General features: G+C 43.8%; 4 protein-coding genes across 5 annotated transcripts; 2 read left to right on the forward strand and 2 right to left on the reverse strand.

The window, feature by feature from the left end:
* The first annotated feature begins 233 nt into the window (after positions 1 to 233).
* On the forward strand, positions 234 to 50379 carry CMTM7 (CKLF like MARVEL transmembrane domain containing 7). Its single transcript, XM_036267439.1, has 5 exons — positions 234 to 397; positions 36428 to 36601; positions 43804 to 43902; positions 46453 to 46534; positions 49193 to 50379. Exons 1-5 carry the CDS (start codon positions 239 to 241, stop codon positions 49204 to 49206), a joined length of 528 nt encoding a protein of 175 aa, XP_036123332.1. The 5' UTR covers positions 234 to 238; the 3' UTR covers positions 49207 to 50379.
* Positions 50380 to 63932: 13553 nt separating this feature from the next.
* CMTM6 (CKLF like MARVEL transmembrane domain containing 6) lies at positions 63933 to 86353 on the reverse strand. Its single transcript, XM_036267189.1, has 4 exons — positions 86133 to 86353; positions 72668 to 72844; positions 68895 to 68993; positions 63933 to 65372 (listed from the first exon to the last, which is right to left on the reverse strand). Exons 1-4 carry the CDS (start codon positions 86268 to 86270, stop codon positions 65235 to 65237), a joined length of 552 nt encoding a protein of 183 aa, XP_036123082.1. The 5' UTR covers positions 86271 to 86353; the 3' UTR covers positions 63933 to 65234.
* Positions 86354 to 97568: 11215 nt separating this feature from the next.
* Positions 97569 to 97959, forward strand: LOC118633573 (protein S100-A14-like). Its single transcript, XM_036267481.1, has one exon. It carries the CDS (start codon positions 97645 to 97647, stop codon positions 97957 to 97959), a length of 315 nt encoding a protein of 104 aa, XP_036123374.1. The 5' UTR covers positions 97569 to 97644.
* Positions 97960 to 107325: 9366 nt separating this feature from the next.
* Positions 107326 to 143678, reverse strand: DYNC1LI1 (dynein cytoplasmic 1 light intermediate chain 1). Of its 2 annotated transcripts, XM_036266806.1 has the most exons (13): positions 143427 to 143678; positions 143151 to 143224; positions 126024 to 126140; positions 124696 to 124926; positions 122669 to 122838; positions 119175 to 119268; positions 115755 to 115890; positions 114638 to 114749; positions 113156 to 113215; positions 112984 to 113028; positions 112209 to 112329; positions 110818 to 110973; positions 107326 to 108276 (listed from the first exon to the last, which is right to left on the reverse strand). In XM_036266806.1, the coding sequence occupies exons 1-13, from the start codon at positions 143570 to 143572 to the stop codon at positions 108161 to 108163; spliced, it is 1578 nt and encodes a 525-aa protein (XP_036122699.1). In that variant the 5' UTR covers positions 143573 to 143678; the 3' UTR covers positions 107326 to 108160. The 2 variants fall into 2 exon arrangements, with proteins under 2 accessions (XP_036122699.1, XP_036122701.1); XM_036266808.1 differs by lacking the exons at positions 143151 to 143224; positions 143427 to 143678 and adding an exon at positions 132772 to 132922 and having other exon boundaries at positions 107371 to 108276.
* Between the last annotated feature and the right edge of the window lie 501 nt (positions 143679 to 144179).

The following is a 144179-nucleotide window of genomic DNA, read 5'->3' on the forward strand; positions in this document are numbered from 1 at the left end:
ACTTCACCCACTTAGGAAAGGCTACCAGCCTCCTCCCTCCGGGACCTTCGGGGAAAGCGCGGGCCAGCCCCTCCCCGGCTGGGTCCGCCACAGCTGGCTGGGCGCTTCCCGAAGGGGCCGGGTCACGTGCGCCCCGCCCTCCCACCGCCCCCAGACCGCACACCCCGCCCCAGGCCCCGCCCTGCCTCCGTCCCGCCTTATCTGGCCCCTCGGCGGCGGCCGGGGAGGCGGCCGCGCGATGTCGCACGGAGCCGGGCTCGTCCGCACCACGTGCAGCAGTGGCGGCGCGTTCGGACCCAGGGCCGGCGCGGGACAGCGGGGCACTAGCACCTCGGAGGGGATGCTGGACCCAGTCTACCCCCGCACCCATGGGGCCCTGCTGAAAGTGGCGCAGATGGTAAGAGAGGCGGGGCCGCAAGGCCGGGGTCACACGGACTGGCCCAGGAAGGAAGGGATCCGTCCGCGAGGGGACGCCCTGGCGGCCGGGGCCGGGCGGAACCCGCCGGAGCACCGCGCGCAGTGGGGCGGGTGGGCGGTGGGGGACGGCGGCAAAGTCCGGTTGGAGGAAGGCTTCCTTCCCGAAAGTTGGCTGTGCAGCCCCCGCCCTGGAACTCAGCACCACCCCTGGTCCTTGCTTCCGTGGACTCATCTCCATGGCCCCAAGTTTCTCCAGCCGCCCGTCTGCGTGGCCTCACCCGCCCGCTGATAGCAGCCGCGGGCAGAAGTTCGCTTGCGTCTTCCTCTGCGCTGGGCCGCGCTGCTTCGAACCCCAGCCGCGGGGGCGGAAGAGTCGCCCGGGCCGCGGCGCTGAGGCAGCGAAACCCGACCTTTATCCCGCCGCGGCCTCTTTCCTCCCAGCCCAGCGCGGGGTGCCCTGCTCTGGGCGCGCTTTCGCCCCTGGAAGGGGGTCCGAAGGTCTCGCGTTCCAGGGGGGAGAAGAATAGGGACCCTGGGGCACCGTCCTGGCCCCCTGCCCTCGGAAGGTCGGAAGGAGGACCCAGATCTCAGGGGACCGTGGAAGGCAGAGGATCGATGAGGAAGGCCTGTTCTGGGGAGTCTGTACTTATTTGGGGGAGGCGGAGTCGCCCGAATGGGAGTCACCTGTGGAGTCAAGCAGGACGAAGGACTGGGCTGGAGTGTGACCAGTGCAGGGGCCTTCCATCAGGGCAGATGTGGCCAGGCCTGCTCTCTTGTTCCCCACTCTTTTGTCCTCATTTTTTTTGTTCTTTAAAAAATATTCATCTTAAACACTTTTCCCGTTTGCTGTGTTTTGAAACTGGGTTGGCCTCTTTGTGACTCTCCATTCATTGTCATGTTTGCAGCAAGAATGGTGAATGAAGCAGTGGTCGTTTTGAAGGGGGATGTGGGGAAAGGAATGTGGGGATAGGAACAAGGTCACAGCCCCAGAAGCTGGGGCCTGCTAAGGTGGACCAGCCCCAGGGAGCTGGACACAGGGTGAGGGCTGCCCATGCATTCATAACACTGTTATTCCGGTGTGTGTAGAGGGGGCTCTCATTTCCTGCTTGGGCCAGATCTGAAGGGAAGAGGACTGAGTTCCCTTTTCTCTAAGAAGGGTGTCTATGGCTCAGCGGTTGGAGGTGGACCAGAGTCCCGAGTTCGGTTCCCGCTAAGGGCACGTACTTTAAAAAAAAAAAGAAGCATGAATAAGAAGGGTGTCTAGATGGACCAGAAATGAGGAAGCAGAGGCATGTTAGCTACTACTAACAACGACTTTGAGTAAGACATAAGACAGTTTTTTGGTTCAGACTAAGATCTGATCAGCCAAAAAGAAGGGACCAATTTACCTCCCATCCTTAAAAGATGGGTGGAGTACCCTGGCCAGTGTGTCTCAGTTGGTTGAGCATCATCCCATGAACCTAAGGGTTGCCAGTTCAATTCCCAGTCGGGGACATGCCCAGGTTTTGGGCTCCATCCCCCGTTAGGGTGCTTGTGGGAGACAGCCAATAGATTTCTCTCTCTCTCCCTCTCCCTTTCTCTCTAAAAACCAATAAAAACATATGGGGGTGGGAGGAGATGGATGGGGTGAGACAGGCTCTACCTGAACACTGGAAGACATGCATGAGTGGCATGATGGTGGACAAAGATTGGGATGAGAAGCCTCCATCCTGGTCTATGAGTTTGAAAGGTAATGGGGGTAAGAAGGCTTCGTGTTGTGAGTCTTGTGGACAAAGACTGGAGAAGAGAAGCCTCCAATTCATTTTAAGCTCCTCAATTAGCTCTCACCTGTGGTCCTTGTGCCAGGTTGCAGGTGACAGTGATGGGTACTGTTCCAAAGAAGAGAACAAAGATGAGAATTGCTTCTCTGTGTGCCCCTCACAAAACCATGCCCAGGGGATTGTCATGCCTTCTCCCTTCCCTGGGGAACTCCCTGTGGCTGCAGGTTGATTTGAGCGGATCCCCCGGGAGTGAAGTTGCCCTTACAGGGTGGTCATATTACAACAGAGAGACTTATTTAGAACTGTCTACTTGGGCCTCTGGTCTAACGCCTCCCCATTCCCTCCTCCTCCTATTTTTCTGGGGTAACTGCTTGTTTTCTTTGTTGGGAAATGCATAGTCACATTTTAACATTGGGGGGGGAGTAGAAGGAGCTCAAACAGCGCCACCTTCGGGCATTCTATGGGTCTCTTATTTTGACCATTGATGTCTCACTTGCATCCTGAACAGGCTGACCCTTCTGTCCTAAACTTCCTCAAAAAGGGTCTTCATCGTGGTCTGATCAATGGACCTGCCAACATATTACATTAAGAAATCATGGAAAAGGCTATTATTCCTTTGGAGAACAGCTTCCTTGCTTTGCTTTGGGCCTCTTTGGGGTCCACCACTATCAGAAAATGAGAAGGTGAGAAAACAGGAAGAAAGTGAGTTTCTAAGTGACTGTTGGTACTTGACATGTCATTTCACTGAATCCTTATAATGATGCCTAGTTCTTTTTTGATCTTTCTCTTAAGATTAGAGATACAGTCACGATTGTTGTCTCTAAGGGACTGTGCTAGGAATTACATACTGTATATCATATATGTGTTATTGGATGTTTTTGAGAGTCCAGTGAAGTAATGTGTTTGCCAAATGAGGAAACTGGCAGAAAGTTTGAGGTACTAAAGTCAGACTAAAGTCTGCTGTTGGCAGCAGAGGTGGGGCCAACCCAGGTGACTGGCTTATATTTCCAGAAGACTTCAGAGTTACTGCTTGTTCATAGATCTAGGGAAATCAAAACCACAGTAAGATAGCACTCACTTCACACTGAAAAGGATGGCAGTAATAAAAAAGACATAATACCGAGCAGCAAGATTGTGAAGGATGTGAAGAAATCACCATCCCCCTCCACTGCCGGTGGGACCGTCAAATGGATACAGCCACTTTGGCACGGCTGTCAAATGGATACAGCCACTTTGGCACGGCTGTCAAATGGATTACAGCCACTTTGGCAAACAGTCTGGCAATTAGGTCCTTAGATTATGAAACATAGAGTTGACATATGATCCAGCAATTTCACTCCTGGGTATATACTCAGGAGAAATGAAAACATGTCTGTACAAACTTTTTTTTTTTTTTTATCCTCACCAGAGGATATTTTTCCATTTTTCGTTCAGATAGAGCGGGAGGGAGAGAGAGAAACATCGATGTGAAGGGACACATTGAGTGGCTGCCACCCGCATGACCAACCAGGGCCGGGGACAAACTGCAACCGAGGTACGTGCCCTCAGCGGGAACCGAACCCGGGTTTCTGTACCGCAGGCCGATGCTCCAACCGCTGAGCCAAACCGGCCAGGGCCATACAAACTTTTATATGCAAAGGTTCATAGCAGCATTATTCACAATAGCCAGAAGATATCAACAACCCAAATATCTATAAACTGATGAATGGATAAATAAAATGTAGTATATCCATACAATGGAATATTATTCAACAGAAAATGGAATGAAGTACTGACACATGCTACAACATGAACGAGCCTTCTGGTAATGCTGTTCCCTCATCCTTGCAAGATCTCTTCCTCAGAGAAGCCCTTCCTTACCCTCTTACCCCCGAGACAGGTCAGACCCCCTACTTAATTCTCTATGGTACGGACAATGGCTCGGAGTCTGGAGGGAGAAGTATTGCTATAGTTGGAGTGGAGGGAACATGGGTGGAAGAGACTGGGTGAGACTGGAGAAATATATAGGGACCAGGTCATCCAAGGCCTGCCAGACCAGGGTGAGGGTATGTCAGATCATGTCAGAGAAACCTTATGTCAATATCAACCCAGCACTGAGACTTCACTGTTCCCGTTAGGGGTCATTTTGAAACTTTGTTGAAACTCTCTTTTGGTTATCACAGGGATTAGGATCATATTAAGTATACATTTTATTCATTTCAGGATAATAATGAGAGCATTGGGAATACTTAATATCCTAAAGAGATGTTTTGTCTGAAAGGAGACTGAAGGAGTCCAGCTGGGCTGGGTGGAACCTGACTGGGGTGTGTGTGTCTGGGGAGGAGGCCAGAGCAATCATGGGCTACACTTTTATAGCCCAGTTCCCAAGTGGAATTAGACTGTGGGTGATGTCAACCTCTGGTCTAGCTGTAAATAGACCTATGAGTGGAGAATGACCCACCATAACCCTGAACCACTCACTCGTCTGTGTTCCGTTTTCGGTCTGTGTAGCAGGAGGAGTACCAGTTTGGATCCCAAATGCAGTCTGCACACCCATGTCCTATTCCCTGGAAGCTGGAGAGTCAAGGGCAGCAAAGAACCTCACTGCCAAGATTCTCTGACTCCAACCCAGTCCTGATCCAAGAACAAGAAACTACTTTCCGTCAATGGTCAAATAAAAACACTAAACAAAATAAGTTATAGGATTTATTCCTAATAATAAGCGTAATACCTGTTCATTGTAGAAACTTTGAGACACACAAAGAGCATAGACTCTCCCACTCTCTCCACTGAGATTAATATTTAAAGTAAAATATTAACCCTGGCCAGTTTTCTCAGTGGTTAGAGCATTGGCACGCAGACCTGAGAGACCCGGGTTCAGTTCCCACTAAGGGCATGTACCTCAGTTGCTGTTTGTCCCCGGCCCTGGTTGGGGTCATGCAGGTGGCAACCAGTCAATGTGTCTCTCTCACATTGATGTTTCTCTCTCTCTCTCTTCCTTCCTCTCTCTTCCGCTCTGTCTGAAGATAAATGCAACAAAAAAAGTCCTCGGGTGAGGATAAAAAAGAATAATAATAAAAAATAAAGTTAAATATTATACTATTTCATAGTACACGTATATAATTTAAGTGGTTTTTTTCTGTTTGTTTTTAAATAAAATTAGGATACTATATATATTCAGAGAAATGTTTTCTTTTTTTTCTTAATAGTGATTAATGTTTTCTCCTGTCACTTAAAGTTTATGTGCAATTTGTTTTTTAACAGTGTTGTTGTAGCCAGTCATGGATGTACCATGGTCTGTGTAGCCAGCCCCTCCCCCTTCGTGTGGTGCAGGGAGCTGCCCGCTCTGCCCAGGTACAGAGCAGACTCTGAGGAACTTCCCTGCAGAGCAGTCCTAGTGCACAATCCACAAATACTTCCTCAGAACAAGTGGCAGTGACCTTTCCTCAGAATAAGTGGCAGTGACCTTTCCTCAGAATAAGTGGCAGTGACCTTTCTCAGAGAGAGAAACGGAAGGCTTCTTGCCCCCCTGAGCAGGGTGGCATTAAACAATCGTCTAGACTTTTCAACATCTGGAAATGAATGGGTGTCCCTTTATCATCCACAAATTTCAAGGAGCCAAATGGGATAGTAATGATATTTTAAGTTGTAATAGCATTTCTGGCGTCTGATGATTTGGAAAAGGAACAATGACACCGTTGGGCTGTAAAATTCCAGAGCTGGTAAATGCACTTGCTTTCAAGGCACAGCGACCACACCTGCATACACTCCACCCGCGAGGGGAGCACGCGGTGGGAGCCCTTGTTCACTCGGGCTGCTGAGCATGTGGCTTCCTTAGCCACTGGCAAGAACTCCCCCCCAAGACCCTCCTGCCCAGAGGAAAACAGCAGCCAGAGGGTCCACCAGGCTGCTGGGGCCACGGGGGGTGAAGGTGTGTGAGTGGTCCCATGGGAGTCTGGAGAGTCCCACAGGTTTCCTGGCACTACTGAGTCCTGGAGACCCTCCAGGGCCACCCTAGATCTCACTTGGGGAGCTCCCTTTGTGGGTCAGTGTATTTATTTAAATTCTTGTGTCAGAAGGCCGCCCTCTGCTCCCTTCCTCCCGGCCCGGGTCCCTGGCTGTCAGCACGGGCACCTCCCGCCCAGCAGCCCTGGACACCCATCTGTTTCCTCCCCTGCCATCTGCCTGGCCAGGCGCGGCCCTGACAGCCTCCCTCTGACCTGCCGCCTGCCACATGCTCGCTTTCTTTGTCACCAGTTCGGCTCAGTGCTTCCCTCCCGCTGCTCACGCCCTGGCATTCCTCCCTGGTCCTTAGCAACCCCTGGCATCGGGCCTGGCCAGAGCCTGCGCTGGCTGCTGGCTGCTGGCTGCTCCGAGGCCTGGGTCTTCCTGAGGGAAAAGGATGGGACAGAATCTCCCCCGGCCCATCCTACTCTCCTGGCGGAAACCATTAGCCGAGATGCCTCTCCGCCTCCTGCAGGGACACCTGGCCCCCTGGTCTGTGTTTAAACAGAAGGGGGGTAGTGCCATAGCTCTTCCTTTCCCTGGGGCTGCCACTCTCTCTCTCTTTTTTTTTTAACTTTAGATAGATAGGAAGGCTAGGGAGTGGTTTATACAAATTACCCGCAGAAAGCATTGCTGAGAAATTTGAGTATCGTCCTCATTTTTAAAGAGAAAATGGCATTTCTTCAGAAGGGAATGGTGGGGGGGGGGGGGTAAAGGAGACATTAAGTAAATGCTTTCAGGTACAGAGTAAATTGGAAGATTCTGGAAGCAGAGAGCATTGCTAAATATAGTATGACCTCCGGGTAGTTTTAGTCACTTCTTCCCCTAAGGTTTTCTTTATTTTCCTAGGAAGGCAGCAGCGATGCTAATAACTGTTTATGAAGAAGTATTTTTTTTTGTCTAGCCGGTGTGGCTCAGTGGTTGAGCGTCAACCCACACACCAAGAGGGAGTTGGCTCAATTCCCGGTCAGGGCACATGCCCAGGTTGTGGGCCCGATTCCCAGTGGGGGACATGCAGGAGGTAGGTGGCCAGTCGATGTTCTCTCATCCATGTCTCCATCTCTCTCTCTAAAATCAATAAAGGAAAAAGAAATTTTTTTAAAGGAGTATTTTTTTAACTTTTTCTCTGAAGTTATAAAAGTAGTACTTTAATAATAATAATAATAATAATAATAATAATAATGACATCTGTGATTCATTGAGTTAGGTGACAGCCACTGGGCTAGGTGTGTCTCCTCATTTTATCCTCATGATAGGTAGTTCCTGTCATTGCCCACATTTTACTGAGGTGCAGAGGGGTTAGGTAATTTGTCCAAAGACATAAATAATAGTGAAGTTGAGTTTTGGACCAGGAAGTTTGAATCCAGGTCTTGAGCTCATAAAAGGACAATTTGGGGTCATTTCTTTTGCATTATCAATATGCCATTGAGTATTTTCTCATGTCATTAAATCTTGTTTGAAAATGATGTTGTGATCACTGCACATGAGTCCATTACTGGGTGTCCCATAATTTACCTGGTAGTCTCCGGCAGTCAATGCTCCAGCCAGGTGGGGTTACATTCCAAAGGGCGGCTGGTTACGCACACGCACACACACGCTGTAGCTGCTTTGACGGGAGAACCTGCCTGCGAAGAATGGTTCCTGCGCCTGGGTTAATGACTCAGCACAGGGACCCAGGCCTCAGCCTGCACAGCTCCGTCTCCAGAGCCACGAAACCCAACAACTGAGGGCCAGGCCCAAGGCTCAAAGCCTTCAGAGACTCTTCTCTGCATACTCTGGTTGTACCATAAATTATTCATTTGGCCCCTCGTTGGTAGGCATGTGGTAGCAGATCTAAAAGGAGGTGCTATGAGATGTGACAGTTTCAGTGTTAGTGATGGTTTCACCTCGAGATGAAGTCAGCTGGAGTGGGGAAAACCCCTCCGTGGGCACTGAACAGGCAGTGTGGGCATAGTGTATTATAGGGCGTTTTCAGTGTCATCCGCAGGGCTGCTGGAAGGCTTTAGAAGAAGCCAATACAGAGGTGGGCAAAAGTAGGTTTGTTCATATGGAAAATAATACAATAAAACAAATAATGCAAGAATAAACTCTGCTTCACATACTCACAGCTGAAAACCTACTTTTGCTGACCCCTGTATTAGCCTCGGTTTTAAGTCCTGAGTTCCTCCAGACAGGACTAAGATTTGAGAGTCTGCTCTACTGTCAGGTGACTTCACACGCAGTTTCCCTTTGTTTAACCCTCCTGGAGACTCTGTGTTATTTGTTTCTTCCTTCTATGGTTGAACGGAGGCTGAGAGGTTCTGCAACTTGCACGAGGTTCAGAATTAAATTCTGGAGCCAACATGTGAACCTCCGTGTGGCCGTGCTGTGCCACCTCTCGTATGGCAAGCAGTTCCCAGACCAGCCCGATGTGGCAGGCACAGCCTAGGGTGACCCCCACTGAGCCTTGTGTGGTTCCATCCTCTTGAGTGTGGGTAAGACCTATGACTTGGCCTCTAATCAACAGAACATGACAAAGGTTGTCATTCCCGTGACTATGTTAGTTCTATGCCAAGGAGAAGGGATGTTGCTGATGTAATTAAGATCCCAAATCTGTTGGTTCTGAGCTCATCAAAAGGAGATTATCTCCAGGTGGGCCTGACTTAAGTAAGTGGAAGTCCTTAAACGAGGTCCTGGGTCCTTCCCAAAGGGAGAGACTCCCCCTGGCCCTGAAGAAGTAAACTGCCTCGTTGGGAGAGAGCCCGGCAGAGGGCCACATGGCATGCTTCTAAGGGTGATGTCAGGAGGCTGAGAGCAGCCCTCAGCTGACAGCCAGCAAGAAAATGGGGACCTCAGTCCTACAGCTGCAAGGAACTGAATTCACCACCAACCCTGTGAGCCCGGAAGAGGGCCCAAGCCTCAGATGAAACCCCAGCCTGGCCAACATCTTGACTGCAGCTTGGTGAGACCCTGAGCAGAGGGCTCTGCCCGAACTCCTGACCTGTGGAAACTGAGATGATGCGTGCGTGCTATCTTAAGCAACTTAGCAGTAGATACTTCCCTTATCCATAGAAGCCCATGTATCCTGCATCTAATCTGCACTCTTGTGACTGCTCCTTAGCAAGGAAGCAGCCGGCCCTGTGGTCATCCAGCATTGAATTCCTGTGGAGTGAACCTGTTTGTTGATTTCTTGCTCTGGTCATTGTGTTGAATGCTTTCTATGCAAGAACTCACTCAGCATTACAACATCTCTAGGAGGTAATGGTATTCCCGTTTTACAGATGAGCAAACAGGGGTGGGGCCTTATTTTCAGCCAATAGGCTTGTAAGAACTGCCTCCATCTCCCAGCTGTCCCTCCCTCTTCCATGGTCTTCCCAGAGCCCTTCTAAAAAAATTAAAATCTGGATTTAAACAGCAACTATGGTTGTACGATTGTTATAATTGCCCTCAAGCCCTGGCTGGTTCAGTGATTAGAGTGTCAGACTACACATCTAAGGGTCACAGGTTCAGTTTCCAGTCAAGGGCACATACCTGAGCTTCAGATTTGCTCCCCAGCCCAGCTCGGGGCGCATGCAGAAGGCAACCAATCAATGTGTCTCTCTCACACTAATGTTTCTCTTCTCTCTCTCTCTTCCCCTTCCTCTCTTCCAATCTCTCTCAGTGGAAAAATATATATCCTTGGTAATTAACAACAAAATTTGTGCTTACTTTTATTGGATAGATAACATTCATATGATCAAGGTTTCAAAAGTACAAAATGTCCCCCAGTTTCCACTCTCCCTCCCTGACTCCCACTCTCCCTCCCTGAAGGCCACCAGTGAGACCACTCACTTGTAGATTCGTCAGGAGTTGTTAATGTGTGTGTGTCCACTTTCCCACCACAGAGGGGAACATACTGTACTCACTGTTCTATACTTTTGTTACTTAACTTTCCATCTTGGAGATAATTCCACATCCATTAGCATTTTCTCATTCTCCTCTTTCTCTTTAACAGCTGCACTGTGTTTTAGAAAATGGATTTGCTACAGTAAATTTATGTACCCAATCCCTGTTGGCAGGCATTTGGTCCTTTCCCATTTTTTGTTATCTCACTGTAGTGGACACCCTTATGCATATTGTAGTTGTGTGTGTACAATAATAACAGAAAGAGGAATTCTTAAAAGTAGAATTCCTGGGCCCAGTGTTGCCTGCTCTTGGAAATGTTTCCATCTGTCCTGTAACTCGGAGTCTCAAACAGCCCCTTGCGAGCTTCTCCGGGGCGTTTCAGGGGTCTCCACAGCCACCGGCTTTGAGAAGGACTCTGCTGAGTGTTCGGACAGGGTCAGAGTCCGCTGCTCTAGGATCTCACTGTAAGATATTAAGAGCCTGCAAAGTCTGGGGAACAAGAAGACTCGTGTGGCCCTGGCTGCTGTAGCTCATTTGGTTGGAGCATTGTCCTGTGCACCGAAGGGTCACAGGTTCAATTCCCAGTCGGGGCACATGCCCAGGTTGTGGGTTCAGTCACTGGCGGGAGGCAACTAATTCACATTTTTCTCTCTCTCCCTCTCCCTCCAAAATCAATCTTAAAAAAAAAAAAAAAAGCCATATCCTTGGGTGATGATTAAAATACATATATATAAAAAAGACCTGCGTGACCAGCATTGTTCTTGGAATTTCCTATTATTTACCGCAGGGAGGACTGGAAGGGGTTGGAAGCAGACTAGAGATGGAGAGTCTATTGCAGCTGGTTTCTTGAGTGAGAGAAGCAGGCAAGGGCAGGAGAAGGTCTAGACAGAGACGGGTGTCAGAAGCCTGGCCGCAGCCTGACCCTGCAGAGAGCTCTGGAACGTGAGGTGCGCCCCAGATGTTCTCATGTTTGGAGTTTCTTCTGTACCCTTTATTGGCTACAGACTCAGGGACCTCTGAGCCAGGCAGCTGCTGCTGGCCAAGGGAAATCAATCATTAGAAGGTTGTAGGTGGGAGGAGTTAGCAGCAGGTGCCCCTCGCCATAGCTGGGGAATGGGCACATTGACCTGGTTAAACAGAGCCCGTTGAGCTGGGCACAATGAATGGAGTGCCTGCTCGTGTTCCTCAGGAGCCATTGGAATTGCATTCTGTCTCCTGATCTCTGCTGAGGCGCTAACCTGATGCACTCTGGGGACACGCCTGACTGCACCCCCCTTCCACCTGCAAGGCTGGTTTATCAGAACTTTTACCAGGACCTACAGTGGCAGGCAGGTGCCCGACAGACCATACAGGACTTTCGATGTTACTTTTTGCTGTTTACTTAAACAGTTGTGTTATTTTTTTCAACGCCTATTTGAAACGAGGGGAGAAGAAAACACATACATGTTTAGCAAATGAAAACAACCTTTTGTGGGAGAATGACAGGCCTTGTCGTGGCAGTATGAAGATTACCGTATCTGGCCCTGGCCTGTTTGGCTCAGCGGTTAGAGCGTCGGCCTGCGGTCCGGAGAGACCCGGGTTCTGTTCCCGCTAAGGGCGCGTACCTCGGTTGCAGTTTGTCCCCGGCCCTGGTCGGTTGTGCGGGTGGCAACCACTCAATGTGTTCCTTTCACATCGATGTTTCTCTCTCTCTCTCTGTTCCTCTCTCTCCCTCCCACTCTATCTGAACAAAAAATGGAAAAATGTCCTCGGGTGAGGATAAAAAAAAAAAATGATTACCCTATCTGCTTTGAATCCTCGGAAGGACCTACCACCATAACGGGAAATGCCAGGAGAACAGGCATTTGATTCCAGAGATGGGGGCCTTTTTGACACATAGTGTTGTGAGTTTCACTTGGAAAAGGTAGAGACACTTCTGACTCTTGTGTTGATAATGTGATGTTTGTTTTACGAGGGTTCCTTGAGTGTCACTGTGATTGAGAGTGTGTCCTCACCTGGCTGGTGTGGCTCAGTGGTTGAGCATTGACCCAGGCACCAAGAGGTCCCTGGTTTGGTTCCCGGTCAGGGCACATGCCCAGGTTGTAGGCCCGATCCCCAGTGGGGGGCATGCAGGAGGTGACCAGTCGATGTTCTCTATCTCTCCCTCTCTTTCCTCTCTCTCTAAAATCAATAAAAAAGAGAGAGAGAGAGTATCCTGCTTCCTGGCTGCCACTCTGGGCAGAGGAAAAACTGCAGCATAGCATGCCCGCCCTGGGCCTGATGGGCATCTCCTTGCTGACAGTAAGTGTACTGTCACAGCTCATGATGACATCAGTCTTGTGTTTATAGATGTGATCGTTGCCCTGGCTGGTTTGGCTCAGTGGTTAGAGTGTCGGCCCACAGACCAGAGAGACCCGGGTTTGGTTCCCGCTAAGGGCACGTGCCTCGGGTCCAGTTTGTCCCCAGCCCTGGTTGGGGTTGTGTGGGTGGCAGCCAGTCGATGTGTCTCTCTCACATTGATGTTTCTCTCTTTTCCTCCCTCTCTCCCTCCTGCTCTATCTGAAGATGAATACAAAAATGTCCTCAGGTGAGGATAAAAAAACAAATAAATAAATAGATGTGATTGTTACTGCAACATATAGTTGAATGGATTATCTGGATGGGCCCCAAATCCAATGACAAGTGTTTTTGTAAGTGACAGAGGAGAAGAAGGCGGTGGTGCTGTGCAGATGTGACAGAGATTGCAGTCACACACCATGAGCCCGGGGTGCCAGGGCAGCCCCCGGAAGCTGGAATGAGCAGGGACTGGATTCCCCTAGAATCTCCAGAGAGTGCCGTCCTGCCGGCGCCTTGATTTTGACCCAGGGATTCTGATTTCGGACTTCTAGCCTCCATAGCTGAAAGCATCCATTTTTCATTGTTCTAAGCCACCAGCTTTGTGATACTTTGTCACAGCAGCCAGAGGAAACTAATACAGCCAATTAAGGACTTTCCGTGGTGGTCAGATTCTAAAAGTCTTCCGCAGGGTAGACGATAGGCAGTTCGTGTTCTCGTCTATAGAAGTGCTTTTCGTTCCCAGGAAAGAAGTTTCAGAGAGGTGACGGCTACCCTCTGTCACTGATGGGCAATTACATCTCAGTCTTCCTTATCTCTTTCCTTAATAGCTTATTCAAAGAGAGAAGAAATACTTGAATTTCTGCCGAAAAAAAGCAGAAATGTAAAGACAGAGAAATATAAAAACATGAGAATATCAGAGTCATCCTCAGACAACAGACTGGAGGTACAGGATGAAAAGTGCTTTGCCAAGAAGCCTGCTTCTGGCCTTCCACGGGCATTGAATGAACTCTCCCCAGGCCCCTCAACCCATCTGATTGCCATGGCTCGCAGCATTCCAGGGGCATCTTTAAAGATAAGATACTGTAGCTCAAAACATACGTATCAAGGCGGTCAAGTTAGCCCTGCTTAATCTACTGCTTATTAAATATAGTTGCTATTTTTTAAATGTTTGTAGAAGTGCCCAATGATTTAAGTCTCTAAATTATATACATACACTTTTGTGACTTTTCATGTTATAAATCATTCCGAATTGATTGCAGGAGCAGTACAAAGACTCCCATGTACCCTTCCTCCAGGTTCTCTAATTGTTAACAATTGTTACATGTGTTTAATCCTTTCCCATTTATATACGTATTATTTTTTTTTCTCTGAACCACTTTAGTGTGCATTTCCTAAGAAGAAGGACCTTCTCTGACATACCCACAGTACAGGGAATTAATGACACTTGGGCTATTATCTAATCTGCCAGCCATATTCAGATTTCACCAGTTGACCCATTAATGTCCATTTTCTGGTCTAGGATCTCATTTTGGGTCACACATGCAGCAGTTGTCATGTCTCTCTTTTTTCTTTTTATCCTCACCCGAGGACACTTTTCCATTTGTGTTCAGATAGAGTGGAAGGGAGAGAGAGAGAGACATCGACATGAAAGGGACACATTGAGTGGCTGCCTCCCGCAGGACCCAACCAGGGCCGGGGACAAATTGCAACCAAGGTACGTGCCCTTGACCGGAATTGAACTCGCAACTCACCAGTCCGCGGGCTGATGCTCTAACTGCTGAGCAAAACCGGCTAGGGCTGTCATGTGTCTTTAATCTCTCAATCTGGAACAACTTCTCAGTCTGTTTTGTCTTTCATGACCTTGACATTTGTGAAGAGTCCAGGACAGGGCATCTTTGGAGATAGATAGATAGATAGATATATAGATATATATAGATATATATATATATATATATATATATATATATATATATTTTTTTTTTTAATCCTCACCCGAGGAAATTTTTACATTTATCTTCAGATAGAGTGGGAGGGAGAGAGGGAGGAAGAGAGAGAAACACCAATGTGAGAGAAACACACCGAGTAGTTGCCACCCACATGACCCCAACCGGGGCCAGGGACAAACTGCATCCGAGGTACGTGCCCTTAGTTGGAACCGAACCCGGGACTCTCTGGTTCGCGGGCCAACACTCTAACCACTGAGCAAAACCAGCTAGGGCTGTCATGTCTGTTTAATCTCTTAATCTGGAATACCTTCTCAGTCTGTCTTGTCTTTCAAGAGCTTGACATTTGTGGAGAGTCCAGGACAGAGCAGCCCCATCATTGGATAGTAAAGTGGCCTTGGAGGACCCTTCTGATTCTCAGCACATTGTAGCTACAGTGGCGGCAAAAGGAAACACATTTGGATCATGGTACACCTTAGCTCAATCTTAATGCTTTTATTTTCACAAAAGTTCCTTTTGCTAACTTCCCATCTGGAGTTAGTTAGTAGTTCAAGTTGAACTTAATGGCATGTCTTGTTTAAAAAAATAAAAACCACAAGCCGTGGCCAGTTTGGCTTAGTAGTTAGAGCCTCGGCCCTTGGACCCAAGGGTCTTGGCTTCAATTCCCGGTCAGGGGCATGTACCTCTGCTGTAGGTTCAATCCCCGGCCCTGATTGTGGTCATGTGGGAGGCAACCAATTGATGTGTCTCTCTCATAGCGATGTTTCTCCCCCTCTCTCCCTCCTTCCCTCCTTCTACTCTATCTAAAAATCAATGAAAAAATATCCTCAGATGAGGACTTAAAAAACAAGACAAAAAAACTCAGCTCAAATGTTACATCCTTGGGACAATGGCTAAAAGTTATTGAGGCCCTATCCCCTACCAAGCCTTGTTCTATGAACTTGACATGAATTCCCTCATCTAATCCTCACAGCAGCCCTATTATTATAGGTTCCATTATTTTTCATCTTTTCTGCCAAGCATTAGAATTCAGGGTAATTACGCAGCCCGAGTTTGCTGTACGGGGTTGACTTGATGGTAGAGGTGTCACTTGCTACCCCGAAGCTCGTGCTGTCGCCTGCACAGTGTGGGCTTCTGGTTGACCGCTGTGCTAACGGACGTTTCCTGCAGCCCCTGTCTTAGGGAGGCGGGGCATCTAGCTCTCCCGACGGAGCGATTGTGGAAGTGACATGCTCTTCCTGTCTAAAGGGGCAGGATTCTCTACTCTCCTGTCAGCTGTATGCCGAGGACCGCAAGACCCTATTTTTATATTTAATGATCAGGAAACAGAAACAAACCCAGGTCTCGAGCCTGCTTCCCTGCCTGACTGCTCCCTGTCCTCCCCGAGGGCCTTGCCTGACCCCCTGAAGTGGTCCTCCTAAGTCCACCCTGACGCCACCCCACACCCACCCTGCCCTGTCGCCCAGCTCTGGGTTCTTCGCCGCCCTTCTCTAGCTGAAATGCCCTGTTCGCTACTTGGTTACGCGTGTGTGGTGGGTCTTCCCCACCAGGGCCTGGACCGCAGTAGGGCAGCGGCCTTTCTGTCTGGGTCACCACGGGGCACTGGGTTCCTAAGTGGTACCTGGAACGGAGAAGGCACTCATAATCTTTTTTTTTAGGAAGGAAGGAAGGAAAACTTTCTTTGCCAAAGCCTCTCGTAACAGTAGTCCTTTCAAAAAAGTCAGCCTGGGTGAAGTGCTTGGGCGACGCGATCTTCCTCGGATGCTGCGTGGGGAGGGGCTGCGGGAGGTTCCGTGTGGGCCCAGCTGCGGAAGGGCCTCCTGCCAGTGGGCACCTCAGCAAGGAGAGGGTGAGATGCCCCACGGAGCTTCCGCCAGAGACAGTCTGCACTGGCTGCCAGCACCTTTCTGTGGTGCCCAGTTGCGTTGACAGGTTTCCACTGACTCACACCATCAAAACAGCGGGTTCCCACGCCAAGGCAAACAGACAAACAGACATGCCAAGGGATGAGAGTAGTGTCTGTCTGTCTGTCAAGCTGTCAGGACACCGTTCCTCATTTAAGACAACACCAGAAAACACTGAATAGGGGCATTACTGTCCTGAATTAAAGGCTGAAAGAATCGAGTGCCAGGCGGGCCGGCGCACTTTCGGATCTCTGCTTCTGGCCAGGAACTACCCCTTTGGGGGGTGCTGGCCAAGGCTACTTGAAGTCACTGCGTCACACATTTAGTCAGTGCCTACTCTGTGCAGGCCCTGTGCCAGCTGCTGGGGTACAGCGCTGACCAGGGCAAGTCCGGACCTTCCCCGAGGGGCTGCAGATCTCAGCACCTCTAAGGCCTCATTGTTTCAGGCATTGCTGAGGAAGGAAAGAGGGAAGGAAGGGAAGAAATGTTTTTCATTATATGGTCACAAATCTGTTTTACCATTTAGAACTTTTATTTTATGATTATTCCATTTAATTAAGTTTGAAAGACTTAATTAAATGGAAATGTTTCTCTATTCTTGTGAATACATATGAAGGGAAATTGGTGAAGGACAATCCATTGGTTAAGATATTCTTAAAACTTTTTATAGTCAGAGCCCTCCTACATTCCTTTGTTGTTGTTGTTGTTAATCCTCACCCGAGGATATTTTTCCATTGATTTTTAGATAGAGTGGAAGGGAGGGAGAGGAAAAGAGGGAGAGAGAGAAGCATTGATATGAGAGAGACACATCGATTGGCTGCCTCCTGCGTGACCCCGGCTGGGGCTGGGATTCGAACCCTTCAGTCCCGGGGTCGATGCTCTAACTGCTAAGCCAAACCAGCCAGGGTCCAACAACAACAACAGAAAAAAATGTTTTTACACACTGTCCTCTCGGTGCCGTCAGGAGTGTGAGCAATGCCTCTGGACTCCGGTTTGGGGAATGATGCTAAACATGCCTGGTTCGCATCCCACGTCTCAGCCCCACAGACCTCTGGTTCCCAGGGCTTCACAGAGTGCTCCCCTCCGGCTCTGGGGTTTTCTCCCAGGCTGCTGACACCCAGTCTGCAGGGCTTGATGCTGGCACACTGAACGCTGGCACATGGCAGGCAGTGGTAACTAAGTCCATCCGCAGCTGCTTGAGGGAAGTCAAAATGTGTAAGAATGAGCATCTTTGAGTTAGTGGAGTGTGGTTAGTGCAACAGGGCTGAGCATCGAGAAGGCAGAAGCAGAGGATTCTGTGAGCACAGATAACAGGAGTCCTCCCCAGGCTGCGGTCAGACCTTCCTGGGGAAGGGAGCTTCAGACTGAGACCTGAGCATGGGAAGGGGCAGAGCAGGAGGAAAAGGCTGGAAGAGTGTTCTGGAGGAGGGAACAGCCTATGCAGAGGCCCAGAGCTAGGGAGAAGGTAGGTAGTATGAAAAGTTCTTGCTGAGTTCACAAAACGGGCTTTTGAGTCATGGTGGAGTGTGGGAGAGCTGTTAGCCACAGGAATCAATTAGTAGTGGTTCTGCTTTGACAACGTCTCCGTCACTGAAAAGTGTCGCACAGGAACTGCTGGGAGAATGAGTGACGCGGTGAGCATGTGAATGGACCTGTTTCATCTGGGTTTCCCACGGAAGGCATTGTGTAGGATGCGCCTCTTATTGCTGAGGTTTTCTGTTATTGAACACCATCCTCGTGACCGCTCTGAGCTTTGGTTCCATTTCCATTCTTTGCACTGACCGAAAGTTTGCAGCTTCTTTGTGGCTCTTCATGATGCCACTTCAACACTGCTGCGTGCTTAGTTCCCTCTGGTGCAAACCTCTGCTCTTGCCCTCATCTTTGACACTTCTTACCAAGACTCCTTCCTACTTTAGGAAGAGGGAAAATACAAGTGCCTAAAATGGTAAATATCCAAATGGCCCAGACCATCTCCCTTGAACAGACGTGCACTGTAAGTCATACCCATCTCCATTCTTCGGGGCCAATGGGAAACATGAAGAAATAAAGGCCAAGCACTGCAGGGAGGGTCCGCTCCGCTGGGGGAAAAGGGAAGGCGGATGAAATGGTGGCTTTTGTTTCATTTCTAACCCAATGCAGGAAAAGATCCTTCCAGAAGATTCAGTTGAGGAAGAGGAAATGGTAACCCATTACGGGGCCTGAAGATTATATAATAAAATTGTTCCATGCACCTGATGGGGGTGTTATCTCGCATTTAATCCATGCAGAGCATGCAGTACGTGCCAGGGGCTGTGTTACTGATTTTCAGAGGTTACCTCACAAGAGTGAGCCCCCTGCATGGGGTACTGTTGGTCATCGCCACTCTCCGGAATAGAAAACTGAGGCTCTGGGAGGTCATACAGCTTTTCCAGGACACGTAGCTAGTAAGAGGCAGTGGGATTCCCACTGCTTGAGTGAGATCTAGAGGAAGTGCCTCAGTTTCCTCATCTGTGAAATGGGGATGATGACATCACCTGGTCCCAAGGGTCCCCATGCAGATCCTATGTGAAGTATTTGAGCTCTGAGTAAGTGTTAGTTATTACTCTGTTACCTCCTTCCGATGCCCTAGTGAGAACTTTCATCTTTAATAGGTTCCTGAGAAATCAGCTGGACTTATTCATGTTCATGATAGTTGTGTTGCCTCCAGGGTCTTCATCCTCTCTTCCCCTTTGCATGTCCCCATCTTATTTCTGAGTCTGAGCTGGTCCTTTTGCCAAGAATGGTAAGTTGGCCCAGGCCAGTGTCTGAATGAGGAGAGAACCCACCTTCATTCAGGACATTGCCGACGTTTTATTTTGTATTTATCTCAAGCGTAGAGCATGTAGTACGTGCCAGGCTCATATTTTTGACCAAGCAGAGAAGCACTGAGGTGTTGAGTTGGCTCTTGCCTCTGCTACCCATCAGCTGAGTAACCCTACATAAATCATGTCCCTTTTCTTGGTCTCAAATCTATGGCCAGTAAAGTAGAAGGGAAAATTTCAACATCACTCTTCTCGTCATTACATATACAGGGTAGGGCAAAAGTAGGTTTACAGCTCTTCATATGGAAAATAACACCGTGATTAATAAATAGTAACGCAAGAATAGACTCTGTGTTTCGTGTACTCACAACTGTGAACCTACTTTTGCCCCACCCTGTATACGCGCAAATGTGTGGGATCAGAATATGAATTGCTTGGCAAGTCCGGAAAAGCCTGGGCGCCGGGTGGATGAGCTGTGAGTTCTGGGGGCTGTGCCATTCCTACATCAGGGGCTTTTCTGGAATATTTTTCTGTTGGTATCGAGAAATTTCAGGGCAGAGAAAGAGTTCTGAAAAGCCCCTGTGGAAATGCCACAGTGAAGTTTTTACATAGTGAAGTGAGGGCTGGGACCTCCGAATTTCATCTCATCTCCATAGCCTCGCACTCTGTGGTTTGACAGTATCATCGGACCATCTCTCTGCAGATGTCTTTTTTTTCTAAATTTTTTCAGGGTTTTTTAAAAAGGTCTCTCTTGGCAACAGCTTTGTTGTGATATAAGTCACATACCATACAGTTCATCCGTTTAAAGTATACAGTTTGGTGCCATTGAACATAGTCACAGAATATGTGCCACCATCACCACAACCGGTGTCACAACTTTTAGGACAATGCTGTGCATTTTGGCAAATGCATGGAATCAAGTATCCATCAATGCAGTGTGATAAAGTACAGCCTCATCACCCCAAAATTTCCTGTGCTGTCACTTTGTAGTCAAACCCTGTCCCCACCTTGTAACCTCTTTGCCTTTCCATATAAATTTTAGAATCAGCTTATCAGTGTCTACCCACAAAGCCTGCTGGGATTTGACTGGGATTGTGTTGAATCTGTATATCAATTTGGGGAGAATGGACATGTTAACAATATTGCATCTTCCAGTCTGTGAACATGTTATATATCTCCTTTTATTTAGGTCTTCTTTGATTTCTTTCATCAGTATCTTATAGTTTCAGCAGACTACAAAGCTAGATATAAACCTAATAAATATTTTCCCCTTTTTTGGCTGTTAGTATAAATAGTCCTATCTGTTTCCAAGATTTCATTTCCGTTTATTGCTAATATATAGAAATGCAGTTTATTTTGTATATTGATCTTGCATTTATTGAACTCATCTATTAGTCCCCGGATCTTTTTCTGTAGATTCTTTGGGATTTTCTTCATAAGTAATCAGGTTGTCAACATGTAAAAAAGTGTTATTTCGCCCTGGCCGGTTTGGCTCAGGGGTTAGAGCGTTGGCCTGCGGTCCAGAGAGACCCGGGTTCAGTTCCCGCTAAGGGCAAATACCTTGGATGCGGTTTGTCCCCGGCCCTGGTTGGGTTGTGCGGGTGGCAGCCACTCGATGTGTCTCTTTCACGTTGATGTTTCTCTCTCTCTCTCTTTCTCTCCCTCCCACTCTATCTGAACAAAAATTGGAAAAATGTCCTCAGGTGAGGATAAAAAAAAAAATGTTATTTCTTCCTTTTCCATCTATGTGTCTTTTATTTGTTGTGCTTACCTTATTGCAACTTCTGGAAGTATTTGGGTGAGAGTAGGGGAGAGGGCAGCCTCTCTTTGTCCACTGTCTTAGGGGGAGAGCACGCAGCCTCACCACGAACGTGATGCTGGCTGGAGATTTTTGTTGTCGCCGATGCCCAGTATCGGTTAAGGACGCTCCTGCAATCCTCCTTTGCTGGAACTCTTTATCATGAATGGGTATTGAATATCGTCAAATGCTTTTTCTGCATCAGTTGATACGAACGTTTGATTTTTCTTCGTTGGTGTGTTAATATGGTGCATATATTGATGTTACATGTTGAACCACCCACGTGTTCCTGAAATAAACTTAAGTTACTTGTTGTGCATTTACATTTTTTTTACATATTATTGGATTTGGTTTACTAATATTTTGTTGAGGATTTTTGATAGCCTGGAAAGAGTTTATCCATAACCTTGCTAAGGACCCAGCCCACTTTCATCCTTCCTTTCGAGACATTTCACACACTAAGAGTCTCGTGTGGGTTATTCTGAATCCTTCTGGCTCTTTCCTCTTCCTGCAGCTGTTCTTTTTGGCTTTACTTCTTTCTCACCTCTGCTCACGTGTTCGAAAGCATGAGGTTATGAGACTCAATTCAGAAACAGGATTAAAGGAGAAGCGTTTGAGTTCAGTAGTTAGATTCCGGTTGATTTGTCTTACTTGACTGAGGTCTTGCTAAATGCCCGTCCCCTAGGAGGACAGTGAATTTGCGTTGGATCTCTGTGGTCCAGGTCCCCATGAGCAGGTACATGAGAGGAGGCTTTGTTTCGGACGAACCTTTTGTTCATGTCTCCCCTGCTTCCTCCAGAGGCATCCAGACCAGGCTGCCTTCTCGGGACGAAAGGCCCCCTTTGTCTTAGCACCAGGTGGCTGTTCTGAAGCGGGGCAGCCCAGGGACCCTGCAGGCTGAGTGAGGGAGATGCAGGGGGCGCCCTGGTCCCAGCCTTACCAGGTTATTTCGAATACGAGAAGGCTAAGGGGGTGGGGACCTTTCTGAAGAGAGGTCTTTGTTTTTAGGCGGCGGAGGTTGGGTGTCTCAAAAGTGAGAGAGCCAAGGCGAGGGCAGGCGTCAGAGAAGGGCCTGCTCCTGCCTGCCTCCTGAAATGGCTTCGCTGGACCTGGAGGCACAGGTCGGGTCCCAGTGGTCATGCCTTTGAACTGAGGACAAGGTAGCCGGAGGAGGGAGGAAGAATGGGGCGAGGTGTCCACCCCACAGCCCCGAGGTCTTGTCTGTCTGAAGGGAGTGGTTCACTACGGCTGGCTTTCTGCATTCTAGAAGCGCGAGCAGCCAGAGGGCAGGTGGGATAGGTCCTCTCTGGGATGTGTTCTCCAGAACTGGGTCCCAGAGCAAGAGAGGGGACAGCTGATGGCCTGCAGAAGGAGGGAGGCCGGGTGCCTTTTTCTTCCATCGGCGGTTGTGCATGTGGAATGTTTGGACACGTGGAATGGCCAGCTCATTTTGAGTAAGCTGTCAGCAGTCGGAGGAATCTGAGGCGGCTGCCTCCCTGCAGGGCAAGGGGAGTTTCCTTCTGGCCCACCAGCTGCAGGGACCTTGTGTTGGAGGCCTGTTCCCCACCTCACCATGCAGCCTAGATCCCTGGAGGCTACCCTGGGACATCCGTGCCACCTGCTGTCCTCCTGTGCCCACTCCTCTCCTCTCCCACCCCCCTGACTGGTCCTCGTCCCAGTCCCGTTACCTTGCTAGGACTGACACCGCCTCCTCCTAACTGACCTCTGAGTCTTTCCTCCCATCGTCAGTCCACCTGGACATTAATTTTCTGAAAGTACAATTCTGCCTAAGGCTCTTTCCTGCTCAGTAACCACTGGCTCCCCATTGCTCACCAATAATGTTAACTTTCTCAGCCTGGAATCTGATACCCCGCTGCTCCCTGGCATCCTGGTTCCCATTGCACCCCTTCACGCACGTGCAGGGTTTGCCTAAAGTGGACAGCTCCCCAGTTCCCAAGTATGCCCCGTGTTTTCCCACCCCTGTGCCTTCTTCTGCCTTGTGCCCTGTGCTGGAAGCCTCCATTTTTCATTTTGTATGTATTCAAACCCACACACGGGCCACACCTGCACCTCACTTGACCTTCTCCCTCCTCCAAGCATCCTTCCTTACAAACTGTACCTCCCTGATGTCCCTGATGGTGTTTACCCCCCGTTTTCTTTTAATGTACTTATGTCTGAAGCTCCTTACCCTTCGAACAGGGCCTGTGTCTCAGCTGTCCTTATGTTGTGTTCATCTCTTGGTGACAACTCACTGCACTTCGAAGAATCACTGTCGACGTGCTACTCTGGGCTCAGAGTTGCGCAAACATTATCCCGCGCTACTCTTCCCAGCATACCTCTGGGAGGAGTTTTAATGCCTAACGCCTGTTAAGTGTTTACACATTTACAAAGTGTTTTAAAATTTGTTAAGTGTTAAGAGCCGTACCAGGCTGTTCTAAATGTTTTGTCCAAATCAGCTCATTTAATCCTCATATCCACCCTGTGTGGTAGGTTTAATTATTATCCCCATTTTAAAGGTGAAGAAACTGCCCTAGCGGTTTGGATCAGCAGTTAGAGCGTCAGCCCGCAAACTGATGAGTCGCGGGTTCGATTCCGGTCAAGGGCATGTATCTTGGTTGTGGTTCGTCCCTGGCCCTGGTCAGGGTTGCACAGGAGGCAACCAGTTGATGTGTCTCTCTCACATCAATGTTTCTCTCTCTCTCTCCCTCTCTATCTGAACAAAAATGGAAAACTGCCCTCGTGTGAGGATTAAAATAAATAAATAAATAAAAATAAAGGTGAAGAAACTGAGGCCCAGGGAGGTTAACTGTCCCACTAGTAATTGTTCGTGAAATGACTATTTGACCTGCGGGGGTTGCTAGCCATCCCTGTGCCCCTGTTCAGCCTTCCTACTCTGATCGCAGGCCAGCCTTTGGCCAACAGTCAGACCTCCTTCTTGGCTCCTCACTGCGAACCATATGGCAAGCACACATCCTTAACCGCTGTGGTTTGCCGTCAGTGACACACGCTTACAAACTCAATGGTTCTTGTGCACTTGCTTTGTCATTTTTAATCCCAGTCTAACGTCTTCTTCCCCGGGCTGGCACTGATTTGGCATCATGCTGCCTGGGTTTTTAATCAAGGCACCCCACGCCCACTTTCTCAAATTCAACAGGCACTGACTTCTGGCCAATGCCCAGGGCTGGATGCCAAGCCTCCTGCTGAGACTGGTCCTACAGCTTCTCCTTGTATTTATTCCCCCAGGGTAGTGGCCAGAGTACTGAGCAGCGTCACTGTTTCTCACGCATCAGGGTTTCCTTAGGATTGTCTTTGGCAGCAACGGAAGCCGATGTAGCCTTTTATTGCTAGTTCTAAGCACAGGACTGGGAACATGGTTGGTACTCAGTGAATAATCACTGAATAAACAACTTGATTCTTTTTTCCACTTTAAAAACTAGGATGGCCTGACTGGGAAACCGGGAATATTCTGAAAACTGATGTATCAGTGAACTTTTGCTGCATAACAAATAGTCATAAAAGCTGGGTGGCATACGACAATGTGTATATTGTTCACATGACAGGTCATCTAGGGCAGGCTCTGGTCCTCATGACCTAGGCTTGCTTTCATGCCTGGGGGTTGGCTCTGTTATCTGGGCTGGGCTGGGGTCAGCTGGGGAACCAGAGTGACTCAGCACTGCCCGCGTGACTTTCATCCTTTGGGGCCAGCAGGCTAGTAGCTGGAGTAGGGAAAAGTGGTGCGAGGATGACATAGTCACAAAGGTCCCGGGAGGCGGTATGCGCTCACCAGACTCGAAAGAGCCTACCTGTGCTGCCGCACTGTGGAGAGAGTTGCCGTATTTAATTGAAAGAAAAGCAATATGTAGCCATAGTTGGGAGGAGGATCTTCTGTTCAAATGCAGTTTTACCAGGAGGCATCAATAAATGAATCTCCTGAGCCGAGCGCTCAGGGTGGGGCTGAGAGGATGCCAAGGCAGCAGTTCTTGTCTTCATACCCTCTTCCTAAAGCAAGCTCGCAGACCCCAGGCTCGGCAGCTTCAGCCCCATCAGCGCCTCCCATCTGCCAGGGGGGACCGGCACCACTCAGCGAGACTGGGTGGAGGTGGGGATTCTCAAACCATCTCCAGCACAGCGGATTTCCCTATAATATTCATGTTCTCAGAGGCCACAGCTGCCTTTCAGCCGAGCCTGCCCCAAGGGCATCTCTGCTGAGGGGACATTTTTAAGAGAGTGCCCAGCTGCAGGTCACAGATGCTGTCTCTCTCAGCTGGGCTCATCGCTGCCCTCTGGACAGATCTCAGCTTCTCTGCAAAGAAGGAAAATGTGGGACGCAGAACGATTCCTGTGCTACGTTCAAAGCAGACCAAGTGGGACCTTTATTTGTGTCTACTCCGGGTACTATGGCTGCAGATCAGATTTCCGCAGAATGTCCTGGTGAAAGCAGCCGCGTATCATGTTCACAGGTTCTGAGGGTCAGAATTTGGGCAGGACGCAGTGAGGAGGGCTTGTCTCGGTGCCACCAGTGACCGGGCCTCGACCGCGAAGACCTGGAGGCTGGGGCTGGGCCGGCTGAAGGCTCCCTCGCTCAGTGTGGTAGCGGATGCTGGCTGATGGTGGGACAGCGGCGTGCGCGTCTCCGAGCGATCTGTGACGTGGCGGAGGGTTCCCAGGGTGAGCCCGAGAGGGCCAGGGGAGGTCGTACCCAGGACTATGACTTAGCCTTAGGAGTTATGCAATGTCACTTTCGCCACGTTCCAGGTGGCCACCAAGCCTGCCCTGGTTCACCGGGAGGGGAAATGGATCCTGCTTCTTGAGGAGGAGCAGCCACGCTCTGGAAGAGCCTGTGAGACTGGAAATGAGCTGTGGCCACATTGGGAAAACCTAGGGCTGCTCCCTGTGCAGTGTGACATGAGAGGCTCAGTCCGGGAGCATCTGGCAGGCACTGGAGAGAGGGACACCCCCTTGTGGGCTGTGCCCTAAGCGATGAGGAACACCCACCAGCCCTCCCCCAGGCCTGCCCCAAAGGGGCTCCCCTGCCCTGACAAGGTGACCTGAGTGGGTGGCCTGCTCCCTGCAGCCTTAGAGTCCAGGATGGACTGGAGCACCTGCCTGGCTCTGCGTCTCCCTCCATCTCCTCCCCTCAGTACCCAACAGGTGCTCTCGTGGAGGGGAAGCAGAAGACACGAACCTACACGCATTTGGGCGAACTGTCAGTTAGAAAGGGTCTTTGGTGGCTGCTTAGCTTCTAGAGTCTAGAGGGCAGGAAGCCTTGGGCGGCTGAGACTCAGGCGGAGGAGAGGGGGACGGAGTGAGGCGTTGGTGTGGTGGGCGGCTGAGACTCAGGCGGAGGAGAGGGGGATGGAGTGAGGCGGAGGTGTGGCGGCTGAGCTGGGTGAAGCTGGCTTGGGTGTGGTGGGGAGGAGTCAGCCCCCCTTAGTGCAAGGCTGCAGCTCCTCTGCTGCTCACGCAGGATCTTTGTTGCGCCTGTACAGTTACACCATGCATTTCTAGATATTTCAGGGCCTCACATATGCTCTCCACACCCCCAGCCTACTCGATCGAAGCAGCTTGGGTGTTTCTCCAGTCAGTCCTGGGAAGGCTGCTCCGGAAGGTTCCATCTGTTCTTTGCAGAGTCGGACAAGCTTTGTTCAGCCCACCTGGCACCGTTGTTGTGGAAAGCTGCCGACACCAGCTGTCCAGCTGTGGCCCCATTCAGACACCGGTGTGCTCGACGACACCAGACACACCGTCCCCAAGTGTCTGCTCTGCTTGCACTGGTGACTTTCGTGACTAGAACCCGCTGCTTGGCCTGCCTGTGGTCAGAATGTGAGCTGTTGCACTTTCGTTCAGGTTTTGAAAGGAACCAAACACTGTTGTCTGCTCTTGGATGAAGCCCCGTGGCATCACCTGAAACTAAAACTTGTTTCCTAACTTCCACCTGTGCCTTGATGGTAAGAGCAATGTCTGCAAATCTCGGCTCGTGTCTCCCCTTGGTCCCCCCATAGGGCATTTAGTCATTTCTCCGAGCTTATCGGGTTTTATATATTTTAACTTTTTTTTATTACGGCAAATTACAAACCTGCACAAAAGTAGAAAGAATAGCACAGTGAACCCTCATGTGCCCCTCCCCCAGTTTCCCAATCCCCACCCACTTAATCCCCCAAAGTACTGTTTAACAGCGAAATTGAGGTATAACGTGCATACCAGGACAGAGAGTGGTTTTAAGCGCGCAGTTCAATGATTTTTAGTAAATTGGCAGAGTTGTGCAGCCATCGCCATGATCCAATTTTGCGACATTTCCGTCACCCCCGAAAGATCCCTCGTGCCCATTTGTTCCCATTATTGTGAAGCAAATCCTGTGCTGTGTTTGTCTCACCATCAGTGTTTCAGTGGGTGTTTCGGTCGCTGGGCATCGTCTGCTTGTCGTGGTGGCACCCGCGCCGGCAGCCCCTGTTCTGCTCGTGCCTCAAAGCGAACGGGGTGCTGCCTCCCCATACACCCCGGAGAGCCTGAGGGGAGGTGACTACAGGAAAGAGGCGGTATTCAGCCTGCAGGCCGTTTTTACACTGGGGTGCTTTGAGAATCAAGTTCGACCCCAAATTCGGGTCTGCGTGTGTTATCGAAGGCCTGCTCTGTGCTGGGCTCCGGGATACAGCAGGGACGTCGTCGTGGCTCCTGCCTGTGTGCTCACTGGTCTCGTCCTGCGTGTTACAGGTGGGACCTCTCCAGGGCGGTGGTCTCGCCTTCCTTACTCACCTGTCTCTCCCTTCTAGACACCAGGCAGGAGTGAGCAGGAATGTGGCCCTCGGGAAACGGACATATAATTGCATTCATTCATTTGTGCCTTTATTCATTCAGCAAATATCTATGGAGAATCCATGTGCCATAGGGCACAGGGGAAACAACAGTGGACAAAACAGATCAAAGTCCTCATCATCGTGGGGCTTACATTTGAGGGGTGACTGACAAAAAGAAAGAGAAAAAGAAAAAATAATAGGTAAAATATACAGCTTGCTGGGCAATGATAAGGGCTCTCTCTGAAGCAGGATAATTGCATGTGTGGCATCTACAAATGATAAACTATTTGTAGTTTTAAAAAGCAGGGTATACAATTGTATAAACAGCGTGATCCAGTATTTGAAATGGAGAAATAATACGTGTGAGCTTATGGGTTGGGTGTGAGCTCATTCACAGAACCGTGGGAGTCAGATAGACCTGGATTTGCTTCTTGGTTCCACCACCTACCATCTGTGTGACCTTCCTTGGGCAAGTGACCCACGCCTGGTCCTTACCTTTGTCTGCTCCGAGAATTGGGCACAGTGCCACCTGGCCATGGGGGGGCTGCTGTGAGGATCACCTGAGCTAGTGTCACACCGCCTGTACCTCGTAGGTGTTCAGTAGGTGGTGGTTCCTGCTGATCCTCTAGACTCCTCACTGCTCATGCCCTACCTTGGCTACTGCTTCCTTTACCCCGTGTGGGTGTCCGTGGCACTGGCCTCCGGACCTCTGCCCCTCTCACTCCTCTCTGTCCTGGTCACTTTTGCTGACACACAGCCAGTAACCAGTGTTGAGGACGGTGGTGTTCTTTGGAAACACAACTCCATGGCACGGGCCATCACTGCCATAGCCAGAGTGGGGGCGACACTAACCAACCAAGTTACCTGGCCAGGACTGTTTTCATTCTTTTTAAACACTGATAACAGACCTGGCCAGTGTGGCTCAGTGTTGGAGCGTTGGCCTGCACACCAAAGGGTTGCAAATTCAATTTCTAGTCAAGGGCACATACCTGGGTTGCAGGTTCAATACCCAGCCCCAGTCGGGTTGAGTGAGGTAGGCAACTAAATGATGTTTCTCAATCAATGTCTCTCTCTTTCGCCCCCTCTCTCCTCTTCCATTCTCTGAAAATCAATGGAAAATTATCCTCGGATGAGGATTAACAACAACAACAACACTGATAATAATCTATGTTGGCAAGATTTCCTATGCAGGGAAACTCATATCTTTTGGGGATAGCATTTTGGCAGCAAACATCAAAACCTTAAATGTAAGTATGCCTTCACCCAGTAATTTCACTTCCAGGAATCTTCCAGAAATGATTACACATATACAAAGATGTGTGTCCAAAAATATATTTGCAAAATTTTCTGTATTTGTAAGAAACTGGGGGTATACTAAATACCTGTTAATAAAAGACTATCTGAAGTAGTGGTCCTCACCCAGAGCACCTTTGGCAACGTCTGGAGACATTTTTGATTGTGACCACTAGCTGCTAAGCATCCTACAACACCGCTCAAATGTCACTCGTGCTAGGCTGAGAAACCCAGGGTCAAATGAAGCTGCAGCCAATTTTAAGAAAAGGGTATGTGCTGTTAAAGACCTCTGAGATGTCATTTTAAAAAAATGCTATTTTACAACTTAATATGTGATCTGTATAATACAGGAGAACAAAATAAGCAGATTTTCTAAACCACTAAATAATTCATTCTCCTTCCCGGAAGCAGCCACTATTCACAGCTTCTTACATGGCCTTCCAGAAACATTCCCAGCACGACAAGCTCTGGTTCTCAGTACGCTGCAGGAGACTTTGCTGCAGGGTTTGATTCAGAAACCAGTCTGTTACCTGGCTGCTGATGCCTGGACCTGAGGGCCCCTGATGTAATGTTTCCTAGATTATTCCCCCTCCCTTGTGTTTTCTGTGGCATTTTTGTATTTGAATACAGAACAGAACTGTGAGAGGGTGGGAAGAAACCTGTAACAAAAGTCTGATGTTGCCCAGCCAGTGTGGCTCAGTGGGCTGAGCATCGTCCCATGGACTGAGAGGCCCCGGTTCGATTCCCGGTCAGGGCACATGCCCAGGTTTCGGGCTTGATCCCCAGTAGGGGGTGTTCAGGAGGCAGCCAATCGGTGTTTCTTTCTGACATCGATGTTTCTATCTCTCTCTGAAAAATCGATACAAACATATATATTTTTTTAAAGTCTGATGTTGGTAAGACGGGGGACCCAGAGGAAGTAAGCCAAGGTGAGGGTTCTTCCCCAGTGGGTGTGAATGAGATCGTACCAGGGCTGTTTCCTGGCGATGACTAGTGGGGGTTTTAACAGGGAAGCGGGGTAAATTTGCCTACACCCCAGGAGAGAATTCAGTCAATGTCGGGAACATCCACATTCCTCTTCCTGCCTGCCCACTGCAGTTATTTCTGGGCCTACACATACCTCCACGCCGCGTCCAACTGCGTCATCATTCACATCTCGGACTGTTTCAACGTGCCTGGCTTTTATCTCCTGGGCTTTTCCAGAAAAGCCTCTTGGACTTGGTCCTGGGGCTTTTTGATGTTGACTTTTATCCATTATTTCCCCTCCTCCTGCCTGTCTCTGTCACTGAAATGTTATTCTGAGGTCAGAAGAAAAAACTCTGTGAGAGGGTGGGGTTGGGTGACCTGCCAGCATCCAGCCCAGGGCTCGTAGAACAAAAGGTGTCCGGCCCTGGCTGGTCTGGCTCAGTAGTGGAGCATCGGTTGTGGTTCGTCCCCGGCCCTGGTTAGGGTCGTGCAGGAGGCAGCCAGTCGATGTGTCCCTCTCACGTCGATGTTTCTGTCTTTCCCTCTCTCATTCTAACTGAAGATAAATAGAAAACTACCCTCGGGGGAGGAACAAACAAAAAACATGGGTGTAAATCTTTGGGACCTTGGAGTTGGTACTAGATTATTAGCTATTACACCAAAAACATGAGCAACAAAAGAAATGACAGATCGTTAAAATTAAAAACTTAAAAAAAAACAAGGTGTCTGGTGCCAGCTTCAGCCAGACACAGGCACGCTCAGTGGACCAGACTCGGCAGGAGCGTGGAGGGGCCAGGCCCGCTGAGGGCACAGGCCGCAGGCGGCAGGTGGCAGGGTCCTGAGGTCACAGGCTGCAGGCGGCAGGTGGCAGGGTCCTGAGGCCACCGCAGGCCTCTGCCGTCCGGCTCAGAGGAAGCCATGCCTGAGCACTTCCTCTCGAATCCTCTCCAGAAATTGTCCGTCTCTTCCTCGAGGGTGTTGGTAAGGGGGGAACCCCCCCTTTACCCTTATTTAGTTCTTACAGGGGCTAGTAATAATAAAATTGACACAAGACTAGATTAACAGGAGGAAAACCAATTTAATACGTGCCCATGGGAGAATCCCAAAAGCATGAGGCTCAAGATTATAAAATGAGGCTCAAGGATCGAACCAATCACCTTTTTCTTTCTCTCTCTTTTTTTTTTAATCCTCACCCGAGGATATTTTTCTATTTATCTTTGGTTGGAATGAGAGAAAGGGAGAGAGAGAGAGGAACATCTATGCGAGCAGGACCCATTGACTGCTTGCCTCCCACACGACCCCGACCAGGGCCGGGTACAAACTGCAAGCGAGGTACGTGCCCTTGACTGGAATCAAACCCACAGCTCTTTGATCCACAGGCCGACGCTCTAACCACTGAGCCAAACTGGCCAGGGCCAGTCACCTTTTTTTTTATCCTCACCCGAGGACAGTTTTCCATTTTTTGTTCAGATAGAGTGGGAGGGTGAGAGAGAGAGAGAGAAACATCGACGTGAAAGGGACACATCAAGTGGCTGCCACCCGTACGACCTAACCAAGGCCAGGGACAAACTGCAACCAAGGTACGTGCCCTTGGCGGGAACCAAAACCAGGTCTCTCTAGATCACAGGCCGATGCTCTAACCACTGAGCCAAACCGGCCAGGGCCCGGTCACCTTTTTCTTTTTTTTTTTTTATCCTCACCCGAGGGTATTTTCCATTTTTTGTACAGATAGAGTGGGAGGGAGAGAGAGGAAGGGAGAAAGAGAGAGAAACATCGACGTGAAGGGACACATCGAGTGGCTGCCACCCGCACGACCAACCAGGGCCGGGGACAAACTGCAACCGAAGTACGTGCCCTTAGCGGAAACCGAACCCGGGTCTCACCAGACCGCAGGCCGACGCTCTAACCACTGAGCCAAACCGGCCAGGGCCCGGTCACCTTTTTATACTGAAGGGATTATGTAAGCTCTCAGCTGTGTCAGCTCTGGTCATCTGCGGCCCCTCTCAGCCCACCGGGAGCAGGAGAGCACCTGTCACAGGGAGACTTGTTTCCTGCACTCGAGGAGACAAGGGAGGGTCAAAGTGCCCTTCTGGCACGGCTGCTTGTTGGGTAACCTTAATTCAAAATAATCAATAGGGCTTTGTGGGACATTTTGGGGTGGCCCATCTGGGGCCCTAACAAGGGACACCACTCAGCTGAGAACCTGGCCAAGCTGCCTGGCGCCTGGCTGTGGAGTGAGGACCAGCTTGTTCCAGTTCCTGAGTTCTCAGGGGAACGGTAGGTTCTCTCAGGTGATGCCAGCCTACTCCGTCTCCTGGGACAGCAAAACCACTGCTACTTTCACAGAAACCATCTCTTCTTTCTGGTAAAAATCCTCACAGTATGCAGTCCGAAGGGACACAGTCTGGAGCAAAGGGGACTAGTTTCTAATCTGAAGTGATTCTAGTCTGTGAGACCCTTGCTTTGAGCTGAGGGTTCTTGCATCTTTTTTTTTTTTTGTATGTTTGTTTTTCAATCCATTGACATTTAGAGAGTGGAAGGAAGGGAGGGAGGGAGGGAGAGAGAGAAACATCTGTGTGAGAGACACATCCATCGGTTGCCTCCCTTGTGCACCCCTGACCAGGGCCAGGGATCAAACCTGCAACCCAAGTACATGCCCTTGACCGGGAATTGAACCCAAGACCCTTCAGTGCACAGGTTGACACTCAGACCAGGGTAGGGAACATTTTTTCTGCCAAGGGCCATTTGGATATTTGTTACATCATTCAAGGGCCATACAAAATTATCAACTTGAAGTTAGCCTGCTATATTTGGTCAGGCTGATTTGGTGAGGTGTGTGATGTTAGCTGGTATAGAAGGCCCTCGGGCCTGACATTCCCCACCCTGGCCACTGAGCCACACCGGCCAGGGCTAATGTTTTTTTAAATTTTTTATTTTATTGCAGGGAAAGGGAGAGAGAGAGAGAAACATCAATGAGAGAGAAACTGCCATCAGCTGGCTCCTGCACGCCCCCGACCGATCCCGAAACCCGGGCATGTGCCCTGACCTGGAATCAAACCTGTGACCTCCTGGTGCTTGGGTCGACACTCAACCAGCTGAGCCACGCCAGCCGGGCCCAACTTTACTTTTAATGGACATTTATGTTAGATTTTATTTTCAACGCTCATGACAATTCAATATAGATGAACAAACCTTGATGCAGGCGCTGGCGGGCACCCTGAGAATCAAGTCACCCCTTTGTATCATGTTTCAGTCACTCTGGACAGAACCACATCTGTCTTCCCAGAGCCCCCAGCCTTCTTCACTCAGTCCTGAAGTCAGAACTACTCGGTCACCTCTGAATTCAGGCTTGTTTGTGATGTTTTTATTGATTTTTTTTTTTTTTTTAGAGATAGAAGAGAGAGAGAGATAGAAACATCGACGTGAGAGAGAAACACTAATTGGCTGCCTCCTGCATGCCCCCCACTGGGGACCAAGTCCAAACCCGGGCACATGCCCTGACCAGGAATCGAGCCAAGATCTCTCAGTCCATGGGAGGATGCTCAATCCACTGAGCCACACCGGCAGGGCTGTGGATTGCTTTTCTAACAGGGAACAGGAAGAGGTCCTAAAAGGGCCAGGTGTGGGTGGGAGACTAATACCCCAGGGCCTTTTTCTCCACCATTGTCTTGTTCCTTCTTCTGCTTCACCTTTCTGGTGCCCCCTGAGCATGGATCTGAATGACTCGGGGGTCTCCAGCATCTGCAGAGGTCACTACTGGCCTTAGCAGAGTTCCTGGAAAGTTTGGTGTCAGTCAACTCTTTTCCCCCTAGTGCACTAACTAAGATGCTGGCTCTCAACTAAGCATGGAAGAATCCCTGGGCAGAAGGGAAGCTTTCAGTGGCATATGCCTCAGTACACAGCGTCTGCTGTCTAAATGAGATGTTCCCAAACTGGGCTTTCCTAAAGAAGGGCACGTGGTGGGCGGACTCAGGCCAAGTGGACAGAATTCAGAAAGTCTCATTTCATAGGCAAGTTGCCCGGCGAGGTTTGAGATGGCTTATGTAATGATGTACTTCCTGCTCCGCCTGGGAGCTCCGAGGGGGAGACCTGCCTGGGTCCCTTTTGGTCACTGGGAAACTCCCACATCTCGGTGTCACGAGAAAGAGCTACTCTGTCACAGATGAAGGGTTGTGAAAATTATTCTCATCTTGGCATTAAATTAGATGCAGAATTGCTGCTTCTCCAGGAAGCCTGATCCTGAATTCTGTGCATTTTAAGGCGGGCCTTAAATAAAAATGCCCCAGCCAATGAGGGGGTCGGTGCAGGACTGAGAGACCCCTAGACTTCCCAGGCAGAGGAGCCCTGGAAATGGGGACTGATGGCGCAGCCACCCCCTGGCCAGCACACAGGCTCCTGAGCAGAGCAAAGCTTCCCCTAGGCTGTAAAACAACCTCAAGGCGTGAATCATTATATTACCATGGCTGACTGGCTGGAGAGGAACCGAGAATATGAAAATACGTTGCTCATTAGCAAAGGGAAATGCACCAGGGTTGAGGGTCCCTTCTCGTCACAGCCGCTCTGTCCTGCTTTGTCCTGCTGAGCAGAGTTCTTTGTGCTGCTTTACGCTTCAGGCCGAGAGCTTGAAGCTGTGTGCCTGTTACTGAGGACCTTGGTAGGAGTACGCGAGAAACGAGGGGCTGGCCTGACCAGTCTGGCTCAGTGGTGAGAATGTTGGCCTGCAGACCGAAGGGTCTAGGGTTCGATTCCCAGTCAAGGACATGTACCTGGTTTGCAGGTTCGATCCCCAGCCCTGGTCGGGGTCATTGGGAGGCAACCAGTCGATGTGTGTCTCTCACATCAATGTTTTTCTCTCTCTCTCTCTCTCCCTCCCTCCCTTCCCTTCCTTCCACTCTATCTAGAAGTCAATAGGAAAATATCCTTGGGTAAGAATTAACAAAAAAGAGAAGTAGTAGGGGCTTTAGAAAATAGAGCACTATTAGCACTGGCCACTTTAACCAGCCTTAGATCCATTTTGTGGTTTAATTCTCAGTACAGACTCACATATTCTACAGCGAGTTTCTCCACAGCAGTGGGGCCACGTGGGAGACCAGGGTGTTCTCTCCACCCGGCTGTCCTGTGCATGTGCGGTGGTCAGCAGCACCCGCGGCTTCTACCACGACCTCTCACAACAACTAAAAAATGTCTCCAGATGATGCCAGAGGACAAAATCACCCATGCACACACACCCTTTGAGAATCACCATTCTCCCGGGTTCGGTTCCCGCTAAGGGCATGTACCTCGGTTGCAGTTTGTCCCCGGCCCTGGTTGGTCGTGCGGGTGGCAGCCACTCGATGTGTCCCTTTCACATCGATGTTTCTCTCTCTCTCTCTCTTCCTCTCTCTCCCTCCCACTCTATCTGTGCAAAAAATGGAAAAATGTCCTCGGGTGAGGATTAAAAAAAAAATCTTTAAAATAAGCCCTGGCCGGTTTGGCTCAGCGGTTAGAGCGTCCGCTTGCGGTCCGGAGAATCACCATTCTATGGGGAAAAGGCAGCATAAATCATGGTTGTCCTAAATTCGTTGTGCTTTTAAAATAGATCCTAAGAGTTGACATGCACTTCATACCTGTGTTACTGGTTTATTCCCCATGTACATGAACAGGAATTTATCTATTCGAGTGGCCTTCACAGAAACCCAGAATCTTCTCTCCCCTCCGCCAGTTTGTTCTCCCATACAATTCATATGTTGCAACTAATTTACCTGCCCTGTTAATTCATTAATAGGTCTTTAATTTGTTACTTCTGCTTATTCATTCATTCATGCATGCAACAATAGACTTAGTGGGTTCTTACCATCTGCCCAGTGGTGACCAAGCCCCACCTCGTAACCAGGATTCCCACATGTTTGATAGCATATCCACCTTCCTCGGTTTCTATTTTTAAAAGGCAAAATTGAATCTGACACAGAGGAACATGGTCCCTGCAGTCAGACAGACTCGGGTTGAAATCCCACCTCTGCCGCTTACAAGCTGGATAGCCTTGAGCTAATTATAGAACCTGTATGCCTCAGTTTCCCCATATGAACATAGGAGTGATTTCATCCACCTGGCAGAGTTCCATGAGTCCTCCATGAGATCATGTACATCAATAAACAGTGACTCATTGTCTGCCGGCTGGTCGGGTGTAATGTATGAATCTCCATCTTTGTGGGTCTAAAGTGATTGGCAGCATCCTACACTTCAACCTATTATGCAAACCCAAGGTACAGTATCACAGTGACTGTATCTTTTCTCTGTGGAGGTCCAGCAAATAAATGCAGTGGTTCTGCTTGGTTGTTTTCCTACGTTCCTGCCCTCTGTCTGGGGAGGCATCCTGCCAACACAACGTAACAGACTTCAGAGGACAAAGCCACTCAGCTGTTCTCAGCATCGACAACCAGCATCTATTTTAAAAGCTTGTACTACAGGAAATTGTACTCTTCCAGCCAGTTTGTGAGGAGATACCCTGGATTGTAGCAGTTCCTCAGTTTTCTGTTGTTGTCTGTGTTTCTGTTACTCTGTTGCTGTTTGTTCTCTGGGCGCCTGTCTCGGGTGGGCATTTCTCTGATGTGTCTGTATTTCTGTCCCAGGTCACTCTGCTGATTGCCTTCATCTGCGTGAGGAGCTCTCCATGGATCAACCAGAGTGCCTACAGATACTTTGAAGTGGTCACCATTTGCAACTTGATAATGATCCTCGCATTTTACCTGGTCCACCTCTTCCGCCTCTACCGCGTGCTCACCTGCATCAGCTGGCCCCTGTCGGTAAGGGAGGGGCCTGGCCCTGTTCTCGGTGCAGGAGTCAGGATATTCGCTGGGGCGCTGAGACCCCTTGGAGCCCTTCTCCTCTGTCCACCCCACCTCTTGCACCATCCTTAGCTGCTTCGGCCCTGAATTTTCCACTCTTTGGTGGACATCTCTGCCTGATGTCCCACTACTCTAAAACTCACCTTCCATCTACAAGAAAACCCTGCCTCTCACCCCACTGTTTATTTTCTCAAGTGGCAGACAAGGGGCTGTGTGTATGAGTTGGGATGAGGAACATGGAAGGAAGAAGCTGACAAAGGTGTAAGTATTAAATGATAACATTTGTCAGCTAAAATGGACTGGCAGCATCTGAGGAAAGATTTCAAAGTTGCCATGGTTTTTTCTTCCCACTATATTTTTAAAACAGCTTTATTGATAGCTAGTTCATAATGCCATACAGTTACCCAATTAAAGTGTATAAGTCACTGGATTTTAGAATATTTCCAGAGCTGTACAACCATCACAGTGAATTTTAGAACATTTCATCACCTTAAAAAGAAACTCCAGCCCTGGCTGGTTTGGCTCAGCAGTTGAAGCGTTGGCCCACGGACCAGAGAGTCCCAGGTTCGGTTCCCGTAAGGGGCATGTACCAAAAAATAAATTTAAAAAATAAATAAAATAAAAAGAAACTGCATACCCTTTAGCTGTCACCTTCTACCCCTCATCCCCTCCAGCCCTCTCCAACCACAAAGGTATTTTCTATCTCTAAATTTTTCTATTCTGGACATTTCGTGTAAATGGTATCATATGTATGGTCTTCTGTGACTGGCTTCTTTCACTTAGCAGAGTGTTTTCATAGTTTATCGATGTTGTAGCATGTATCAGCAATCCATTCCTTTTCAGTGCCGAGTAATATTCCATTGAACAAATATACCACCTTTTGTTTATTCATTCGTCATTGAGGGACATTTGGGTTGTTTCTACCTTTTGGCTTTTATGAATAATGCTGCTATACACACTCATGTGCAATTTTTTTGTATGGACATGATTTCATTTTGCTTGGGAATATAAGAGTGGAATTGCTGGGTCACATGGTGACTATGTTTAATTGTTTGAGGAACTGCTAGACTGTTTTCCAAAGTGGTACATCAGTTTACATTCCCATCAGCAGCGTATTTGGGTTCCAGTTTTTCCATATCCTGTCAACACTTGTTTCCGACTTGTAGATTACAGTCATTCTAGCGACTGTGAAGTGGTATCTTGTGGTTTTGATTTGCATTTCTCTGATGACTAATAATGTCAATCATCTTTTCATGTGCTTTTAGGCCATATGTATATTTTCTCTGGGGAAATGTCTATTCAGATCCTTTGCCCATTCTTTGATTAGGTTGTCTTTGTATTATTGAGTTGTAAGAGATTTTTATTTAGTCTAGTTAAAAGTCCCTTATCAGAATTATGATTAGCAGATATTTTCTTCCATTCTGTTTTTCACTTCCTTGATAGTATTTATTAAAGCACACATTTTAAATGTTGATGAAATCTAATTTATCTTTTTTTTTTTTTTTATCCTCACCCGAGGACATTTTTCGATATTTTGTTCAGATAGAGGGAGAGAGAGAGAGAGAAACATCGACGTGAAAGCGACACATCGAGTGACTGCCACCCACACGACCCAACCAGGGCTGGGGACAAACTGCAACCAAGGTATGTGCCCTTAGCGGGAACCGAACCCGGGTCTCTCCGGACCGCAGGCCGACGCTCTAACCGCTGAGCCAAACCGGTCAGGGCTCTATTTTTCTTTGTTGCTTGTGTTTTGGTATATCTAAAAAGCCATTGCCAAATCCAAGACTGTGAAAATTTACCTCTGTGTTTTCTTCTAAAAATTTTACAGTCTTAGCTTTTATATTTAGGTGTTTTATCTATTTTGAGTTAATTTTTGCATATAGTGGGAGGTAAAGATTCAACTTCATTTTTTTAGATATGAATATTCAGTTGTCCCATCACCATCTGTTGCAAAGACTGTTTTCCCCCCATTGACTTGTCTTGGCACCCTTGCTGAAAATTAGTTGACCATAAACACATGGATTTATTTCTGAAGTCAGTTCTATTACACTGATCTTACTACACTATCTTTTTTTTTTTCTTCACTCGAGGACATTTTTGCATTTATCTTCAGATAGAGTGGGAAGGGGGGAGAGAGAGAAACATCGATGTGAGAGAGACACTTTGAGTGGTTGCTTCCCATACGACCCCAACCAGGGCCAAGGACAAACTGCAATCGAGGTACGTGCCCTTAGCAGAAACCAGACCCAGGACTCCCCGGTCCATGGGCCGACACTCTAACCACTGAGCCAAACCGGCCAGGGCTTACTACACTATCTTGATTACTGTAGACTTGTAGTAAGTTTTGAAATTAGGAAGTGTGAGTCTTCCCATTTGTTCTTTTTTTTTTTTAATCCTCATCCAAGGACATTTTTCCATTTTTTTGTACAGACAGAGTGGGAGGGAGAGAGAGGAAGAGAGAAAGAGGGAAACATCGATGTGAAAGGGACACATCGAGTGGCTGCCACCCGCACGACCAACCAGGGCCGAGGACAAACTGCAACCGAGGTACATGCCCTTAGCGGGAACCGAACCCGGGTCTCTCCAGACCGCAGGTGGACGCTCTAACCGCTGAGCCAAACCAGCCAGGGCCCATTTGTTCTTTTTCAGGACTGTTTTAGATTTTTGCAATTTTTGAATCAGCTTTTCAGTTTCTCCAAAGAAGTCAACCGGGAGTCTAATAGGAATCACAGTGAATCGATTTTGAGAATATTGCCATCTTAACAATAAGTCTTGTGATTCATGACAATGGAAGGTTTTCCGATATATTTAGATCTTTTCATATTTCTTTCAATGTTTTATAGTTTTCAGAATATAAGTTTTGAACTTTTTGGTTAAATTTGTTCCTAAGTATCTTACTATTTTTTTTAATGCTATTTCAAATGTAATTATTTTCTTAATTTCTTTTTGGGGTTGTTTATTGCAAAAGGATTGAAGAACAGTTCATTTTTCTATGTTGATCTGGTATCCTCAACCTTGCTGAACTCATTTATTAGATCTAATAGATTGTCAGTGGATTCCTGAGGATTTTCTATGTGCAGTATCATGCCACCTGTGAATAGAGATAGGCTTACATTTCTTTCCAGTCTGGAGGCCTTTTATTTTCCTTTCTTCCCTTATTGCAAGAAATTAGTTAAATGTTGAGTCCAAGTGGCAAGAATAGATAACATTATCTTTTTTCTGATTTTAGGAGGAAAGCGGTTCATCTTTCATCATGAAATATGATATTAGCTGTGGGAGTTTATATATACGCTGTTTATCAGACCAAAGAAATTACCTTCTAGTCCTACTTTGTTGAGTGTTTTTATCATGAAAGGGTGTTAGATTTTGTCAAACGCATTTTCTTTGTCTTTTAAGATAATCATGTGACTTTCGCCCCCCCAGTATTCTATTAATGTAGTGTGTTATATTGATTTTTCACACATGGAACCAACCTTGCATTCCTGGGATAAATTCTGTTTGCTCACAGTGTAAAATACAGTTTATATGTAGTTGTATTTGGTTTGCTAGTACTTTGTTGAGGATTTTCACATTTGCATTCATAAAAGATATTACAGTTCTTTTATGACACCTTTGTCTCCTTTTGTTATCAGGGTAATACGAGCCCCATAGAATCATTTGTGAGGTGGTCCCTTGTCTTCTGTTTTGTTCTGTTTTGAAGAATTTTTCTTTTTTTATTCCAGAGAGAGGGAAACATCAATGTGAGAGAGAAACATCAATCATTTGCCTCCCACTCATGCCCCAACCAGGGATTGAACCCGAAACCTGGATATGTGCCCTGACTGAGAATTGACCCCACGCCCTTTGGAGTACAGGACGATGCTTCAACCAACTGAGCCACACTGGCCAGGGCATCGTCTTCTGTTTATTAGAAGAGTTTGTGAAGAGTTGGTAAGCATCCGGACGCGGGCTTTTCTTGTGGGTAATTTTTTCATTATTAATTCAAACTCTACTTGTTATAGATTTATTCAGATTTTTTATTTTTGCTTGAGTCATTTTCAGTAGTATGTCTTTCTTAGAATATGTTCATTTCATCTCAGTTATCTAATTTTGGCGTGCAGTTGTTGATAGTGTTCCTTTAAAATCCTTTTGATTTCTGTAAGATAAGTAGCAATGCCCCCTCTTTCGTTTCCAGTGTTGGTCATTTGACTCTTTTCTCTTTTAATTTTTCTCTTGGTCAGTCTAGCCAAAAGTTTGTCTCTTGATCTTTTCAAAGAACCAGCTGTTAGTTTCATTGATTTCCTCTATTGTTTTTCTGTTCTCTATATCATTAATTGCTGCTCTGATTTTATTTCCTTCTTTCTTCTTGCTTTAGGGTTACTTTGCTCTTCTTGTTTTAAGGTGAAGGTTGGGTTATTAATTTGAAACCTTTCTTTTTTAGTGTAGGCATTTACAGCTGTAAACATCTCTCTGGGCACTGCTTTGGTTGCTTCCCATAATTTTGGTACAGTGTGTGTTCATTTTCGTTCATCTCCAAGCATTTTCTCATTTCCCTTGTGATTTCTTCTTTGACCCATTAATTAGGAATGTGTTGTTTAATTTGTACAAATGTGTGAGTTTCCCAAATTTCTATCTGCTATTGATTTCTAATTTCTGATGTAGTTGGAGAACATAGTTCATATTATTTCAGTCCTTTTACATATATTGAGGTTGTTTTGTGGTTTAGCATATGTCTCATGCTGGGGATTGTTTTGTGTACATCTGAGAAGGATGTATATTCTACTGTCGTTGGATAGAATGTTTCCTAAATGTCTGTTAGCATCTATTTGTTTCATAACATGGTTTGAGTCTTCTATTTCCTTGTTGGTCTCCTCCCTAGTTGTTCTAAACATTATTGAAAGTGGGGTATTGCAGCCTCCAACTATTACCTTTGAATGATCCATTTCTCCCTTTATTTCTTTGAGTTTTTGCTTCCTCTGTTTTCTTGCTCTATTAGTAGTTGAATCCATGTTTATAACTGTTATATTTTCCTGATGAATTGACATTTTCATCATTATAAAATATCCCTTTTTAATCTCTGGTAACATTTTTTGTTTTAAAATCTGTTCTGTCTGATACAACTATCACCATTCGAACTTTCTTTTGGTTGCTATTTGAATGACATATCTTTTCCATCCTTCTACTTTCGATCTACTTATATCTTTGAATATAAATTGTGACTCCTATAGAAAGCATAGAGTTGGATTTTTTTTAATCTAGACTGACAATCTCTGCTTCTTGATTGAATTGTTTAATCATTCACATTTAACATTACTATCCATTATGTTATTTTAAGAGAAATCTCTTTTTTGTTCCTCAGTTGTAAGGCCTCTTTCAAAATTATGGCGCCTTTTTGCTTCATTTATTTATTTATTTTATTTTTATTATTTTATTTTATTTTTCTGTATTGATCTTAGAGAGAGAGGAAGTGAGAGGGAGAGATTGAAACACCGATGAGAGAGAACATCGACTGGCCGCCTCCTGCCTGCCCCTCACTGGGGATCGGGCCCACAACCTGGGCATGTGCCCTGACCGGGAATTGAACCGGCGACCTCTTGGGGCATGGGTCCATGCTCACCCACTGAGCCACACCAGCCGGACCTTTTCGCTTCTTTGGAGAACAAGCTCCTCTGGGTTTCCCTGGTGCTCGTACTGAACAGGCAAAGGAGGCAGTAAAAGCAGGGGACAAGGATGGGGCGGGCTGAAAGGGGAGGAATGTTAGAAGGATAAGTTCAGCCGCACCTTTTTTTAGCTTAGTACAATTTAGGTGCCTTCCATCTAGGACTCTCTCAAGCCATTTTCCCCAGGGTCTTGGCGGTAGGGAACCTCTAGCTCCTAATCTGCCATTACACAAAATCTCTGCGGTCTGCCTCATGACATCCATCCTAGTCGCTAAGGGAGGACGCAGGCTTCTTGGTTTTGCACAGCGTTGAGAGGAGCTGCAGCTTGAAAGTGGAATGCTTGCCCACGCTGACAGCCACCTGCCCTGCTGGGGGGACTTCGTGAAGGAGTAATTCCTGAACTCGCACTGCAGCCTGAGAATGGATACGATCTGGACGTAGAGTGGGTACTGTGAGTGGCCCTAAACCCCAGTTCTGCTCGGATCTGGTATTTACTGGGGAGGAAGGACGTCGTGGAAGTGTCTCCATGCTCTGAGTGACATTCTTGTCCTGGAGCGTGGCTGGGTGGAAATGGATGGCCCTGCGGACCAGGGAGAGGAGCACAGGGTGTCAGTCCCTCCAGAAGATGAACCTGCGGAGCTTGGCCTGAGGTGCGCTTCCGGAGAGGAGAGGAAAGACGAACCCAGTAGGACGTAGACAGGAGAAAGCCAGTTCCCACCACGCACCGGGCTCTCCCGGCTCTGACTCCGAGTCTGAGCGGGCCAAGCACCTCTCAAGTCCACACCTAAAAACTGTGTACAGAACAGGCAGACACTCCAGGCAGCCACCAAGCCAGCACATTGTGAGCCCCAAACTCTCTCTAAGCAGAAGCAAAAGGCGCACGTCTCTTTAAGGGGAGTTGCTTCTCAGGGCTGGAGCTTTCTTTAAATTCTCCAGCCTGAGCCCAGCCGGTGTGGCTCACGGATTGAACATCCTCCCGTGGACTGAGAGGTCCCAGTTCGAGTCCCGGTCAGGGCACACGCCTAGATTGTGGGCTCCATCCCCAGTAGGGGGCGTGCAGGAAGCAGCTGTTTGATGTATCTCTTTCACATCAAAGTTTCCATCCGTCTCCCTTCCCCTCTCTCTAAAAAATCAATAAAAACATATTTTAAACAAAAACAAAAAGCTCTCCAACCTGGGAGTTGGGAGAAGCTCGTTTGCTTTGTAGTAGCTTTGGACAGAGGTCAAGTTACTGTCCACAGATTGATCTCAGGAGTGGAGCAGTCTTGAATGGATATCTGTCCTCACACAAACAGCATCCTTTACTTTCTGTCCCCTTTCTCTCTGCCTGCCTGGCATCTTTTCTCTCTCGCTGGGCCTCATCCTGGCCAGCCTGACGCACGTGCCGCCTGGGAGCCATGCTGCTCCAGTCGGGGGGTTACACTCCCTCCCCTTCTGCTCATCTCTCCGGACGCCCGGTGGCCGCTAAGAACCAGGAGCGGCCCTCGCACCCACTGCCTTGCTTTGTGTCGCCCCCAGGAACTCCTGCACTATCTAATCGGCACCCTGCTCCTCCTCGTGGCCTCCATCGTGGCAGCCTCCAAGAGCTACAGCCAGAGCGAGCTGGTGGCCGCAGCGGTGAGGATCTTCTCGGGAGCCTTCGGCGATGAGCTCCTGTTCTGGATGTTCTTTCTTTTTCTGATGGGGAGAGCGAAGTGATTGTGTTCTGGGGCCTTTCTTCCGCAGAGTCGGTCCCCACCTCGATCCAACCGGCCCAGTCTCCAAAGAGCCTGGAACTCGGGAGGTGAATCGTCAGTGCAGTTGGCAAACAAAGGGCCCCAGCGGTCCAGGCCTCTCTCTCGCAGACACCCTTAAATCGGGGGCGAGTGGGGTTTCCACCACATGCCCATTGTCATTTGCTCGTGGCTGCCTCAGCCCCGTGCAGAGACAGATTCTGGAGCCTCCTTTGAGCCCACGGGAACCGTTCTGTGATCTGCCCGTGATCCCGGCCCTCCGTCCTAGCTTCGCCCATCCTTGTAGCCGGGTTCAGGCCAGGAAGTCATCCTCCTATACCTTTCAGGGGTGAAAACTGACCCATCTAGTAGCCTAAATAGCAGGAGCGTGGAAATGTACACAACTACAGTGCTATGGGAGCTATTTATAGTTATCACACGCATACGCACACATATATACATGCGTACGTCATTATTTTTAAAAGATTTATAGACTTCTGTCGTCCAATTTCTAATTTAGTGAACTGTTTAGAGTTTGGGGGCCTGTGGGCCAGGAGTGATTTGCCTCTCTAAGAAGCAGGCAAGATTTTTAAAATGAGCTTTAAGAAAAGCTGTCCGTGTGACACCCTTTTCTTTACAAACATTCCTGGAATTCCATGGAGGGGTAGAGTCTGTCCTCTAAAGGTCAGCATGGGGCAGAAGGTCACGCCTCTAAACACTCGAGCCCCGAGGTGCCACCCACAGCCCCCCCATCCACCACGTTGCACCCCTGCCTGTCCCCCCTCCCTGCAGTCTCCAAGGAGAGGTGTGGTTGACACCTACAGGTCACCACTGCCCAACTCCAGACAGGCTGGTGGAGGAGGCACAGAGAAAACCTGTGCCCACTGTGTTTCAGGCCCACGGGGAGATTCCCCCTGGGTTTCACGGTTCAGGTTGCACAGTGGTATTAGCCTTGGAATCCCAATGAACCCCATTTATCATACACCAGCCTTGTGCCTGGGACCAGGCCTGGCTCCATGGAGGAGCCAGAGGAATAAAAAGAGAGGGTCCTTATGAGAAAGTGGGGATCCAGCTCAGGGGTCAAGGCCAAGGCACACGAAACAATGAGCAAACAAGGCATTGTCCAGAATCGCATTGTGTAGCGCTATAATAAACTGGTCAATTATGCAGCGCAGACAGTTGGAGCCCGGGATGGTATATAATGTGCTAATTGTGCAGAACGATGAGAGGCCAGAACTGGCTCTAATAGGCTAATTATGTGGTGCAGACAATCCGTACCAAAGGGCCGAGGAGGCAGACCTGGAGGACGGGGAGGTCGGTGGGGCCTGTGGGACAGCCGCCCAGCAGACCAGCAGTCGGGCTTGAAAAGAAAACAACCTTGAAGATCCTGCCCCTCACCCTGGGCCATTCCTCCTGACCTCAGCTGGGCACTGGGTGGCAACAGTGAGCCTGAGGCTTTTTGCACACCGAGGACCCCTGGGCAACAAGTAGAGCAGAATGTGGACCCTGGAGCCAGACTCCCTGGGTTCCAAACCCAGACCTGGCCCTGTTGTCTCTGTGGCCCTGGGGCAAAGAGTTGACCTCCTGTCCCTCCGTTTCTGTAGTTGTAGACAGAGGGGCTGGGAGGGCGACACCAGGACCCACCAGGCGGAGTTGAGAGAGTCCATGGACCTGACCGCCCGAGGGTCTAGAAGTCTGGTGGGTACCTAGTAAGTGCTCAGTAAATTTTAGCTGCAGCTGCCAGGTGTGTTCACAAGTAGGAAACATGGCTTCAGGCTTTGACGTTCCAGACAAAACACCAGAGTGTGTGCCTGCTTCTTGTCTGCCTGTTTGATGAGCCTCATACGAGGCCCTCTTGCTCTGTGGGCGCCCCGTCCCCCATCCACAGCTGAGGGGGTCGGACTGGGTGAGGTCCCTCCGTTGAGCACTGGGTGGTCTATTTACATATGTGCAAACACAGCTAGATGACAAGGCCCCGCCCCTGCTCTTACACAGCTGTGAGCCAGACAGAAGCCATTATGAATGAAAACGCAAACAGTGCTGCCAACACCAGTAAAATCCATTTGAACGTTAAAAATGTTAAGACCCAAATTAAAATGTACAATTCTACCTTTTTCTTTTTCACTGGCCCAGGATCATTAAAGTACAGTGGCTTGGCCCCAGCTCCGTTGAAACATAAACCTGAACATGGGCTCTGACGTAGCCCAGAGCGAGAAGAGCCGAGGGGTGGACGCGGGGGCCTGGCGGCCAGGCCGGACCTGGGTCCCAGCGGGGGGACCTGGGAACAGGGCCTCGTCTCTAAACCTGAGTGAGAACGAGGTGTTTGGGTCGGGTGATCCCCAGTCTCCCTCCCAGCCACAGTCAGTGCAGGGAACAGGCACAGGGATGAGAAGCAGAAAGACGACCCGAGTGGTTGGCCCTCGGCCTGGAACGTCCTCTCTTCTCTCCTGTGCAGATCTTCGGTTTCATAGCCACCTTCCTCTGCCTGGCGAGCGTGTGGCTGTCCTACAAGATCTCCTGTGTGACCCAGTCAACAGGTGAGTTCTGGTTGTCTGAACACAGGTGAGCTCTGACCACTGCGTGTGCTCAGGGACAGGAGCACAGCCGGTTCTGGGGCTTCGCGATGGAGAAGGTGGGGTGTAGAGGGTGGGGTGCCCGGGAGGACAGGCACAACCCCGGAACCTCTGCTCGATCCCCGTGCTCACCGCCCAGGAACGCCCAACATGTCAGCCTCTGACGGAGAAGCATTCGCTTTTCACGTCTCCCAATGACAAGGATAAAATATAGGACATTTGCAAACTGCAAATAAGAAAAAAAATGTTTTTAATAAAAGCCATCTGTCATCACATTATCCAGAAATAGCACCTGCTGGGTGTCTTTCCTTCTAGGATTTCCTCTCTCTGAGTAAGATAGATAGATAGATAGATGATAGATAGATAGATAGATAGATAGATAGATAGATAGATAGACCCACATATATATATAGAAAGAGAGAGAGAGAGGTGCACAGGTTGCTTTGATTAAAAGGATCAGAACAGCCCTGGCCGGTTTGGCTCAGTAGTTAGAGCATTGGCCTGCGGTCCACAGAGACCTGGGTTCAGTTCCCGCTAAGGGCATGTACCTTGGCTGCAGTTTGTCCCCGGCCCTGGTTGGGTCGTGTGGATGGCGGCCACTCGATGTGTCCCTTTCACATAGATGTTTCTCTCTCTCCTTCCCGCTCTATCTGAGTAAAAAATGGAAAAATGTCCTCGGGTGAGGATAAAAACAAACAAACAAACAAAAAGGATCAGAACAATATGCATTATTTTGTAACCTGATCTTTTTTTCCTACTTGACCATCTGTCACTTCCCCTGTGTCAGCAGGTGCTCTTTTCTATCGCTGTCACTGGCTCTGTGCTGTCCCACTGACCCCACTGCATGTCTGTGCCATAGTTTACTTGTCTCCTATAAGGGGCATTATCTTTTGTTGTTGCTGCTGTTTTCATTCTTTGGTACTAAAAAGCACTGTAATGACCAGCTTTATAAATATATCCCCTAAACCTATACCTAATTTTTTGTGGTTGTTGTTAATCCTCACCCGAGGATATTTTTCCACTGATTTTTAGATAGAGTGAAAGGAGGGAAGGAAGGGAGAGAAAGAGAGAAACAACGATGTGAGAGAGACACATCTGGGGTCAGGGATCAAACCTGCAACCAAGGTACCTGCCCTTGACCGGGAATCGAATCCACGACCCTTCAGTCCAAGGGCTGACGTTCTATATGCTGAGCCAAACTGGCCAAGGTTGTGTCTAATATTTTTTATCTTTACAATTACTGAAAGCTTAAACCAGCTATTTTGATTAATCTACTTCTTTTTTTTTTTTTATCCTCACCCGAGGATATTTTTCCATTTTTTGTACAGATAGAGTGGGGGGGAGAGAGAGGAAGGGGGAGAGAGAGAGAGAGAGAAACATCGACGTGAAGGGACACATCGAGTGGCTGCCACCCGCACGACCAACCAGGGCCAGGGACAAACTGCAACCGAAGTACGCGCCCTTAGCGGAAACCGAACCCCGGTCTCTCCTGACCGCAGGCCAACGCTCTAACCGCTGAACCAAACTGGCCAGGGCTGATTAATCTACTTCTTTCTTCTTTCTTTTTTTTATCCTCACCCGAAGACATTTTTCTATTTTTTTGTTCAGGTAGAGTGGGAGGGAGAGAGAGGAACAGAAAGAGAGAGAGAGAAACATCGACGTGAAAGGGACACATCGAGTAGCTGCCTCCCACACGACCAACCAGGGCCGGGGACAAACTGCAACCAAGGTATGTGCTCTTAGCGGGAACCGAACCCGGGTCTCTCTGGACCGCAGGCCAATGCTCCAACCGCTGAGCCAAACTGGCCAGGGCAATCTACTTTCTTTGATCTAGCACTTCCTTCCTTTGTTCTTCTCCTTTAAAACACACACACACACACACACACACACACCCCAGCATGTGCATTAGGTTGTGAGGTGCCCTGCGGAAAGGTGGTCACAGCAGAGCTTCGGTTTCCTCCCAGGAGTCACTGGCAAGAAGTTAACCAGGTGGACCCCGGTCATGAAAGACCAAAGAGTGTCGGATTCCATTCGCGTGAAACGTCCAGACAGACAAGCCAGAGACAGGAAGGAGATTAGCGGTCGCTCGGGGCGGGGGGAGGTGGGATACAGGGGCGCCTGCTAACGGGCCTGAGGTCCTTTGACGTGATGAGAGAGAATGTTCTAGGATTGCCGCACAGTCCTGTGAAAACAGTGGGTGGGTTCTGTGGTGTGGGAATGGTAGCTCAGTAAAGCTGTGTAAGAAAAAAACAACGAATGAGGAAGGTAATGTAAAAACGGTCCACAGGTAATTTCGAAAGGTGGCAAATCTATAAACGTATCACTTAGAACTGGAGGAAGCGCCGAATGAAACCGTTGGTGGCCTTCGAGGAAGGAAGCCTGGAGGAGAGAGGAATAGGGATGGGAAGCCCCTCTGTATGATTTAATTTTTTCCTTTTTCAGAAAATGTATTTTAAAAGAATAAAATAGTCCCAGTGGAAGTTGGTGCCGGGCGGGGGAAGGCAGTGCCCCGAGCAGAGCGTGGGTCAGCCCGCCTGGTGCGGCTTCGGGTGGGCCCGGCCCCGGCCCCGGCCCCGGCCCCGGCCCCGGCCCGCCGTCCTCACTCTGCTGTTTCCCCCCAAGATGCAGCCGTCTGAGGACACCACAGCTCCAGGCCCGCAGGAGGCCCTGCAGGACGCGTGGCCCGCAGACAGCAGGGTCAGTGGGCCAGTGACCCTAGGAAAGACTTCTGAGCCTGTGTTCCTGTGCCAGAGCCCTGCCCGGGCTGGTGGGCACAGGAGGGCTTCTGCTCCCGGGGCTGCTCCACACCTCTCTCCGGCCCACCTCGAGGAATATTTCTCCCCATCTGGGAAAGAAAAGCAGCCTCCAGGGATATCTGGTCTCTCCTTCCTGCTTCTAAAACTGCCTCAGGGACTGGTGACCATACTTAACACCGTGGGGTTTCTGGGTACCCTGCGTAAACCCCATTCCTCGCGGGAGCAAAGCTGCCCGACGTCTACCTAGGAAAACAAAGCCCTCTCCTCTGTCTCCAGCTTGGGAGTCTGGTCTTGAAAATGTTGTTTTTCTTAAAGTGAGCATGGGGAAGCACTATGTGGTCAGCCTGTCCCCAAAGGTGAGCTCAGTCTCCTTTCTCGGCTCTGTGAGCATTGCATGTGTGTGTGTGTGTGTGTGTGTGTGTGCGCGCGCGTGCGCGTGTTTAATAAAATACTGACTTGGCCAATTGCACGAGGATTTCTCATTAAACCAGAGAAGGCTGTAACACCAGGAGTGAAGTGAAGGGGCCCAGGAGGCTTAGAAGATGCCACCGGAGGTGAGCCGAGGAAAGGATGCAGGACACAGCGTCCTCTGCAGGGCTGCCTATTTTCCAAGGAAACTGATTTCGAGGGCAGACGCCAATCCTGTTCACACAAGACATAAGGCAGGACTCGGAGCAACACAGGCAGCCTTAGAAGGGAACTCTGACACATGCTACCACATGGATGAGCCTTGAAGACACTGTGAAACGAAAGAGCCCAGACACAAAGCAACAAATGCTGTACCCTCCCCTTACATGAGGGCCCTAGAGTGGTCCAGGCTGGAGAGACAGTGAATGGATGCCAGGGCCCGGGGGGAGGGGCGTAGGGAGTTAGTGTTTCATGGGTACCGTTTCCACTCGGGGAGATGGAGATGTTCTGGAGTTGGACAGTGGTGATGTTGCCCAACAATGTATGTGTCATTAATGCCACTGTGCTGTATACCTCAAAAGTGTTCAAATGGTCAATTTTGTTGTGTATTTTTTAAAATATGTTTTTATTGATTTTAGAGAAAGAGGATGGAAGAGGGAGAGAGAAACATTGATCAGCTGCCTCCTGCCCCCCCTACACACACTGGGGATCAAGCCTGCAACCCGGGCATGTGCCCTGACCCAGAATTGAACTGGGACCTCTCAGTCTATGGGATGATACTCAATCCACTGAGCCACACTGGCCAGGCTAACCCAATTTTTTTAAATGACCCAATGATCCCACTGCTAGGAATATACCCTAAGAAGCCTGAAACACCAATCAGAAAGAATATATGCACCCCTATGTTCATAGCAGCACTATTTACAATAGCTAAGATCTGGAAACAGCCCAAATGCCCATCAGTAGATGAGGGGATAAAAAAACTGTGATACGGCCCTGGCCGGTTTGGCCCAGCGGTTAGAGTATCGGCCTGCGGTCCAGAGAGACCCAGGTTCAGTTCCCACTAAGGGCACGTACCTCGGTTGCAGTTTGTCTCCGGCCCTGGTTGGGTCGTGCAGGAGGTAGCCACTCGATGTGTTCCGTTCACGTCGATGTTTCTCTCTCTCTCCCTCTCTCTCCCTCCCACTCTATCTGAACAAAAAAATTGAAATATGTCCTCAGGTGAGGATAAAAAACAACAACTGTGGTACATTTACACAATGGAATACTATGCAGCTGTAAGAAAGAGCGATCCCTTACCCTCTGGAGGGGCCTGGAGAGTATTATGCTGAGCGAAATAAGCCACTCAGAAAGACGAGTATCATGTGATTTCACTTATATGCAGAATCTAATGAACAAAATAAACTGACGAACAAAATAGATCCAGAGTCATGGAAGCAGGAAACAGACTGACAAACCTCAGAGGGAAGGGGGGCGGGGGAGAGATAAACCAAAGAACTCATATGCATAACCAATGGACACAGACAACAGTATGGTCAAGGCGGGAGATGGGGGTCGGGAAGGAGGTCAGTGGGGGAAAGGGGGGGACATCTGTAATATGTTCAACAATAAATATAATTTTTTTTAAAAGTGATGCAAGGCCTTCTGTGTAGGCACCGAAGTGGCTGAAAGAGCTACTTGGGGAATGGGTGAAGACAGACCCAGTTCCACCCAACCAAAGCAGGCACCATGGAGGCCAGGGCCATGTCCTAACAGCTGAGCATCACAGGTCCGAGAGAACAAGCTGTGGTGTGTTGGTGTTCTCTAAACCAGGCCCTCTCTGGGCCTGCTCAGCCCAGGGGCCGTGCCCATGCGTAACCCGAGCTCGGTACCTCCCAGCCGGGGCGCAGGCCCACTGCACTGGGCAGACAGCCGCAGACCAAGCAAAGATGTGAGAGGAGGGAAGACTGGACCCATGGAGGAAGGACAGGGCAGCCCCTGGCTCTTTGTAGCCACCTGAGGCCCCAGGAAAGGGTGTTGGCACCTGTGGCCACAGCTGGTCTGTCCTCAACCTGACCGCAAGCGCACGCTCCCTGGCCTGGCCCTTGGGGAGGCGGGGGGGGGGGGTGTCTGGTGCTCTCCCTTGGGCAAGCCTCTGCCACAGACGTTGGCTCACCACCCACAAGAAAGCCTGCTGCTCGGAGAGGCTCTCAAAGACGCTTTGGTGTGGTTCTCTCCACAGTGAGGTGGTCCGCGGGGGACTGCCTGCCCACCTCCGAGGGCCGGTGGGGAACACCCTCCCCTGAACAAGCTGGAGGCTCGAGGAGAAGTCCAGTGGACACGAGGAAAGGGACAGAGCTGGGATTTGAGTCCAGGTCTGGTGTCTCGGCCCAGCCTGGGATGTTAGGGCAGGGCCCGAGCTGACTGGCTTCCTCACGGGCAGCTGGCCCTGGACCGAGGCACCCCGTGCGCAGCCTCCGCCTGGGCCTCCAGCCAGGATGCTAAAGTGACCCAGAGCCGGCCCATCCCCTGGGCACCGCCTCCCAGCCTCGTCCCTAGCATGGAAAGCAAACCGTGTCACCAGGGAAACAGCAGGTTTGGGGGCCCCTTAGCAACCACCACTTCCCCCTGTGTGGCAGTTTCTGAACCGCATCCTGTGAACTCACAGAGGTGCCTCAGGGGGGCTCACAGAGACCTGATTTTATGTGCAAAACATCCGTTAACACCTGAGACGCACACTGCCACCCACAGCAAACACGGACGCCGGACCTGCACAGGCGCTCGGCTGGGGCAGCTCCCGGGGAACCCTGCCTGGTGGCCTCTGGGTGAGGAAGGCAAGCGTGTGAGGCCGGCTGCGAACACCCGCCCGCCCGCGGGGCCAGCCGGGCCTCTGGGCCTGCACAGGCTCCGCGCAGGGACCCCTGCTCTAGTGAACTGAGTTTATAATAATAAGTAAATCGATGATTTATATTAATATCCTATTTCCTGTTTTATATAATGGAGCTTCACATGATTTAGATTGAAAGGGGGAATTTCTCTGCTTAAAAAGAAAACATGTGAACATAAGAGACTATTATAAAAGTAATAAAGGTTTGTTTTGACACGCAAAACACACACACACGCACACACACCAAAAACACTCAGAAACCCCGAAGTTGGATGAAGCTGCCGGGCTGGTTGCATCCGCCGGGTTGGAGCAGCCCTCGGGAGAGGCTTCCTAATGAGAACCCCGCCTGTTCTGCACCTTGTAAGGAGATCGAAGCAATTCTGCATGGTTCGGGTTTTATCATCGCTTTCTGTGTACATGGAAAATTATGCAGATTTTTTAAAAGACCATGATTAACTCCATGTACAGTTGTACAAAAAAAGGAAATGTTATGGTATGAAATGTCCATGTAGCTTAGTTCTGGAGTGATGACAACCAGAATTATGGTCACGCTGGATATTGATCTGACCAACACTTTTAAGACCCTCACTCCGCCCTGGCCAGTTGGGCTCAGCGGTTGGAGTGTTGGCCTGCGGACCAGAGAGTCCTGGGTTCGGTTCCCGCTAAGGGCACGTACCACAAAGAAAAAATAAAGTAACGTGGACAGATTGTTGGGGTGGGGGGGACAGATTGTTGCGGGGGGGGGGCCCTCACTCCCCGGCAGGGGTGTGTGGAAGGGACAGCAGCGCACTGTTGCCAATTTGCCTCAAGTGACCAAGAGAAGTGAAAGTCTGGATTTTTAGGCTAAACATTTCCTGATTTTTTAATGCTGCCAAATAAACCTTTATAAGGTACACTCCAGGCCAAACCAGACCTGTGTGGGGTAGATGCAGCCAGCGAGCCCTCCGTTTGCGCTGCCGGGCCTGGGAGAGGGAGGTCGGGCAGCGGAAGTCAGGGCCAAGGCCAGGAGCGCGCAGAGGCTTCGCTGGGCCCGCAGCTGCTTCCTCCCGAAACCCGGGGCAGCGTGCAGGACCGGGCCCTCCCTCGGGAGTCCCCAGGATCCCCCGCCAACAGCCTCGCCCGGTGCGCTGCCCCTGCTCCCAACCGGGCGCAGCTTTCCTTTGGCGAAAACAAAGCCCTAAGGCGCAGGTGGCGGCCGGAGCCCGCGCGCGCCCTGCCCTGGCGGCGCGCGCCCTCTTGTGGCCAGCGGGGAGCTGCGCCGCCCTTGGTCGCGGCGGAGGGGCAGGCTTCCGAAAAGTCGAGTTCCTCCGAATCCAGGGTTCAGAATTGATACACCAACTTACACAGTTTATTTGAACCTGAAGTCCAAAAGTGAGTCATCTTCCTTGGTTCACGACGCCCTCACACTATGATCGCTGGTCCACGCAAGGCCTCCTTCCTCTCTTCCTCTTTTTTTATCCTCACTCAAGGACATTTTTTTTCCATTTTTTGTTCAGATAGAGTGGGAGGGAAAGAGGAAGAGAAAGAGAGAAACATTGACGTGAAAGGGACACATCGAGTGGCTGCCACCCACACGACCAACCAGGGCCGGGGACAAACTGCACCCGAGGTACGTGCCCTTAGCGGGAACCGAACCCGGGTCTCTCCGGACCGCAGGCCGACGCTCTAACCGCTGAGCCAAACCGGCCAGGGCTTGCTGCTGCTGCTGCTTCTTTTTTTAAAAAAAATTTTCCCCCTTTATTGATTTTAGAGAGAGAGAGAGAAATATCGATGAGAGAGAACATCGATTGGCCGCCTCCTGCATGCCCCCCACTGGGGATCGGGTCCACAACCTGGGCATGTGCCCTGACCGGGAACCGGACCAGCGACCTCTTGGTGCATGGCTCGATGCTCAACCACTGAGCCACACCGCCGGGCTCTTTTCCTCTTTTTAAAAAAAATATGTTTTTATTGATTTTTTTGAGAGAGAAGAAGGAAGAGGGAGAGAGAGAGGGAAACATGGATCGGTTGTCTCCCCAAGGCACCGTCTGGGGACCAAACCGGCAACTTGGGTGTGTGAGCGACAGGGAACTGAACCAGCGATCTTTCGATGCACAGGGCACACTCAACACACCAGCCGGGCCTCCCTTCCTATTTTTAAGGATGCAGTCAATGTGAAGCTAATGACATAACCTACCTTTCTGTAACCATATGCTTCCCCATCTCCTCTGCCCATTTCTCCTCTCCAGAAACAACCTCCTGAATCTCCCATTCACATCTTTGCCTCTTATTACATAGTACTATTGTAGACACCTGCATTGCCTACAGAGTGCCTATGATAGTTGCTTATAATTAAATGAAAAGGACACCACACTGGATGTAATCTGTTGGGACTTTATTCATTTACCACTATATTGCTGTAACAGTGATTTTCAACCTTTTTCATCTCATGGTAACATAAGCTAATTACTAAAATTCTGGGGCACACCAAGAAATATACTTTTTGCCGATCTAACCAAAAAAAAGTGTAATTTTTATTCATTCACAGCTATTGTGTTGGCTGTTGTCTTTTTTTTTTTTTTTTTTACAATCTAAGGGTAAAGAGGTCAGTGCCCCTGACTGAATAGTATTGCATGTTTTAAAAATTCTTTCACATGCCCATTGAAAATCGCTGCGGTAACAGACACCCCCCGACACACACACACACACACACACACACACACACACTTTATGCAACATCCTCTTGCCCTCACCTATCTCTTGACACAGGAGCTTCCTGTGGCCACACATGTACCACCTGCACGGGCAGCAGACTCTGCCCTCCGGGGTAATGCTGGCCAAGGGGACAGTGGGTAACACTCATACAGACTGTCCCAAAACAGGTTTCATACGGTTTCCCTAAGGGCAGCCCCGTGGGACCAGGCAAACAATCAAGGACAGCGAGCATCCTCGCTCTCCTTCCCAGCCTCACTCCTGGTGTAGGTGATCGGCTGGAGACGTGGGGACACGCCTAAAACATGTGGCAGCTGCCTGAAGAGCCTCACTCAGGGGTGGCCTTGGAAGAAGGCAGTGAAGGAAAATGTCCCCAGTGGCCAAAGCGCAGCCTTTGGGGGAGTGGTGAATGGACAGGGCCTGGAAAGAGACAGACCTGTAGGCTCCCCGGGGGGGGGGGGGGGGGACTCAAGTTCTCAAATGAGCAGGTGACTCATTGAACAAGAGGTACCTTTCCTACAAAATAAAATCATGGGTAATGAGGCCACTGGATGGCAGAAAAAAGGTAGCCCAGGAAAATACCCTGCACGGATGCAGATGTTTACGACTGAAATCCAGGGGCAGAACGAAAGGAATAGGCAGAGGCAGACTACCTAGGGGCCGAGGGTGCACAGAACAGCAGAGCAAAAACCTAGAGCGCATTTCACGGCTCCTGGGAAGCAAAGACGTAAGTCTGAGCTGATACCACTCGAACTGGACAAACTACAGCAGCGGGACCAGCAGGGACAAGAGTCACCCCACAAAGAAAACTGCTTCTGCCACATGTCATGCCACCCCTGAGGAAGGACAGATGGGCCTGAATGAGGACAAAATCCAAGTGACCTGCTTTGCCAGTAGCCACCTTGGGAGCTGTGTCACAGCTCAGAGATATTTCACAATCAGTTAAGGACAAAGTGTGTGGGAGCTACCAACTACAAAAAATTGGCCCCACGCCTAAATAGTCTGCTGTGCATCTTGGCTATTGAAGGCAGACAGCCCCAAGCTGCGAACATTCCTACAGCCTCCACCCCAAGTCCTCAGGCGTTGGCCACATCAGAGCAAGCATCCCAGCGACAATCTTGGAGGCAGTTCAGGCAGAAGAGGCCCTTGTCCTCAGCGCCGCCTGCAGAGCTCAGGGAACCCGGGCGTCCATGACTGATTGCACAACTGGCTGGGGCCTTTCACAACAAAACCTCCTCCACTTCTGGGCATCTGAGTTTTGAGTTTGAGGACTTCCTCCTGCTGTGAGGGGCAACTAGAGCCCTAATCGAAACTGTCCCCAAGTTGACATTCTGTTGCGCAGGTCTGAACTAGGCGGGACAAGCTCTAGAAAGTCCTATCATGAGAAGATGAATCTTCAAGTTAAGGACCATAACCAGCCCCCGAGCCTTTAATCATCCTACAAACAGGTGGCTGCCCACTCCTTAGACAGAAACAGCGTCTTCCCTAAGGAACTGCTGATTTAATGAAGGTCTTGTCTACACAAGGGGCCAGCTGACAAGAATCACTGAGGAGGAGCCTGCCCACCTCCACGGTGAGCAGGTCGGTCCCCTGCAGTGCTTCTGCCATCCCGTGATGGCAAACGGCCGATGGCCCGCAGCAGTGGTCACTCCATGCAACGGGCTGAACACGTGGGACACGCAGCCAGAGTACACCACCCCAAGATTCACTGAACAGTATCTGTACATAGGCTCATGGGCTGTCACTAATGGCCTAGCTGTGTGCTCAGGTCTTTGGGCCACCCAGGACTGGACTAGTAAAGACATACCATGTGTTGGGTGCACTCCTCTGGGAAACATAGAACTATTTAATTATAGACTCAATAGTTATGTTACATATATGGTTATATGAAGCAACCACGTCTAGAGAAAAGTGTCTAGATAAATATACATGGAAAATATCAACAAACATACGTGGCCATCATCAAGTAAGGGAAATTACTTTACATGCTTGACCAGATCACAACAGCAAACTGTTCCTAGAACCAGCATATAGCTGGAGGCGAGGGAGGGGATGCTGATTTACATTTGAACGAACATCAACTGGGATCGCTCTCTAAAGGGGGCTTGCAGAAAGCAAGCTCCATCCTAGCGTGGGCCTAGCTTGTGGGACAGACAATGGTCATGTCATGGAACAGTCCTTCCTCCACTGCAAGTTCATTGAATAGAACTCCACCTAGACATCTTCCAGTGAAGCTCAATATCAAATGCAAAGATAAAATCTTAAAAGAACCAAAAAGCATGTACTATGAATGGAGGTGGACAGCAGATTTTTTGCAGTGTTAGAGGCCAGATGACAATGGAATGTCTTTGAAGTAATGAAGAAAAATAACTGTCAATCTGGAATTCGACATCTGGCTAAAAGACAACTAACACCAGAGTCAGAAGAAAACAGAATGCAAAAATAAGGCATAAATGCAAAAAAGTAGTTGTGAGCAAAAAATAAACTATATTAGCAAATTTGAAAAAAACAATAACTGCATAAGCAATAATAGCTAACTTGAGGGAGGTGTTAAAACAAGATAAATTTAAACTACCAGGCAATAACAACACAGCAGGGGGTAAGAGTACTGATTAACTTTATAAGATTTTATAGAGCCAAATATGCATGCTAAAAATGTAAAAGGATCACTGAAGAATTTTAGCTAATCAACGTGGTAGGAATTACAAAGTCATCATTTTGCAATCTCTGATAAAATAACAGATTTAGACAAAGATCAATGAGCGAAAAAGTTGATGGGAAAGTTTACTGTGGGCAGGACCAGGCCGCAGTACCTGAACCCACCGACCAAGTGCGCATGGAGTGTAGTTCTTCTCGCGAGAACACCGAGCCTGACAGAATACACAGCGTTGCTGACAAGAAAACCTTGAGAAGAGAAAAGACTAACCTGAATTTAATCAAACCTTGCGGGCTCTCCTTCAGTTTAGGGGAAATGATGGGAATAGAGGAACAAGGTAATAACACAAGGACACATCAGATACATCCAGAATGGGAGATGTCTTACAGGAATTCAGACAAGCCATTAGCGGTAGCAAGGGATGCCAACAATGATGCTGAATACAAGAGCAGTAAAAATCAGTCACATTGCATTTCACTATTCTAATCAGAATATGAAAATTTTTAATTAGGTTCCCATTCTGGGTCACTTCAAAAATAAAGTGTCTGGAATATATATGACAAAAGATAGGCAAGACTTTTATAAGAAAGCCATAAAACTTTACTGAAAAACAGTAAAGACCTAAATCAGTAGGGACCCTATGTTCATCAGGGTAAAATACAGTCATAAGTTATCTTTCTTCAAATTAATCTATAAATTCAACGCAACTCCAAGAAAAAAAAAATCAGTAAGTGTTTTTGTGGAACTTGCCAACCCCATCTTAAAAATGTATAGGAATGGCTCTGGCCGGTGTGGCTCAGCAGTTAGAGCGTTGGCTCGTGGACCAAAGAGTCGTGAGTTCAATTCCAGGACACATGCTTCGGTTGCAGTTTGTCCCCGGCCCTGGTTGGGGTCATGCAGGAGGCAGCCAGTCGATGTGTCCCTCTCACATTGATATTTCTCCCCCCACATCTGAAGATAAACAGAAAAATATCCTCAGGTGAGAATTGGAAAAAAAATTTATAGGAATAAGTGCCTCTGCCTCTGTACCTTTCTCTTGATTTTCTTGTAAACGTAAACCTGCTCTAAAAAACTCTTTACTGTAAAAAAATTAAGTGCCAAGTACAGAACAGAATCATTTTGAACTTGCTCTTTTAGATAATAGATTTTATCAAGACTTTGGTATTAGCAAAAGTATAGAAAAATAGCCTAAGAAAGCCAGCACCAGACCCATGCATATATATGTATGTACAGAAACTTGGAACATGACAGAAACAACGTTGTCTATTAGAGGAGCAAGGACTTACTTGCTGAAGCAATAAATCAGATGGTATGAGGTACTTACCCATAAAAATTAAAGAAGAATCAAGTACTAGATATAAAATGAAAGTCTTGTCTGGCCAGTGTGGCTCAGTGGTTGAGCATTGACCCAGGCACCAAGAGGTCACCGGTGTGATTCCTGGTCAGGGCACATGCCCCGGTTGTGGGCCTGATCCCCAGTGGGGGGCCTGCAGGAGGTGGCCAATGGATGTTCTCTCTCATCGATGTTTCTCTCTCTCCCTCTCCCTTCCTCTCTGTCTATAATCAATAAAGAAAAATAAATAAATAAATAAATAAATATCTTTAAACATTTTAGAAAGTAGAGAACATCTCTGATCTCGAGGTAACCAGTGAAGCAAAGTTAAAATATAAATCACGAACTGTGAGAAGATATTTTCCAAGGCATATAACTAACAAAGGAGAATATCCACAATATGTTAAAAACTCTCAAATAAAGGAAACCTCACTATGGGGGAAAAAGGGCAAAGGATAAAAACAAACAACTCACAGATGTGTGGAAACCTGAAAGGTCAACATATAAATGAAAAGATGATCAGACTCACTGCTTATACAGGAAATATAAAATAAAATGAGCCTGGCCGGAGAGGCTCAGTGGCTGAGCGTCGGCCATGCACCAAGAGGTCTCCGGTTCAATTCCCAGGCAGGGCACATGCCAGGTTGTGGGCCAGATCCCCAGTGGGGGGCATGCAGGAGGCGGCCAGTCGATGTTCTCTCTCATCAGTGTTTCTATCTCTCTCTCCCTCTCCCTTCCTCTCTCTCTAAAGTCAATAAAGAAAAAAAATTAAAAACTAAATAAAATGAAAGACTATTTCAGTCCCACACTGGCAAAAACGTCCTGCTGAACTAATATTAAGCACAAGGGAAGCATGGGGAAATGGGCGGTCTCCTACACCGCTGCTGAGAATGAGAACTGGTCTGACCACTCTGGAGACCCATTTGGAAATATTTACCCACGCTGAAATTGCACATAATCTCTGACCCGCCAGTTTTATTTGGAAGTCCACACCCAAACTCTTGCCCATGTAGACAAGATGTTCAAGTATGTCTGTTCACTGTAACCTTGGTTGAAACAGTCAAAAAGAAAACCACATTAAATTGTTTCTATTGGGGAGGGTGGGGGAGGGGGGAATCAGTGGGGGGAAACAGAGAAACATCTGTAACAAAAATAAATAGTTAAAAAATAAAAGAAAAAAATTGTTTCTATTAACAGGAGGATGAAAAGTAAATGGGGCATTTTCCTACAATGGATACCAAACAGCACTTAAAATGTATGAATTAGAGTTACACTTATCAGATACATTTGAAAAAGTGAGCTATAGAACGATACATAGAGCACAAATTCCATGTAATTTGTTTACAAATACACCTGTATATAGATAATACAGACAATAAAAACGGCCAGGAAAGAGACCCACCAAATGCAAGATAGTGTTTACCTTTGGAAAAGGAAAAAGAGTAGAGGTGGTGATACTTTAAAATATAACTTCATTTTCTTCTTTAACCTAGGAACCTTAAAGCAAATATGGCAACAACTTATGACCTACTAACGCTGGGTGGTGTTTACACCAGGAGTTATCCTTTGAGATACTTCCAGTGCCTCGCCTATTTTAAAAATAAAAAATAAAGGTAGCCAAATGCAAAGATAGCAGGGGAAGAGCAATACCTCCCACATTTTATTAAACCAATTTTCCATGATACACATTACTTACAGAATTATGATTCAGTCAAAAAATAAAAATGTCAGTTTTTCCATTTTAAATTGTTTTGGGGTAGTCCAGCCCACACACACAAAAAAAGTCTTAAACTGGGAATTTTACTTCTCCTGGCTGAGACACAATCCTTAACATGCTTAGGATGACACTGGAGCCCCAACACAATGGCCCTTTCTCTTGCCAACAGAACCAATTTTGTTCAGGTATCAGAAGGATATAGTCTCCAAAGGGTACACACAGCCTAAGGGGGAGAACCGTAATTATTTTAAGCCAATTACAGTCACGCCGTTCTCCATGTCGATAAGAGATTTAGAAATAGGCATTTCATGTTTTGTAGTAAGCAAGCCCACCGAGGGGCTTCTGTGAAAAAGGAACACCTTGAGAGACACAGAATAATAAACAATCTCTTCCCTTCCGGCCTTTGGACACTGCTGTGCAAGTGGATGATTCCTGGAGATGTTGCCACAGTCCTGCTGCACCCTATCGGGTTGCTCCTGAGGACCCAATCTGGCAGCAGATGGAAGGCCAGACAAACATGGAAAGAAAGAACCCGAGTCCCTGCTGACACCACTGAGCCTCTGAATTTACCAGTCTGGGAATTGTCCAGCCCAGACTTCTTATGAAATAAATTTTCCTTACTCTTTAAGATCCACTTAATTGCTCTTTAAGGAAACACACACACACACACACACACAAAACTCTGAAGAATGCACAAACTAGTGAGTTCTTGATGACTACAAAAGACCTTGTTATTCTCATACAGGCTGGAGGCAGGAATTTTGCAAACTACACAAATAGTTGTAGCTTTACCAGAACCGCCCTAGTTTTGCTTCGCACTTTCACAATCATCGAACAGCCCGAAAGAGAATGTGCCTGTTTTGTGTTTAGCATTGTTAGCCACGTCGAGAAATGTGAGGAAGAGTCCAAGTTAGCTTCTTTAGTGGTATTCAAAGATTTAGTCTGTAACATTCTTTTATAGCTCTTCACCCTCAGCTCCCTAAGATTCTTCTTTGAGTGTGTATTCCAACTTCCCATCAAGAGGCGAATCCGTGGGTAGGAACTGGGTTTGTTTCTTTTCCCCTTGAGCCCACATCTGGGCAGATGCACAGTCCAGCGTCCTCTGTAAACACTCACCCGGCTGCAGAGCCAACCCCTACAGCTCTGAGAACACCCTCTCCTAAATACCATGCTTCTGTAATAATTCAACCACCACAAAATCATGGCCAATAAGATGAATTTATTTAAAAAGAAGACTACAAAATTTGACATGGAGATAAAAAAAGACTCACAGGCTTTCAATTGATAAATACAAAATGATTGGCTATAAACAATGTAAAAATACATTTCCCAGTCCCAAAACAGAATATAATTTAAGTATAGCAATTATAAAATGTTTACATTGTAAGTACATTTCCCTTATCACTTTTAAAAGCCATTCTAACCAGTTTATTTGTATAAAATATAACAAATTAAATGTATCATAGACGTTAATAAAAATTATTTTAAATTTGAGTTTATGGAGTCTGTCTTTTTCTGTACACGACAGTGGTTTTGGTTGCAAGTTCTCCTTGAACTTTTATTTACCACAATGGTCCTTTACTCCTAACTTCTACAGTAGAAGAGGGAGGCTAATCGGGCCCATAAAAATCAATGTGAAGAAAGGTTCTAGAATGACCAAAAATGCCGCTGAATATATTATCTTTCTGAAAAGGCAAAGGTTAAATGGCCCTCTGCCAAGGAAACAAATGGAAGAGAAACCTCAGAGCAACCAGAGCTCAAGTTCAATGCAGCTTATGTGTAAGGCTGGCTGAGGACATGACCATCAAACTCTCAACTAAGCCCAGTGCATGGGGGTGGCCCTGAGGCAGGCCAGATGGTTTGCTGTAAATCCCAGCTGGGTCTAGATGATATTTAAAATGGCAATGGTACAGCCCTAGCCAGTTTGGCTCAGCAGTTAGAGCGTCGGCCTGTGGACCAAAGAGTCACGGGTTCAACTCCAGTCAAGGGCCTGTACCTCAGTTGCAGTTTGTCCCTGGCCCTGGTCAGATCCATGCAGGAGGCAATCAATCGGTGTGTCTCTCTCACATCAGTGTTTCTCTCTCTCTATCTCTACCTACCACCTTATCTGAAAATAAATGGAAAAATACCCTCAGATGAGGATTAAAAAATAAAAATAAAAAAATAAAATGGCAATGGTCCAGTAGTTTGATGTAAAATTCCAGAACTTCCCTACCATTAGCTGGTTATTTTTGAACCAGTCTTTATTCTTCAACCCAAGACCCAGGCCGTTTCTCCTCTCCTAGATGGCACGCCCAGTAACAGCATCCACGGCTGGTTTCATTATCTCCCAAGCGGGCCATGGTGACATCACCACTAGCACTAGCATCCAGATTCTGATACAAAGAGACAAGGCCCTGAGTCACTAAGACAGAGCAGAAGCTGTGTCTGGCCATAAGGACCACTTTTTGAGAACCACGTTAGCCACATTATGCAGCTGAAACCTACCTACAATGCACAAAAGGCAGGTGAGAAGTTAAAAAAAAAAAGAATTGGGCCATTGAACTGTCTCACTGGAAACATGATTCCACTTTTTCAGATAGAACAGCTAGCACGCCTAGCCCAGGAGACCTCCACCAAGTCCTGAAGGACCTGACACGTGGGTTCATCACTTTCACACCAAGTCTTCAGTCAAAAATCTAGGAGGACAATTCTGTGAATCACAGCCTACCAACAATAAGCAATTCTTCCAAATTATCAGAACCGGTTCTTAAGAATGGTCTGACTACTCCCTTACACCATCAACAGTATTACCTGGGCAGGATCCTCTGGATCAGTGGTTCTCAACCTTCCTAATGCCGCGACCCTTTAATACAGTTCCTCAAGCTGGATGTGGGCGTATCTGCACGTGGGCGGACCCGCCTGGAGACGGACAGAGGAGCTGTCTCGGTCCTCAGACCATCGGAAATACGTGTTTTCCGATGGTCTTAGGCGACCCCAGTGAAAGGGTCGTTCGACCCCCAAAGGGGTTGTGACCCACAGGTTGAGAACTGCTACTCTAGATACTCACTTTCTTAAGATGGTCTCCTCCAAAGAGAAACTAGAGCAATGCCTCTCTGCGAACAAAAACCTTAAGGATCCCGCTAACAATCTGTGCAATTAAAAGCGCCCAAGGTCCTGGACCATCGAAAGACAACTGCCAACAGGAAGGAGTCAGAGCCAGAGGTGCCCTGCTGCCTGCGGGTGACAGTGTATGGACCATCCTGGAAGGAGACAGAAGAGTGAGCATCTCATAGATGTGAAATCAAAGGCTGGACTGGCTCCAAAGAAAACGCCAAAGAGGACCTGCAGAGCTGTATCCATTTCAGTAGAAATAACCGTGCGCCAATGAGAGAACCAACCATTTTCTCACGCACAGTATGAACTCACCTCTTCGGACATTTGGTAAGTGGTCGAAGCCTGCTCTTACAATTTTACTGTATTGCACAAAAAGTATATCATCATTATCTTTGGTCCTTAGGCATGATATCAGTTTCTTCCATTTTTCTATGTGTCCCATACATTTTTTTTTACTTGATATCAACAACAACCAAAGTGCACAATAAATACTGGGTTGCTCATGTTGCTTTTATACACATAAAATACCAGCATCTCCCATACATTTTCTATTAGACTATGAAAGAGTTAATAGCAATTATCTTAAAAGGTTACAATATAATTTTAAGGCTAAGGGAGATACAATAAAGCCTGGATATTATATTTTGAGGGAAAAACCGAGACTAACATTTAAAATTTTGAATTTAAAAATTTAAATATACATTAAATTTTATCTAATCATCAAAAACCAACTCATAGCTAAGCAAATTAATTTAAAAATGAAACAATGTCTAAATGGATTAACTTTATCACACTGTTTATACATAAAGAATAATTTGAAAGCTAAACCTAGTAACAATGACAGAATCATTTATCATCACTTAAGCTGTGATTGAAAGAAACTCCTGCCTTCCCCTTCAAAAACCTTAAAAATAAAAACTTCATTGATACAAGTTTCAAATGTTATAAAAAACAAAAAAAAACAAAAAACCCTGGCCTAACTCGTGGTGACTGACATACTGTCCAATATTGATAAAACTGCCTTAAAGCCCCTCCCCTTCAAAAGAAGTGGTTTAGCAATTACACAGATAGTACAAGCACTTCTGCCCGGGCGCAGTATCACGCAGTCGCTACCTTATGTAGCCCCTGCTCCCTGGAGTCTTTAAGCATTAAGCGGTTCGGTGAGGGCCTCTGCCCTATTGGTAGTCTCAGGTTTTCTCAGCTGGGACTCCTGTTTCTTTTCATAGACCATAATGCCAAAGTCAAGCAGGAACATACTACTTGCTAGAAACCCAAACACCTGAGGAGAAAAACAGGGCACAGGTTATACGAGGAATTTTAGAATATAATCTCACATTTCCTACTTGGCTTTGAGAGTGGTTCATACAAGCAAGATGATTCACCAATTATATCTTAAGTTCAGTGGTAAAGAAATGTTTAAGGTCACTAAAAGATGGTAAAAAGTTAGAAAAAAAAAAATTCCAGAATAATGGCTATTAGTCAAAGTCTCACAAATAACAAATGCCTTCTCTCATAAGTGCACATTTGTGTGTAAGGTGCCAATCTATGAAACTAAGGTTAATAGATGCAAAACAAAATCCTATAAAATGACCCAGAGACATAGAAGTAGGGTTCAGATTGACAAACTTCTGAGGAGGGGTGGGGAGAGAGGGAAGAGATAAACCAAAGAACTTATACATATAAGCATAACCAATGGACATAGACAACAATGCTTGAGGAGGGGGGGGTAGGAGGAGGGTGTCAACAGGGGAAAAAGGAGAAACATCTGTAACAAAATTTAATTAATTAAATTGAAAAAAATCCTATAAAATGATACAAACACAGGATTATTAGTAAAGGTTAGATTGGCCCACAGATGAGATAAGGGACATATGGGAACCTGAGCCTAGGTGAAAATGAAAAAAGTTATTAATATCAAAAACAGAAAGTCTATTTTGAAGATACCTTTAGGTTAAATTATCTAAAAAAAATGTTTTCCAGTTAATTGTCACACTCTAATGACACTACAACATGACGCCACTATTTACTTCCTCTTCCTTAAATCACTTCCTCATCAGTGTACTCTTCTAACATCTGATCAACATTCTGAGAATTCGGTCAAGAGACAGAACACCTGGTTCAAATTTAGATTCTTCACTAGCAAAACCATTAAGGAAATGGGGGCACAAAGGCTCTATAGAAAGAGAAAACTGATGTAGGTAATAGCTCAAGTCCCTTCCAGCTCTAACACCCCGTCTCCATGGTTTGCACATTTTGTTGCATCTGTTGCAGTCTCTCTACCCTTCACGCCCAACCTCTCCACCCTAAAGAATATGCATCCTGCCTCATTTCACTGTAAAGCAAACTGAGCTCCAAATTAATTAATTCACCTTGGTGTCCCCAACACATCTGACCTAAATTTATTATCAATCCCACCCCTCAAAGCCCAAGTCTCTTCTCCTCTAATGGCACTGACTCCCTTAACAGACTGGCTTAGTACTTTAAAGGTAGACCAGATGTCCCCTTGTCTGTGCTGCCATCTCTTACCACCTCAGTGAGCTTGTCTATGTAGAGCCCTCTGTACCACATAATCCGGACAGTTAATCTTCCAGCTCCTTTGTTCACATACTTCACACACATATTTTTTTTTCTTTTAATGTTTTACAGAATTTTTCATAATTTAAATAGCTGCAAAAGGTCATTTCTGGCACATTATAAATAATGAATTTTTAAACTACCAGTCATTCTCACCCTGGCCTGTTTGGCTCAGCGGTTAGAGCATCGGCCTGCGGTCCAGAAAGACCCGGGTTCAGTTCCTGCTAAGGGCACGTACCTCAGTTGCAGTTTGTCCCCGGCCCTGGCTGGTCGTGCGGGAGGCAGCCACTTGATGTGTCCCTTTCACATCGATGTTTCTCTCTCTCTCTCTTCTCCTTTCTCCCTCCCACTCTATCTGAACAAAAAATGGAAAAAATGTCCTCGGGTTAGGATAAAAAATAAAAATAAATAAAAAATAAACTACCAGTCACTCTTAATCCAACGAGATCTAAATACTGTAACAATCTAACACACCATCTAATTTAAAATACATAATTAAGCTCTTTTTTTAATAGCTGGGAACTTTATGCCATGCTTCCCCCCCCTACACCCAACTTTTCCTCAACTTCCATGTCACTTCCTCCACAAGATTTGATAGTAATACATTTCCACACTCGAAAATATTTTCCCGACCACCCTATCATATTCCTCGGCCACAAAAATATGTGTATAAACTGAAACTAACCATAAGGCTCTATTAAAGCTTTTGGTTTTCTCTTCAATTGGTTCATGTATCCATGGATAAATAAGATTTATTGCTAGAATGAGTCACAGTCAAATGAATTTTACTTCTGTTGTTTTTACACAGGTAAGTGCTACGAAACTGTGAACAGATACATGTAATAGCCATGCAATTCTTGAACTCTTTTTAAGTTTTTCTATCATAAAAATGCCCGGCTGGTGTGGCTCAGTAGTTGAGTGTGACCCATACACAGAGGTCCCTGGTTTGATTCCCAGTCAGGGCACATGCCCAGGTTGTGGGCCCAATCCCCAGTGGGGGGCATGCAGGAGGCAGCCAATCAATGTTCTCTCTCATCAGTGTTTCTCTCTCTCTCTCTCTCCCTCACCCTTCCTCTCTCTCTAAAGTCAATAAAGAAAAAAATATTTAAAAAAAATAGTTTCAATGATGTATTAGCTGACTACTCAAGTACAACTTCAGTTTTGTCGTGAACAAAGTATTCATCAGAAACCAGCTGATGCTAAGGGGATCGGATGCCCAGCTCTTAGTTGTTAACATTCAGAACACTGGTACCAATTCAGGTCTATGATCCTTGATTTGCAAGTCTGAGATCCAGAAAAGCTCAATATTTGCATGATTTGCATGGCTCAGGATCGACACGAGGTAGAACTATTTATAATCTTTACCTATCCCTGTTAGAGCATTCATATGCTTCAGAAATAGCAATATGCTGGATTACATGGATGCTGCCCGTGCCCTCTGAAGGCATTGCGTAATCAAGTTTACATGCAGCACTGCCTTTCTAAAATCCACAATATTCTGAATTCTACAAAAAAAAAAAACAAAAAAAAAACACCTGCCTTCCCCAGACCAAGGATTTCAGATAAAAACGTTTACTTATCTCTTTTATTAGGCTCAACTTTTGGATCATTTCTCTTGTGTAGTCTCTACACCTAGAACAGCACCTGGCGTGTAGATGGGTTTTTGTTGAACCGAAAAGTAGAGAAGTATAAGATAATAAAGCCTATTCTACCACTTTCATTAGCAATAACACATTCATTTGTGGAGTAAATGGGTTTTGTTAACAAACCCCAAATTCTAAAGACAGGTTCTAGGTTTTTCAGGTTATTGTATTTAAAGCTATCATTATTTGTTTGTAGGTTTCCTGTTCAAAATTATGATAAAAAATAAGTTAAGCCCTGGCCGGTTTGGCTCAGCGGTTAGAGCGTCGGCCTGCGGTCCTGAGAGACCCGGGTTCGGTTCCCGCTAAGGGCATGTACCTCGGTTGCAGTTTGTCCCCGGCCCTGGTCGGTTGTGCGGGTGGCAGCCACGCGATGTGTCCCTTTCACATCGATGTTTCTCTCTCTCTCTCTCTCCCTCCCACTCTACCTGAACAAAAAATGGAAAAATGACCTCGGGTGAGGATTAAGAAAAAAAAATAAGTTAAGACAAAACTATTCACCAATAGTATAATTTGTCAAGTGCTTTCCAGATTCCGTATTTCTAATGAAACAAAAAGAAGCAAAGATAAAAATACCAGGTACTTACAGTTGCAGCAATTTCAGCTGAGGTGTAGTCATGTGTGGAAACGAAAATGATGGACGCCAACAGAAATGCAGATCCTATCCCCAAAGTAATATAAAAATCCTATACATATATAAAACACATAAGGAATACAGCATGGTTAGGTTGATGGAAACAAATTGTTTTCATTTTTAAAAAACTTAGGGGCTTATTTTTTTCCTTCACACAACCCAAATGTATGTACTCTGACCTCTAACTTTTCAATAAGCCTGGCATTCAATAAAGTCCCTGTAAAGGAACACCATCCACACTTTGGACAGGGCATATTCAGAGAATACATTACAAAATAAGCTTTTCATAAAACTTCCCCAAAAGGTGGTGTATGTGTGTGTGTGGATGGGGGTGTGTGTGTGTATTTCTCTAGGACACATTAAAATTATCAAAGCCAAAGGATTTATTAAATCCTATCTTACGTCCAGGAAAAAAAACAAAACTCATTTTCCTTTCCTTTCATTGTATTCTGTGCTAAGACAACTTCTCTGAGAGGACTTCGGTGCTTTGAAAGCACTTTGGAAAAGAGAGAATCAAAAGAACCACCCATCAGCCCTGGCTGCTTTTGCTCAATGGTTAGAGCATCAGCTCGTAGACCAGAGAGTCCTGGGTTCGGTTCCCTCTAAGGGCATATACCTCAGTTGCAGTTTAGGGCCGTGTGGGTGGCAACCAGTCGATGTGTCTCTCTCACATCAATGTTTCTCTCTCTCTTCCCCCTCTCTCTTTCCTGCTCTGAAGATAAATGCAAAAATGTCCTCGAGAGAGGATTAAATAAGTAAAAGAGGTGTTTTTCTGCAGTACTTTGTTTTTTCTATTCCCTTGAATATTATTTCAAATTTGCTACATACATATATAAAACTCTACTCACTAATATTTGGATTACATTCAAGGAGGTATTTAAATAAAAGTCACTTTGAGACAGATTAAGGTGCTATTCAATAAACATAAGTTCTAGAGCCAGACTGAGTTCAAATCCCGACTATATTGCTTTGAATTAGTAACTTAACATCAGTGTGCCTTTGTCTCTTCATGTGCAAATGGAAATAATAACAGTATCTTCTATTTAAGATGATTCTAAAGATTAGTGTCAATCCATGGAAAATGTTTAGATCAGTGCCAGGCACACAGTAAATGTCCCATAAATGTTGCCTATTGTTATTCTTGATAGAATCTGACCCATAATGGAATAGAAAGAATTCTTTCTTGTAAAAGATTATCCTTTTACTTCAGACATCACTACTATACACTCAAAATATTTTCTCTAAAACAGAAAACTTCCCTTACATGAAAATGTTTAAATTTTAAGTACATTAATATGCACGCAGTAAAAGTGATTTTTAAACCATTTAAACAAACATGAAATCCTTATGTGGTTAGGTAAAAAGTAGAATATGTATATATGCTATGATTAGAACTATTTTAAATTTTTTATATTACCTATTAATAGAAACAAAAGACCTAAAAGAAATATAGTAAAGAATTTACAAAAGCTGTTTTAAGATAAAATAATTGAATTATTTTATTGCCCAGTATCTTTAAATCACTCTTTACTTGAAAATGACTTTTCAAATCAAGTTTGATATAATAAATGTTTTACATTTTGTTTAGTTTAGACTATTACACTAAATGAAAATATTATACTATTATTTCTTGTCAAAAAGATTAATGTTCTTAAATACAACTGATACAGAACTATAGTAGGACCTAACATTTCTAAAGATATTCTTATGGATAATGATACTGATTTGCTGTTGAGAAATAAGAAATGAAAAAGATGTTTTTAATCTTTAATGTTTAAAATATAGATTTATATAAACAACAAATCAATCAGCTCAGATATTAGTGAACTTCTCCCTTGTCCAAATCTTATCTATAAAAAAGAAGCCTTCTCAAAGATCACACATATCATTAACAAAAAGTCCCAGGTATTCTCTGTATCCTTTAATATGTATGTAATAAAATGAATGTGTGCTGTTATCATTGTTATACAGTGATTCCTATGGTGATATCTGCCATGACAACTTCTAAAGTTGCAAGGACTGCCCTGGCTGGGTAGCTCAGCTGGTTAGAGCATCGTCCTGATACACCAAGGTTGTGGGTTCGATCCCCAGTCAAGGCACATATAAGAATCAACCAATGAATGCATAAATAAGTGAAACAACAAATCGATGTTTCTCTCTCTCTCTCTCTCTCTCTCTCCCCCTTCCTCTCTCTTTCTCAAAAAAAAAAAAAAAAATCAATTAATAAAGTCACATTAATAAAAAAGTTGTTAGGGCCGTGATTCTAGTATGATTCTGCTTAGGCCACATGATAGAGTACAGAGAGTGAGAACTTTAATGGGGTCAAATCTCAGTCTATTTCTACCCTAGCTTTGTAGCTTCGGAAAAGTTACTGAGCCACCCTGAACCTGTTTCCTCAGCAGCAAAATGGAGCACTAAGGTGTGAGGACTCTAAACCACAGGACACACTGACAGCAGCTGTTGTCAGGTAAGATGACAAAACAATCACATATTGGCCATCCCAAGAACTTAAAAAAAAATTAAACATAAAGTAATTCTTTTAAAAGAAGATAATAGATTCCTACGGCACAAAATATGAGGTACAAAAAGGCATACAGAAAAAAGCGAATATCTTAGGTGTATAATCAACACACAACCCAATGCTTGCTTCTCATTAATTTAAACAAAAACATAATCTTACTGCTTTGTATTTACCCTACTATCTCTTATTCTTAATAGTTAAAAATGTATTCTAGCCCTGGCCGGTTTGGCTCAGCGGTTAGAGCATCAGCCTGCGGTCCAGAGAGACCCGGGTTCGGTTCCGCTAAGGGCATGTACCTCGGTTGCAGTTTGTCCTCGGCCCTGGTTGGGTCATGCGGGTGGCAGCCACTCGATGTGTCCCTTTCATGTCGATGTTTCTCTCTCTGTCTCTCTCTCCCTCTCTCTCTAACTGAACAAAACAAAACAAAAAAATGTCCTCAGGTGAGGATTAAAAAAAAAAAAGTATTCTAATTTTTATCATTTCCCTCAGAAATCTGAATTCTTTCATGTCAACCCTGACGTGTACAATTAATTCTTCACAAAGTACTACTGATAATTCAAATGCTATTGTAGAAGTAAATTACTCAATTCTTTCTTTTTTAAATGCAGTACCTATAAAAATAAGGTCATCTGTCATCTCACAAAAATCCTTATACTACACTCAAATAAAAACACAGGGTCAGCAGACCAAGTCTTTAGAAAGTTATGCATCTCTAGTAAATGCCTTAATTCACTTACAAACTTTTTTTCTTAATAAAATAAAAACAAAACAGGCAGAATCACATGCTGGTTTATTTATAAGCTCCAGATAAACAGCACATTAGTTCATTACTCTATCTCTAGTGTCTAGTATAATGCCTGGCATATAACAGATACACAATGAATAATTGTTGAACCAATGAGCGACAATCTGAAATGTGAGAAATCAAAAGTGACAAACTCTTCATTTTTAAAAATATCTAATGTGACTTAGATTAAACCACCAGCGACTATAAACTATGGGTAGTGCTGGTCACTTTCATTCTAATTTCACTTTCTCCTTCCAGCATCCCATTTGCAGGGAAAACGGAGTTGCTTAAAGGCAGAATTGGAACAACTCTTCTCATGTTACTGAGTTTTGAAAGCATTACTACTTTTAATAATAAAACTATACAAGATTCCAAAATAGCTATGTTCTTAATATCGGGATTCTATTTTCATGCTTACCGATAACTTGACTTTTACAGCATCAACTCGGTCATAAATGGGCGTGCAGTACACTAGCAGCATAAGGAGACAAAGAAGAAAGGCACTGCAGCTTATAAATTCAAAAAAGTAAAGTCCTCCACACAAAGTGCATTGCGATACAACTTCTTCACAGATAAAGGCCAGCAGAGACAGCAACTACAAAAGAAACACATTTTACTTCAGTGTTTTACAGAGACACCCACAGTATTCAGAAAGCACCATCTGTCCACTCAAATATTTATAAAGTGGAGACCATGGCAAACAAGCGGATCTACACAGAACTTACAGTCTGGTTGCTTTGAAGGAAAGATAGTTACAAAAATAATTAATCAACGACCATGGGCTCTAGAATAGGGGAAAGAGCCCTGGCCGGTTTGGCTCAGCGGTTAGAGCATCCGCCTGCGGTCCTGAGAGACCCGGGTTCGGTTTCCGCTAAGGGCACGTACCTCGGTTGCAGTTTGTCCCCAGCCCTGGTTGGTCATGCGGGTGGCAGCCACTCGATGTGTCCCTTTCACATCGATGTTTCCCTCTCTCTCTCTTCCTCTCTCTCCTTCTCACTCTATCTGTACAAAAAATGCAAAAATGTCCTCGGATGAGGATTAAAAAGAAAAAAAAAAATAGAATAGGGGAAAGACAGGATGTTGTTATAAAAGCACACAGAAGAGCCACTGAACTTGGGCGGGCAGTCAGAAAGGCTTCCCGAGGAGAAGCTGAGACCTGAAGGGCAGCACACACAGACTCGGGGGAGAGCTGGCCCCTCCTGCCCCGTGCACACACACATGTCCCACCACCCGCAACTGGACTGTGAAAGTGAGTCGAGTCATCATGTCGAAAGTGTCCAGTTTGAAGGAAGGGGACAGCAGCCCGCCCCCCCAAAAAAACGATTAAATGAGACAAGAAGTAAGCAGAGGCCAGATCTATATGTCCTCTTTAATTAGTGTACTTGGACGGGTTTTAAAGCAAAGGCTAACAGCCTGGCAGAGGGTGTACTGGTCTAAACCAGTATGGGAATAACACAAGTCAACTGACGGCAGGAGTTAAGAGTGAAGAGTGCTCCAGAGGGCTGCTTGGCCATGGCTGCCCGTGATCGCCGGGGGGGCGGGGGGCAGAATGATTTTTTGCACTGAATGAAGCATGGTTAACTCTGGTGGACTCTGCAACTCAATTCATTGAAAGTGGGCTTTAACAGTGTTGTATATGAAGTATGAACATATTGATGCTTCACTGCAGAAAGAATAGTTGTTTTTCTTTTTAAGAGGCAAGGGGGTTGGGAAGAGAATGCATTCAGTTTTAACTATGCTGTGTATGAGGTCTGAGGAAGAGTTAGTGGAGATGTCTAGGAGGAAAATGGATATGGAGGCCTCGGGCTCAGGAGAGGTCTGGGGTGGAGGGAAAGATGTGGGAGTTAGCTCTGGCTGGGTAGCTCAGTTGGTTAGAGCATGTCCCGATACACCAAGGTTGAGGGTTCCATCCCTGGTCAGGGCACATACAAGCATCAACCAATGGCCCGGCTGGCATGGTTCAATTGGTTGAGCACTGTCCCATGCACCAAAAGGTCACTGGTTTGATTCCAGGTCAGGGCACATGCCCGGGTTGCAGGCTCGAATCCCAGTAGGAAGGATGCAGGAGGCAACCAATAGATGATATTTCAATCACTTTCTCCCTCTCCCTTCCTCTCTCTCTAAAATCAATAAAAACATATTAATAATAAGAAGAAAAAAGAACCAACCAATGAATGCATAAATAAGTGGAACAAATCAATGTTTCCTTCTCTCTCTCAAATTAAAAAAAAAAAAAAAAAAAAAAAAGATGTGGGAGTCAGCCAGTGAGATTACGCAGAATGAGAACGCTGTAGAACTCCAAGCCTTAGGGATATGCAGAGGGGAAGACACCAGCAAAGGACAATTAGGAGCATACTAAGGGGTAGTATGCCAAGAAAAACGCATTTCTACTTAGAGAAAGGAATCCAGAGTGCTGAATGCTACTTAGGAGTCAGGTAAGAACAAAACTGAAACCCATTAAGCTGAGCTGCAAGAAGTTTGTTGATGACATCAGCAAGACAACTTCAGGGCAGTCATACAGGAAGCTTAGATTACAGTACTGCATATGGGGAAGCAAGGGGAAGTAGGTGGAATAGAGACAGCAGAGGCAAAAAATGTGGTTTGAAGAGTGGTCAGATAGGGTAGTAGATGAAAATAAAGGAAGGGAATTTCAAGATGGGAGAGAACTGGGCGTGTTTAAATGCTTAAGCAGAAACCAGTAAGACTGGTGTGTCTAAAGACAGGAAGGAAAGCAACTTTCTAAAGGTAGGATTAAGAGCTCAGGTTTGGGGTTAACTCCTCTCTAGAAATTAGAAAGAAGAAAGTGAAGCGAGCTCTGGCCGCTTTGGCTCAGTGGTTGGAGCGTTGGCCTACGGACCAGAGAGTTCAGGGTTCAGTTCCCGCTAGGGGCACGTACAAAAAAAGAAAGTGAAGCGAGTTTCATGTAGGCAGTTTGTGTGGCTTTTGTGGAAGTTGAGGGACTTTCCTCCTGAGTGTTAAAACCATCAAAATAACTGGTGACCCAAGTACATGCCCATTGGGAAATGCCATCTCACCCAAGTCAGGACTGTAGAAGCAACCAGATATATTAAGGACAACAAGATTGCTACCAAAATCAACAGATATATTTCATACTATATAACAAAAAGTTCATCCTACAAAACATTTCCATACAAAAGTGGGCAATGATACAACCACTCTAGAAAACAGGTTAGCAGTTTCTTTTTTTTTTTATCCTCACCTGAGGACATTTTTTTTTTTTTTTTTTTTTGATATTTCGTTCAGATAGAGTGGGAGGGAGAGAGAAAGAGAGAGAAAAAAACATCGACGTGAAAGAGACACATCGAGTGGTTGCCACCCACACGACCCAACCAGGGCCGGGGACAAACCACAACCAAGGTACGTGCCCTTAGCGGGAACCAAACCTGGGTCTCTCCAGACCACAGGCCGATGCTCCAACTGCTGAGCCAAACCAGTCAGGGCAGGTTAGCAGTTTCTTAAAAAAACTAAGCATGCAATTGCCATGAACCTAGCAACTGTATTTCTGCATTTTGCATCCAAGAGAAGTGAAAATATATGTTCACATAAAAATCGGTACGTGAATGTTCATAACAAGTTTATTCATAATGGCCCCAAACTGGAAACAATTCATACGTCCTTCAATGGTTAAGCAAACTGGTAGGTACATCCATACCATGGAATACTACTAAACAGTAAAAAGGAATAAGCTTGATGTATGCAACAACCTCAATGAATCTCCAGAGAATTATACACAGGGAAAAAAAATCCAACCTCAAAAGGTAATAGACTGCATGATTCTGCTTATATAGCATTCTTCCAAAAACAAAGATTATAGAGACGGAGAACAAATCAGTGGTGCCCAAGGAAGAGGGGAGCAGCGTGGCGAAAGCGGAGGCATGAGAGAATCCTGTGGTGATGGGACAGTTCTGTGTCTGGATTACAGGAAGCTACACATGTGATAAACTGTATAGGAGTAACACACACACATGTACACACACGCGTGCATACAGGACCTCTCTGAACATGTTTTTTGCAAGTTCCTGTCAATCTATAACTACTTCAAAATAAAAAGTTTTTTTATTTTTTTATTTATTTTATTTTATTTTATTTTTTTTATCTTCACCCGAGGACATTTTTCCATTTTTTGTTCAGGTAGAGTGGGAGGGAGAGAGAGAGAGAAACATCGACGTGAAAGGGACACATCGAGTGGCCGCCACCCGCACAACCGACCAGGGCCGGGGACAAACTGCAACCGAGGTACATGCCCTTAGCGGGAACCGAACCCGGGTCTCTCAGGACCGCAGGCCGACGCTCTAACCGCTGAGCCAAACCGGCCAGGGCTAAAAAGTTTTTTTAAAAAGTCAAATCTAAATTGGTATCTAGTGTCTAAGGGATTTTCCCCCTTCCACTGAACAATACAAAATTCATATCCCCACAACTGAAAAGAATCTATATAAGGACGAAAATAGATCCTACTGCTATGATTTCCTGTGAGTGAAGCATAAAACCCATCCAGCATACTGGGAATACAGGCATTCCCAATCACTGAACCACAGAATATAAAGGACATACCAAGACAAATCCCAGAAGGTCATTGTGTGAAGGTACTTCCTTAGTCTCCTGTAATTGTAGTTACAGGACGAGTCTTTATGTAACTAGAGTATAATTAAATACCATCTAATGTTCCATTTGCCTTATTCTTGCCTCTATGCTACCACTATCTTAGAAGTTTTAGGAGTTTCTCTATGAGAAGTTTATAATGCACACCTCAGTTGTATAAAAGTCAACTAACTATGAGAAGTTATCAGCCTAAAACTCAAATTGGGGTTTGAGAATAGTTCAAGCAGCCCTGGCCAGTTTGGCTCAGTGGTTAGAGCACTGGCCCGCAGACCAGAGAGAATAGTTGAAGCATTCTTATTATAATAATCAGATTATCAGGAACACTCTTCTGTGTAGGCTATATAACCAAATAATCTTACCTGTAGTATAAATACAGACTGCTTATCCAGTCTCAGTAAAAAAGGGCAGAATCCAGCTTGGCCAGAAGCAATCAATGTCAAGTCATTATAAGTCCTGTCCCAAAGATATTACCAGGAATCATTCTCACTAACCATAAACCTCTCTGAGTAAGAGGAGGGTTCTGCATGGGCATCCTAAGAGACTGAAGGGGTACAATATCAAGTTTGGGCATTTACTAGTTTTGATTCCCAGTTAAAGGCCAAGAAATTAAACCAATGGACATAGACAACAAAGCTTGGGGGTGGGGCACAGGAATCGGGAGGAGGGTCTGGGGGGGAAAAAAGAGAAATATCTGTAACAAAAATAAATAAATGAATTTTTTTTAAAAAAGCCCAAGAAATTAGCACTACATGCTATATTCTGTATGAAATTTTCTCCTGACTCCCCCATCTCATGTTAATAAGCTTCCTCTGTAATCTCCCACAGCACTATATGGTCTGTAGTACAAAATAAAGTGATCATTTCACAATATGTACAAATAATAAATCATTACGTTGTACGCCTGAAACTAATATAATGTTACATTTCAAATACACCTCAATAAAACAATAAAAAATAAAGCATATTTGCCCAGCCAGTGTGGCTCAGTGGCTGAGCGTCGACCCATGCACCAAGAAGTCTTGGGTTCAATTTCCAGTCAGGGCACATGCCCAGCTTGTGGGCCCAATCCCCAATGAAGGGCATGCTGGAGGTGGCCAATCGATGTTCTCTCTCATTGATGTCTCTATCTCTTTCCCTCTAAAATCAATAAAGAACAATTATTTTTTAAAAATAGTGTATTTGAGCCCTGGCTAGTTTGGCTCAGCGGTTAGAGTGTCGGCCTGCAGTCCAGAGAGACCCGGGTTCGGTTCCCGCTAGGGGCACGTGCCTCAGTTGCGGTTTGTCCTCAGCCCTGGTTGGGTCGTGTGGGTGGCAGCCACTCGATGTGTCCCTTTTACGTCGATGTTTCTCTCTCTCTCTCTCCCCCTCCCACTCTATCTGAACAAAATATCAAAAGGTTTCCTCGGGTGAGGATAAAAAAAAACATATAAAAAAAAAGAGTGTATTTGAGTATTATGTATGCAGCACTACAATATGCATAGGAACATGTAATGACAAAGCAATAAGACCAATGTACAAGAGACAATAAGAATACAATATATTTTATACCTCAGAATCACGCGTTCATTACATCTAAGTTCAGGAAACCTCAGGAAAATGTTCAGACCCACCGGGACTAAGAGTAGCCGGAGCAGGATGGGTGGAAAAGCAACACTCAGACCAGAGCCAAGAGACACACAGGATCCGGACAGGTAGGGGCCATTCCAGGAGGGGGACAAACAAGAACTTGCACGGTAAGCCCCAAAGGGATCATAAGGCAACTGACCTAACAGGATGGGGAGTGACGAGAAAAAAGGTTAAGGTGTTGGGTGTGGCTATGTGAAGCTCATGCCAGGGAGTATGGACTTCTGGATGAAGACAACAGGGACTGCCTACCTGGTTCAGCTGGAGAGAAGACAAAAGGAACAGAGGCCTGGGTGGGGCCTGAAGGAATATCATGGTCCCAGCATCAGAGGGAAAGCAAGGAATACCAGACAAGCAAGTCACAGGATGTTTTACACTTCTTAGGAAAACTCCTTTGAAAAGCAAGTCATTACACTCCGAAGTGTTAAATGATGGTGCGGAGTGTGAGAGTGTGAAGGGTGTAGTGTGGCTTATTTTATTTTAATCATATTTTTAGTTGATAGTTCTTGGTAAGCAACTTTTTTTTAAATTAAAAAAAATAAAAGATAGCCCTGGTCGGTTTGGCTCAGCAGTTGGGAGCATCGGCCTGCGGACCAGAGAGTCCAGGGTTCGGTTCCCGCTAGGGGCACGTACCAAAAAAAATAATAATAAAATAAAAAAATAAAGAGAAAAATGTGAAAGTTAAGGAAAGGAAGAATTTCAAGAAATGGGTAGTCACCAACACTAAACACCAAAGTAGTTAAGGAGAGAAAAAAGAGATAAGGTCACTGAAATAGATAAGGAAATAATGGTGAATGCAACCCATAAGTTAAAAGGCTAAATTATTGCCTGGCCGGTGTGGCTCAGTGGTTGAGCATTGACCCATGCACCAAAAGGTCGCTGGTTCAATTCCCAGTCAGGGCACACGCCCAAGTTGTGGGTCGGATCCCCAGTGGGGGGCATGCAGGAGGTGGCCAATTGATGTTCTATCTCATCAATGTTTCTCTCTCTCTCTCTCCCTCTCCTTTCCTCTCTTTCTAAAATCAATAAAGAAAAAATTTTTTTAAATAAATTAAAGGCTGAATTATTACCTGGTGAACAGTTTTGCTCTCAATAGCATGAAGACAGCATACGAAGTATTGCTTACTAAATATGAAGCTAACCAACTAACAACAGGACACCAATGCAGCTCCTAAAGACATAAAATTTTACCCAAATATATTTAAAGGAATTATCAAGCTTTTGGATTGGGAGGGCCTTTGGGGAACATATAAGTCTCCACCCTCATGCTTACAAATGATGGCATAAATCTCTAACAGGTTAAGTCCCAAGTTAGCCAGGTCTAGAGGAGAACCCAGGTCTCCTGACGGCCACTTTGTACTTGTTCCCCCCACAAAACACCATTTATTAAGTTCATTTTACGACTATGTACATTTGCGTAGGTTTTCCCTGTAAACTTGGGGTTTTAAGGTTACAACTATAGTTTTGTGCATTTCCCCTTTTGCTGTTTAAACACACATCAAAACTAATTTGCTAGGCTCAACACATCTGGGAAATCTTGGTGACTAAAAGATGGTCTCACAGTCTAGTGATTTAAACCTTCAGAAAATTACCACCCCATGCCTCTCTCCATTTCAATTTCACTACCTTTTCTGAAACTTCAAGTCTTTTTTAAAGTCACTGTATTAAATGCTAATTCTCCATCATTTGTCTTTAACAGTCTATTATGAAAAAATTTCTTATAAAAAGAACTTTTTAATGTTTGCCATCAATTATAAAACTCCATCTACAAAATTATATTAATTTGTGAATTAATAAATTTGTAGTCATATATAAGGTTCAGGTAAACAAATCTGCCAGCCTGAAGTTAGGTTAGGCTTCTCTTGCCTTCCTTAGGCAAACATTTACTGTCACAAAGGTTCAAAGATAAAGGTATGGCTCAGTAGTTGAGCTTCATCCCAGGGACTGAGAGAGAGAGTGGGCTGATCCCCAGTAAGGGGTGTGCAGGAAGCAGCCAATTGATGTTCTCTCTCTCTCCCTCTCCCTTCCTCTCTCTAAAATCAATAAAGAAAAAAGATTTTTTTAAAAAAAGATAAAATTTTCCCTGGCCTGTTTGGCTCAGCGGTTGAAGCGTTGGCCCGTGGTCCAGAGAGACCCGGGTTCGGTTCCCGCTAGGGGCATGTACCTCGGTTGCAGTTTGTCCCCGACCCTGGTTGGGTCGTGAGGGTGGCAGCCACTCGATGTGTCCCTTTCATGTCGATGTTTCTCTCTCTCTCTCTCTCTCTTCCTCTCTCTCCCTTCCACTCTATCTGAACAAAAAAATGGAAAAATGTCCTCGGGTGAGGATAAAAAAAAAAAAGAAAATTTGCTGACAGTTTAGATCTTCCTCCAGGTACAAATAGAGCATTTTAATTTAGTACATATCAATTTTCACATTTATATGATGAAAAGAGCACCAATATAAGATAAATTGCTTCTAAGTGATTTGTTTCTTGGCACTTATAGAGTAACATTATTTACAATTTAATCAATTTAAATCACTGGTGAATTCCAAATCAAACTGCTTATTTATATACATATATAAGCATAACCAGATGAACACAGACAATAGTGTGGCAAAGGTGTGGGGTGGGGCAGGGGCTGGGCTGGAGAATAGGGGACATCTGTAATACTGTCAAAAATAAAATAAAAAAGAGTCATTATAATCCTAGTACTGTGCAGCCTTCAGGACATTCAACTGGTACCATAAACACAATGTCAGCTCGTTGCAGAGAGAATATTACACATATTCAGATTACTGCACCAGCTTACTAGCCAGGAATTATGTTGCCAAATGCCAATTCACCCATTAAAACAAAAGCAAACTCCCTCTGGAAGAGGGCATGCAGCGGTTCTCAACCTGTGGGTCGTGACCCCTTTGGGGGTCAAATGACCCTTTCACAGGGGTCACCCAGGACATAACAATAGAAAAATTACTGTTATGAAGTAGCAACGAAAATAATTTTCCTGTTGAGGGTCACTACAACATGAGGAACTGTATTAAAGGGTCGCGGCATTAGGAAGGTTGAGAACCACTCCATAGAAGGATAAATGATGATGGAAAAAAATAAAATTAAAACAAAAACAAAAAGAATCTCCTTCAAAAGCAGCAATAACAAAAAACCCTCACAAAATAAAATGCATGGGCATAAGGACCAATCTAAGGATAGAATAAACCTAATAAACTGAATGCATAAATTTAGGACTGCAATGACACCTTACACTGAATTCCTAGCTGAACCTTTATGTCCTCTTCAGCTCTGAAAGGATAGATGGTAGTTAGAGGATGCTCATGCTTTGAAGAAGCCTTTGACTAAATTAAGGTCATCCCTGAATGGTAGACACAGCTATACAACTCCAACTCAATAGTTACATACAGCCCTGGCCGGTTTTGCTCAGCGGTTAGAGCGCCGGCCTGCAGACCAAAGAGTCATGGGTTCGATTCTGGTCAAGGGCACATACCTCCGTTGCAGTTTGGCCCATCCTGGGTGGGCTCGTGCAGGAGGCAACCAATCAATGTGTCTCTCTCACGTTGATGTTTCTCTTTCTCTCTCTCTCTCACCCTCCCACTCTATCTGAAAATAAATGAAAAAAATGAGGATTAAAAAAAAAAGTTAAGCCCTGGCCGATTTGGCTCAGCAGTTAGAGCGTCGGTCTGCGGTCCAGAGAGCCCCCAGATTCGGTTCCCGCTAAGGGCATGTACCTCGGTTGCAGTTTGTCCCCGGCCCTGGTTGGGTTGTGCAGGTGGCAACCACTCAATGTGTCCCTTTCACATCGATGTTTCTCTCTCTCTCTGTTCCTCTCTCTCCCTCCCACTCTACCTGAACGAAAAATGGAAAAATGTCCTCAGGTAAGGATTTTAAAAAAAATAAAAAGTTAAGACAACTACAATTAAAAAAAATTTATTTTTAAAGAGTTACATACATATAACTCAAGAGTTAGTTATACGCTTCTATCTCTAATCTCCCCTTCTGTGTTGCAGGCTCCACTCTCTTTGGCATTCATTCAGTTCTGCACCAGCATGCCCCACAGAGCCTCAGAGATTTTGTAAAAATCTTGAAGAGTGGAAAGAATCTCAGAGGAAATCCAATCCAACCTCCTAGGGCTCTAATCTAAGAATTTCCTAAGTAAACAGTCTCTGGCTTTGAAGTTTTAGAGCAAGGTTCCTTTCTCTTTGGGGTCTTTGAGAATCTGATAAGATGTATGGGTTCAGAATCACATACCTAAACACAGAAATGCACTACGTTTTGAATAAAATGTCTCAGGGCTTGCATGTCCCTTGGTAAAGTACCCCCCCCCCCCGATTATGAGTTTCTCCATTACAGTGTTTCCTTCCTAGAGCTCTAAAAGTCTATTTAATTTTAAAAATCAAGTCATCCAGGGGGATTGTAGGAGGCTTGTCAATGGGGGGAAAAGGAGAAACATCAGTAACAAAAATAAATTAATAAAAAAAATTAAAGAGGAAAAAAAAAAAAAAATTAAGTCATCTGCCCGGCCAGTGTGGCTCAGTGGTTGAGTGTCGACCCATGCACCAAGAGGTCACCAGCTCAATTCCCGGTCAGGGCACATGCTCTGATTGTGGGCCCAATCCCCAGTGGGGGGCATGCAGGAGGTGGCCAATCAATGTTCTCTCTTACCAATGTTTCTATCCCTTTCCTTCTCCCTTCCTTTCTCTTTCTAAAAAAATTAAAGAAAAATTATCTTAAAAAAATTAAGTCATCTGCCCTGGCCCGTCTGGCTCAGCAGTTGGAGTGTCAGCCTGCCAACCACAGAGTCCCAGGTTCCTGCTAGGGGCACGTACCAAAAATTAAAAAAAAAATTAAGTCATCTGCCCTGGCCGGTCTGGCTCTGCAGTTAGAGTGTCGGCCCTCAGACCAATGAGTCATAGGTTCGATTCCAGTCAAGGGCACATACCTCAGCTGTAGTTCGTCCCTGTCCCTGGTTGGGTCATGTGACACAGAGGTAACCAGTAGATGTGGTCTATCACATTGATGTTTCTCTCTGTCTCTCTCTCTCCCCCTCCTTCCCTCTCTATCTGATGATAAATAGAAAAATATCCTCCGGTAAGGAATAAAATTTAAAAAAATTGAGTCATCTAGCCCTGGTTGGTTTGGCTCAGCGGTTAGAGCGTTGGTCTGTAGAACAATGAGTCACGAGTTCGATTTCAGTCAAGGGCATGTATCTTGGTTGCCATTTGTCCCCAGCCCTGGTCAGGCTCTTGCTGGAGGCAACCAGTTGATGTTTATTTCTTCCTCCCGCCCACTCTATCTGAAGATAAACAGAAAAATATCCTTGGGTGAGGATTCAAAAAATAAATAAAGTCATCTAAAGTAAAACAACCTGTTGCCCCAGACTGGATGACAGTTTTTATTTACTTGGGACTTTCTGGGTAACTCCTGTAATATACTGTTGGAAAAAGATAAGACACTATTAAAACAAACAAAGCAGGCCCTGGCCAGTTTGGCTAAGCAGTTGGAGCTCTGCGGACCAGAGTCTGGGGTTTGGTTCCCGCTAGGGGCACGTACCAAAAACAACAACAACAACAACAACAACAACATTATTACAAGTTCCCCATAAACAAATAGATTTCAAAAGAGATATTAGTTTTTATTCTTTCCCTCTTTCTCCTTATGGATGATGGAAAACAAGCAGGAATAGTCTAACAACCTTGCAAGGCAAATTCATCTTACCCTCTTCTGTAAGTCCAAGTTAAGTTTACCACTAAAATTTCTAGTTGTACTCTATGCTGAAGATACACAACTATAGTTTATTAAAATAAGTTAATGAAAAATTTTACTTTAGCTTTGCTACTGATTAAGAAAAAATAAAGGCAACTGAAAACAAATTTAATGGGCAACAGACAAATATTGTTGATGTAAGCAATGCTTCAGATTAATATTAATTTTTTTCTGTTCTAAAGAATTATATTCAAGTAGAAACATTTTAACTCTACTGCAGAGAAACAGCTGAAATCTAAAAGTCATGTGAGAGCTGACAAGAGGAAGAGCAGAAGGAAGGAATTCTGGGTAGGAGGAATGAATAGCTGATGCAAGGAAACAGGGAACCCAGCAGCTTGGTAAGAACCTAAAGGTTGGCCCTGTGGGACTACAAAAAGGAGGCTAGAGACAGAAACAGACCTTCTTGGAATCCAAAGGCCATATTGTGCCCTGGCCGGTTTGGCTCAGCGGTTAGAGCGTCGGCCTGCGGTCCAGATAGACCCAGGTTCGGTTCCCACTAAGGGCACGTATCTCGGTTGCAGTTTGTCCCCGGCCCTGGTTGGGTCGTGCAGGTAGCAGCCACTCGATGTGTCCCTTTCACATCGATGTCCCTCTCTCTCTCTCTCTCTCTCTCTCTCTCTCTCTCTCTCCCTCCCTCCCTCCCTCCCTCCTACTCTGTCTGAACAAAAAATGGAAAAATGTCCTCGGATGAGGATAAAAAAAAAAAAAAGGCCATATTGTCACTTGCCTCCAAGTGATTTCCCAATTATTCCCAGATATGATTTTTGGTGGCTTAAAAGCAGTGCCAGTTTCCTTGCTGTTCTCTGTTTATTCAATAGAAGTAGGTCATCTGAGTTCTAAGAATATAAGCTCTGGTTATCTGAGTTCTAAGAATTTAAGTTCTTCCCAAAGAATCTAATTGGCTATTTTTACTTGGGATGGTTTAAATAAACAAACCAACCCATAAACATTATAAGCAGTCTGATTTTGCATCTTGCAGAAAATGTTGGTTAAAACAGAATATAGGAGTCAATGTTTGTAAACTGAATTAAAATTCAAATCTCAAAGATGTTTTGATATTTTCACTAACAGGTTTAAGGTACCTTCACTGCCTACAGTAAACTGAAGTTCAACGAAATTGAAAATACCATGCCCTAGTTCTGCTAACCTACACCCAAACACAACAAGCTGTCCTTCTTCGAGACCCGGAGGAGGGTGTCTGGGGGCGGGGAGGAGGAGAAACAGCTGTAACAAAAATAAATTAATAAAAATGGCAACAACAAAGAAGCTGTCCTTTTGACTTTTTCCTTCGTACACACATGTTGCCCATTCAGAAACAGTTCTTTGCTAATCAAAATAAAACTTTTGGGCGACCATTTATTGAACACACACATCTTAATGACAGTGCGCAGTCTCGGACTTTGTCCACCAAATTAAACTGACCCACGGGCTCGCACCAGGAAAACCGCAAGAACCAGATGAAGATAAACAAAAAGCACTTGGCAGTCTACAGACAGGCACTTTGGGAAACAATGCAGAGTAACAGCAGCTGGGAGAGAAGACGAAGGTGGCTGCAGAGGAGACGATGAAATACGTCTAGTGGCTCGCTTGGGTCTGCTCCCAAGCATTTCCTGGGCCCGCCTAACTTGCTCGGTGGCCCTCAATCTCCATCGGGGACCCAGCCGCAAGAAGACCCGGAGACGAGGGGCCGCCCGGCGGGAGGGGTCGGGGGCCCCAAGGAAACCTCCCCACCCCAAGCGGACAGGGAAGGAACTGGGGGTGTGGACACGGCCTGAACAACCACGTCGGGGAGAGGTGGCTCGGCAGCCTCCCCAGCCCACAGGCCGATGGCCCAAGGAAGGCGCACCTCCCCCGCCGGCTGGCCCGCCGCGGCCACGGACTCACCAGCTGCAAGCCTTTGATCACGCGCCGAGGCAACTTGAGCCGGCCCGGGGTGAAGCAGGCGGCGAGGCCGCTCCGGGCGCCCCTGGCAGGGCCCGAGTTCTCCTCGGTGGTGGGTCTGTACACGGCTCCGTTCTCCATCGCCCAGGGCCGGGGAACACAGCACCGCAGAGGCAGCAGCGCGGACTTCACCGACTCCCGAAGTCTGTGGGCTGGGCCGTCACTTCCTGGGCCTCTGCCTGGATATCCGGCCGGCTCCGCCCTGCCCCGCCTCCTCTCTGGCCCCGCCCCTGGCCCCGCCCCCTGCCCGCCTAAGTCTCACCCACCGCCTCACCAGCCTTGTATAGAAATGAGCATCCGGGGATTCCCTGATCTGGGGATTCCCGGGTCCGGTGGCATGGTCCCCATAGGCAGAGGTTGCCCGCTTGAACCCTGTGCAAAAATCAACCAATGAATGTGTAAATAAGTGGAGCAACAAATCAATGTTTCTTTCTCTCTTCTGTCTCTCTTTCTCCCTCTTTCTCTCTCTAAAGTCAATCAAAAAATAAATATTCAAATTTAAGGATCTGGGAGAGAGACTTTCATAGGAACAGGATGTACACAGGTCCTGAGAACCAAATGAGCTTGGTTCATTCTGAAACCAAACACTGGTGTAACTAGGACTAAGCAAGAGAGAAGGACAGGAGATGAAATTGGAGATGTGGGCAGAGGCCAGATAATGTAGGGGCTCTGCAAGGCCAGAGAAGAAATGGGATCTCATTTTAAGTGAAATGGGTGGTCTGGAAGAACTTTGAGGCTTGCTACCTTCTGCATCTCTTAATTTATTTTAGGTTTACTTATCAACATTATTTAGTTTATTTGTCTCCTGTTCATCTGCTACAGTCACATATGTTAATTTTGTGTGAACTTATGGAAACTCATCAAAGGACATCATTATATTTTAGCAATGGAAGTTAATTGCACTACATGTCAGGCACACATATTTTCTCCACAATAATGTAATGTAGGTACTTTCATTACTTCCACTTTACGGATGAAAAAACTGAGGCCAAGAGGCTGAGGATCATATCCCAGGTCAAACAGCCAGGGGCAGTGGAAATGCAGGCCTCTGCAGTTTCATTAGGAATCTTGCTACTCACCGCTAAGCCAGCAAACCTCAGCTTCTAACCCATCTCTCCATGGATTTCAAAATCCATGGAAGAGGGGAGGGTAACTGCTGCCACCGGCTTCCATGTTTATCTTTTCTCTCAAACCCCCCTTTCTTCTTCCAGAAACAAAACAAAAGCTCTCATTCAAATTAATAGAGACAAGCAGATATTATTTGTGGGGGCTGTCTACAGTCAGCCAAAACGATCCTTCTGTCTTTTATTAATTGCATTCTAAATGTGCAGCTGAAGCCAAGCAGCCACCCATTCTGCCCAGTGACATTAGGCCACTGTGTTTTCACCAGGGCTACAAGGATTCGCTGTCCTGTTGTTCTTCAAGTCACCACCACTCCAAATGAGACATTACTGATATCTGAAATTTACTTTGAAATTCATCCAAAAAGTAAGATGGGTTGATGAATAGAGAGATGGATAAAAGGAAAGACTCATGGTAAAGCAACTTTTCTGTGTGTTTGAACATTTTCAAAATAAAATATTGAGGGAAAGTAATAAAGAATAAAGACACTTTGAGACAGTAGAGAAGATGAACAAAATTTCGCTCAACACTCTTGGTTTGTTGAAGGTACACTTGGGCAATTCTTTAGGAGTCTCTGTTTTTGTTTGAAGTTAGATGAGGATAAGAATTTAGCCTGTGACTCACAAACTTCAGGGTGCATAAGAATTATCCTGGAGTTTAACTAAAAAATAAAGATTCTTAGAAATCCAGCTCCAAAGAGTCTGAATTTGGGTAGGGCTCGGGAATACACTTTTGTAACAAGCTCTCCAGATGATACTGATGAGAAGTCCATTCATATGGAGGAACACTGTATTATAATGTGATGGGAATGAAAGCCAGTATTAGGTAGGAGACAGTAGGTGAGCCATAGCTTCCTTTGCCTTGATTGATTTGGGACTACCCAAAATGTAGACACGAATATCCCTCCCAGTTAAAAAAACAAAAGTATGTGTCACTTACGTTTTCTTAATAAATTAAAAGACCAGCCCTGGCCGATTTGGCTCATGGTTAGAGCGTTGGCCCTTGGACCAAAGAGTCGAGGGTTGGTTCCATTCTGGTCAGGGGCACGTATCTCGGTTGTGGTTCAGTCCCTGGCCTTGGTCAGGTTGGTGCAGGAGACAACCAATCGATGTGTCTCTCTCACGTCAATGTTTCTCTCTCTCTCTCCCTCCCACTCTATTTAAAGATAAATGGAAAATATCCTTGGATGAAGATTTTTAAAAATAAAATAAAAGACCAATAAAGATTTTAGGGTTTTATGAACAAACACTTGTATCAGGGAGCCATTTTGATGGATGTGCCCACACAGAAAACTGTCATCATTCATTAATGAATAAACAACAATGAATAGTTAAATTTATGTAGAAAAGATACACTGAATAGAAGAACGATTCATTTAAGTTTTGAAGAATATTCATTTTTCTCCTTTAATATTAAATAATTAATTAAAAATTTTTTCTTTATTGATTTTAGAGAGAGGAAGTGAGAGGGAGAGAAAGATAGAAACATCAATGAGAGAGAACATGGATTGGCTGCCTCCTGCATGCCCTCCACCGGGGATCCAGCCTACAACCTGGGCATGTGCCCTAACCTGGAATCAAACCAGCAACCTCTTCATGCATGGGTCAATGCTCAACCACTGAGCCACACCAGTCAGACTAAATAATTAATATATTTATATGCAGGGGTAAAAATAGTCACAAAAAGATAGTTTAGGAAAATATATCATGATGAGATTTTATTCATTCAAAAAATAATTTGGTACTACTATTTCAACTGAGTTTTTTTTTTTTAATTGATTTTAGAGAGAGAGGAAGGGAGAGAGAGAGAGAGATATGTAGAAACATTGATGAGAGAGAACATTGATTGGCCACCTCCACAACATGGGCATGTGCCCTGACTGGGAATCGAACCAGCAGCGACCTCTTGGTGCATGGGTCAATATTCAACCACTGAGGCACACCAGCCAGGCTCAGTTGAGATTTTAATTTGTCAGCAGTTCCTACTCAAAAATTTCAGTGGCTCTTATCAATATTAGCACAAATAGGTAACAATGTGGATACAAAGTTGGGTCCTAGAGGCTGTTCTACAATGAGACCACAGAAATGTCCAATGTGGCAAAATAGAAAGTGATATGTGCCATAAAAAAGATACAAATTAAATGTGCTTGGAATTCACAGCAGAGAGAAATGACTTAGCATTAAACGATCAGCATGGGGGGAGCTTCAAGCTGGGGACTGCTTAGGTTTGGACTTGCAGAAACAGGAAGGGGTACTACACGCAGAGGCAACGAGGGTTCATATAGACACAGATTACGGAGGTTTCTAAGGACGGATAGGGAAGATAAGCTTGGGGTCAAATTTTAGAAGCCCTAACAAATCAGGCTAAGGCTTTCCTTTGTTGTTGAACAATGAGGGGAACTGTGGTGGAGAAGTGAAATGGCCCCGAAGTCTTAGGGATATTTTTCCAGCAGCCCCTGTGTCCACTGAATTGATTACAAAGAGCCAGGTAGGGAGTGTTGTAAAAATTCAGGAAAAAGGGGATAGGGACATAATCTCTGGCATTAGTCATGGAAACAGAAGGGATGGCTCCACAAAATCCTGTGGAGGGTAAAACTAGTAAGATTTGGTTTGTTTGATCATCAGAATCACTTGAAAGCAAAGATTTCTGAACCTTACGCCCAGAGTTACCGACTCAGTGGATCTCGGGTAGAACCTGAGCATTTGCATTTCTAACAAGTTCCCAAGTGCTGCCAGGGCTGCTGGTGCTTCCAGTGCTGCTGGTGCTGCTGGTGCTGCTGGTGCTGCTGGTGCTGCTGGACCAGGACCGCCCTTTGAGAACCACTGCTCTCGTAGGACATTGCACATCGAAACTGCACTCATAATCCTGTCGCCTTGTTTCCAGGTTTTGAATCATTTGTTTTAATTTTTTTTCTTTATTGATTTTAGAGAGAGAGGAAGGGAGAGGGGGAGAGAGATAGAAACATCGATGGGCCACCTCCTGCATGCCCCCCACTGGGGATTTGACCCACAACCTGAGCATGTGCCCTGACAGGAATCGAACCAATGACCTCTTGGTGCCTGGGTCGACACTCAACCACTGAGCTACACCGGCCGGACTGAATCATTTGTTTTTGTTTTTTTTATCCTCACCCGAGGACATTTTCCCATTTTTTGTTCAGACAGAGTCAGGGGGAGAGAGAGGAAGAGAGAGAGAGAGAGAGAGAGAAACATCGATGTGAAAGGGACACATCGAGTGGTTGCCACCCACATGACCAACCAGGGCCGGGGACAAACTGCAACCGAAGTACGTGCCCTTAGTGGGAACCGAACCCGGGTCTCTCTGGACCACAGGCTGACACTGTAACTGCTGAGCCAAACTGGCCAGGGCTGAATCATTTGTTTTAATGAAGGAAAGATGGAGAACTCGGATCAGGACCCACTGTGGTTGCAGTGCCAGAGGGCTTCAAGTGGAGACCTTCGTAAATAATTTCAAGTAAGGACCTGGAACAATGGAGGAGACGAAGCATTGGGAGATACAGAACTGACCCATACAAATGTGAAAGGGATGAACGTACAGAGAGAAGAGGACTTGGGCTAGAACTTTGTGAGAGTGGGAGAGAAGGTAAAGAGGGGCCAGAGAAATAAAGGTGTTAGAGAGCTGGAGACGAAGCACACAAGGCAGAAGGATTTTTAGAAGTGGTCTAATTGCACTAATACATTTAGAGTAGTTAGCTGAGAATTGTGGACCATAAACAAGGGCGGGTTTTATGGAAAGTAACTTCACAGCGTGATCTGATTATAAATTCCTAACTGGACAGGTCAAAGTGGGTAGTCCTGCCCCAGGCATATAACTTTTTAGTAAAAGGTTTATCTTTGCCTTACCCAAGTCCTGCCCATTTTTTCTGTGCATCTAGGTTAACACACCTTTGAAATAACCACCCTCAAAAGAGCACATCATCTTAAGTAACCTGTTATCCAGTTCCCACCTTTCTCCCACCTCCATGTCTCCTCCTTAATTTCAAATGCATAAAAGAAGCTGCAAAATGGTGATTCTCCAGAGCATTTGAGATCCTGCCCCACCCCCCGCCCCCACCCCCACCTATGTGGCTCAAATAAACTCCTAATATTCTCTACAGGTTTGGACATGTTTTTACATTGACAGTACACTTGCCTAAATAATTTACACGTGGGCCCTGGCCGGTTTGGCTCAGCGGTTAGAGTGTCGGCCTGCGGTCCAGAGAAACCCAGGTTCGGTTCCTGCTAAGGGCATGTACCTCGGTTGCGGTTTGTCCCCGGCCCTGGTTGGTCATGTGGGTGGCAGCCACTCGATGTGTCCCTTTCACGTCTATGTTTCTCTTCTTCTCTCTCCCTCCCACTCTATCTGAACAAAAAAATGGAAAAATGTCCTCCGGTGAGGATTAAAAATAATAATAATAATAATAATTTACTCATGGGACTAGTATTTAAATTACCTGCATGTAAATTGAAAGTCCTTCCCTGGTGGCTATAAACACATTTTTGTAACACTTTACAGTTTAGAGAGCAACCCCACATCCTCCATCTCATTTATGCTCATTAATAACTTCAGAGAGCTGATGGAGAATATAGGTTGGTTAAGACTGAAGGCCAAGGAAAAGTGCCGTTTTTCTTGTCAACATTTCCAAACACCTCTGAGTGGACGAGGGTGCCACAGAAACAAAGAGACATTTGGATCAGTCTTTCCAGGGATGATAGCTTATCAAAGTTCCTCTCTCAACTAAACTAGTCTTGAGAATAAACAAACACAATCGTCAGTCTCCACATTTCATTGATACCAGCAGAGGGCCACAATGGCAAAGGAATGTTAATAATGCCTTTTGTTTTAGGGTTTCTGCACTAGGTATGAAGAGTTTATTCCTAGGTGGTATTTTGGGGGTGGGGGAGACTATGGATCACTTAGCCTGCTGGCTCCTACCATCAGTTCATTGTCCTTTAGTCCAGAACAGTTGGATGACATTCATGAGAGATTCGATGAAAAAAAGGTGGGATCTTCTGATTTCCTGGGGAAGTGAGGGTGGGGCTCAGTTTGGTATCTGGATGACAGAGAATCCTGTCATCACCAGGCAACCCTAACAGTCTTGCGTCGTACTGAGTGTCATTTCTATATATATTGTCTTCCATCTTTCCTCGCTGTTGGTTAAATATTATTTTTTGGAAATATGAAACATGAACAAAGATTTCAAAAGTAAAATATACAAACACTTAGAGAAATGTCACTTAGTCTGCATCCCTTCCATTTCATTCCTGCCCATTTCGTTCCTAACCTCCTTCTGCAGGTTAACAAATTTTGTTTGTTTCCTGTATTCCCTTACTGAAAAGAGACAGATCCCATCTTGGAAGTAGCTCCATATCAGTTCACAGAGATCAGTTTCTTTTTTCTGTTTTATTTTATTTGATTTGTTTTTTTAAATTATTTTTGTTACAGATGTTTCTCCTTTTTCTCCCATTGACACCCTTCTCCCGGTCCCGCCCCACCACCAACAGCGTTGTTGTCTATGTCTACTGGTTATGCATACATGCATATAATTTCCTTGGTTTATCTCTTCCCTCCCCCCTACCCCCTGTCTTTTTTCAATTTTAAAAATAACTGTATAGTACCCCATTGGGTTTATTCACCAATTGCCTATGTACAAGCATTTAGGTTTTCCAACATTTCGAATTTGTGTGATATAATTTTTGTATTGTCAGCTATGTGTCTTTAGGTTAACTTCTTAGGCATGGGATTACTTTTGCATGTGTAGTTTTGTTAAATACTACAAATTTCTCTTGATACAGATTGCAGTATTTTGCACTCCCAGGAGCAGTGAATGAATACACCTATTTCTCCATCACTTCGCCAACAGAGTGTGTTGTTAAGCTTTGGAATTTTTTTTATTTGGATAGGGAGAAATAATATTTCAGGATAGTTTTTTTTTTTTTTTTAATCCTCACCCGAGGACATTTTTCGATATTTTGTTCAGATAGGTGGGAGGGAGAGAGAAGAAGAGAAACATCGACGTGAAAGGGACACATCGAATGGCTGCCACCCGCACAACCCAACCAGGGCCGGGGACAAACTGCAACCAAGGTACATGCCCTTAGCGGGAACCGAACCTGGGTCTCTCCAGACCACAAGCCAACACTCTAACCACTGAGCCAAACCGGCCAGGGCTATTTCAGGATAGTTTTAATTTGCATTTCCTCTATGAGGAAAGGTGAACATGTTTTTATATGTTCAAGGGCATTTTTATATTATTTTTGACTTGTCTTTTTGTGTCTGCTGCCTAGTTATTTATACTCTCTAGGGATTTTGGTTCCCCCACCTCTATGTAAGAGTTCTTCATATATTAAGACTATCAACCCTTTATCTGGAATATCTTATAAATATTTTCTCTCAACTTTTTTTTTTTTTAACTTTGCTTTTGGTGCAATTTGGCATTCTGTGCGTTGTTTTTTTTTATTTAGTTAAATTTAATTTTTTTTTATTACATGTGGATTAAATTAAAATTAAAAAACCTTTCCCCACTCAGATCAGAAAGAACTTACCCACATCTTCTTTTAGAACTTTTAGGGTTTCATATTTTACATTTAGGTCTGGTACATTTGGAGTTTATTCTTGTGACTAATGTTGGGTATGGATCCAATTTTATCTTTCAAATAGCTAGCTGTTGATCTAACACTACAATATATTATATACTTTTTTTTTCTTTATTGATTTTAGACAAACAGGAAGGGAGAGGGAGAGAGAGAGAAACATTAATGAGAGAGAACATTGACTGGCCACCTCCAGCATGCCCTCCACTAAGGATTTGGCCCACAACCTGGGCATATGCCCTGACTGGGAATTGAACCGGCGACCTCTTGGTGCATTGGTTGATGTTTGATCACTGAGCCACACCGGCGCCGAGCTTATATACCATTTATAGATATAGGTATAGATATAGATATAGATATAGATATAGATATAGATATAAACTTTTTTGGGTAGAAATAGCACACAAGAAGGCAGTAGAGTTTTCAGAAGTAGTCCAATTACACTAGTGCAGTGGTTCTCTACCTTCCTAATGCTGACCCTTTAACACAGTTCCTCAAGTTGTATGTGGGCGTATTTGCATGTGGGTGGGCCCGCCTGGGGACGGATAGAGGAGCGGTGTCTCAGTTCCTCAGACCATCGGAAATAGGTGTTTTCCGATGGTCTTAGGTGACCCCATGAAAGGGTCGTTCGACCCCCAAAGGGGTCGCGACCCACAGGTTGAGAACCGCTGCTGACTAATGAGAGTAAATAGCTGAATATCTTGCTTGAATATTTGCTCATGGGACTAGTATTTAAGACAATTATGTAACTTAAAATTCCTTCCCTGGTGATTATAAAAACTTACATTTCTGTAACACTTTACAGGTTAGACCACATCCTTGATCTCATTTATCCTCATTTATAACTGCCCCTGACCAGGTTGTCCACCCACTTATACAAATGATGAAATTAAGGTTACAGAACAATAATGATTTTTCTACAGTCAGGCTCTTAGTAGATGGAGTAGCCCAGCTCTCTTGGCCCTTCCACTGTCTTCCACAGCATGATGGCAAATCTTGCACATCAAGAGTCTCATGGCTTTATTGAGGGGAAGAGCTCATTTAAGGGAGGAGAATGTCACTAACACGCTCAGACATTTATCATACGAGGCAGGGTTGGATTGCGATTCTATTTTACTTGAAAGTTAACACGGTGTTCCAAATACTACTGAGCATCTACTGCCATTTATACTAGGCTTTGGGAGAGCAGCCAAAGATGTAGTCATCATCTGCCACTTAAATAGTATTTCCCGCCCAGGCTGGTTTGGCTCGGAGATTAGAGCGTTAGCCCGTGGACCAAATAGTCACAGGTTTGATTCCGTTCAAGGGCACATACCTCGGTTGTGGTTCAGTCCCCGGCCTTGGTAGGGGTCGTGCAGGAGGCAACCACTCAATGTGTCTCTCTCACATCAATGTTTCTCTCACTCTCCCCCTCCCACTCTATCTGAAGATAAATGGAAAAATATCCTCAAGTGAGGATTTTAAAAAGATAAATAGTATTTCCCCTCTGAGCAGAACTTGGGGAGACCAGATTTGACACAAACAAAACACAGAATAACATGAGACTACTCAGTTAACTATGGTAAAGTTATAGCTTGTTATAGTCAGACAGAAACCAAATAGAAAAGACTTAAAGGGGGCACATTCTACAGTATGTATATCAATCAAAATTTCTGAATCAAAGCCTTGTCTTGAATTCTAAGCCAACATGGGGCAAAACCAAATGACTAATTTGGCTATCGGATCAGAAAGGGAGTTCTCCAAGTGCCATCAGAGGTCCCCTGGGGGTTCTTGAGCCCTTTGCAGGGGTCCTGCGAGGTGAACACTGTTCTCAGACTTCCACGAGGCTGGTTGGCTTTTTCCTGGGTGGACGTCTGCTTGCCTGGGGGTGGAGTGGAACTCGGGCACTCCAGCACGAAGCAAGGCGGTGGCACCCAGCGGGATTTGCAGGCATCGTATTCTTCATCACTATGTGGGAGGAAAAACGCCATTTCACGAGGATTCCCTTAATGAAGAAGGCAAAATTATTAATTTTATTAAGTTGCAACCATTTGGCCCTGGCCGGTTTGGCTCAGCAGTTGGAGCATTGGCCTGCAGTCCAGAGTGACCCGGGTTCGGTTCCCGCTAAGGGCACGTACCTCAGTTGCAGTTTGTCCCCGGCCCTGGTTGGTCGTGTGGATGGCAGCCACTCGATGTGTCCCTTTCACGTCGATGTTTCTCTCTCTCTCTCTCCCTCCCACTCTATCTAAATAAAAAATGGAAAAATGTCCTCATGTGAGGATTAAAAAAAAAAAAAAAGTTGCAACCATTTGGTACCAGTCCTCTTATTTCTTTTTTTCTTTATTGATTTTAGAGAGAGAGGAAGGGAGAGGGAGAGATAGAAACATCGATGAGAGAGAACATCGATTGGCTGCCTCCTGCATGCCCCCCACTGGGGATCAGGCCCACAACCTGGGCATGTGTCCTGACTGGGAATCGAACCAGCAACCTCTTGGTACATGGGTCAATGCTCAACCACCGAGCCACACCAGGGGGACGGTAGCAGTCCTCTTAACCTGCTGTCTGTGAAGTACAATGTATCTTGAAGAAAAGCCGTTGTGCTGTCGAGGGATGGCTGAACGAGCCACTTTTTCTCCATGTGTACTTGAAGGAACTACTTATCGACCAACTGGTTTTCAGACCTCAGTGTTTAGTAGATATTTTCTCAAAAAATGGATGGAGTGAGCCTGTCAGTACAAAGTACAAGGAATACAATTAATATTAGTGGCTGCATTGATAACATTTGAAGTTTCCAGAGGGGGAAAAAAATAGAACTTTGGAAAACTTGCATCAGCCAGAATTCCCTGACATCATTGTCTGCAACCCTATTTCAGCGAGGGAACAGCTACTTGCTAAGGACATTAATGAGGAGTTGAATGAGGAGAAACTCCCCATATTCTGGCATTTTACCAATTTAGAAGACAAACAATTTCTCTAAAAATGAAAACCGCCCGGCCGGTGTGGTTCAGTGGATTGAGCATTGCCCCAGTTCGACTCTTGGTCAGGGCACACGCCCAGGTTGCAGGCTCAATCCCCAGTAGGGGGCGTGCAGGAGGCAGCCGATTGGTGTTTCTCTCTGACATCGATGCTTCTATCTCTCTCTAAAAAAATCAATAAAAACATATTTTAAAATAAATAAATAAATAAAAATGAAAACCTCTGAATAAGAAAACGGTAGTGAATATTACCACTAAGGCTATTGTTAAGAACCACAAAGGGGATTATAAACTGATATATGATAGCTTCAAAGAAACAGAATTGACAAGTACTATACCAATCTTATGCAAACTCTTTACAAAGACTACAAAGAGGGAATACTTCCCAACTTGCTTTATGAGGCCAACATAATTTTGATAATACATACTGATAAAACATTATGAGAAATGAACATTCCAGGCCATTACATTCTCAGGAGCATAATGCAAAGCCCTAATAAAATGTTAGCAAACCAAATCCAGCAACAAAATAAAACTAATACATCAATATCAAGTTAGATGTATTTCAGGAATACAAAGTTGGCTTAATATTTTTAAAAGGCAATTGACAGAACATAAAAGAGAAAGAATACAATTATCTCAGTAGATGAAAAAACAGCATTTTAAAAAATTCAACAACCATCCTGTCCTGTCTCAGAGGCTGTCAGCAGGCGGATCATGAGCCATTGGCTCCTCCGGGGCAGGCTGTAGAACAACTCTCACCAAAGGACAAGCACACCGGGCACTATGGGACAGTGTCGGTCAGCCAATGCCGAGGATGCCCAGGAGTTCAGAGACGTGGAGAGGGCCATTGAGACCCTCATCAAGAACTTCCACCAGTACTCAGTGGAAGGTGGGAAGGAGACGCTGACCCCCTCTGAACGACAGGACCTGGTGACCCAGCAGCTGCCTCACCTTATGCCCAGCAACTGTGGGCTGGAAGAGAGAATCGCCAACCTGGGCAGCTGTAACAACTCTAAACTGGAGTTTGGGAGTTTCTGGGAACTGATTGGAGAAGTAGCCAATAGTGTGAAGCTGGAGAGCCCTGTCCTGGGGAGCTGAGAACTTTCCCCTGGGATTCTTGGGGGGATATTGGGCAAAGGGGGCCTTAGAGACTGTTGGCCTGGAAATAAAACTGCTCTCTTTACCATCACCTTACTGTCCCCCAGCCCACACCTGTCTCACCTCTGCAGGGTTCCGGTGGTTCATAATGGCACTTAGCTTGCGAGGGTGAGGGGTGGGTGTCCCCGCACTTCATCCTCGGGAGGGAGCTCTGAGGAGCTAATGGGTCCAGGAATCCCCATCAGAGGGAGGTTCAGGGGGCGGGTTGGGGCCAGGGATGTATGTGGAGGAGTAGTGGCGGTGTAAGGGCCACACCATTTGGTAGTGGGTGCAGGGCAGAGAGGAGCTGGACTACGGGAATGATTTGAAAGGGGCTGGGAATAGGGCTGGATATTTGGTATTGAAAATGGTCTCTAAGAACCTACCCTTCCTAATCTCTTCCCCAACCAAACTAGCTGTCTGTCCAGTGTTATACCTTCCTGCCTCCAGCTCCTCCCCAGCCTCCTCCCAGACTGCCTTTGGGCTAGGGCAAGGGACGTGAGAGAGCAGGTGGGGGACAGGGTAAGGAGGGTGTGACCTTGGGATGAGAGAACCAGCTGGGTGCGTGGGCATTTAAAGAATGATGATTGTTTTGTATCATTTGAAAATAAAAAAGTGAAAAAAAAAATTCAACAACCATTCATGATGAAACTCATGATACAAAGTAACTTGGAAAGAAAAGAGTATCAACAAAAAGCATGCAGTAAATATCCTTAACAGTGAAATACGGAAACCTTTCACTCTGGGATGGGGAACAAGATAAAGATGATTTCTCTCATCTGCTCTGAAGTCTTCTATACTAGTGAACGGTTGTCATGTAGCACATTAAAAAAAAAATAAGACTCATTATTTGCAGATGACATAGTTATATGGAGAAAAATCCAAAGGAAACTACAGATGAACTATTACATTGATAAATTGATTTGAATAAGATTGCTGGATAAAAGATATATGAAAAATGCATTGCTATACACCACCAACAAATAAAATGAAAATTTAAAAGGATACCATTTCCAATAGCATCCCAAAAAAATTCACTAGAAAAAAAATCTACCAAAAGGAGATGCAAGACAGTACATTGAAGACTACAAATATTGCTAGGGGAAATTGAAGACCTATGTAAATGGAAGGACATTCCTGTGCATAGTCTGGAAGATGTAAAGATGACAATTACCCCCATATTGATCTATAAATTCAATGCAGTGGCAATCAAAATTGTTTTTGTGGCAATTGGCCAATTGATTCAAAAGTTTATATGAAAATGCAAAGGACCAAGAAGAGTAACAAAATAATCTTAAAGATAAACAATAGTGGAGGGCTTAGGCTACCAAATAAAGGCTTTTTTTTTTTTTTTTTTACTACAGAAATTGAGATTGTAGTATTGGTACAGGATAGACAAACTGGCAAATGAAAGAGACTAGAAAGTCCACAAAGAGGTGCATGCAGGAATGAAAGTCGAATTATGAGCAAGGTGGTACTGCAGTGCAGTGAAGAGAGATGACTTTCCCCCAGTAATGGTACTGGATTAACTGAACACTCACATAAAAAAATGAATCTTTCGTCCGGAGAGACCCGGGTTCGGTTCCCGCTAAGGGCATGTACCTCGGTTGCAGTTTGTCCCCGGCCCTGGTTGGTCGTGCGGGTGGCAGCCACTCGATGTGTCCCTTCACGTCGATGTTTCTCACTTTCTCTCCCTTCCTCTCTCTCCCTCCCACACTATCTGTACAAAAAATGGAAAAATGTCCTCAGGTGAGGATGAAAAAAAAAAAATAATAAATAAATAAATAAAAATGAATCTTTCCCTGGCCGGTTTGGCTTGGCGGTTAGAGTGTCAGCCCTCGAACCAATGAGTCATGAGTTTGATTTCGGTTGCAATCCGATCCCAGCCTGGTCTGGTCATGCAGGAGGCAGCCAGTTGATGTGTCCCTTTCACGTTGATATTTCTCTCTCTCTCTCCCTCCCATTCTATCTGAACAAAAGTGAAAAAATGTTCTCGGGTGAGGATAAAAAAAAATGAATCTTGTTCCGTATTTCATACCATGCATAAAAATAAATCCCAGATGGACTGTAGATAAGTAAAACAAACAAAAAAATGATAGAAAAAAGAAATAATAGAATATCTTCATAAACTTGAGGGCAGGCAAAGACTTCTTTAAAATAGGCTGTAGCCCTGGCCAGTTTGGCTCAGCGGTTAGAGCATTGGCCTGCGGTCCAGAGAGTCCTGGGTTCAGTTCCCGCTAAGGGCACGTACCTCGGTTGCAGTTTGACCCCAGCCCCGGTTGGAGTCGTGTGGGTGGCAACCACTTGATGTGTCCCTTTCACGTCGATGTTTCTCTCTCTTCCTCCCTCTCTCCCTCCCACTCTATCTGAAGATAAATGCAAAAATGTCCTCGGGTGAGGATAAAAAATAAATTAAATTAAATTAAATAGGCTGTAAAAGCAATAACATTAAAAAAAGAAAAACTGACAATGGAATGTTAAAATCAAAACTTCTGCCCTAGCTGATTTGGCTCAGTGGTTGAAGCATCGGCCCGCAGACCAAAGAGTTGAGGGTTCGATTCGTACCTTGGTTGCAGTTCGTCCCAGGCTCTGGTTGGGGTCATGCGGGACGCAACCAATCGACCTGTCTCTCTCACATCGATGTTTCTCTCTCTCTCGTCTCTCTCCCTCGCACTCTATCTGAAGATAAATAGAAAAATATCCTCAGGTGAGGATGAAAAAAAAAATTAGAAAAAATAAAAACTTCTGTTCATCAAAAGATACCAATGAGAGAGCGAAAAGGCAAACCCCAGAATGAGAGAAGATATTTAGATATTTGCAACACCTACCTGACAAGGACTAGTATTCTGAATATATTAAAAATGAGTCACTAAAAAGAAGCCAGGTAGTTCCCCAACCAAAAGAGAGAGAGAGGAGAGAGAGAAGACTCTTAAATAGGTTCTTTACAAGAAACAGATGCATGCAAACATGGACAGTCAAATTATGAGCAAGGTGGCACTATAGTGCAGTGAAGGATACTTTCCCCTCAATAATAGTACCAAATGACCAATAAGCATGAAACATGTTTCACTTCATTAGGTAACAAGAAAATACAATTAAAGCCAATGAAACCCTACTGTATACCTGCCAGACTATCCTAAATTAAAGACAGACCGTAGCAAATGTAGACAAAGATGTGGAGCAACTGAAGCTCATATACTGCTGGTAGTAATAGGAATTCTTTAAAAACAATTGATATATAATTCACGTACCATAATTCACCCTTTAGAAGTGTTCAAGTCAGTGTTTCATATATTGACAAGGTCATTCAACCACCATCACTACTTAATTCCAGAACATGTTCATCACCCTCAAAAGAAACCCCATAGCCCTGGTCGGTTTGGCTCAGCAGTTGGAGCATCGGCCTGCGGACCAGAGAGTCCTGGGTTCGGTTCCCGCGAGGGGCACGTACCAAAAAAAAGAAAGAAAGAAAGAAAGAAACCCCCTACCTATTGGCAGTCATTCCTCATTTCCCTCTCCTCTCTCCACTGGCAACCACTACTTTCTGTCTCAGTGGATTTGTTACGTATATGGAATCATACAATGTGATGTTTGGTGACTGGCTTCTATCACTAACATAATGTTTTCAAGGTTCACCCATATTGTAGTATGCTTCAAAACCATTTTATAACTAAAAAATATTCCATTGTATGAATATACCACATTTTGTTTATCCATTTGTCTGTTGATCAATGTTTAGATTGTTACATAACATTTGCATTATACAAGCATATGCTTTCATTTCTGTTAGGTACATATATGTAGGAGTGGAAATGCTGGGTCATATGGTAACTTAATGTTTAACCTTATGAGGAACCACCACCCTGTGTTCTAACGTGGTTTCACCATTCTACCTTCCTACCTGCAACATGTGGGGTTGCTAATGTCTCCATATCCTCATCAGTACATTTTTTATTTTCTCTGTGAAGTGCTATCTCACTGTGATTTTGACTTGCACTTCCCACTTACTTATATCAAGTATCTTTTCATGTGCTTGTCATTTGTATATCTTCTTCAGAGAAATGTCTATCCAAATCCTTTGCCCATTTCAACATTGGATTGTCTTACTGAGTTGTAAGAGTTCTTTATATATACTGGATACTAAACCTTTACTTATCAAATAAATCATTTGCAATATTTTCTCCCAGCAATGAGAAATCTTAGGAAAAACTGTTTGGCATTATCTACTAAAGCAAATTACACAGATAGCCTTGGATCCAACATTCCATGTCTACAAATACACTCAAAAGAAATGAGAACATGTTTTCTATAAGACACATTTGAGACTGTTCATAACAGCACAATTCATAACAGCAATGGGAAAAAAGAAAACCACACAAACATCCTGTTGAATAGTGGTTCCCCCAAAGATCTCCACGTCCTAATCCCTGGAACCTGTGAATGTTACTTTACTTGGCAAAGGGACTTGCCGATGTGATCAGGATTTTAAGGGGTGTGGGGGAGTTAGACTTCCATTTTCCAGTGCAGCAAGTAAGCAGTTTAGAAGTCATGTTTCTATCCTAACAAGCAAAAAGCTAAACAAACAGTCCGGCTGGTGTGGCTCAGTGGTGGAGCATCGATCCATACACCAAGAGGTCGCTGGTTGATTCCCAGTCAGGGCACATGCCCAGGTTGTGGGCCCGATCCCCATTGGGGGACATGCAGGAGGTGGGCAGTCGATGTTCTCTCATCGATGTTTCTATCTCTCTCTCCCTCTCCCTTCCTCTCTCTCTAAAATCAATATAGAAAAAAAAAAAAGCTAAACAAACAAAAATAAAAAGTTATTTGATCTGTCAGAGAAGTGAGTCACAAGGCCATCTGTTGTTCCAAAACTTGGAGACAGGCAGGTGGACATTGAAAATCACAACTTACTGAAGCAGAAACCTCTCAGAAGAGTCATGGGTAGGAAAGACTGAACTGTAACTGACAAGTTGCTGGAAGCTCAGAGTGGCAATCTGTAAGTTACAAAACCCCCATCTTAGGGGATCCCCACACTTTGTTTTATCTCTAGGAGCTCTACCAGGTTCTCAAAGGGAAGATCAGAGGAAAATCCCCTGGTGCTTCTGGCAGAGGAAGGAGGAAAAGAATCATTTTGAAACACCCAAATATGCCAGAGTATTCTATTCTTAACAAGGCCTGCCCTCAAGAGAAAGTATCTTACCAAAGCCCAGCTCCAGTTTTAGCGGAGCCTAAGCAACCTGGTGGAAGGGAAGTGCCCTACTTCAGCGCCCTCCAACCATCATCTCTCACCTAAGGGCTGGGGACTGAGGTGCACTTGTTAAATTCACAGCCCAAGAACACAAACTCACTGAGACCTGATCATAGGACTCCAGCATGCCTCTCCTCCCCCAACACATTGCTAAAGGCCCATTCACTCGAGTTCCTTTTACTCACTACATCATGTCCAGTTATCAAAAGAAAATTACAAGGCATAGTAAAAGGCAAAACAAACAAAATAAAACAACAACAAAAAAAGTAGAGTAAGCATCAGAATTAGATTCAGATATGGCAGGTGTTGGAATTACCAAACCATGAAATTTTTTTTAAATTTTCTGGTACGTGCCCCTAGCGGGAACCGAACCCAGGACTCTCTGGTCCGCAGGCCGACGCTCCAACCGCTGAACCAAACCGGCCAGGGCCAAACCATGAATTTAAAACAACTGATTAATATGCTAAGGGCTCTAACAGAAAAAGTAGACAACATGCAAGAACAGATGGACAGTGTAAGCAGAGAGACAGAAATTCTCAGAATTTTTTTAAATGCTTGAGATTTTAAAAAAACTAACAGAAATGTAGTCTGCTTTCCATGGGTTTATTATTTGACTGGACCCTGAGAAAAGAAACTGAGCTGACGGATACATCAACAGAAACTTCCAAAACTAAAAAGCAAAGAGAAAAAAGATCCCTCAAAAAGGAATTGAGCCCTGGCCAGTTTGGCTCAGCGGTTAGAGCGTCGGCCTGCGGTCCGGAGAGACCTGGGTTCGGTTCCCGCTAAGGGCACGTACCTCGGTTGCAGTTTGTCCCCGGCCCTGGTTGGTTGTGTGGGTGGCAGCCATTCGATGTGTCCCTTTCACGTCGATGTTTCTCTCTCTCTCTCCCTCCCACTCTATCTGAACGAAAAATGTCCTCAGGTGAGGATTAAAAAAAAAAAAAAAGGAATTGAATATCCCCAAACTCTGGGATCACTACAAAACATGTAACATATACATAACGAGGATACCAGAAGAAAGTAACAGAAGAACTATTTGAAGCAATAAGGACTGAGAATTTCCCCCAAATTAATGTTGAACAGTAAACCACAGATCCAGGAAGTTCCAAGAACACTAAGGATAAAAAAAACAAAACAAGCCCTGGCCAGTTTGGCTCAGCAGTTGAGCGTCGGCCTGCAGACCAGAGAGTCCCGGGTTTGGTGTCCTCTAGGGGCACATACCACCAAAAAAAACAAACGAAACAAAACAAAAACCCCACAACACCTAGGCATATCATATTCAAAGTTCGTAAAATCAATAAAAATTCAAGGTAAGGGGGTGGGGGTGGGGAAACACCTATGGAGAAACAAAGGTAAATGTACAACCAATTTCTCTTCAGAGACCATGCAAGCAAGAAAGGGAGCTGGATTATTCGGGTTGGTCCAACTTGATCACATGGATCCTGATACAAGGGAGGCAGCAGGGTCAGAGTGAGAAGCAACGTGATGGAAGCACTGAGTTGAAGATATAATGCTGTTGGCTTTGAAGATGGCGAGGGGACCACAAGCCAAGGAATGCAGACAACCTCTAGCTGGAAAGAAAAGAAAAAGATGCTCCTTGGGGCCTCCAAAAGGAAGCAGCCTTGCTGACACCTTAACTTTAGCCCAGTGAGACTGATTTTGGACTTCTGATCTACATGTGTATTGTTTTAAGCCCCTACATTTTGTTAATTTGATACAGCAGCAATTGAAAACAAATAAACAGCCATCAATAGCATAGTGGACGAATTATAGTCCATTTGCACAAAGGACCATAATGGTGCGAGGAAAATGGGTAACTATCGCTACATGCAACAAAATGGATGGACCACGGAACTAATATATTGAAAGAAGCCTAGCACAAAAAGAATATAAACTCTAAGATTCCATTTATATAAAGATTAAAAATAAAACTTATCTACAGCTTTGGAAGTTATGAGGACAGTGGTTGGTGGGTGCAAGTTCTGACGAGGCACACAGGGAACAACACCTGGGGTGCTACCAATATTGTATTAAAAAATTTTTTTTCTTTATTAATTTTAGAGAGGAAGGAAGAGGGAGAGATAGAAACATCGATGAGAGTGAACGTGGACTGGCCACCTCCTGCATGACCCCCACTAGGGATTGGGCCAAAAGCTGGGAATGTGCCCTGACCGGAATTGAACCGGCAACCTCTTGGTGCATGGGTCAACACTGAACCAGTGAGCCACACTGGCTGGGCTTTTTTTTTTTAACCCTCACCGGAGGATATTTTTTCTATTGATTTTCAGACAGAATGGGAGGGAGAGAGAAACATCGATGTGAGAGAGACACATTGATTGGTTGCCTCCTGCGTGACCCCAACCAGGGTTGGGGATCAAACTGCCAACTGAGGTATATGCCCTTAACCAGAATTGAACCCTCGACTCTGGTACACAGGCTGATGCTCCAACCGCTGAGCCAAACTGGCCTTTCTTTTTTTCTTTTAATCCTCACCAAAGACATGCTTAGAGAGGGAAGGGACACAGAAAGATCGATGTGAGAGAGAAACATCGATTGACTGGTGCTCTTTTTTCTTGATCTTGGTGCTGGTTATACGTGGTCACTGTGTGGCATTTCAAACTATACACCTGTAACTTGTACACTTCTCTATACTGTGTACGTCAATAAAAAGTGCTTAAAAACAAACAGAAAGTTTAAAAACAAATTTCCTTCCAAAAATTGGAACAAAAATAGGTTTTAGGTTTAAACGTGGTAAACACAACGTTTTAGATTAGTTAAAACGGAATCCCAGCCCTGGCCAGTTTGGCTCAGCGGTTAGAGCGTCGGCCTGCGGTCCTGAGAGACCCGGGTTCGGTTCCTGCTAAGGGCACGTGCTTCGGTTGCAGTTTGTCCCCGGCCCTGGTTGGTCGTGCGGGTGGCAGCCACTCGATGTGTCCCTTCACATCGATGTTTCTCTCTCTCTCTCCCTTCCTCTCTCTCCCTCCCACTCTATCTGTACAAAAAATGGAAAAATATCCTCGGGTGAGGATAAAAAAAAATAAATAAAAAAAATAAAACGGAATCCCATATAAAGTGAACAATTACAGTTATTTCAGGTAACAACTCAATTAGTTTCATGAAATTTCTAATACATCTCCAAGGTCACAGAGCAAATGAGTTAGTCTAAACATGCAAACACAGCAGACATATCAAATATAGTATAATGCACAGTCTATAATTTTCTTTCCTTCATTAACTTCACTTACTTCATCAAGTAGTTTAGAAAAATTGGTCTTTCCAACACCATGATTGTAGAACCCTTTCTGGGCTGAAGATTTTATCAATGGCATTTTCCATCTCACACTTATCAAACAAAATGTTTATACAAATTAATTTTTCCATACCCATGAACGTGCTGTATTTTCCACACTGAAACAAACTATTACCCTCTCATATATTTTTAGCATTTATACTCAACTATTAGGAGCCAAACACTAAACACATTTTAAGGTTCTAATGAAAGTATTATGTGAGATAGTAGACATACTGTTGTCCAAAATTTTGTTGGAAAAAAAAAAACCTTTGGAATATTTTAAAGTAGTAACAAAGACCAACTTAAAGTATAGTAACCACAATTTCCAATGATTTGAAATGCCTCAACAGAATGTACAAGTGTTCTTTAGTTGAACTTCAATAACAAGATGAAATTGCTCTTAGGAAGGTTCTAAAACAAGCACTAAAAACTAAGTATTGAAATGTTGGAAGTACTAATAGTTGTTCTCACTTGTAAGAGAGTAGCTATGTGTCAGTGCATTTGCCAAGCTTTTACATACAGTTTCTGCCCATTAAATGATAGAAGGCTGTATTTTAATCTACTAGGAATGCTGACATAGGATTCTGCAGTTCAAGACATGGGGAAGATGTGTTGATCAAGGTAAACTCTCAATTTAAGCAAACTTGCAGGATAGTGAATCTCATATACTCAGTCTCTTAGAAACAAGATCAGAATGCTTAATAATCCTGTTAAGCCAAGCACTTCAAAATACCAACAAATCTTATCTGATAAAAACAAATTTAAATATAAGAGAATGCAACAAGTATTTGAACCTGAATGCAGAGAATAAATACTTTATTAACTGATTACAATTGAAAGTCACAAACAAAAAAGGGGTATATTAAGGCAGAGCCACATATATACATATATATATGACATACATATATATGACATATATATATAGACAAATCCAGACTGTTACTGCTTTACATTAATAACCTCTGCATTTTTCTTCCACACATTTAGGCAGTGTGCTTTCTTTTCTTCTCAGTTAAAGAAACTAATCTTGGCCAATATTTCAAAATCATATTTTGATAACAACTTACAAAATAATAGATTTAGACAATGACTAGTGTGTCAAATGCTATCTGATAGTTTTCTCAGCATATTCCATGTGTGGTGGTTATGTTGGTGTGGAAAATCTGATAATCATCTTTTTCTTTTCCAGTAAAACTAACACATAATTAAAAAAAAAGATTTTAATAGTCTTAACTAAATAATCTTGGTCTTCCAAGTCAGTCAAATACCCAAAGCATATTATTTTGTTCTTCTCTAAACCTTCCTATATTTTTTAAATAGCCTTTAGAATATGATCACATGGCAGTATTTCAGATCAATAAATGTTGAAGTTTTCAAAATCCAAAATTACTTCCTTATGCAAAGTGGCAATGCAAATAGCAATCCTACATAGTGAAGAATAATTTTTCTTCCATATAGCTCCCTTTTATAAAAATGGGCAACCACACATACACACACAAAAAGACATAAGTTTAGTCCATCTGAAAAAGCACTCCAGCTCCCTAATTCCACTCTTGAAGGAAAAGGCAGAGGCAAGTTTACATAATCCCAGAAAACTGAATAAATGGCTTTATTTGGTATCTTCAAGAAGCTTCTCCTTCCGTAGGAGACGTCGTCGGGGTTGTAGGAGAAACTGTAACTGGTTTTCGTGTAATTCTGTCCAGTTCCGCGTGAACATCTGATAGGACAGGCTTCTGGCCTACATTGAAGGAAAAGAAACAAGATTTAGACGTAAGTCAAAGTACCTTTTATACCAATGTCTCGTCATTTAAAGCACTGCCAATGGGTTCATTAATTTTATCTAGCATACTAATGTAGAAAAATAATATAAACAAAGCCACTTTAAAATGGATTTAGATCCACCATCCCAGAGGATGCCCTCCAACCTGTGGAATGTTTAAACAGGGCAAAAGAACCTTGAACTGGGGCTTAAGCAGCACTGCATCCTAAACAACTGTTTGCAGAGACAAGAAATCAGATTATTATGACCACAGGACTGAAAACTAGAAATGCCTTCTTCTCCTGCCACAATTAATGTAATTCTTCCCTTTTTCATAAATACCCGACACCCCTGGCCTTTGCCTCCTAAAACTATTTAGGTTTCCGCCTGAATCAGTGCTTCCTGAATAGCTGTTCTTTTGTATCTCAAATAAATGCTTGCTGCCTCTCACTTGGCCTTTTATTTTTAGGTTGACACTAAGTGACATAAATATCCTAATTAAAAAAATAAATTCCTCCATTTTCAATTGTGGGGTCTGAATGGAAGTAAAACTTGCACCTATCAGTTAATCTCATAAAAATATTTTCAAAAAAGGCATAGAACAATAAAAACAGAAAAATAGAAAATAACAAAATTTTGGAATCCGGAAAGATGATGAATTAGCAATACTGAGAAACTTAAGCTTTTACACTGTTCATAAGAAAAACTATGCACCGAGAGATCACTGGTTCGATTCCTGGCCTGGGCACATGCCCAGATTGTGGGCTCAATCTCCAGTGAGGAGCATGCAGAAGGCAGCCAATCAATAAATGTTTTTCTCCCTCTCTAAAATCAATAAAAACATATTTTTCAAAAGTAATTTCATATATACCCAGAAACCTGTAAAAAGTTAGAAAACATGGTAGCTGCGGGTATGTGGGACAAAGGTGGCAATAAGGTAGGATTAAAAAAAAGAATGAGTTAAAAAGTCTGTTTAAAGAGCAACAACAAAAAATAAATGAAACTTCATCAAAATTCAAAAGTTTTGTGCTATAAAGAACACTATCAAGAAAGTAAAAGGACAACAAACACAATGGAGAAAACGCACCTCTGCAAATCCTTTATCTGATAACGGTTTAGTCAACAGGTATTTAAAGAACACTTGAAACTCAACAGTAAAAAGGCAAAGAACTGCCCTGGCTGGTTTGGCTCAGCGGTTAGAACGTTGGCCTGCGGTCCAGAGAGACCCGGGTTCGGTTCCCACTAAGGGCGCGTACCTTGGTTGCAGTTTGTCCCCGGCCCTGGTTGGGTGGTGCGGGTGGCAGCCACTTGATGTGTCCCTTTCACGTCGATGTTTCTCTCTCTCTCTGTTCCTCTCTCTCCCTCCCACTCTAACTGAACAAAAAATGGAAAAATGTCCTCGGATGAGGATAGAAAAAAAAAAAAGGCAAAGAACCCATCCAGTTGGTGTGGCTCAGTGGTTGACCATTGACACATGTACCAAGAGGTCACTGGTTCGATTCACAGTCAGGACACATGCCCAGGTTATGGGCCCAATCCCCAGTGGGGGGCATGCAGGAGGTGGCCATTTGATGTTCTCTCTCTTTCTCCCCCTTTCCCTTCCTCTCTCTCTAAAATCAATAAAAGAAAAAAAACTTTTTTAATAAATTGAAAAAAAAGACAACCAATTTTAAAAATGGGCAAAGGATTTGAACAGACATTTCTCCAAAGATATACAAATAGTCAATAGACACATGAAAAGATTCTCAACATCATTAGCCATCAGGGAAATGCACATAAAAATCACAGTAAGATAGGACTTCACAGACAATGGGATTGCTCTGATCAAAATGATGGCAATAACCAATGTTGAAGAGGATGTGGAGAAATTGGGACCCTCATACCTGCTGTTGGGAATGTAAAACGGTACAGTGTTTTGGAAAACACTTTGGCAGTTCTTCAAAAACTTAAACAGAGAATTACCAGCAATTCCACTCTTAGGTATATATACCCAAGAGAAAAACATATGTCCAACAAAAACAAATATTTGTAGTGGTAGTATTCATAATAGCCAAAAAGTGGAAACGATATCAATATCCAACAACTGATGAATGGTAAGTAAAATGTGGCATATCCATACAATGGACATTTTTATTCAGCAATAAAAATTTTTAAAAAATTGAAATATTGAAACATGGGTGAACTTTGAAAACATTATGTTAAAGAAGCCATATACAGTACGATTTCATTTATATGAAATCTCCAGATAAGCAAGTCCACAGACACAGAAAGCAGATTAGTGTTGCCTAGGACTGGGGGTTTCCAGGGAAGGGATGAAGTAACTGCTAATAGGTTAGAGGTTTCTTTTTGGGGAGATGAAAATATTCTAAAATTAGATTATGGTGATAGTCTGTATTAACTCTGCAACTATACTAACACTATTGAACTGTACGCTTTAAATGAGTGAACTTCATGGTATGGGGATGATATGTCAACAAAGCTGTTGTCTGTCTGTTTTTGAAAAGCTCCAGGTGACTATACCTGACTTTTTGGCAGACGGTGGTAAACTACTGCTTCCACCTCCGGCTGCAGCTCCAGGGCTGCCACCACCAACACCGGGGCCTCCTGGGGAGCCAGTCTTTTTACTCAGCAAACTATTGAAGAAATTTGCCAGGACACCTTCACTTGTAGCTCCAGCTATAAAACAAAAACCAAAAATTTTCAATCAAAACATTATCTTTTTCGATAAATTATTATTTTAGTAAGCACGCACAGAAAATGGATAACAGACTTGAAATTTAAGAGCTGTATATTCCCAACTCAAGTCTAGTTTGATCTTTAGAGGCTGGGTAACTTCTCTAATCTCCTTATATATAAAACAAAATATAAGTAACCTTTAAACGTGTAAGATAATTATTTAAAAATTAGAATGTTGTTATTATTATTATTTTTTATCCTCATCCGAGGACATTTTTACATTTGTCTTCAGGTAAGAGCGGGAGGGAGAGAGGGGGGGAGAGAGAGAGAGAGAAACATCGATGTGAGAGAGACAAATCGACTGGATGCCACCCGCACGACCCCAACTAGGGCCAGGGAAAAACCGCAACAAAAGTATGTGCCCCTAGTGGGAACCGAACCCTGGACTCTCCGTTCCACAGGTCGACGCTCTAACCGCTGAGCCAAACCAGCCAGGGCTAGAATGTTATTTTTAAAAGGCCACAGGCCTTGCCCTGGCCAGTTTGGCTCAGTGGTTAGAGTGTCAGCCTGCGGTCCAGAGAGACCCGGGTTCAGTTCCCGCTAAGGGCACGTACCTAGGTTGCAGTTTGTCCCCGGCCCTGGTTGGTCGTGCGGGTAGCAGCCACTCGATGTGTCCCTTTCACGTCGATGTTTCTCTTTCTCTTCCTCTCCCTCCTTCCCACTCTATCTGAACAAAAAATGGAAAAATGTCCTCGAGTGAGGATTAAAAAAAAAAAGGCCACAGGCCGTTGAAACAGATGTTAGTTGCTAATGTATGTATGCTTTGAAAGGGGCTCTTCAAAAATATAACTGTTGAAAAATATCTGCCTTAAGTATTAAAAGTTACCTAATCCTCCTATATAATTATGCATATAATTCTTTCGTCATGTTAATTGCAGGTGAACTGTTTTATAAAAACATGAATTTCTTCAATGACCTACCATAGGAGAATGATTAAATAAACACAAAGCTTTCATAAAGCTTACATCATAGAAATGACATATTAAGACGATACTGTAAAATGGTTCTCAGTCTGACTGACTATGAGATTATATTTACAGAGACAAAGATTAGAAGGTAGTGCTCAAAAATAAAAATTGCTATGGTAAAAGGGGATTCTAGGTAGCTTGCTTTCTATTATAAAACGTATTGTGTCATTTTACAATACGTTTTCTCCAAGAAAGAGAGAAATGTACCTTTCATGTTCGGATCAATTTTTTTTGACCCAGCAGGGATGGGAGACACGCTGGCGACATTGGATGACACCGATCTGTTTGGTGTTCGAGGGGAGCCTCCTGGGACTCTTGGTGAGGCATCCTATATAAGAATAGGGAAGCCATCATTATAAAACCTGAAGACTTCCAACTTCACAACAGTTATTATAAAAAGAAATTACTTTGCAACTGTACCTCATCTGTACTTTTATACTGTAAACCACTGACAAAAATGTTTAGTAACTGTGTCCTCATTATTAGAAAATACCAGTGATCCATCACATTTTACAATACTAATTTTCCTTTCAACGGAAAAAGAACATGTTGAATAATGAAGGGGGTTGTGAGTATAAGCAAGTATAAGCTTTAGAGTCAGATCTGGGTCCCAATGTGAACTTACATCCCAGCAGCTGTATAATCTCCGATAAGCCAATGTCCTTCAAAGCTTCAATTTCCCCTACTGCAAAATGGGGCTAATAATAGTTCCTGCTTCATTGGGCTGTTGTGAGGATATATGTGAACCACATATAAATGGTTCCGCACAGTAATTGATACATGACAAGCACTATAAAATACATCTTTATGATTTAAGTCATCTAAAAGGGAATCAGGTTTATCTTTTAAAATCTCACAAATTCCAGAAGTTTTAAATAAAGTTAATCAAAGCACACCCATATGAGATACGTATATGATTAATAAAAAACTAAAACAACATGCACTGCATTTTAATAATTTTGTCAAAATCTGTAATACTGACCACAGGCCTTCCAGCTGCAGTTGGTGGTTGCTTTGCTAAAAGGGTCTGAAAAACACAAAAGAATTCTAGGTTAGATACTCATAACATGTATTGCTGTATTTTTAAAGAAACTATATACAATAACAGTTTACCCATTAACTATACTAAGTCTGATTCTGATGTACTTTCATACCTGTAGCTTCATAAGAAACACTTGGTCATCTTCTGCCACAATTTCCTTCTCATGCACAAACTGAAATGAGCAATGAACAATGAATAAATGAGCCCGTTTATAAAAAGTAGAAGCAGGGGCATTTGCAACTCATTTTTCCTAATTATTCAGCAGATAGAAGAGCCATTACCTTCTTATTCTGGGAAACCAGGAGCAAGTTGCTCTTCTTGCACACTAAGGTCTATTTTCCACCCAGTAGCCAGGGATCATTTTAAAAGGTTAGGTCAGATTACATCACTCCTCTGCTCAAACTCCCCCTCCAAGCACTTTCCATCCCTCTTAGAATGACATCTAAAATCCTGACAGCAGCCTGAGAGAGGCCCCACAAAATCTTAATTCTGCCTTTCATCCAAATCCCCTGCACATTCCTGCCTCAGGGCACGGGCACTTCCTGTTCTCTCAGCCTTCACCATTCTCCCCGCATCACAGACATTCTCTCCCATTCCGACAACAGCAGGACTCCTGGCCCGTCCTCCCTTACTGCCCTGTGCTTTACTTCCTTGGCACTTCTGAACACTTGAGAGACAGCCCATGTATTGATGTAGCACACCCTCCTGGTTAGCACCTAGTGCCTAAACAATGGCTCAATAAAGACAACTAAAACAGAGCACAATTTGTTGGTAAAAGAGAGACAGAAAATCGTTGATTTTTGATGAATGCATTTTTTAAAACAGACAACCAAACCAAATAACTGCACCAGCCAATTTTTCATTTGACATTACTTTTCTCATTTCTGATTATTCACAAACAGAAAACAGCTGCTCAACACAAATGCAGGATTCTTAAGACTCTTATTATATGTTAGATCAAAATTACTTTTTCTTGAAACATGCAAATTAAGTCAGTGAGAAGTATTATATGCAAACACTCATTTTCATACAGCTTTTCAGAAACATGAAAAAAAAAGTACCTTCTGGATCCCAATTTAACAGTCATAAGAGTGACAAGTAACACTCAAGACTAAATCTAAATCTAAGAAGCTGGAAGCTCCTGGAGAGCAGGGGGTAACGCATGACTGGAGAAGATCGAGACCTGCCTCAATGAACAGAAGCTAATGCAGTTATTCTAGCAATGTTTTCCTGATTTTTAGCTCAGCTCTAGATTAGAAAGTTCACAGCTTCTACCTACTTATTCAAACTGTTCAAGAGCCACATACTCACTCATACTCATCTATGATTTCCATTAGAATATGGACTCTGAACCAGTATTTTCTAATATAAATATGCCAAAGGCTAAGGAATGACTCAGTAACTGAATAGCTGACTTATGTTCTGATAAAACAGATCTTTATTTTGAATAATACACTACCAACACCCACATTACACTTGGAAACCCCTTTGAAAGGAGAGAACACTTTACCTTTCTACCTTACAATCTTAAAATTATGGACTTCCCCCTCAGTTTAAAAGCCTAAGTATTGAGATTGTATACTAAAAATGTTACCTTTCGAACAGGTGGTTTAGTTATAATGTCTTCAAAATTATCTTCTGCTTTTAATGTTTGAAAATTTTCATGTAGTATTCCTATTTTCTTATCATTATCCCACCCTGCTGGACTGGAAAGAAACATACATGAGAAATTTTTAAGCATTCATATAGTCATTCTTTCATTCAAGCCATGATCACATTAAAGGGAACATTTTTATGGAAATTATAGAAAACTAATTAGCTTTTTAAATTATAGTGCTCAATGTTGTCCCACGGATTGACAAGTCCCAGTGCGATTCCCAGTCAGGGCACACGCGCGGGTTGCGGGCTTGATGCCCAGTTGGAGGCATGCAAGAGCCAGCCAATCGATGTTTCTCTCTCACATCAATGTTTCTCTCTCTCTTCCACTCTCTCTAAACAAGAATCAACAAAAACATATTTTAAAAATATTATAGTGCTTAAGTTATGGCTTACTAATGTCTACTTTAAATTATTTTCAATCTTCTTGATTTAAAAAAAGTCACTCTAGTTTTGGGGGGGTAATTATTACCACCTCCCAATTTTATTCCAATAACTTTGTAAAAACGTCTAAATTATACATTGGGTACTTTATGTTATCATAACCAATTAAAGAGTAAGTAGATATCCTGATATATATACACCTAATAGATAGTAATAACATGGCTTTTCAGAAAGGGTTCAGGCTAGCAGTCAATCTATTTTTTTTTCCTATTTATCTTTAGATAGAGTGGGAGGGAGGAAGAGAGAGGAGAGAGAAAGAAACTTCAACGTGAGAGGGACACATCGACTGGTTGCCTCCCGCACAACCCTGCCCAGGGCCAGGCATGAATCGCAACCGAGATACGTGCCCTTGATTGGAATTGAACCCGCGACCCATTGGTCTGCAGGCTGATGCTCTAACTGCTGAGCCAAACCGGCCAGGGCACCAGCAGTCAATCTAAAAGACAATCATAAATAGGTCAAGGCAGGTTATAAATAAAACAGTCTAGGAAGAGAGTCTTACCTACACATCATGGAAAGATCTGGTCTCACCTCAAAATTGAAAATGATGATTCATCATCAAATTGTAGCAACAATACATGATAAAATAATATATTTAAGTATATACTTACATAAATACTGCATCTTTTTCCACCACAACAGCAGGGATCTTATAGGGAAATCCATATAGTTTCTGAACGATGTATTTATATACTAAATCTATATTTTTGTTTTCTTTTACTGAAGTGTAAATAAGTGCTGCACCATCTGAATAGAACCGTTAAAGACATTTCTGGACAAATTCCATAAACAGGTACAATAAAGTTCTTGTTCTCAGCCTAGCAATCATAGCTACATGATTAGTTTCAAAAATAATTTCTAAAGGTATATTACATAGTAATAAAAAATTTCAAAAGTATAAAATACATACAGGTTAAAATGCAAATAAAATATTTTATAATAAACTACAATAAAATAAAACCAAAAGTCTCATTAAGCCAAGAAAGAAAAGGTAAATTTAGTAATGCTGATACCACTACTACCTATACTTAAAACACACGAAGAGGAAATTTATTTCTTAGACTTCATGGAGGGGGATTAATTATCAACAACTGTTTTGTTTGCCTTTTCAACATAAATGGTTTGCACTAGTATCTCTTATGGTTTAGAATAGTTCCAGGAATGAGGACCTTGGGGACAAATCTCAAGAGACCCACAAAAGACAGAAGATGAACCAATAGGTATTACCAGGAAACTTTCAGAAGTGATCCATGGTAAAGTAGATTTCATGAACAAAAGTTGAGCTAAGACAATCTCACATGATGATATATAAATTAAAGCAGATCCTAACTTATCCAAATATTATAGATCAAAAGAGGCCTGTGGCTAATAGGTCAATGTGACTACTGACGGATAATGTGGTCAGAGAGGCTATCAGAAATTCTATGACCACTGCTAAGGACCATGCTCTAGCACTGGCCATAGTGTCCTGAAAGGGACAGTAACTCAAGCCAAAAGGAATGCTGGGAATGGGCTGACTTTTGATCTGAGATATTCCTATTTTCTAGGACATGATCCTAAAAGTGGCATTACTAATCATAAATCTTGATAGAAACAAATATCATAAATCTTGGTAGAAACAAGCATCATAATATTAAGTAAAAGCTTAATTGTGTTTATTTTTCATTAATGATCTTTCTCATGAGAACAAACTTATGATAATTTGAAAGATTTCTACAGCTGAAAATTTTGCATTGCAATTAAAATTTTAAAAATAAAAATAATTTTGAACTGTTGCCTTCACTCACTGGCACATATATACCTCACTATCTTGAAGTGACTTGTCACATTCTGTATTCTTTTAAAGTCAACCAGCTCTGTTAAAAGGTCTGTAATTATTTCAGTGGACAGCTTCCTTCCTGATTACATTTCTTTTTTTTTTTTTAATCCTCACCCGAGGACATTTTTCCATTTTTTGTTCAGGTAGAGTGGGAGGGAGAGAGAGGAACAGAGAGAGAGAGAAACATCGACGTGAAAGGGACACATCGAGTGGCTGCTACCCGCACGACCAACCAGGGCCAGGGACAAACTGCAACCGAGGTATGTGCCCTTAGCGGGAGCCGAACCCAAGTCTCTCGGGACCGCAGGCCGATGCTCTAACCGCTGAGCCAAACTGGCCAGGGCCTGATTACATTTCTGTCTGTACATTTTTAAGTACAGCATTAAATACATCTTAAAAGAGAGTGTTCTCAAATTTGTAATCTTCAGAGACTAAAAAAAGGCTTTATATACGTATTTCAATTACTTCCACTTTCTGTTTTCTTTTTAAAGACTCTTATGTAGACAAATGGCCTTTAATTCAACATGACTTAACCATTATGTGACATGAGAAGACAAAGGGCCATGGAGAGGACAATGAACTGAAGGAAAAAGGAAAGGAAAACTACCAGTGTCGAGTGATCTTATTCATTATTCAGCTACACATTCTATTAAGTGGTCTTTAAATTAAATGTTCATTAATGAAAATTAAAAAAAACTACTGATACTATAAACACGGGTATATTACTTATTATTCCTATTAATATAATTTCTTCATTTTTCAGATCCAAAAGCTTTCGCTGAAGAATGAAACTGTGGCCCTGGCCGGTTTGGCCTAGCGGTTAGAGCGTCAGCCTGCGGTCCAGAGAGACCCGGGTTCAGCTCCCGCTAAGGGCATGTATCTCGGTTGCAGTTTGTCCCCGGCCCTGGTTGGTCATGAGGGTGGCAGCCACTCGATGTCCCTTTCACGTCAATGTTTCTCTCTCTCTCTCTCTTCCTCCCACTCTATCTGAACAAAAAATGGAAAAATGTCCTTGGGTGAGGATAAAAAAAAAAAAAGAAACTGTGAAATATCTGATCCATAGCTCTCTTCGGTGTACTCACGCTGTGAAGTTTTCAACAGTAAATTCTCTTAAAAGCATTCACTCCCAACACTCACTTTATCCTCCTTTTAGTTGTATATGTTATTCATTGGCGCATCTAATCCTTACAACCTAGACTAGACAAGATTCCTTATGATAGGTTTTCTAACCTTGTGATCATCAAAATCACCCAGAAAGCTTCTCAGAGTATAGATTCTCTAGCTAACCTTGACATGTTCTAGTTCAATAAGTCTTAGATGGGAACAGCCAAATTTTGAAACCACTGCTTTAGACTATATGTGGAGATAACATACTAAATATATTAAAAATGAGAACACACAATCCAAAATGTTGATCATGCCCCATAGCCCACCCAATAAATGAATACAGGCGGCCCTCGTTTATCGTGGTTAATCAGTTCCAGACTCTACTGCGATAATGAATTTCCGTGAAGTAGGATTATTTATACACAGTCGTCCCTCGCCACTTGGTGCTTCGACTTTCGTGGCTTCACTCTATCGCGGTTTTTCCAAATACCATACTGTACTATATTTGAAAAAACTGCGATAGAGTGAAGCCCCGAAAGTCGAAGCACCAAGTGGCGTGGGACGAGTGTACCACTTTTTTGGGGGGGAGGGAGAAGGATTTGGTTTCATTTATTCAGACTCTAAAACAGAATGTCAATAGTGTAATAGCCAGCTAAAAGATTATTAATTATACTAACAGTACTGAATTACTCTATTTATAACTTGGAACTGGGCTTTTAAAAAAAACATAACAATACATACTGTTTGATAATAATTTCATCTCAGCACTTTAGGATATAAACATATTGGTAGTATAAATACAACTTTTTAATCAGAATGTTTATAATGCTACCTCATTAGAATTTTCCAAATAAGACTAATAATTATTTTTCTTAAGCATAGTATTTTAAACACAACAAATCAAATTTATATACTTCAATACTTGCTTTTATATCTAAAATACCCATATATAAGTTATTTGAGAACTAAAATGAAATTTCCAACTAGAGGTAGAAGGAACAAAGCTTATGGAATTTCTAAAGTTCATCAATTTAATTCCTTACCTTAAAAAACAAACAAAAAACAGGTAAGATACATTGCACCAATCAATGTAATAAAAGGATACATTGTAAACAAAACTTCCGGATATGTGACTGAATAAAATCAAAATGTTCATCTTTGTAGTCATGTTCTTTCTCCAAAACACTAATGGCATCACACTGTTGAGTTAAAATAATTTTTAAAATAATACGTTAATTTTAAATATAATGATTTAAGCAGTTCAATTTTGGTGGGAGAATATCATAAAACTACCACTTTGATATGGTGAATGAACAGTGGAACCTAGACTATCAATTACTCCTATTTGTCTAGAGACATTTAGTTGGAATCTTAAGACTAATGAATAATTTTATTTCTTTAAAAAGCACTGAATTCTAAGTTTCACAGAATTTAGTGAGAACACTAAAGAGAAAGTTTTAGTACAGAAAGGAATAAAGAATAATAAGACAAGCTTATAATACTTGCTAATTCAACTACTTATGTCCTAGAACAAAGTTTTTAAGATCTAAAATCCATTCTAGTTCCACAAAACACTCTGTGTATCCAGGAAGTCTGCACCTCTCACTATTGCCTTTGTTCCTCTGTTTATCTGATAACTCTGTTGACCTTCATTTCTTTTCTGGTGCTTTTTCACTCTCACTGCAATTTGACCAATAGCAAAAAAAGGGGGCTATTTTTAAAATGACATCTGTACAAACAATGAAACAAATTCTAAATTCTATTTGCCACAGAAAAATGTTATAGAAAAAAGGCATGTTCAAACATCATGATATCCAAATAACCAAATAACTATACCTTTCTGAATTGAAGATATAAAATATAAAAATAAACACTCCATATGTTCTTTATTCTTAATATTAGTTTGGGGTCAAATCTGATATGTAATTATTATGCATATATACATCATAGAACAGAGACTCCTTGTATAATAATGATGTAGCACATTTATCCATTTCATAGAATATGGAGAGTAATTACTTCAAATTATTAAAGACATTATAATTATTATACTATTGACTTGTGACATGTTTGGTGAAGTATGATAGCTTAGTAAAGAAATATTTAACTGAAATAAGAGGATCTGGAACTAAGGCAAGTAACTTAAGACTGAATCTCAATGTCCAATCTTCAAGCTGAATTGAACCACCATTCTTCATCCACCCTGACACACACATTCTCCCATCCCTCTACATATTTTAAAAGCTCTTAAACTGAAGAACAACTGATGGTGCTTCACACTCTGTGAAATATAGTAGATGATCTCTTCTGGCTTGATATTTTAATGAATCTATGAGCCATTATTTAATGATTCAGCCCCCCCCACCTTTTTTAATAGAGAGAAAGGAAGGAAAAGAAACATTGATATGAGAAACATCAATTGGCTGCCTCCTGCACGCCCCCTACTGGGGATGGAGCCCACTACCTGGGCATGTGTCCTGACCAGAAATTGAAAACTAGGATTTCTCAGTCCATGGGACAACACTCAATCCACTGAGCCACACTGGCCAGGCAATTCAGGTTTCTTTAAGCTTAATATTTTTCCTTTTGAAATTTATGAGGCAAGCTGTAGTATAAAACAGGAAAATATCTGCCAATAAACAGCTCTTTGCCAAACAAAATAAAACAAAACATAAACCACACACAAAAGGATTCTAGTGTGACAGTTTAAAAATAGTTTAAAAAAAAAAAGGTATAAATAACAATGAACTAAACAAGAATGATCATTTGAAAAGCAAACAACAGCCCTCCTGGTTCAGTGGTTCAGTGGTTGAGCACTGACCCATGTACCAAGAGTTTGCCAGTTTGATTCCCTGTCAGGGCACATGCCCAGGTTGTAGGCCAAATCCCCAATGGGCGGCATGTAGGAGGTGACCAATCGATGTTCTCTCTCATTGGTCTTTTTATCTCTCTCTCCCTCTCCCTAAAATCAATAAAGAAAAAAAAAGAAAAGCAGGTAACAGACTTGACTTAAATGCTACCCTTCCCCAATTGTTACTGATAAAGTTTGTAGTGTTTAAAGTAAAACTTAAGCTAGATTTAATTTTTTTCATCATTTTTATCCCAAAGATGAATAAATTCCATACCCTCCTTCATAAAATATGTGCAAATTTTATGTTACAAAAAAATTAATAATTTTAGATCTCAAAAGTTTATTTGTTCTATCATTTTCTTAACTATCCCATGACTTAACAAACAATAAAGACATACTATTTAGGACCAAATGGGGAGAAGATAAACTTGAAATATAAATTATTTTTAAAGGAAATTTGATTTTATTATAAAGTATATATATAGTGACAGACTAAATGAACAGAATTTTGATTTTAGCAATCCTATCAAAACCTCTTTAACAAATTGCCCTGGCCGGTTTGGCTCAGCGGTTAGAGTGTCGGCCTGCGGTCCAGAGAGACCCGGGTTTGGTTCCCACTAAGGGCGCATACCTTGGTTGGTCGTGTGGGTGGCAGCCACTCGATGTGTCCCTTTCACGTCGATGTTTCTCTCTCTCTTTCCCTCTCTTCCTCTCTCTCCCTCCTACTCTATCTGAACAAAAAATGGAAAAATGTCCTCAGGTGAGGATAAAAAAACAAAACAAAAAAACTCCTTAACAAATAAGTAAAAAGCCCCTGATAATTGCGTATAAACTTTTACATAATGAGTGCTTAAAAGCTTATTTTGCCCTGGCCAGTTTGGCTCAGTGGTTAGAGCATCGGCCTGTGGACCACAGTCCAGGTTTGATTCCTAGTGAAAGGCACATACTTGGGTTGCAACCAACTGATGTGGTTCTCTTATGCAGATGTTTCTCTGTCTCTCTCCCTTTCCCTTCCACTCTATCTAAACAAAATTAATGAAAAAGTATCCTTGGGTGAGAATTAACAAACAAAAACAAAAAAAAACCCTATTTTATTTTAGGTGTCAAAAGTTGGTGTTTTGCCCAGCTGGTGTGACTCAGTGGTTGAGCACTGACCCATGCACCAAAAGGTTGCCAGTTCGATCCCAGGTCAGGGCACATGCCTAGGTGGTGAGCCCAATCCCCAGTGGGGGGCATGCAGGAGGCAGCCAATCAATGTTCTCTCTCATTGATGTTTCTCTCTCCCTCCCTCCCACTCTATCTGAAGATAAATAGAAAAATATCCTCAGGTGAGGATTTAAAAAAAAAAGTAGGTGTTTAAAAAGTCTATTTTATTTTAAGTACATAATCTTCTGATATTAGGATGTTAGTATACCAAAATTTAATGTGGAAAATTAATAATTAACTTATCTTACCTATAATTATTTCTACTAAACTGACTGTATAATGAAGTATAACTGGAATTTGGAAAATGATATTCAAATCATAAACAGAATATCCCAAATAACATTTTCTTTCAAAGAAACTATAATTAAGACCACAAAACCAACATGTGAATATCATTCAATTATTTTAAACTATTATTTCTATTTGTTGAGAAAAATTATCTAGAAAAACTAATGTGTCAACTCCAAATGGGGCCTGGGAAACAAAACAGTTGTTCATCCTTAGTTGATATCAGTAGCAGAATCTCTAGGAAGCAAACTAACCTTTGTGCAAACTACTAGTACTGGAATGCCCAAGTTATGTGTAAGTGTATCCGCACCCAGGGGTAAAACCACACTGTCGTCTTTGTCTTCCTGAGACACAGTATTTCTTCTCTGAGGAGAAGCTGGGAAATCTTCTCCTGGCTCTACATATTCTTGAAAGTCTCTTATCACTGAAAATCAAAGTAAATAATTTAATACAGTACTTAGAAATTGCTTTATTTCAGCAGGTAGCTTTTTCTGCCATAATCTAAATATATATTTTACTAGAATGTATACTTTGTCTTGTGTAAAAGAAGAAATAAAACAGGCTTGTGAAATCTATTTCAAGGACAGTAAAGAAACACTGGACCCACATTAATTATTAGGAGGCAGAGCATAACACTGAATGGCTCCAAAGAATGGGGTTCAACGTAGGCCTGCTTTAGTTTGTGGAAATTACTTTGGGCAAGTCACAATCTAGCTTTGTTTCTCTTTCTTCTCTAATTCACAAAGAGTACTGAAAAGGGATAAAAGAATGTATGTGTGTGTGTGTGTGTGTGTGTGTGTGTGTGTGTGTAATTCCACAATTTAAAAGACAGTCCTAGACGACTTTCTAAATATTAGCTTACTTCTCTAAACCCTTTATTCAGGTCTTCTACTTTTTACATAGGTGCAATCATTGGCCATTCATTTTGTAACCCTGGTGACAATTAATGAGATATTACCAATGTGGATACATTTTTAGAACTCATTTGCAAGGCTGTCAAAACCTTCACTTAAAACAAGTTAATGTGAATGTAGCAAGAGCCTTAATATATGCTTTGACTCAGTAATTACCCTTGGAGGAATTCTCAAGGAAACAGCCAGTGATGCACACACAGGGATTTCCATATAAAACTGCTTTTCATGTTTAAAAGCAAAACAAATCTGGAAACAAATTATCCACAGCATAGAATTAAAACAGTGTATGAGGGAATTTTATACAAAGACATAAAGAAGGAGTGTCAAGGAAGAGGAAATCCTGAATGCGAGTGAAGTTCTTTCAAAAACAAAGGGGCATGCATATACCCGTAGCAGCTCTGGCAGCTACTACCCTTCAAATCAGAGGCTGAAATCTAACAGGTGTTCTCAAGTTTTAGCATGCACTCGAGTTTCTGATTTAGTAGTCTGGGGTGGGGCCTGAGAATGTGTATTTCTAACCAGCTCCCAGCTGTACTGATACTGATGCTGCTGGTCCTAGGACCACTGCTATAGGATAAATTTAGAGGGGAGGGGAACCCCACAGCCAATGGCCAAGAGAGAAAGAAAGGTATAGATTAAGAGCAGTTAGACATCTTTTTCAACAATTTAGGACATATATTCTCTTACTGTTTTCTTGCATGTAAATTCCGGTGAGCTGTCAATTCTCTCCAACAAATTATGAACTAACAATAATAAAGAAAAGCAGCATTCCGTCTGTATATTTTCTTAAAGCTAAGTGCAACACTGGCAAATGAAGCACTCTCAGTGAAATTCAGAACTGTGACAACTGGCTTACAACCTGTTAGAAATGACCTACATCATTTTCATAACTTCCATGAAAACTTCCAATTTACATGGGCATGTACAAAATATATTATGTACTTTGTGAATCATAAAACCAGCTTAACATCTTTATATTTAGGTTGTTAACATCTTTTTAGACATACTTCATTTTGACAAGGTTGATAAGATAGTTCTGCCAATTAAGAAATGAACTGCTGAAAATGAGCAGCTGAAGAAAGATTCAAATTTTTTTAATCTTGAAAACAACTTTTCAAAATGAACACATATGGCCTTTTGGCAAAAGAGCAAAGGCACCTCTACGAACAAGTCAGCCATTATGTATGTGTTTCCAATTTAAAACTATATTAAAACCTAGCACAGCATTTAAATTAAATTTCAAAAACAGTACTTACATTATGTTTCCTACATTAAACCTTATTCAAAATAAAAAATTCCTAATAATTATAATTACCAGTTAGGAAATTTATATTTGAAATCTATGTTAATATTTCTAGACTACTCACACTTTTGTTCCATCTCTTTCATTTCTTCAGGAGGAATTTTCAATTTGTCAATATGTTCTCTAACAACACTTGCCCATTTCTGTAAAGAATCCAAAGCGGTCCAAGGTTTTGACATATCAACAACCAGCATAACTAGAGTGTCCTTCAGGGAAATGGCATCCAGTGAAAATTTAAGGAGGCCCTTGTGATACAGATCTCCATCTAAGATCCAAACATTACATCTTGTTTGATCTACAACAGACAAAGAAAAGTTACCAAGGCAACAGGATTAAGTTATTTCATCATTCAACTAACAACACTACTTGGTATTATAGGGCATCTCCACAGGAGATATCTCTTTTGACAAGGTTCAACTATTTAGGTCACATCTACCAATTTAGTAAAGACCTATGAAATATTCAGAAAGTAGCATCCTCTACTTCATATTTCTCAATCTCAAACCACAGACTGAATAACATGTTATTATTCTTACCATCAGCAGATAGAGCTATGCATATTCAAGATTGGCTGACAGATAAGACAAGGTGGGGAGATGACATTTTATGTCAAAAAATAAAAAGATAAAGGGGAGTCAGCAAACAATCATAAGATACTATTATTTCACCATCTGAGGGAAAATGAACTGGAAAATGGAGATTCTTCAATGATAGCAAGAAAACTAAAGTTTGCACACCAGAATACCTTAAACTGTTTAAAAATATGTGACTATATAGCCCTGGACAGTTTGGCTCAGCAGTTAGAACAGTGGCCCACAGACCACAGAGAGTTCGGGGTTCGGTTCCCGCTAAGGGCAAGTACCTCCGTTGCAGTTTGTACCCAGCCCCGTTGGGGTCGTGTGGGTGGTGATCGGTCGATGCATCTCTCTCACATCAATGTTTCTCTCTCTCTCTTTCCCTCCTCTCTCCCTCCTGCTCTATCTGAAGATAAAATGCAAAAATGTCCTCAGGTGAGGATAAACAAAAAAGTCACTATATGAATCCCAATCCCAAACCAATAAAAGTATGCCTAATACCTCGGTTGCAGTTTGTCCCCAGCCCTGGTTGGTTGTGCGGGTGGCAGCCACTCGATGTGTCCCTTCACATCGATGTTTCTCTCTATCTCTCTCTGTTCTTCTCTCTCCCTCCCACTCTACCTGAACAAAAAATGGAAAAATGTCCTCGGGTGAGGATAAAAAAAAAAAAAAAGTATGCCTAAGCGTAACTATTTACTGACTGGCGTTACATAGTAGGACTCTTAATAAAAAAATGGCACACTCAATGACTAATATGAGCAGCAGTGCACCTTGGAAAGACTTCAGGAAACTTAGGTTACAAACAGATGACACTCACCATCCCTGTCCTCATCGTGAACATTTAAGTATAAATATTCCAATCCTCTTCCTTTCTTGTACTCCTCTATTCCCTGAATTCTTCTTATTAAGCTTGTTTTCCCAGCTCCATCTTCACCTGTAAAAAAAGACAAATCTTTTAAATTATAACAAGGCATGCGCGCGTACACACACACACACAAACACACACACACACTTTCTAGTGCCAAGTGAAAAACCCAACTGGAACTAGCTTCAACCAGAAGGGTAAGATGATGGAAAATACCAGGAAACTACAGAGTTGAAGATGTAGACTTCACTCCAGTCTGTTCCTCTTGTTAAGTCTCCTGTTCTAGCCTATTACAATGGCTTTCTCTGTGGGTATTTTTCAAGAAGCTCAACTCTTATGTCATCACATATTAATCTACAAGGAACAAAAGACTCTCTTTTGGCTTTCAGGTTGAAAAATGTTAGGTAAACACTCTTAACTGGCCCAGTGTGGGTCATGTGCCTACACACAGGCTACTCATGGAGGACTGATGGTACATCAAAACTAACCAGGGCAGGGAACTGTAACTGCGGCCTCACCAAAACCAGGGGGAGGGGTGGCAGTTGGGGGTAGTAAGCTGGGTAAGAACAAGAGAATGTAGAACAAAAATAAAACGCACACTTTGAAAATATTAATAGCAACAAATCACATGATTTAAACTTGGCACAAATTTAAAGTTTAAAATTAGGCTAGCTATTCAATGTTTTGGTGAGGATTTTTTTTTTTTTTTAATCCTCACCCGAGGATATTTTTCCATTTTTTTGTACAGATAGAGTGGGAGGGAGAGAGAGAAAGGGAGAGAGAGAGAGAAACATTAACATGAAGGGACACATCGAGTGGCTGCCACCCGCATGACCAACCAGGGCCGGGGACAAACTGCAACCGAAGTACGTGCCCTTAGCGGGAACCGAACCCGGGTCTCTCCGGACCGCAGGCCGACACTCTAACTGCTGAGCCAAACTGGCCAGGACGAGGATTTTTTTTATAATGTGAATTTATTTAAATACTACATGCTACTGTTTCATAAACTTATTTAGTTACCAGCAATATTATGTTAATAGTAGCTTCTTGGATCTAAGGACTTATTCCTGGAGATTCATGAGTTCTCTGAGAATTTAAATATTGTTTTCATTTACATGTTAAGCTTTAAAAAAATTATATACGTCTTAGATCTTCTGAATGACCATCTTTATATCTAAATGCTGCCACAAGAGTGCAGTACCCACCTCTGCATTGGTGTTCATAATCCTACTGGTGCCAAGATGAGGCCAAGTGGTGCAGACAGAACAAGCATGCCAAACTCAAAAAATAGTGTCACAGAGCCGTCAGCTCTATATTCCATTGTACTGGCCAGACTGGTTCTTTTTATGAACCATTTTCCAATACTTCAGAGCAATAAGTGTAAGCAATAAAGAACTTGTCATTATTTTGAGCACTTATTTTTCAGTACCATTTTTTGCAATGTACTATTAAAATGGCCCTTCAAAATAACAGACTGGGTTGAAAACAATAATATGTAAGATAATGACAGTGATTCTCAAGATGATCTATCATGCTTAAAATAGAAATAATAAAGTTAACCAGTGAAAAGTAAAATACATAAATACTTATGTCTACTATTAAACCCAAATGGCATTAAATTTCAGTAAAACATTTGTTATATCTAGTCACCTAAGTAGGCATGAGAATTAGATATAAAAATAATTAAAATCACTGTATAAGGAAATATATAACAATCTTTTAAAGAAAGTCTGGCCCTGTCCGGTTTGGCTCAGCGGTTAGAGTGTTGGCCTGCGGTCCAGAGAGACCCAGGTTCGGTTCCCGCTAAGGGCACTTCGGTTGCAGTTTGTCCCCAGCCCTGGTTGGGTCGTGCAGGTGGCAACCACTCTATGTGTCCCTTTCACGTTGATGTTTCTCTCTCTCTCTCTCTCTCCCTCCCACTCTATCTGAACAAAAAATGGAAAAATGACTTCGAGTGAGGATTAAAAAAGAAAAAGAAGTCTGAATAGGCAGAGCCGAGGATTTTTATGGCAGTGAAACTATTCTGTATGACACTATAATGTTAGATACATGTCATTATACATTTGTGAAAACCCACAGAATGTACAACACTAAGAATGAACTCTGGTGTAAACAAACTATAAACTTCCAAGTGATAGTGTGTCAATGTCGGTTCATTGATTGTAATAATTGTAATACAAAAAAAAAAAGGAAAAAAAAATTGTAATACATGTGCCACCATATGGGGTGTCAATAGTGGGGGAGGTTTTGCAAATGTGGTGACAGGGAATATTCAGAAACTCTAAGTACCTCCCACTCAATTTTGCTGTGAACCTACAACTGCTCTAAAAAATAAAGTTTATTAACTTAAAAAAAAAAAGTGTCTGAGCCTGTTCTAGAACTAGAAAAAAAAAGAATCAAGATTTCTCTTATGGCAGGCTACTTTCCCGAAAGGAGTCCTCTAAGTTAAAATGATACCAACTGAGAAAGGGTTATCCTACAGAAACAATGTTATGTATTATAAGCAAAAATTTAGTGCCCAGAGTTATAATAGAAGCTTACATCAACAATACAATATCCAATAAGAATTTTCTAAAGTATATACAGTTCCATAAAAATAGGTAGTAATTACATAAAACTTCATTTAATATGACACAAGGTTTACCTTTTATTTATTTATTTTTTATCCTCACCTGAGGACATTTTTGCATTTATCTTTAGATAGATGTGGGAGGGAGAGAGGGAGGAATAGAGAGAGAAACATCCATGTGAGAGAGACACATCAACTGTCTGCCACCCACATGACCCCAACCAGGCCGGGGACAAACTGCAGCTGAGGTACGTGCCCCTAGTGGGAACCGAACCCGGAACTCTCCGGTCCACAGGCTGATGCTCCAACTGCCGAGCCAAGCTGGCCAGGGCGGTTTACCTTATTTCTTTAATTCTCACTTTACATGTTAGAAAGTAATAAGATACGATAAAAGAGTAAAAAATTTCAGATGAAGGGGGAAGTCAGGAATGGACAAAAAAGGCGAAGGAGATTAAGAGATACAAACTTCCATTTATAAAATAAGCAAGTCCTGGGATATAAGTACAACATACGAAATATAGTCAATAATATTGTAATACCTTTGTACAGTGACAGATGGTTACTGTACTTCTGGTGATCACTGCATAGGGTACATAAATGTCAAATCACCATGATGTACATCTGAAATTAATATACTTCAAGAAAAAAGAAAAAAGAGCCCAGCCAGTGTGGCTCACTGGCTGAACATCAAGCCACAGACCAAGAGGTTACTGGTTTGATTCCCAGTCAGGGCACATGCACGGGCTGCGGGCTCAATACCCATTGGGGGTGTGCAGGAGGCAGCCAATCAATGTGTCTCTCTCATTGATGTTTCTATGTCTCTCTCCCTCTCTTCTTCTCTCTCTAAAAATCAATAAAAACATATTTAAAAGAAAAAAAGGAGCCCTGGTCAGTTTGGTTCAAGGGTTAGAGTGTTGGCCAGTAAACCAAAGGGTTTCCAGGTTCGATTCCTGGTCGAGGGCATGTACAATGGGTTACAGGTTGGATCACCAGGGCCATGCAAGAGGCAACCAATCAATGTGTTTCTCTCACATTGATGTCTCTGTCTCTCTGTCTCTGTCTCCCTCCCTCCCTCCCTCCCTCCCTTCAACTCTATCTAAACAAATCAATGGAAAAAGCCTCAGGTGAGGATTAACAAAGTAAAAAAAGAGTTATCCAGGGGCAAAAAAATTCAGATCAGTGTATTTCAACTTATTTTTAATATTTCAAATGATTCAAAATAAAGGTTTCTGAATAAAAATATATATACCCATAGATAATCTTAAGAAAAGCAAAAGAATAAAAACCATAATATCAGGTAGAAATAATCACTGATAATTTGGTTACCTCTGATGGCAGTATTAAGTGATTCTTTAAATAACAAGTTTGCATCTTTTATTTGATCTAATTTTAATTTTAGAAGTTTAATAGGCTCAGAACAGATTTTGAGCCCAACTTCATGACATCAAAAATGCTGTCAACCTTATATGCTCACTATTTTAAGTTCTTGCAACCATCACTAGAGCACAGATGTTCCCTTTTTTTCTTGTTCTTTTTTCAGATCAAGTGGGAGGTAGAGAGAGAAACATCAATGTGAAAGAGACACATCGATTGGTTGCCTCCCGCACAACCCCAACCAGGGCTGAGGGTCAAATAGCAACCAATTACGTGCCCTTGACGGGACTGGAATTGAACCCGAGACCCTTTGGTCTGCAGGCTGATGCTCTAACTGCTGAGCCAAACCAGGTAGGGCTATGTTTCTTTTTTCTAAGGACTGAATACAAGATACTCATGAGACCAGAGGTTATTCCTCTGAGTGAATATTTTCCATCATTTATTTCACTAGACAAATTAATGGCTCTCAAAAATGTCAGATTTGCCCCAGCCAGTTTGGCTCAGCGGTTGGAGCGTCGGCCTGCGGCCCAGAGAGACCCGGGTTCGGTTCCTGCTAAGGGCACGTACCTCGGTTGCAGTTTGTCCCCGGCCCTGGTCGGGTCGTGCAGGTGGCAACCATTTGATGTGTCCCTCTCACATTGATGTTTTTCTCTCTCTCTCTCCCTCCCACTCTATCTGAACAAAATATCGAAAAATGTCCTCGGGTGATGATAAAAAGAAAAAAAAATGCATCAGACTCACCCGGGGTGCTTGTTAAAACACACACTGCTGGGCCTCACCTCCTGAGTTTCTGATTCAGTAAGCCTGGGGTGGGGCCCAAGAATCTGCATTTCTAACAACTTCTCAGTGTTGCTGATGCTGCTGTCCTGGGAGAGAACCAGTGCACTAGACATTTACTACACTAAGTCAAGCTCTAGGAATACAAACATCCAAATGTTAAAGCTGCTGTCCTCTAGGAGCTCATAAATTGGAACAGGAAAACAAACAGTAGACAGTTTTAATATATTGTCATTAGGACCACACTAGAGAGATAATAACAAACTAGGAAGCCAGCTCTAAAGGAAAATTCTGATTTTGCTTGGAACTCAGATAGGGCTTTGAAGAGAAGGGAACACTTTAGCCAAATCTTGGAGCGTTAATGAACCATGGAGAGTTAGTCATTCTAGGAAGTAAGGAAAGCACAGAGGCCTGGAGGCAAAGATGTGTCCTTCTAGAAAGGACAAATAATTTGAATGCACGAAAGTTAGAATGTAAGGGGGAAAGGAGCCGGAGAGTTAGAATAGACAGGGGATGCAAGCATGAAGGGCATGCTATGCCAGGCTGTTAGACCTTATCCTGAAGATAACAGGGAGCCACTGGCAGTGTTTCAGTATTTTAGAAAGACAGCTATGGTAAAAGTGTGAAACACTGACCAACAAAGGTATGTTTAGGAGTGAAGAGACTAGGTAATAGACTATTATTGGAGTCTTAGCAAGAAATGAGGTGGGCCATTGGAGTGGGGACAGCTATACCCAAAGGCTGACTTGGTTGGGAGTTAGCAGAGAGGAGGAAGGCACACAAGTCAAAGAGGACTCTCCCTTATTACAGTTTCAGTCACACTGCCCTGTCGTATTCTACCACTTACTTCTGACAAGGTTGGTCCTAAGCCTTCCCTGCACATTCCTCTTTCATCCCCACCCAACATTTGTGTCTCCGGGGTTCCTTCTTAAGTCCTCTCCTCTTCTTACTGTACACGGAAATCCAGAAGAATCTCCACGCCTAACTTTAATACCACCTATAACCTGGTGACCCATAAACTTCCTTCCAGCCACAGCCTCTCCTGAACTGCTTACTGGTCATCACTACTTGGGTGTCCCACAAATACCTCAAATTTCAGCATGCACAAAAGCAGTATCATTATCTTCACTCATTCCCCCAACACACTCACTTATATAATTATTAGTATAAGACTCCAGCCTCAAGGCCTTTATATCCACTGTTCCCTCCACCTAGAACATGCTCCCTTCAGAAATCCACACGTTGCTTAACCTTCTTCCCATGTTCCCCCAGCTATCACTTCCCCAGGGAGTTGGTCCCTAACCATCTCATTCAAAATCACAACCACTCAACATTCCTATTCCTTTTAGTTTTTTTCCATTGAACTTATAAACACAATCCATATTTTACTTAGTCACTCCCTACCCCCAAAAGCTCCAAAGGAGCAGGCATTTTGTGTTTTGTTTACTACTGCAGCCTCAGTGTCCAGAGTGCCTGTGACTAAAGTGCCTACTGACTCTGCTCCTTTTACAGTGAGATGTATATTCCTAAGCTTCCTAATACATAACCTCATAATACATACCTCCTTCATTGAACTTAGAAAAACTTTCTAGTCATCAGACTGATCTGTTGGTAATCAGCTGCTTTGCCACAGCCAAGCTGAACAACGTTTGAAGATATTAAAAAGTCCCCATGAATGGACCCTCTCTCTTTAATCTATTATGCATTTAGAAGGATTTAAAAATTGTTAAAATTCAGGATGCTGTTATTTGGTATTGACAAGCATTTAAAATTCATCTTTAATAACCAAACCATTCAAGAAACAAAGTCACTAAATTCCAAGTTATATTTAGAAAACAACACATAACGCCTAATAGTTTGAGGGGCAAAATAAAAATACGACATGTGTACTTCATGATATGCAATTAATATACCTTTAATGTGGCAAGTAAGGCAATAGAGCCCACGTGACTTCAAACAATGATGAAAGAATTCATCTACCTGTCATCTATAAACTGTAAGAAAGCTTTATCTTCAGTTCCTTGGCCTTCAGCTGCCAATACCAGCTTTACATGTGCCAGCCAAATAGTTAATGATCTGTAAGCATACACTTCCACAAGTAGAGTTCCTGCTTAAACAAAGGAATATGAAAGTCCTTCTTAAAGTAAAGAACCGTTTAGTGATGATGTTAAAATTATTCTCTATGCCTGGCCGGTTTGGCTCAGTGGACTGAGCGTTGTCCAGGTTAAATTCCCAGTCTGGGTGCATGCCTGGGTTGTGGGCTTGATCCCCCAGTAGGGGGCGTGCAGGAGGCAGCAATCCATGTTTCTATCTCCCTTTCTCTCTCTAAAAAAATCAATTAAAAAACAATTTTAAAAATTATTCTCTAAGTATTTTATCAATATTCATATTTTCTAATATACATTTTTTATTGCTTGATTTTAGAGAGAGAGGAAGGGAGAGGGAGAGACAGATAGAAACACTGATGAGAGAGAACATCAACTGGCTGCCTCCAGCATGCCCCCCACCGGGGATTTGGCCCACAACCTGGGCATGTGCCCTGACTGGGAATTGAAGTGGCAACCTTTGTGCATGGGTGGATGCTCAACCACTGAGCCACACCAGCCAGGCTCAAAATTTGCATTTTTATATTAAATTTTCTTAAAGAGGGTATATCTTTACAACAAATCAAAATATTTCATTAGACCAAATTCTGTTCTAATAAAGTCATTTCCATGTCCTCAAACAGATGTTGGAAAACTTTTTCTATAAAGGACTAAGGTAGCAAATATTTTAGGCTTTGCAGGTTAAATAAGTTCTCTGTCACATATTCATCTTCGTTTGCCTCCCCCAACTCTTAAAAAATGTGAATAAATAAACCCCATTCTTAATTTGCTGGCCACACAAAAACAGTCTATAGGTCAAACTCTGTCCCAGTGCATGGACCAAAGGAGGGAAGATTTCTTAATCAAATTACAGTAGAATTCTCCACAGCAAATAAACCTGTATTCCAAATTATTTGTCAAAACACTGTCCAAATAAGTCACTGTGAGCCAAGCATAAGATCCAAGAACTTTAAAGAACTTCAGTTTTACCATAAAGCAAAAACAGCCATCAATTCTCACTTCTTACTTTTTTTACTTTTTTTTTAAATCCTCACTAGAGGACATTTTTGCACTTACCTTCAGATAAAGCGGGAGGGACAGAGAGAGAGGAAAAGAGAGAGAAACATCGATGTAAGAGAGAGACACATCGACTGGTTGCCACCCAAATGACCCCAACTGGGGCCAGGGACAAACTGCAACCAAGGTAAGTGCCCTTAGCGGGAACCGAACCCGGGACTCTCTGGTCCGTGGGCCGACACTCTAACCAGGGCAATTCTCACTTCTCAGTTCAAATTTGAAAACCAAACTGGTTATAAAAGAAAATCCCCTTAAACAAAGTCACCAAAACAGTATAGGTGTAAAGGTGTACTCATAATACTATTTTATCTCCCCAACAGATCTCTAATTCAACAACAGGATGTAATGTCCATAATATATTAAAAATGAGAAGACTAAGAAGATATAATTTCTTTTTAAATTTTTTTTTTCTTTATTGATTTTTAGAGAGAGAGAGAGAGGAAGGGGGAGAGAGAGAAACATCGATGAGAGAGAACATCTATTGGTTGCCTCGTGCATGCCCCCGACTGGGGATTGGGCCCACAACCTGGGTATGTGCCCAGACCAGGAATCGAACCAGAGACCTCTTGGTGCATGAGTCCACGCTCAACCACTGAGCCACACCGGCCAGGCTAGAAGATATAATTTCTAACTGCAACATTGTCACCATTATTTGAGAGAACCTGGACGAGTCTGGTATTTCCATTTGTTCCTTGCCTTCTATAGAGGCGGTAAAACCAGACAATCTCTATCATGATAGATATAAAGTTCTATGGCTATTATCATTTATTACTTCTTGATCAGTGCACAGAAATAAAATTCCTTTATAAGAAGTCAACAGTGTTTTAAAAAGAAGGCATAAAAACATTAATCACGTGAAAATAAGCAGTCAAAGCAAAACACTTAATTACATAATGCATTAATAATAGCTTTCTTGAACACTTCAATGTATGTCACTGTCTGAAGTGTTTTACAAACATCTCATAATCCTCACAATAATCCTAAAAGGTAAACATTATAGTCTGAAAGACTAAGCAACTTGCTAAAGGTCATCATCTGAATCCAGCAATGCTCCTAAACACTATAGACACTGCCAATGTTCCTGGGGCAGCTTCTAGTCTTGACCAGCTCAAGATAAATAGGGATGACAAAAAAAATTAAGCAGTATTCTGCCTCCCTTTTCTCCCAGTTTCCCCTCTCGTTGTCCTGGAAGGCTAAAGTACTGTACTCTTCTTGCTTTGCACTTTTGTGTGCCTGATGGCTGCATTCTATAGAGTTTTGATTCACATTTCCACAGCTCTATTGGATGGATACACAGATGCATTATGATTCACAGCATCACGATCATCAGAACAGAGAGAATTCTAGCCTGCCATATTCCTTCTTTTTTAAAATATATTTATTTTTATTTTTTTAGAGAGGAAGGGAGAGAGAAGGAAAGACACATTGATTGGTTGCCTCCTACAAGTGCCCCAACTGAGGATCGAACCCACACACTGGGTATGTGCCTTGACCAGGAATAGAACCCACTTTTTGGTATATGGGACATCACTCCAACCAATTGAGCCACACCACCCAGGGCTATATTCCTTCTTCTTCTTTTTTTTTTTATCTTCACCCAAAGACATTTTTTCTTTTTTTTTTCCAGATAGAGTGGGAGGGAGAGAGAGAAACACTGATGTGAAAGGGACACATCGAGTGGCTGCCACCCACACGACCCAACCAGGGCCGGGGACAAACTGCAACCGAGGTACATGCCCTTAGTGGGAACCGAACCCCAGTCTCTCAGGACAGCAGGCCTGATGAGCTAAACCGGCCAGGGTTATATTCCTTCTTTATCCAAGTAAGATATCAACACTGTAAAGTTGACATTTTTGTTTTGGCCTTGCATGATGTAAAATAAATCATCCTATTTTATCTGAAAGCTCTGATGACAAGAGCCATGAAGGGTCTTCACTGGAACTACTTTTGATCTCAGACCTTTCCCATGGCCTCCCCTAGGTTATCTGGATGACCCAGGCAAAGTCCAGGCCTTCCCCTCCCTTCCCTCAGCTGACAAGTCTAGGAGAAGCTGTTGTTAACCAGCTGGAGGAGCATCTGCACCCAGTGGTTATAGATAAACATTTATGTGTGGCTGTTCATTCAAGACTACACCCCTCCAATATGTTAAGGAGTGCCTCTATATTGGGAGTTAGACAAACTCAATTTTGAATCCTCACTCAGTTGTGTAACCTGGGGCTCAAAATCCTCTTCTGTAAAATAGTGAACATACTATATAATAAAACACCTACCAGGATACCCAAGTAACAGGCATAATACATGTTCCCATCCCATTGGTTGGCCAAAGCCCTACCTTTGAATATCATCACTCAGCAATCCACATTACATTAAAAAATAAGAACTTGTCCTTTATCATTTCCCTCACTCTCACAGACTGACTAGACATGAACTGAAACCACTGAGTTTAATTTAATAAACATTTACAAAGGCCAATAAATGTTAATCCCCATGGTTATAATAGTTCCTATGCTCCAGAACATCAAAGTCACACCAAAGCAATAATTTATTTGTTTGTTTGTTAGTTAATCCTCACCTGAGAATATCTTTCCATTGATTTTTTTTTTTATCCTCCTCTGAGGACATTTTTCCATTTTTTGTTCAGAGTAGGAGGGAGAGAGAGAAAGAGAGAGAGAGAAACATCGACGTGAAAGGGACACATCGAGTGGCTGCCACCGGCACAACCCAACCAGGGCCGGGGACAAACTGCAGCCGAGGTACGTGCCCTTAGCGGTAACCGAACCCAGGTCTCTCTGGACCGCAGGCTGATGCTCTAACCGCTGTGCCAAACTGGCCAGGGCTCTTTTCATTGATTTTTAGATAGAATGGAAGAGAGGGAAGAAGAGAGAGAGAAAGAGAGAGAGTGAGAAACACTGATGTGAGAGAGAAACCTCAACTCGTTGCCTTCTGCACGATCCAGGGATCAAACCTGCAACCCAGGTACGTGCCCTTGACCGGAATCAAACCCAAGACCCTTGGGCCGACAGGCTGATGCTCTAACTGCTGAGCAAAACTGGCTAGGGCTAAAGCAATAATTCTCAATCAACAAATATGGTATATATCCTACAATTAAATTGCCTTTAAATTAAGATGGCAATTTTTAACCTAACTACCAGATAGGCAAAGATTAAAATGAATAATCCTCAGTATTGGCAACTGTGCTAGACAAACAACTACTCTCATGTACTAATGGTGGAAAGGTAAATGGTACAACACTCCTAGAAGACTGTTTGGTAATATATAGAAAGGCTTAAAAGATATATACTTTTGACCTAGCAATTCAACTCAAGAATTTATCCCAAAGATGATACTGGAAAAGTAGAAAATGAAATATAACAATAATAATCTACCAATCAATTATTATTATGGCACAGCCATAGATGTTATTCAGTCACTGAAAGGGAGAAATCCACATCTACTGCCATAAAAAAAAAAATCCCTTGAACACTGACTATTTCTAGGTGATAGGATCAAACATTACCTTCATTTCTTTGTCATTTTTTTTTCTCTCTCTATCAAGAAACATGTAATACTTCTATAATTTAAAATAATGATTCCCAATTTTGAGATGATATTTTAGACATAATTTCTTTTAATTCTTTTAATCCCTTGAAGTATGAAAGAATCTCAATTAGCAGGTCAGGAGGTTGCTATTTGCCCACAATCCCCCAGCTTCAAATAGTAGGAAGGGCTCCCAGGTCTGGTAACTCCAGGTTAGGGCTCCATCAAACCTGAGCTGCTGTGGTCCTTTTCACCAGGCTTTAACTACTGTATCATGTTTCCTTGTCCACAGCCCCCAGTGTTTTCTCCTCCCCACTCTACTTAGCAAAATTTTATTCAGATACCACCTTTTCAACAAAATCTTGTGACCTTTTAACCAATTATTTCATACTGACATATTTGATTTTTACTACTTTGAGTCTTTTCCCACAGGAGTTTATAAGCTCCTGGAGGGCAGAGACCAAGTCTTAGCTGTTTTCCCCACATGACTCAGCAACGTATTTTATGCACAGCACGTCCTAATAAATATTTGATGAATAAAGAGGTAACTTGTGAGGTCTTTCTAACAGCCACTGCCCTGGCTTTACAAATAAACAAGGCCCAAAAAGGTTAGTACATGGTCACTCACTTATTAATAACAGTCTCATGCTGAATTTAGGTCCTTTCTTTTTCCTAACGCAAGGTTCTTCTCAGTTTTGCATTTTCAAAGTGCTTTTGCTGACATTCTCTCAAGTGAACTTCACACAAGCTGAATTACCATTCTACCCTGATGGTCTTGAATCCCAGCTTCTCACAAAATTAACAGTTTCAGGCTGAACAATCTCATCTTTAGAATCAGCCCTCACAGAGAAAACCATCCACTTCTCAAGTTGCTCTCTGAACAGATCTCTAGTTCCACTGTGTATATCTTGAGGTTTCCTACTTACAATACTTCAAGCATAAAAGAAGCTTGTTTTATTCCTGAATAAAAAAGAAGACTGTTTCAAACATACTTCCTGATGATGCTCAGCATTATGTGGGATTTTTCTGGCTGCACGCTACTCTGGACTAGTACCTTCAGGGAAAAATAGAGATGCTTTAGATTTCTTCCCTGGGTGGAATCAAACAGCCCACATCTATAAGGAAATACTTTATTAATTTAAATCCAATTATGTCTTCAAAACATTTAATATTTAGTAACTCAAAAGCTTTAGAATCTTTACAAAAATCACAGATGATCAGATCAGATAAGATTTCTGAGATCACTAAATCCAAATATCTTAATTTACAGATGAGAAAGATAAGACTTACATGATTTACCAAAGGACCAATTCATTTTCATTCATTCACGTTGGCCTAAAACTCAGAAAATTATACTGATGTTCTATCTCTAAGCCAGGCACTGTACTGGGGTCCAGGTCTCCATAAGTATCTTAGTAGATAATGAATTCAATTAATCTAAATCAATGAGATTTTTTGCAATGAAACTGATACATCAAAAGAATCAGATTAAATTCCTTAATAACTGCTAAACACCTTCTTATGTTTCCTACAAAGAAAGCTTTTTTTTCCTCTAGGGAGACAGTCCAGTGTATAGGTTAAGAATACTGACTCTGGGTCTAGGTTGCCCAATTCAGAATTCTTACCTTGCCTCTTTCTGGCTGTGTAACTCTACACTAATTTACTTAACTGTTCTATGTCCACTTCCTGATGTTTAAGGGAATAATCAGAGTATATAAACAATCTTACATGACTAGTATATGTAAGTGTTTTATAAATAGTAGTCATTCTTATTATTACTATTTTCCTTAAGGAGTTTTCTTATCAAAACATGGGAAAGTAACCAAGATAAAAAGAAAGTACCCTTAGGCTCTGGCTGGTTTGGCTCAGCAGTTAGTGTCAGCCCATGGACCAAAGAGTCTCGGGTTCAATCCCAGTCAAGAGCACATAACCTTGGTTGCGGTTCATCTCCGGCCCTGGTCGGGGTCGTGCAGGAGGCAACCAGTCGATGCGTCTCTCTCACACTGATGATGTTTCTCTCTCTCTCTCTCTCTCTCTCTCTCTCCCTCCCACTCTATCTGAAGATAAATGGAAAAATATCCTCAGTTGAGGATTGGAGGGAAAAAAAAGAAAGTGCCCTTAAAAGCAGTTATTAAAATAAAATTACAATCACTGTAGTAAAAACTGATTAAATAAAAGGGTAAAGATTAAAAAAAAATAGTTCCTAAAAGAACAATTTATGAGTCAAATCCTACTTAAAATACATGCACACACACACACAGAGATGCAGAAGTTTTGCCTTTAATATTAAAAACAAAGTTTACTGGAGCTCATTCTCAACGGTTAAAAACTAATGTCATAGTGTTTGGGGGTTTCACTGAATCAGGTCTAGGTAGTTAAATGACTGCTAAAACACAAGTGCCACAGCTAGATTGGTGTCCCTTAATAAGCTATATCCTAGAATTCCACAAATATTTGGATTTCAACTTCACTTAAAGATAGCCTTTTAAAAGTTATGCAGTAAGAAGAGTACGCAGCACTCCCCCTTGCAGGAACTTCTATCTCGCTGGAAAGCCCTGCCAGAGTCACAGAACATAGGATCTTTATAGCTATGTGATCTTGAAAAATTCACTTAAAGGGGCTCTCAAATTCATTACCTCATCCAAAAAAACACCTATCTCCCAGATCTGAGTGGGGAAAGGAGGGTGAGGAGGTAAACTAAGATTTATATGAAGATGCTTTGAGAATGGCTCACACAATTGTTAGTCCTGACCCTTTTCTCCCACATGCAATGGGAGAGGAGAACAAGTAGCAAACTAAGGTTAAACTATAATTTGTGTCTGGGGTACCTTAAGCTTTCATCATCACACCTATCTAGGTTGTTTCTGGAAATGTAAAACCTTGCTATAGTCTCAGACTTGGTTTTTTAAATATGGGACTCCAGAGATCACCAAATTCATGAAAGGCATATCAGGACCAACCATCCTGCTGCCTAGCAGCTTCAAACTCATAAGAAAACCACAATCCCCTTTTATATATTTATTTCCTCAACCAGTACAGACTGAATGCTGCACAATATGTGATGGTAAAATGTCTTTAAGAAATCTTTAGAGCCCAGCGGTTGAATGTCGATCCACACACCAAGAGGTCGCCTGTTCAATTCCCAGTCAGGACACATGCCCAGGTTGTGGACCAGATCCCCCGTAGGGGGCATGCGGGAAGCGGCCAATCAATGTTCTCTCTCGTTTATGTTTCTATGTCTCTCTCTGTTTCCCTTTCTCTCCCTCTAAAATCAATAAAGAAAAAAAAATTATAAAAACAAAAAACAAAAGAAGTCTTTAGAGGTCCAGCAGGTGTGGCTCAGTGGATTGAGTGGTTTGATTCCTGGTCAGGGCACATACCCAGGTTGCCAGCTGGATCCCCAGTAGGAGGTGTGCAGGAGGCAGCTGATGGATGTTTCTCACATTGATGTTTCTCTCTCTCTCTTCCTCTCTCTCTAAAAAAATCAATAAAAACATATTTTAAAAAGAAATCTTTACAGGTATTTTAAGAAATGAACCCTATTTATATAATTAGTATAAAAATTTGTTATTAGCTTCTTCCAAAGCTAAAAAGAACTTTAATGAAAAACCCAACAGTACTCAAATAAAAAAATTTAATTTCAAACTCATATAACTTGATACCAGATGGCGCTTTATGAACTATTAAGCTCATAAAAAAGCAAATTTAATCTATCCTATGTATGGAGGAATGGAAGAGTCTGTGGCTTCTAAGTACACTCAGTCACATGCACTGACCCAGTATCAAAAGCAGGTGTTTTTTGTTTTTTTAATCCTCACCCAAGGATATTTTTCCATTGATTTTCAGATTAAGTAGGAGAGAGGGAGGAAGAGAGAGAGAGAAACATTAATGTGAGATCTATTGGTTGCCACCCGCACGACCCCAAGCTGGGCCAGGATCCAACAGCAAAACCAAGGTACATGCCCTTGACCAGAATCAAACCTGAGACTGGTCCGCAGCCAATGCTGTAACCACTGAGCAAAACCGGGCCAGGGCTCAAAAACGAGTTTTTAAAAATGGCATGATTAAAAAAAGAAAGAAAGAGAAACATGGTGCAACTTCAGAGCAAATTAGAAACATCGAGAAATGAACAAAACTGTCACTTTTGTTTCACTACAAACAGAACCATCTATGTAATATCTAATGCACAGGAATAATTGGGAGGAACTTATAAAGTGACAAAATTTACTAATCTTATCTTTACAATGGCAATATTTGAAAAGAAGTCTTCTTTAACTTAAAGTAATTAAAATATAATTCACTTCAATAAAGTCACATTGTCTTAAATACACTAATCAATAGTAATTTGTTTAAATTAGTAAATTTCAAACATTTTCTGGATTTTTTTTTGCTTTTGGATCTTAATCTATACTCGCCATATAAATATCACTGATGCAGACACTAATTCAATTTTTAAAAAGAGAGTTCTGATAAAATATTTTCTAATCCAGTTAAGACAAATCCACCATAATAAGGCACTGTGCTGTTATCACTTGACCGTAGTGGTAGGCATTATTATTTCTATATCTATTTTAAAGATGAAGAAACTGAGGTTTATAGATATAAAGGAACTTGCTTAAGATCACCCAGCTAGTAAGATAAAAACTAAGTTTTCAACTAGCTCCATGTAACTTTAAAGAAAGTCAAGAATCACATTCTAGCTTGGCAGCAGTTCATGAAAAATAAGTAATTTGTTTCTATCTAAACATAACTATTAAAAGCAGACCCGTCAAATAGGTTTGATTTGTTTCCTATTTTTAGATGAACATAGCAAAAATAGTCTTGAGATGTCAATACCAGTTTTAAAATTTAACCATCATCTTAGAAGCCAAACTGCAATATCTCACATTTAAATAGGGAAGAAATCTCATGTAAATGACTCAGGAGCTAAGCCTACAAAAATAACCTGTGAAGTGTTGTCCCTGGCTCTTCTACCCCACTCCAGAATCAGTAAAGAAACAAAATACATAATTTCCAGAGAATAAAGAATAAACAACCAAGAGAATTGAGACATTAGACCATTCTCCTCATTACATCCATCTGGCCCAAGGGACTGAACTGTGAAGGTGTGCTACTGCCCTTTATAAATTTCAGAATTATAAGTGACAGTTAGGAAAAAAAAAGGCAGCTGCAACACGAGCCTATTGTACGCGAAAAAGCTGAATCTAATAAGAACATGTATCACGAGTACCAGGTCTCATTTCTAGCTTCTCTGTCAATTATACAAAGAGTCAGCTATTAAATATTAATGGCATGCCATTTGCACTGAAGCTCTTGAGAAAGAGCCTCCTGCTACCGATTTTTGTAATGAAAGAAAAAACGTCCTTATTTTCTAGGTAAACCCCAAGCCACTAGAATCCCTCAGATGGGCTATCGAATTCTGTCCTTGCAGGGGAGGTTTTCAGGGCCTCCCCACACCCAGAGGAGGAAGAAGGACTTTGGAAAGGGCGGGTCCCAACAGATCCCAGGGCGGGGGTCCCGGGGGTCCTCCTCCCCCAGTTGTCAGCGACAGGTCGCGCGGCGGGGCGGGGCCAGGGTCCGCGGTCCGCACAAAGCGAGCCGGCAGGCGGACCGGACCCTGGCCGGGTGGGGACCGGGCGGAGCGAGGCGGGGGACACTTACCCAGCAGCAGTACGTTCTTCCCCGCGGGGAGCTTGGATCGCGAGCGGGTGGAGACCTCGCTGAGGATGCAGGACCTAACGGGGAGCAAGGCGCACGCTGAGGCCGGGGGCCGGGAACGCAGCGCGGGAGGGATGGACACGGCCTCGGCGCGCCTGGGCGGGGGCTGCCGAGAACGCAGTGGCCTGGGCGCGGCGCCGAGCTCCGGTGGGCACGGATCCCGAGGCGTCCGCGGGCCGGGAGTGCTAGCGGGGACCCAGGGAGGGGTGGGGTCGTTACCAAAGGTTCTGCCCGTCCTCATCGTCGCCTGCTGCAGCGCCGCCGTTGCCCGATGTTAGCTCGTTGGCCAAGGAGCCGCCCGTGTAAGTCGAGGCTAATCCTGGCGGAGAAGAGCTGAATGAGCTGACTCGCCCCACAGCCGCCATTTTGGTCGGGAATCACACCGCTCCCGGCAAAGCTGAATGAGCGAGGCAGAGGCGGCAGAGGCGGCAGAGGCGGCGGCGGCGGCGGCGGCGGCGCGAACCCGGATATGGAGCGTTCGGCGCACGGGAGCGGGGCGTGGTCTGTGGGGGCGGAGCCCCGGGCCCGGCAGGGACTGAGGGAGCGTGCGAGCATGGACTGCGCGTGCGCTGCAGACTGGCGGGCGCGGAGAAGCGCGTGCGCGTGCGCTTTCGGCTGGGAAGGCCGTTCTGCTGCAATCCCGTCTTCGCTGAGCTCAGCTTGTTGAACCGCTTCGCCCTGGGGTGCTGCAGGGCTGATTGGGGTGTGTCAGGTGAACTGTGCTCCCTCCCACTCTTCAGTCGGGTCCACAAACCCCGCAGCCGGCGTGGAATTCCTGCACTGTCATTGCCGTTCCACCTTTCAGGCTGAGCGCCGGTCCCTCGCCTACACCAGGGCTTCACCGGCGCCTAGATGGAAATGGGCCGTTCCGCTGCCAAAGAGGCCGTTGTGTAGCCAGTGTCTGCAGAGTTACTGTGGTCCCGGATTTCTGGGCTTTCTTTGCATTCTCAGGTGGCGACGTGTACCTCAAAC

Source organism: Molossus molossus, unplaced genomic scaffold (assembly GCF_014108415.1).
Source record: "Molossus molossus isolate mMolMol1 unplaced genomic scaffold, mMolMol1.p scaffold_m16_p_18, whole genome shotgun sequence".
In the NCBI taxonomy this organism is placed as follows: domain Eukaryota; kingdom Metazoa; phylum Chordata; class Mammalia; order Chiroptera; family Molossidae; genus Molossus; species Molossus molossus.

Coding starts and splice junctions, on each gene's coding strand:
- DYNC1LI1 (XM_036266806.1), bottom strand. CDS start 143,572: ATGGCGGCTGTGGGGCGAGTCAGCTCATTCAGCTCTTCTCCGCCAGGA. Junction 143,225..143,426: donor GAGGACGGGCAGAACCTTTG/GTAACGACCCCA, acceptor GCTCCCCGTTAG/GTCCTGCATCCTCAGCGAGG. Junction 119,269..122,668: donor TACTAGTAGTTTGCACAAAG/GTTAGTTTGCTT, acceptor TTAACTCAACAG/TGTGATGCCATTAGTGTTTT.
- LOC118633573 (XM_036267481.1), top strand. CDS start 97,645: ATGGGACAGTGTCGGTCAGCCAATGCCGAGGATGCCCAGGAGTTCAGA.
- CMTM6 (XM_036267189.1), bottom strand. CDS start 86,270: ATGGAGAACGGAGCCGTGTACAGACCCACCACCGAGGAGAACTCGGGC. Junction 72,845..86,132: donor TGATCAAAGGCTTGCAGCTG/GTGAGTCCGTGG, acceptor TTTCTTTTGTAG/TTGCTGTCTCTGCTGGCCTT. Junction 65,373..68,894: donor CAGCTGAAATTGCTGCAACT/GTAAGTACCTGG, acceptor TTTTCTCCTCAG/GTGTTTGGGTTTCTAGCAAG.
- CMTM7 (XM_036267439.1), top strand. CDS start 239: ATGTCGCACGGAGCCGGGCTCGTCCGCACCACGTGCAGCAGTGGCGGC. Junction 398..36,427: donor TGCTGAAAGTGGCGCAGATG/GTAAGAGAGGCG, acceptor TTTCTGTCCCAG/GTCACTCTGCTGATTGCCTT. Junction 43,903..46,452: donor GCGAGCTGGTGGCCGCAGCG/GTGAGGATCTTC, acceptor TCTCCTGTGCAG/ATCTTCGGTTTCATAGCCAC.